The sequence below is a fragment of the Bufo bufo genome, chromosome 1 (assembly GCF_905171765.1).
Source record: "Bufo bufo chromosome 1, aBufBuf1.1, whole genome shotgun sequence".
In the NCBI taxonomy this organism is placed as follows: domain Eukaryota; kingdom Metazoa; phylum Chordata; class Amphibia; order Anura; family Bufonidae; genus Bufo; species Bufo bufo.
Genome location: NC_053389.1, coordinates 46057085 through 46201263, shown reverse-complemented (window position 1 = coordinate 46201263; position 144179 = coordinate 46057085). Strand labels below are relative to the sequence as shown.

The 144179-nt window shown below is 47.7% G+C and overlaps 3 protein-coding genes across 4 annotated transcripts; 2 read left to right on the top strand and 1 right to left on the bottom strand.

Annotated features, from left to right (window-relative positions):
• The first annotated feature begins 3265 nt into the window (after positions 1-3265).
• SLC66A1 (solute carrier family 66 member 1) lies at positions 3266-9915 on the top strand. Its single transcript, XM_040415348.1, is given in 12 exon segments — positions 3266-3465; positions 3588-3782; positions 4192-4216; positions 4218-4290; positions 4293-4321; positions 4410-4497; positions 4609-4727; positions 8849-8884; positions 8886-8921; positions 8923-8943; positions 9767-9866; positions 9869-9915. Coding segments are annotated over 12 exon segments (969 nt in total).
• A 15667-nt stretch (positions 9916-25582) lies between these two features.
• Positions 25583-64436, bottom strand: CAPZB (capping actin protein of muscle Z-line subunit beta). Of its 2 annotated transcripts, XM_040422649.1 has the most exons (10): positions 64280-64436; positions 45774-45863; positions 39225-39346; positions 38008-38121; positions 34078-34219; positions 33865-33981; positions 29385-29450; positions 28930-29006; positions 28127-28234; positions 25583-26263 (listed from the first exon to the last, which is right to left on the bottom strand). In XM_040422649.1, exons 1-9 carry the CDS (start codon positions 64280-64282, stop codon positions 28132-28134), a joined length of 834 nt encoding a protein of 277 aa, XP_040278583.1. In that variant the 5' UTR covers positions 64283-64436; the 3' UTR covers positions 25583-26263; positions 28127-28131. The 2 variants fall into 2 exon arrangements, with proteins under 2 accessions (XP_040278583.1, XP_040278590.1); XM_040422656.1 differs by lacking the exon at positions 28127-28234 and having other exon boundaries at positions 25588-26263; positions 64280-64435.
• A 12677-nt stretch (positions 64437-77113) lies between these two features.
• On the top strand, positions 77114-142166 carry MICOS10 (mitochondrial contact site and cristae organizing system subunit 10). Its single transcript, XM_040422639.1, has 4 exons — positions 77114-77240; positions 135739-135786; positions 137939-138048; positions 141988-142166. The coding sequence occupies exons 1-4, from the start codon at positions 77177-77179 to the stop codon at positions 141994-141996; spliced, it is 231 nt and encodes a 76-aa protein (XP_040278573.1). The 5' UTR covers positions 77114-77176; the 3' UTR covers positions 141997-142166.
• The last annotated feature ends 2013 nt before the right edge of the window (positions 142167-144179 follow it).

The following is a 144179-nucleotide window of genomic DNA, read 5'->3' as shown; positions in this document are numbered from 1 at the left end:
ATGAGTGGCCCAACCAATCATCTCTGGAGACACCTGAAAATGTCTGTCCACCGACGGTCCTCATCCAACCTGACAGAGCTTGAGAGGGTCTACAGAGAAGAATGGCAGAAAATCCCCAAATCCAGGGGTGCGACCTTGTGGCATCATCGCCTAGAAGACTGGAGGCGGGTAATCACTGTCAAAGGGGCTTCAACTGAGTCCTGGGTAAAGGTGTGAATACTTATGTCGGTGCAAGATTATAGCCTTTCCTTTTCAATAAATTAGCTAAGATTTCTAACAATCGGTTTCTCACAGTCATTATGGGGGATGGAGTGCAGAGGATGGGTGGAAAACTGGAGTTTTGGGGGGGTTTTTCCGCACAAGGAGAAACATAACGAAATCTGAAAAACTGAAAGGATCTGGAGACTTTCTGAATACACTGTGTAGAGGCGGGGGCTGGGGCGCGGACATTAGTACAGGGTCACTGCGTCAGGGAGGAGGACAGAGTCCACAACGCGTTTCACGGACGACCGCCACTTCATCTTTGTGTGTGTACGACGAGATCCGGGGAGCCAGTGTATAACCATAGACAGAACGGTCAGCAAAAGGTGGAGAAATATTTAAAAGACGGGTCAAAGATAAAAAAAACTAAAAAAGCAACATAAAAGGCATGAAAATATTATTAGAAAATGACCACCGGAGGCTACAAACTGCGTCCATGGTGGTATACGGCCCAGCATGGAAAAAAATAAACGGATCAACAGATTCCTCCAGAAACCGTTTCAGCAGATGGGTCAGTCCTGAGGCTCACCGGACGCACGGATTCCGCACACTGGCGCCTGATGGCGCGGAGGAGCTGATTTCTGGATTTCTAAGGGCTCATGCACACCAACGGGTTTTTTTGCTGTGTCTATTCCGTTTTTGGTTTTTTTTGCGGCCCGTATGTGGAACCATTAAATTCATGGGTCCGCCAAAAAAACGGAAATGACTCTGTGTGCATTGCGTTTTCGTATGTCCGCAAGGCTGTTCCGCAAAAAAAAAAAATAGAACTTGTCCTATTCTTTTCCGTTTTGTGGATAAGGACAGGCCACTGTTACAGTGGATTTTGCAAAAAAAACGGAATGTAACATGGACGTCAACCGTATTTATTTCTGATCCGTGTTTTGCGGACCACAAAATACATACGGTCGCGTGTGTTAGAATTACTCTTGGACGCAGCAATCTATTGATACGTTTGTTACTCTCCGCGGCTGCACTAGTATTGCGCAGTATACCGCTGACCCACCCCCCTGCTGTAAGATTATACAGGGGCCCCCCAGGACCTGCAGAAGTGCTGGTTCCCCGGAGGTAAACGCACTGCGGATTTTATACTTCTCCCCCGGCTCTAGGTCTCCGTACACACGGCGGCTCAGTCACAGGGGCAGGAGAGGTGAGGAGGAGTCACGTGACTGCTGCGGGTCATGTGATGTTGTAGAGATCCTGACAGGAAAAGGGTAGTGGAGAAAACAACGGCAGCCGGTGAGGAGGCTAGAGAGCGGTGAGTACGGGGGAGGGGGCCCTGACAGTACACAGATAACACAGGGGCCCCTGACTGATGGCGTACAGATCCATTATAACACAGGGGCCCCTGACTGATGATATACAGATACATTATAACACAGGGGCCCCTGACTGATGATATACAGATACATTATAACACAGGGGCCCCTGACTGATGATATACAGATACATTATAACACAGGGGCCCCTGACCGATGATATACAGATACATTATAACACAGGGGCCCCTGACCGATGATATACAGATACATTATAACAACAGGGGCCCCTGACTGATGATATACAGATACATTATAACACAGGGCCCCCTGACTGATGATATACAGATCCATTATAACACAGGGGCCCCTGACTGATGATATACAGATCCATTAAAACACAGGGGCCCCTGAATGATGGTATACAGATACGTTATAACACAGGGGCCCCTGACTGATGATACACAGATCCATTATAACACAGGGGCCCCTGAATGATGATATACAGATCCATTATAACACAGGGGGGCCCCTGACTGATGATATACAGATACATTATAACACAGGGGCCCCCTGACTGATGATATACAGATCCATTATAACACAGGGGCCCCTGAATGATGGTATACAGATTACGTTATAACACAGGGGCCCCCTGACTGATGATACACAGATCCATTATAACACAGGGGCCCCCTGAATGATGGTATAACAGATACATTATAACACAGGGGCCCCTGACTGATGATATACAGATACATTATAACACAGGGGCCCCTGACTGATTATATACAGATCCATTATAACACAGGGGCCCTGACTCTATGTGTATAACAGATCCATTATAAACACAGGGGGCCCCTGACTGATGATATACAGATACATTATAACACAGGGGCCCCTGACTGATGATATACAGATACATTATAACACAGGGCCCCTGACTGATGATATACAGATCCATTATAACACAGGGGGCCCCTGACTGATGATATACAGATCCATTAAAACCCAGGGGCCCCTGAATGATGGTATACAGATACGTTATAACACAGGGGCCCCTGACTGATGATACACAGATCCATTATAAACACAGGGGCCCCTGAATGATGATATACAGATCCATTATAACACAGGGGGCCCCTGACTGATGATATACAGATACATTATAACACAGGGGCCCCCTGACTGATGATATACAGATCCATTATAACACAGGGGCCCCTGACTGATGATATACAGATACGTTATAACACAGGGGCCCCTGACTGATGATACACTAGATCCATTATAACACAGGGCCCCTGAATGATGGTATACAGATACGTATTATAACACAGGGCCCCCTGACTGATGATATACAGATCCATTATAACACAGGGGCCCCTGACTGATTATATACAGATCCATTATAACACAGGGGCCCCTGACTCTATGGTATACAGATCCATTATAACACAGGGGCCCCTGACTGATGATATACAGATACATTATAACACAGGGGCCCCTGACTGATGATATACGGGCCCTGACAGTACACAGATAACACAGGGGCCCCTGACTGATGGCGTACAGATCCATTATAACACAGGGGCCCCTGACTGATGATATACAGATATATTATAACACAGGGGCCCCTGACTGATGATATACGGATCCATTATAACACAGGGGCCCCTGACTGATGGTATACAGATACATTATAACACAGGGGCCCTGATCATCTTCATATACTGGAGCAGGTACTGATGACTGTGAACAGGCCGGACGAGCTCCCGCACATTCCTGCCATCACTTTGGAATGTATAATGGATGTCGTAACATGTTTCATGTATGACGGCACACCTCACGTGCATACTGTTACTCCAGTCACAACTAAAGCTGCATTCATAATTCTGCTCTTGCATAATCTGCAGAACCACAGTCCTGCTTGCTGCAGGGAGCAGCAGTGAGTTGGAAGGTCCTGCAGACTGTGAACTAACAGGATACCAGCAGAATTGTGATTGCAGCTCTGGGTGTGACTGGAGTAGGTTATGCAGTGATTATATATAAGATTTTATATCTTTTCAGGCCTTCAGCATGTGGGCACAGCACTACTCCTGGAGCCTGGAGGCTCCTTCTCCCACCAAACAACTTTTCCGACTGCCTCAATGGTACGGCCTGGGTGTGGAACGTGTTCAATGAGTGCGCGGCGGACGGCCGGGATCTCGCCAGCGTCTGCCTGGGCCTTGTCTCCATCTTGTGTTTCGTAGCTTCCACCTTCCCGTGAGTAGACGCTTAGTGGTCGCAGAGGCAGGACTTCCCTCATGCGGGGAGCAGATACAGGATGTTGGCTTCGTGCGGAGGACGTGGCTGACTCAGGTGCTGATGTGACGATTCCCCGACCACAGACGTCCCGTGCACACTGTAACCTCTTACAGATTCTTTCCAGAAGCCTCCCTGCGCTGAAGCAGCTGCTCAGCCTGAGCCGCCTGCTTCATGAACACTATAAAAGCTTCCGCTGCTGTTCCCACCTTCCTGTGTGTCACCCATAGTGGCGTCATACATCAAATCCTGTGACAGTCACATCGCCCCATGTCCACTCAGGGTCTGTGGAAAGCTGGGGTGACCCCCCCCCCCCTATAGGCACTGTGATGGCGGTTGTCGCTCATGATTCTGTGTCTTCTTTTCTCAGACAAGTGTACAAATCCTGTAAGACCGGGGAACATGGACCGGGCGCTGTCCGTCTGGTTCCTCTTGGGGTGGCTGGCCGGGGACTCCTGTAACTTTGTGGGGCGTTACTGTCCCATCAGCTGCCCATACAGGTGAGTGCCCTCCTATTGTTCGATATGACCACATGACCGTGTGACCTGTCCGCAACGTCGCCCATGTCCCCTCTCCTCTCTTTCGCAGACGTACACGGCGGTTTATTACGTGTTGGTTGACCTCTTCATGTGTTCTCTGTATGTGTACTACAAGTACCGGAACCAGGACCTGAGCAGTAAGTGGACACGGAGGAGGGTGGTGGCTCTCGGGCTATACACAGGGGGCACCTGGTGATACTGCTGGCGTCCTGTGATATAATGACTCGCCCTCCTTCCTCCATTCACAGCGGCTGTCAGGATAAACGCAGTCTGTGGATTCGCTCTGTTCCGGTTCTGCTGCTTTGCTGCCTTTGATGGGTGGTCCGGCTGCGGCAGACGACTCCACCATAGTGGGCACCAGACGTCTGCTCGCCACAGATGACTCGGACAGCGAGGTGAGTGCTTGTTAAAGCAGGATTGGGGATGAGCAATCTTCGGCTCTCACCTGTGATGAAACTACAACTCCCAGAATGCACACTTGCTTGGCTGTTTGTGGAACTCCCGTAGACATGAATGGAGCATGCTGACCCTGAGCTAGATACTCGCTTAAAGGGGTGGTGTCTAGACCTTAAAGGGTTGGTGTTAATAGACCTTAAAGGGTTCTCCCAGAGTTGGACCCCCGCTGATCTCATATTGATGGCCTATCCCTTAAAGGGTTTTTCCCATCTCAGACAATGGGGGCATATCGCTAGGATATGCCCCCATTGTCTGATCGCTGCGTGTCCCACCGCTGGGACCCGCACCTATATCGAGAACGGAGCCCCGAAAGGGAAGGAGGGCGCACTGCGCATGGGCAGCCGCCCCCAATTCAATTCTATGGGGCCGCCGAAAATAGCCGATCCCTGGCTCGGCTAATTTCCGTCGGCCTCATAGAATTGAATGGGAGCATGGGCCGCGCATGCACGGTATGCTCCCATTCACTCTATGGAGAGGCGGGGATTAGCGCTTGGTGGTGGACGGACCCCGGAAATCTGGGTCCTCCAGCCGCAGCGCTCCCCCCGCTCCGTTCTTGATATAGGTGTGGGTCCCAGCGGTGCGGAACTGCACCTATCAGGCAATGGGGCATATCGCTAGCATATGCCCCCATTGTCTATGATGGAATACCCCTTTAAGACAGGCCATTAATATGTATGGTGGTTACGGCATACAAGGCAATGCTCCAAACTCGAACGGAACCTCACGAATAGCTGCTAGCAGACGAATAGGGAAACGCACCCAAGCGGCTTAAACTCCTAGCAATCAGTCTCTAACAGCATACAGTGAATCCTTCCAAGAACGAGACGAGGCTCCGTGTTGAGGGTCAAGCAGTGGTCACCCATAGCTATGTGTTTATTGATCTTATATAACATTGTTACACATTAGTACCACCCACAGGGTTTTGTAAAAACAACCAATAAACACGTACAATACAGTAAAACACTCCACACAAAATCCTCCCCTCAATGGGTTGATGTAATTATCACAGGCAGGAGAATACACAATGTCTTCTGTCCTGGACCGAGGAGTAAGTCAATTATCTCTCAGGACAAAGGGAAATCACCAATACACACGTGGAGACAATAGGACAGACATCACTACTCAAATATACAATGTCCCATACTTTACAGTACACATAGACATTTAACATATCCCAAAATGGCACGAATTAGGCTACTTTCACACTAGCGTTCGGAGCGGGTCCGTCTGATGTTTCATCAGACGGATCCGCTCCTATAATGCAGACGTTTGCATCCGTTTAGAAAGGATCCGTCTGCATTATAACTTAGAAAAATTTCTAAGTCTGAAAGTAGCCTGAGCGGATCCGTTCAGACTTTACATTGAAAGTCAATAGTGAACGGATCCGCTTGAAGATTGAGCCATATAGTGTCATCTTCAAGCGGATCCGTCCCCATTGACTTTACATTGTAAGTCTGGACGGATCCGCTCGCCTCCGCACGGCCAGGCGGACACCCGAACGCTGCAAGCAGCGTTCAGGTGTCCGCTCACTGGCGGAGCGGAGGCTGAACGCTGGCAGGCGGATGCATTCTCAGTGGATCCGCCTCCATTGAGAATGCATCAGGGCGGGACGGCTGCGTTCGGGGCCGCTCGTGAGCCCCTTCAAACGGAGCTCACGAGCGGACACCTGAACGCAGGTGTGAAAGTAGCCTTAGACCAGGGGTTCAAAAGTTTGTAAAAATCCTTTGTGAACAAAGGAAGCAAGGCTTTTCTGCCCAGAACCAGTTTTTACAGAGTTAGGCTGTGTGAGATAATTGGCTTAACTGGGTGTGGTAAGCCAACTAGGTACAGAAAATACCTCTATTCACAACAGCAAAACTACACAAAAATACATACAGTACAGGCCAAAAGTTTGGACACACCTTCTCATTCAAAGAATTTTCTTTATTTTCATGACTATGAAGGCATCAAAACTATGAATTAACACATGTGGAATTATATACATAACAAACAAGTGTGAAACAACTGAAAATATGTCATATTCTAGGTTCTTCAAAGTAGCCACCTTTTGCTTTGATTACTGCTTTGCACACTCTTGGCATTCTCTTGATGAGCTTCAAGAGGTAGTCCCCTGAAATGGTCTTCCAACAGTCTTGAAGGAGTTCCCAGAGATGCTTAGCACTTGTTGGCCCTTTTGCTTCGCTCTGCGGTCCAGCTCCCCCCAAACCATCTCGGTTGGGTTCAGGTCCGGTGACTGTGGAGGCCAGGTCATCTGGCGCAGCACCCCATCACTCTCCTTCATGGTCAAATAGCCCTTACTTTCAAAGTTTTCCCATTTTTCGGCTGACTGACTGACCTTAATTTCTTAAAGTAATGATGGCCACTCGTTTTTCTTTACTTAGCTGCTTTTTTCTTGCTATAATACAAATTCTAACAGTCTATTCAGTAGGACTATCAGCTGTGTATCCACCTGACTTCTCCTCAACGCAACTGATGGTCCCAACCCCATTTATAAGGCAAGAAATCCCACTTATTAAACCTGACAGGGCACACCTGTGAAGTGAAAACCATTTCAGGGGACTACCTCTTGAAGCTCATCAAGAGAATGCCAAGAGTGTGCAAAGTAGTAATCAAAGCAAAAGGTGGCTACTTTGAAGAACCTAGAATATGACATATTTTCAGTTGTTTCACACTTGTTTGTTATGCATATAATTCCACATGTGTTCATTCATAGTTTGATGCCTTCATAGTCATGAAAATAAAGAAAACTCTTTGAATGAAAAGGTGTATCCAAACTTTTGGTCCGTACTGTAACTCCTATCAAACTGAACAGAACCCCCACATTCAACATATCCCCAGAGATGGCTTGGATCTGAGCGCTCAGTATATCCGAACAGCGCTCAGATGCCACAAACACCAAATCGCCATGGGGTTTAAGTTTAGCAGGGCTGATGAGAGGGCCCATAATCTGGGGCAAGAGGCTGGCAAACAGGCTTCTCCAGCACCCAGTGGCGAGGTTAGTTTCCGCCACATATGGGTACCAATACAAATGGACCATGGGACCAACACAGATGCCTTCAGCTGCCAAGTGCACATGTAACAGATCAGCCGGTGTCATAGGTACAAAACTGCTGACAGATGCCCTTTAATGACCAATCTAATTTTGGCAGTGATATTTTCATTGCTTCCATATTTTCCTACGTCTCCGTTCACATAGCCATCTGTTTTTATTGTATATTTTTAAAAAATACAAGTTGCGGACCGAAATCTCACAGAAGCGCTTCGTAGTCCTTCTGTGGGCCTCCGCACCGTGCCTCTGGTCCCCACGATCCATTATCTTGCGGATTGCGGGACTTATTCAATGTGATGGGTCCGCATCCGTGATACGGTGCGCACCCGGCCGGTGACCTTATATTCCGGGAGCCGCTGTTTGCAGGCTGCTTTACAGTCACGGGGCACGCACGTTTGTGTGCACGAGTCCTTAATGGCACCAATTTAATTTAGATATTTCTTTTTTACTCCCTCTAGGGCACTGTGATTGTACAGTACACATGAGAACTTCTTTATTGCACTGCCTTATCCCTATTACTACACTTTGCATCTGGATCCATAAGATGTCAGGCCTGGGTGCCTTTCAGTAGGCCACCAGGGGGCCCGACATCCTCATAGGGGGGGGACCCCTCTTTCCAACCTCTCACATGCTGCGGTCGACTCTAAGGGGTTAAACTGCTGGATCTTACATGTACGTCGTGTAAAGGGGTTAGTCTTTCTATAAAGTTCTGCAGCTCTCTAGTTTCTCCAGTTCCTCGATGTGTTTAGGATCCTTGCTTGCTGTCAGTGAACGAATACACACTTGTTTCCTGTTCACTGACAGCAAGCGGAATATTGTGGGACATTGCTTAGAAGGATTTAGCATAAGGCTGACCTTCTGTGAGCACAGTCGATATAAAGCTCATGTGGATTCCTGTGTACAGTTTCATGGCCACAGCAATCGCTGAGGTAGGTGTAAAAAGCTCCTTTGAAATTGAATGTGTCCATATTTGTATATTTCAGCCTTTCAGCACCCAGGAGATCGTCGGATGTGTGATCGGGGTCCATCTCATCCCTGTTCTACCTCTGCTCTCGGGGTCCCTCAGATCATTACTAATGTAAGCACTCTGCCCTTCCATAGGGGGGCGCATGTCTGAAGGTAGAGGTTGCTACAGGTGCATTCTGGGAGAATCTAACCATCACATGGATTAACATGAAGAATAATCCTTTGGATAATGAACAAGGTCTTCACTTGTTAAGATCTCCGCTTGTGGCGTTGGGTCACAGAAGATTGTTGACCCTGGATATAACTGAATCAGACTTGCGCTGTAATTAGATCTGTACAGGGTTTTCAGTCTCTAACTAAAACAGGAGTCTTTCTATTTGCAGACAGGAAACGGAGATCTTGAAAGTGATGAGAAATTGAGACAAAGTATATTGTAAAGTTCCAGAAATTTTCCTTAGACATTATAGTAGAACTCCCACAAAATATTTTATTTTTTAACTGACCTGTTAGAAAGGTACATGATGTAATCTGTAGGGAAGGTAATCTTCTTAGCAGTGACTGTATTTGTGAGTTATAACCTCCTTCTGCTCCTCAGCTGTGTCATGTGACCAGCACTCTGATCTCCAACTGGACACAGACAGGAAGTTACTTCTCTATTCATTCCTATGAGGCTGACATGTATAGAGAAACTGGCTTCCTGTCCACACATAAGATGCTGTTATTTGGAAAGTCAGAGGTGCTGGTCACATGACACAGCTGAGGATCAGAAGGGAGGTTATAACTCACACACAGACACTGGTAAGAAGATCACCTTCACTATAGTTTACATCATGTATCTTTTTAACAGGTCAGAGAATAAACATTTTTGTTGGAGTTCTACTTTAATAATTGATTCATAAGGAGAACCAGTCACTTGCCTTTTCTGGTCTTTGCAGTTCCGGAGAAGATCCACTAAAGGACTGGCGGTGGTCCTCTTCGTCATGGTCATACTGGGCAACCTGACCTACGGCCTCAGCCTCCTCCTGAAGGACCCAGACCAGGGCAGTCTGAAGTCAACTACATTGAGCATCACCTTCCGTGCTGATCGGGAGCCTGGCGTCAGGAGCCTGGACATGATTGTATCCTTCACTGTGCGGGCTCTGGCAGCTCCCCGAGGGTCCTGATCACAAGTGCCAACCTAGATGCCCTCCATCTTGTAGTGGCAGTGAAGACTTGTGGCCTTTACCTGTGCAGTGTTTCTTCAGTACAAAGCCCTAGAGGGGTAACTTAAAGGGGTTGGCCGCCTTGTACCTAACTTTTCAGTAATACCATACTCCTTACTGAAAGTCTTACACCTCTGTCTTTTACTGCGCAAGTGCTTAAAGCTGTCAGCGCAGGTGGTGCAAAATGCAGGATGTTCATTTCTTCCCTGGATATCCTGTGTCCTGCACTTGCGCAGAAGGAAAAAGGCGCCAGCTTGGAAAAGCTATGGACGCCAGCAGCTTTTTTACACTGCTATCCATGGGCATCGGTAGTGGGAGAATGGCAACTCCACTAGGATAATGTAAGCCTGGAGGCCACTTAGCAGACTCTTATGGCATTACACAATACCGTATTGCATTACAGAAAATGACCAACTAAGAGCGCCCCCCCCAACTATTACATGATGTTTGTCTTAAAGGGGTTGGCCAGTTTATATTACCAGCTGCACATGTGCTGGGAACAAAACAATACATGTAGCTAGTAATACCGTAAGCACTGATGTCCTATAGTTTAATTAAGATAAGGTCCCCTGACCTGTGTGTCGGCCGCTGCGCTGGAAACATGGCCGCTACTAGAGGATCCCGCTACTAGAGGATTCCGTTCCTTTTCATTCCCTGTCGCACCCCCACAGATAGGGCCGGGCAGGGAAGGCACAATCACACCTGGCCCCGAAGTTTCACTTGAGTTTCTGGACTGTACTGCGCGTGCTGCCAATTGAAGTGGTTGGGGCGGTGGCAGGGAATCGCAAGGAGTGGATCTCGGGTGCAATGCCAGTGCAAACATTTGCACCAAGAGGCTAATTTGCATATGTTAAAAAGGCTGATTTCTACACGGATCGAGCTAGATTCTGGTGACAAGTGCATATTATCTTGTGTACAAAATAGAGATATATATATATACTGTATATCCTAGGGGGATCAGCAACCTTCGGCACTGCCTGCTGTTGTGAAACTACCAATTCCCAGCATGTTCCATTCATTTCCTTGGAGTTCTGAGAAGAGCAGAGCAAGTAATGCATGCTGGGAGTTGTAGTTTCACAACAGCTGGAGGCGCCAGAGGTTGCCTACCCTGGTATATTCTATTGATCTATATAGGAGCAGCATATAGATCGCCCTTCTAGTGGCAGAAATTGTTTAGCAAATAAAAAATTAAGAAAAGGCCAATAAGTTCACATTTAGGAATTTTCACAATTATTTTCTTGACTCCTAAGCAGATAATCTTCCAGTCCTTCGTGTTCAGGGGGAAAGTGATAGAGACTCCTTGGTGGAGAAAGAGAACCGCTGCTGCGTTCAGACAAGAGGAACGCCACACCTTGACAGGATCGGGCATTCTCCATGTTTCCAGCCCCTATCTTCCTCACAGTTCATGCAGCTGATTTTCCAAGAAAACATTGGGGGGTCACTTACTAAACGCAGGGAATCAAAGACCGGTGTAAATGACCCCCATTACCTCTTTTATTTAACCATTTCACTGTTGGATGAGCCTCCAGTGTGACATTGTAGTTTATTGTTAATTTCTTTGAATTTTATAATGGACATTTTTATAGCAAATTTAGTTGTAACTACTTTTTGTATTAGTGTTGGGATATTGACCTTTTGAGGTCACACAAGGGAATATTTGCGTTTAGGCACAAGGGGATATTACGGATCCGTTCAGATAATACAACCGTCTGTATCTGTTCAGAACGGATCCGTTTGCATTATCTATAACATGGCCAAGACGGATCCGTCTTGAACACCATTGAAAGTCAATGGGAGACGGATACGTTTTCTATTGTGTCAGTGAAAACGGATCCGTCCCCATTGACTTACATTGTTGTGCCAGGACGGTCCATTTGCCTCAGTTTCGTCAGACGGACACCAAAACGCTGCAAGCGGAATGGAGACGGATCGGAGGCAAACTGATGGATTCTGAGCGGATCCTTTTCCATTCAGATGCATTAGGGTAAAAACTGATCCGTTTTGGACGCGTTGCGAGAGCCCTGAACGGATCTCACAAACGGAAAGCCAAAACGCCAGTGTGAAAGTAGACTAAATTTGATTTTACAGGGTACAGGTGGCGGCCATCTGCTTACTGCCGACCTACTTTTTGAAGGGAAAGTGACGACTTTATGTGACGTGAGATTTCCAGGACCTTCATCGCTGCTGCTCCAAAACAGACGCTAAATAATGGTTCATTTACAGGGATTTAATCTTAATAAAAAGTGGCATTGGGTTCTCTCTGTGGAGCTGTGTATGATACATTGTAAGAGTAATGCTATTAAAAATGGACATTTACGGTGAAATTCTTCTTTTTTTTTTTTTCTTCTCCTAGCAACCATCAGTGAAAAACGCACTGTCATCCCGCACTTGCTTCCGGGCGCAATGTGGTTTTAGTTTTCAATGATTTTTACATTTTTTTTCCAGTTATACATAACACAGTCAGCCATGTCTATTATCAGACATGTCTCATAGCACACAAAAGGACATACAGTTGCAAGAAAAAGTATGTGAACCCTTTGGAATGATACGGATTTCTATGGTCATAAAATGTGATCTGATCTTCATCTAAGGTCACAACAATAGACAATCACAGTCAGCTTAACCTAATAACACACAAAGAATTAAATGTTGCCATGTTTTTATTGAACACACCATGTAAACATTCCCAGTGCAGGTGGAAAAGTATGTGAACCCTAGACTAATGACATCTCCAAGAGCTAATTGGATGTGAGGTGTCAGCCAACTGGAGTCCAATCAATGAGATGAGATTGGAGGTGTTGGTTACAGCTGCCCTGCCCTATAAAAAACACACACCAGTCTGGGTTTGCTTTTCACAAGAAGCATTGCTGATGTGAATGATGCCTCCGCACAAAAGAGCTCTCAGAAGACCTACGATTAAGAATTGTTGATTGCATAAAGCTGAAAGGGTTATAAAAGTATCTCCAAAAGCCTTGCTGTTCATCAGTCCACAGTAAGACAAATTGTCCTATAACTGGAGAAAGTTCAGCACTGCTGCTACTCCCCTAGGAGTGGCCGTCCTGTAAAGATGACATGCAAGAGCACAGCGCCTAGACTGCTCAATGAGTGAGAAGAATCCTAGAGTGTCAGCTAAAGACTTACAAAAGTCTCTGGCATATCTAACATCCCTGTTAGCGAATATACGATACGTATAACACTAAACAAGAATGGATTTCATGGGAGGATACCACAGAGGAAGCCACTGCTGTCCAAAAAAACATTGCTGCACGTTTACAGTTTGCACAAGAGCACCTGGATGTTCCACGAGCAGTACTTGGCCAAAATATTCTGTGGACAGATGAAACCAAAGTTGAGTTGTTTGGAAGGAAACACACAACACTATGTGTGGAGAAAGAGGCACAGCACACCAACATCAAAACCTCATCCCAACTGTGAAGTATGGTGGTGGGGCATCATGGTTTGGGGCTGATTTCTGCGTCAGGGCCTGGACGGATTGCTATCATCGGAGGAAAAATGAATTCCCAAGTTTATCAAGACATTTTGCAGGAGAACTTAAGGCCATCTGTCCACCAGCTGAAGCTCAACAGAAGATGGGTGTTGCAACAGGACAACGACCCAAAGCAGAGAAGTAAATCAACAACAGAATGGCTTAAACAGAAGAAATTACCCCTTCTGGAGGGGCCCAGTCGGAGTCCTGACCTCAACCCGATTGAGATGCTGTGGCATGACCTCAAGAAAGCGATTCACACCAGTCATCCAAAGAATATTGCTGAACTGAAACAGTTCTGTAAAGAGGAATGGTCAAGAATTACTCCTGACCGTTGTGCACGTCTGATCTGCAACTACAGGAAACATTTGGTTGAAGTTATTGCTGCTAAAGGAGGTTCAACCAGTTATTAAATCCAAGGGTTCACATACTTTTTCCACCTGCACTGTGAATGTTACATGGTGTGTTCAATAAAAACATGGTAACATTTAATTCTTGTGTGTTATTAGTTTAAGCAGACGGTGGATTGTCTATTGTTGTGACTTAGATGAAGATCAGATCACATTTTATGACCAATTGTGCAGAAATCCGTATCATTCCAAAGGGTTCACATACTTTTTCTTGCAACTGTACATAACAAAGTATTCCTGCATACGGTGTGTACATCGTAAAACAAACAACACGGGGTATAACAAGCCAGATTTGCGTATAAGTTTTATACTAAACGGTGAGTGTTTAGAGATCTTATAGAGCAGTAAGTGTAACAAGTCCAGGGACAGTTGTGGATTGTGGGCTCTCGCATAGATCCGTATGTACTTTTTAGACCACAAATGCCATGTTTGGTGTACAGAGTTAAATGACATGATGGAGGGGGGTTCGTGCTCTTTCATATTGGCGTGTAGTCGTGACGGCAAGATAGTACCTCTTCTACTGACGGACGGGCTGTTTGTTCTTTCCAGTGTCTGGTAATTACCAACTTAGCTATTACTAAGATCCTGCAAACATAACGTCATGCCCCTCTTGTGGATTTGTCTAATTCTAGAAATAATAATGCTATTTGTGCATTGTAAATCCCAGGATAGAATACAGAAAACTTCAATCCAGTATGTCCCCAGTTTAGGACAGGACCATCGGATGTGCATCAGCGTTCCAGCCCATTGAGGGGTCGTAGGATATATCCTGTGGAGTCTATACCACCTTAGAAAGCGTTTTCATTGCGCTACATTTACAGGCCACGTAGCGCAGACATCCACTGTTTAGTTTCTATAGTACGCCACGACTCTCCCACCGCATGTATGTCGAGATTTACAAACGGAAGTGTGGGATTCTATTAGGCCATACACATCTCATAATCTGGTTTCGGAGGATTGGCAATATTTGTGGGGTGTCCCTGCACTAATTCGCTGGTGCTCATTGTTGAGAAAAGTGCCCCTATTCGCAAGTATTAAAAAGAAAAATCTGTGTTGGGTATGGGTATCAGTGTAGGGTTTCTTTAGCAGAGTAGCGATCCATCAGTATTTGGGCTTGTTCACATGACCGTGTGTGAAGCCCGTGCCGTGGACCGCAAATTGCGGTCTGCAATGCACGGGCACCGTCCGTGTGCAGCCGCATGGGGATCGCGGACCATCCGTTCTGCAAAAAGATAAGAGCACGTTCTATCGTTGTGCGGAGGCACGGAACGCAACCCCAGAAAGCACTCCATACTGCTTGCGGACCCGTTGAAGTGAATGGGTCCGCATCCGTGATGGCAGAAATGCACACGGAACGATGCCCGTGTATTGCGGATTCGCAAATGCGGCAACAGGCAGCACCACGTTCGTGTGAATGAGCCCTATAACTGAGAGATCTGTGTAATGCCTTTCTCAACATGTCTAGATCCTGAATATGGATACTCGATACTAGGGTACTGTTTTCCAGGCTATCTGGGACTCACCCCGGGGTTTTTTTTTTATTGAAATCTCTCCAACTCTGTAATGTGGCTTGTGTCAATGGAGAAGCATTCCCTACCTGGGGCGGCTTCTGTGTATGTTCAAAGACTAGAGCCTGGAGAGATGCCGGAAAGACTAGTCAGTTTTCTATAGGAGTCCAATTGTAACATCCCCCCCTTTTCCAATTAGATATTATCTCAATTTGTATCGCCATGTAGTATGATGCCTTAACGTTTGGTACTCCAATGCCTCGAACAGTTTATGTTTAGTTAGTATGTAATCGCAAGCTAAGACAATGTCCCATCAGAGGGAGAATAACCACGGATGGGATGTATAGATTGTATAGTCACAGGGTACCACCTGCCTTAAAACGTAGCCTTTATTATATAATACGTATAAAATAATAAACTCCTATGTTGAGTTAGTAGTCAGTATGCTACTCCTGGTTTACGACCTGCCCAGATAAGTTGTGAAATACAGTGTTGGATATCTGCAAAGAATCTGGTTGGGACCCGTATGGGAACTGTACGAAATAAACATAATAATTTGGGCAGTAATAACATTTTTAAAGCTGCAATTCTACCTATCCTTGATATTTCAAATTTAGATAGTCGGGATGTTTCTTCTCGTATAGTTATGTCTGTATAGTTGGCCAAATGTAGGGGAAATATTAGTGCCAAGGTATCCAATCTTATCTTCGTTTGCCAGTCTAATGGGAAGTGCATCTATGGAGGAGGAAGTGAGGGAGGCTGGCATGGCCTGTGATTTAGATGTGTTGAGCTTGTATAAAGATATTTGCCCGGCCAAAAATTCTATTTTTCTTCCAAGCTCTACCGATCCACATCCCAGACTCTTTTTCCATACTCTTCTGAAATGTTGACCCATTTCATATGGGCAGGGTAGACCCATCCAGGATAGCTAGGTCAATACTCTTCCGTCCCAAACTTGAGGGAGGTCTTGGGCTCCCGGACATCCTCTCATACCATAGGGCTTCACATCTTCTTAGGATAGTAGATTGGTGTCGTCACCAAGCCTAATAAACAATGGGTTTCAGTTGAGCAATCCTTTCTGATTGTTCCAGTTGTCAGCCATTCCTTGGTTGTCCACCCAGATCCACTGGAAGCAACGCTACACCCGACTATAGGCCCCTCCGTGAAAGCCTTTGCCAGCATTCAGAATCACCCGGGTATCTCTCCATCCCCCTCTCCTATGTTTCCTATTCTGGACAATCCTCAATTCCCTCCAGGACTAGAGCGTGGTCCCTTTAGGGCAAGCATGTCAAACTCAAAGGCTAACATGGGCCAAAAAAACAAAATTGAAGTTTATGTGGGCCGCATCAAAAAAAAAAAAAAAAATCGTACATTTTCATAGAACAACATTGTTGTTTCATGACTGCTGACCCCCAACATCCCGTTGCCCAATAACACAAGTGAGACCTATATATATATATATACAAATATTAAACTTCACTATAAGACGCACCTAGGTTTTTGAGGAGGAAAATAAGAAAAAAATATTTTTAACCAAAAGTTGTGCTTTTGGTGGGCTTTGAATTAATGGTGGTCTGTGCATGACACTATTATGGGGGATCTGTGGATGACGCACTGTCATGTGGGGGATCTGTGGATGGCACTGTTATGGGGGATCTGTGGATGGCACTGTTATGGGGGATCTGTGGGTGGCACTGTTATGGGGGATCTGTGGATGGCGCTGTTATGGGGGATCTGTGGATGGTGCTGTTATGGGGGATCTGTGGATGGCACTGTTATGGGGATCTGTGGATGGCACTGTTATGGGGGATCTGTGGATGGCACTGTTATGGGGGATCTGTGGATGGCACTGTTATGGGGATCTGTGGATGGTACTGCTATGGGGTGGGATATCTGTGGATGGCATTGTTATGGGGTGGGGGGATCTGTGGATGGCATTGTTATGGGGTGGGGGATCTGTGGATGGTGCTGTTATGGGGGATCTGTGGATGGCATTGTTATGAGGTGGGGGATCTGTGGATGGAACTGTTATGGGGTGGGATATCTGTGGATGGTACTGCTATGGGGTGGGATATCTGTGGATGGCATTGTTATGAGGGGTTGGGGGATCTGTGGATGGAACTGTTATGGGGGGGATCTGTGGATGACACTGCTATATGTCATCCACAGATCCCCCTCATAACAGTGTCCCCCAATACACCGGCCCTCTGCTCACCGAAGTATTTATAAACGTGAATCCTTATCCTGTTATTAAGTTGAACTAACACTGCGCTCTCCCATGTTCCCATGTTCCCCTGTATCCCCACAGCACTTAGAACAAGCTTCCATAGCAGGCAGAGCGGACGGCAGCAGTAACGTCACTCACTGACGTCGAGCGCCTGCTCCGCCCCCTTTATGAATGAAGCAGGAGGAGCAGACGCGCGACGTCAGTGAGTGACGTTACTGCTGCCGTCCGCTCTGCCTGCTATGGAAGCGTGTTCGTAAGTGCTGTGGGGATACAGGGGAACATGGGAACATGGGAGAGGGCAGCGTTAGTTCAACTTAATAACAGGATAAGGATTCACGTTTATAAATACTTTGGTGAGCGGCGGGGCCCGGTGTAAGAGTACAGTGACTGCACCGGGCCCCGCCCCTAGTTACGGACTTTAGCCCCTCCTCTCTCCCGGCTCATACATAGCAGTCTGCGATGCTGCAGCGTCGCAAATTGCGCTGTAAAATGGAAGCATTCGCCCCATAAGACGCAGGGGCATTTCCCCCCCCACTTTTGGGGGGGGTGAAAGCGCGTCTTATGGGGCGAAAAATACGGTACTTTTCTTACCTTGTGAATCTGGTACCCTGCGTCTATAGCCCAATGGCGCCGTCCGCAGCATGTCATGAACTCCAGGCGGAGCCTGATGACGTCACATCAGACGACGTTTACCTCTGGCGCACCTCCATCCTCTCCTGGACCGCCTCCGCCAGCCTCCAACCTCTCCTGGACCGCCTCCAACTGCTCCGCCATCCCTTCAAACCGCTCCTGGACCGCCTCTGACTTTTTTATTTATCTCCGCCCGCCTCCAGTAACCAGAGGCAATGAATATCTTTGCCGGCCGCATGTTTGACACCCATGCTTTAGGGAATTAATAAGGTGTAACAAATTTAGGGCCCACCATCTGACTACCTCAAATCAATGCTTACCCCTCAACAGATCTCAGAGTCGTCTGGAACGTCTACTCTCAATCCATGCAGTCTAGACAACTCACACATTTCATGTCTACACTCCCTCCTGCACTACATATGTTCGTGACAAACGGACTTTGAGTTCATCTGTGAGCAGTCTGGAGTGACTAAACGTACCCTCTCCCGCACTTATGGCTTACTAATATCTCCACCAGACCAACCTCCTCCAAACTTTGTCTCTCAATGGGAAGCTTGACTTGGATATCACTCTTTCTTCGGACCAACGGTTAAGACTATACACGTGCATTCACAAAACATCTATGCCAGCAATATTCAAGAATCCGGGTTTCAAACTCATGTCCCGCTGGTATATGGTCCCCACTAGACTTAAACTCCATATTCCCATCTACCTCACCCCTATGCTGGCGATGCGGCTCTGAGAGGGGTACATTACTACATATATTTTGGTCCTGGTCCCCTCTTCTATCGGCATTCTGGAGCTCTGTGTGGGGGATTACCGTCTAAGTTCACTACATATACTCTTCCTAAGACACCTGCTTTTTCCTGCCTCCATCAGTGCGAGATTCCTCTGTCATCCTACAACAAGTCTGTGGTAAGGCACTTGGTAAATGCGGCAAGAGCTTGCATCCCATGCCTATGGAGGCAATCATCTGCTCCCTCCATATCAATGTGGATCAATAGAGTTCAGGAGATATGAGAATGGAAGATCTCACTTTATCATGAGACATACTGAAAAAAGTTTTCACCAAGACCTGGAGTCACTGGTTTAAACTTCTTTGACTCCGTTGAAAGGTAGAGCCTTCCTAGCAGCTGAGTGAGAGTGTAGGTTCGTGTCTGATGTCCCTTTCCCTTACCTCCCCCCTTTTTTCTTTCTTCTCTGTTCCCTCCTTTCCTGGTCTACTTTATTTCACGACATTGTTTTTGGATTCAATTTGCTTTTTATTGATCCACATGTTATTGTGGTATCCTGAGTAGGGCTTTATAATTTTTATGACTGTCATTTATTATACTCATGCATTATTACTGAGTTGTATTCATTATCAGTCCCATTGTCCATCATGCTTTGGGTTGTTAAAAAATTGAAAAATCATTAAATAAAGAATTTACAAAAAAAAAAAAAAAAAAAAGATATTGCCGGAATTGTTGGATCCATTCCATACCTTAGGGCCTTTTGCACACGACTGCGGTCCGCAAAAAAAAAAAACGAATGGTGTGCATTCCGTATTTTTGCGTAACGTAACATCTGGCCTTTCATAGAACAGTCCTATCCCTGTCTGTAATGCGGACAATAACAGGGACATGTTTCTATATTTTGGCGGAACGGAAATACGGAAACGGAATGCACACGGAGTAACTTCCCATTGAAGGTGAACGGTTTCCGCATACAGTCCGCAAAAAAAAAAAAACAGAACAGACATGGAAAAGAAAATAAGTTTGTGTGCAAGAGGCATTAGCTAGTGAACATTCGGGATGAGACAGGGTCAATATCACATCATCTGCGTCTAAGGAGATAGTGTGTTCACGGTTACCTCTGCCCCTAAGGAGGGCCGCCAATGGTTCCATGCACAATACAAATAACAACGGAAAAGAGGGCAACCTCGCGCGTGCCATTGGCAATACTGAAACTGTCCGATAGGGTTCCGTTTGTCAATACTCTGGATGAAGGGCTGAGTATAGGGCTTTACGGTGAAATTCTAATAATCCAAAAGGTCTGCAGACCAGGGATGCCCAACCTGCGGCCCTTCAACTGTTGCAAAACTACAACTCCCAGCATGCCCAGACAGCTTACAGCAGGACATGGTGGGAGTTGTAGTTTTACAACAGCTGGAGGGCCGCAGGCTGAGCATCCCTGATGTAGACATTCACAAGGCCAAGAGCAGAGCAAACCGTAGTGGAGATTCCAGATTAAAGACAGTTGTAGTTTGTGTTCCTATGAGATTATAATAGTTTTCTATACTTTTGTAGGACTGTGTGACCATCAAGAATTTGGCACCCCATGAAGCGCCAGTGATGCTGGATTACAAGCTGTTATGGTATATGGAATAGAAAATGTAAGCAAGAAGCTGGTTCCTCCGGTGTTGGCTTTTTTTTATTTTTTTAAACTTTTCTTTCCTCAAGCTGACCACAAGGGGGCAGAGGAGATTCTGTGAGACCCCTACAGTAGGTATCCGACTGGCTCCTATTCTTCACAAATAAGGGTAGGGTGAACTTCCGTTCTGCAAAAAGATGGAACATGCTTTGCGTGGCAAAATTGATTAAAAAAAACAAAACAGATTTCTGCCAAGATTTTGGGGGTTTTGACATCACAGCATTCACTGTGCGCTAAAAATGACTTGACGTCCTTATTCTGCAGCTCATCGCGAATGCGGTGATACCAAACTTCTAGATTTTTTTTTTTGTTTTCTACTTTTACAAAAATTACAACATTTCAAATAAAGAAATCTATTTTCTTTGCATTGCCATATTCTGACAACCATAACTTTTATATATTTTGGTTTACAGAGCTGTATGAGGGCTTGTTTTTTTGCGTAAAAAAATATTTTTTATTGGTACAATTTTTGTGGTATGTACATATTTTTGATGACTAAATTTTTTTGGGGGGGGAATAAGATGACAAAAAAAGGCGAATTGCGTGCATTTCATCTTTCTTCTTTCAGTTACGGTGTTTACCGTACAGAAATTATTATTTTTTATACTTTAATAGTTCAGACATTTTTGCACGCGATGATACCCAATATGTTTATTTTTTTATTGTTTATATATTTTTTATGTGGGAAAGGGGGCGATTTAAACTTTTAATATATTGCTTATTTTTATTTATTTTTTCACTATTAGCACCCATAGGGTGCTAGTACATGGGATCTTTTGATCCCCTCTCTATTAGGCTCATGCACACAAACTTATTTTCTTTCCGTGTCCGTTCCTTTTTTTTTGTGGACCGTATACGGAACCATTCATTTCAATGGGTCCTCAAAAAAAACGGAAGGTACTCCGTGTGCATTCCGTTTTCGTATGTCCGTATTTCCGTTCCGCAGAAAAATAGAACCACGTCCTATTATTGTCCGCATTACGGACAAGGATAGGACTGTTCTATTAGGGGCCAGATGTTCCGTTCCACAAAATACGGAATGCACACAGATGTCATCTGTATTTTTTGTTGACCGCAAAATACATACGGTCGTGTGCATGAGCCCTTAGGGTGACTAGGATTCTTACAGCCTCTGTTCTGAGCTGTGCCTCGTGCATAGCTTATCACGGAGATAGCCATGGCAGGCCTGGATGGCTTCCTCAGCGTCCAGACTGCCACAGCAACAGATCGGAGCCCCGTGATTTCACTGCAGGGGGCCACATTCCTCTGCCTTCATTCACCGTGGGGTGAAATAACAGGTGCGGCGCAATTTCCGCTGCCCGTCAGTGCGGGCGGGCGCCGGCTGTTTGATACCGCCAACGCCCGCCGTGTATGGAGCGGACTTGCTCCATACATCCCCTCACACACTAGGACTGAGGATGTGGTACCACTTGAAACCGAACCCAAGTTCGGTAAAAGTTTTTTTTTACAGTAGAAATTTATTTCTGAAGTTATTATCCGAAGTCCTGCGAGACTTCGTAAAGTAATAACTTCGGCTCATCGGAGCCAATACATTCTAACACCGTACAGTATTGAAATGAAGTTTTATGCGAATCGACTTCTGATGTTTCATCCGAAGTCAATTCGCTCATCCGTAATTATGACGTACATTTACACGATGCTGCTTGTTTTTGCCTAATCACAGCTGCACAGTTTTAGGCCTCATGCACACAGCCGTATCCGTTTTTGCGGTACACAAAACACAGGTACCGGCATCTCGCATTTTCTCCCTCCGCAGCTCCCGCAGTAGGTCGCATGCAAACCGGACAAGAATAGGACATGTTCTACTTTTGTTGCGGGGCCGTGGAACGGACACACGGATGCGGACAGCGCACGGTGCGCTCTCCGCAGCCTTTGCGGCCCCACTGTAATGAATACATTAGATGTTTACGTTGTTTAGCTTATTAGACAAAAACTACCCGACTGCCTTTAATCTGCCCCTCAATAGAAATGTATGGAACCACATTTGTTTCAATGAAACCTGTACATCCAGGAGCGGACCGGCCATAGACTGTACAGGGAATTTTCCCGGTGGGCCAAGCCTTCCTCGCTAGCCGGGTAGGTCATGATCTGATGCTCTGCGGTAATTAATGCTGGGAACATCAGGTACTTATATACCTGGCTGGTGACCACTGGTGCCCTCCTGAATTTAATTGCATGGCTGTCCACGGGACGGCGATATAGTTGCATAGTGCGGCAGGGCACTGGCACGCCACCCTTAGGCCTCTTTCACACGGGCGTTGCGGGAAAATGTGCGGGTGCGTTGCGGGAACACCAGCGATTTTTCCGCGCGAGTGCAAAACATTGTAATGCATTTTGCACTCGCGTGAGAAAAATCACGCATGTTTGGTACCCAAACCCGAACTTCTTCACAGAAGTTCGGGCTCGGGTTAGGTGTTCTGTAGATTGTATTATTTTCCCTTATAACATGGTTATAAGGGAAAATAATAGCATTCTGAATACAGAATGCTTAGTAGGTGATCAATTGAGGGTTAAAAAAAAAATAAAAAAATTAACTCACCTTCTCCTCTTGTTCGCGTAGTTCCCGGTCTCTTCTTTACTTCTTTAATGATGAGCTGTGGGCTAAAGGACCTTTTCTTGACGTCAGATCACATGCTCCAATCACATGGTACATCACCGTGGTGATGGACCATGTGATTGGAGCATGTGATCTGACGTCACCACAGGTCCTAGCCGGTATTTTCATCTTTTAAGAAGTAAAGAAGAGACCGGGAACTACGCGAACAAGAGAAGGTGAGTTAATTTTTTTTTTAACCCTCAATTGATCACCTACTAAGCATTCTGTATTCAGAATGCTATTATTTTCCCTTATAACCATGTTATAAGGGAAAATAATACAGTGAATAGACTGTCACCTAGCAACCATGCGTGAAAATCGCACCGCATCCGCACTTGCTTGCGATTTTCACGCAACCCCATTCACTGCTATGGGGCCTGCGTTGCGTGAAAAACGCAGAATATAGAGCATGCTGCGATTTTCACGCAACGCATAAGTGATGTGTGAAAATCACCGCTCATCTGAACAGCCCCATAGAAATGAATGGGTCGGTATTCAGTGCGGGTGCAATGCGTTCACCTACCGCATCGCATCAGCGCGGAATACTCGCCCGTGTGAAAGGGGCCTTATAGACCTATATAGTCTACAATTGGCGCAAGGACACAGGTGTCCCAGGCCTGCCCTGCAGACAGAGAATTGGAACATATTAATGGGGGCACTATAGGGGTCATTACGAGGGGCAGTCCTGGCGCCGTGCTGTGGCCCACATCTCACCCCGCAAGCTCCCTGCCCCATATAGTAATTAGAGACTACTGGCAGAGGACAGAATGTGGTCATCCCAGAGGGACAGCTTCTCGGACAGTATTTTGTGCTGCAATATGGTATGGCCTACTTGTGTTGGCCTGTATTCTGTCAATTTGGACCCGCGTACAACATGGGGGCCACTTTAAATTCCCAGTCTGCCCCTCTCTACATCAGTGCAGCAGCAACACTGTCGCGCATTAATCGGATTGTCTAAAGGGGGCGTGTCCTCTGGCTTAGGGTGGGTTCACATCTGCGTTCTGGATTCTGTTATGGCTTTCCATTATAACGGAATCCATAAGACGGAGGACAAAACGGAAGCCTTTAAAAGAGGCATTCCATTTTGATCCTCCATGATACAAGTCTATGGGCAGCAGAACGGATCCGTCCTGCTTTCCATTATGCAGGAGTGTAGTCCTGCATAACGGAAACGGGACGGATCTGTTTTGTTGCCCATAGACTTGTATTATGACGGAATGCAAAGCGGAAGCCTTTAAAAGGCGTTCCATTGTGCTTTCCGTCACAATAGAAGTCTATGGGAATCATAACGGATCCGTCCAGTTTCAGTTATGCAGAACGGAGAAAAGGGTCCTGTCGACAGGACTTTTTTTTCCGTCTTGCATAACGGGAGCCCACCCTTAATCAAATATCCGTATAGGGAATCGGAGCTACAATTTGCGGCTACAGAACTACAAACTTACCAGTGTAGATAATATCCAGGATAAGAGTGCTGCTGTGCTCACCGCGCAGGGAGGGCGCGCACAGTGTGCTCACCGCGCAGGGAGGGCGCGCGCGCTGTGCTCACCGCGCAGGGAGGGCGCGCGCGCTGTGCTCACCACGCAGGGAGGGCGCGCACAGTGTGCTCACCACGCAGGGAGGGCGCGCACAGTGTGCTCACTGTGCTCACAAACTCATGCTTAAAAATCGGTGCTTGCCGGCGGCAGATCGTGCTGTCTAATACTTGTCTGCCGCCGGCACACCACTAGACAGTATGGGGATGAGGGATGGCATAGTGATTGCTGTATGTAATAGCATCCATCTCCTCCGCTAGCTAGCAAGCGATTGCCGAGAGGGGAACGCTTCCCTCCCAACAATCGATTGCTGAATTGCGCCCCTTTTCTCCCCCCACTCCAATAGCAGCTGCTATAGGAATAACAAATAGGAACGCTGATGACTGAGGCGCCATGTTCAGTCTGCTGTAATGCACTGCACTCTGATGCTTTACATTATGGGAGTAGTAGTACCAACACCAGGCTTCATACAGCAGATTGCCATGCCATTGTGGGAAACAATCTCCACACATCCACAAAACCAGCAGGTGGCAGCAGTGAGATATGACCCCCTGAATCCCGAGAGCTAAAAAGAAACTTGCAAACTTGTGAACGCAGCTCTGGATGTGACTGGAGTGGAGGAATCTGTAGATTTAGCCTGCAAGTTGCTGACCAAAAGCTTTAATAACTGAATGAGACTCTGGGTCCCTGAGAGCGCACACACACACACGGAGCCAACAGACGGGGCCAGATATTTAGAATCATTTTATTGTTAGTACAGGAAGGCTCATATAGAAGACTTAAAGCTTTACAAAAAATATATATATAACAAAACAAAAAAAAGAAAGAAAGAAAAAAATAACATACCCTATGCATTCCCCAGACAGTCACCAGGAAAAATGAGAATCGGGGGCAGAAGTCGGGGGGAGGAAGGGGGCAAGGGATCCCGTGATGAAAAAAAGTCTCTTCTTCCACCCTCCGGAACAGATCCATCTATTCTCCGATAGGAGGTAACCATTTCTGGCGCTGCGGAGGGTGCAGCGGGATGTGCAGTATATAACCGGGTGACACGGGGGCTGGGCAGTTAGCACAAAATTGGGGGAGAGGGCAGGGAAGGCTGGAGTAACGAGCCCCAGACTATGACGGGTTCATACAGCTTTATTTGACAGGAGCAGACTGTGCTGAATGGCTATGTAAGTGATGCAGACAGAGACGGGGGCGACAAACAGACGGGGAGGGGGCAAAAAAGAAAGAAAACAGAAATAAGGTGGGGGTTCCTGACTGATGGGGACCGGGGGAGACATTATTAGAAATGAAAAGGGAGGGGGACGGGATAACATTTAACTTTGCTGCTTTCTCTTCAGAGCCTCCACTAAGTCGTTCTTCAAAGCCTCCTGTTTCGATTTGTCTGCAAATGTCTGGACAGACCTGTAGGGGGCGAGAGAGGGAGAGAATGAGACACCATAAAACCAGCCTCATTGGCTCTACCACAGATGATGGGAGTCTTGGGCCAAGTGGAGAGATTACGGCAGGTGCCTGAAATGTCCATTGATTTTTTTTTTCTGGAGAGGCCTTCACCCAGGGAGACCGTGCCCCTGTGCCAAGCGGCATGACTGGGCATCATTAGCCCTACGGCATTTAGGGCCAACGCTCCTCCTGTCACATAGTAGGTGGGAAAGAAACAGGAGTAATGTGAAATTATTAATCCTTGTTAACCCAAAGCATTTGTGTCATTTTGCTTCTACTAAGCGCGAAATAAATCAGCGGTCCTGGCGACTTTACATGCAGCTGACTGACATTGTGCCATTCATTATGACCGCAGGGTAGAGACCACATGAAACCATCTCGTTCTGTATAATATTTGGTTGTTGATGGTTTACAGCGGTCTCTCTGCAGCCTCTGGGGGGGCGCTGTCAGGTATATCGGTCTCTGCACCTGGCTGCCGTCACGTTGTTACTGGTTTAGTAAGGGGGCAGAAAACCAGAAGCCTATGAAATGGTGGTGAGCGTGATGATAATGATCCCTGCCCGACTGTGCTGTATAATGGTGGCCAGCAGAGGGCAGCACACGGTCCATTCCATCGCCCGTTATGGCGGCTCTAAGACAAGAGCTTGGCCAAAGATATTCATGGAAGGGTTTCTTTACAGGTGGCTTTTAGGTTAGGTTCACACGTGACTGGATTTGCCGTTGTGGATTTCCGTGCGGTAAACCAGCAGCGTTGTTCCGTACCAGCCACGTGGATGAGATTTTCAGAAATCTCAAATCACAGGCTGTGTGCAAGGACCGAAGCGTAAACTGACCTGCGGTGCCGATTTCCGGATGTCGATTTACGCTGCAGATCATCCCATATCTTACACGTGGATTTTGTTGCTTTTATTGCTGCAGAACCGAGGCAATAACCGCGGCAGCCTTTCCACTGTATTTTCCGTCAGGTGTGGACATAACCTTAGGATGGGGCCCGGACAACGTCAACCATTTTTTATTTATTTTTTGGCAGAAATGGGAGCATTAAACCTCTTGCTGCTGTCAGTGACCCAGCTGAAAGCCTTTAGAGACGTTATGCTTCTCACAGCTGAGAATTTGTCGCAATTGCATCTCAATCCTTTAGTATACCAGTATACCCCTTCAACTCATCGGGGACTGCATCAGGTCTGTACTGGGGTTTTGGCTTCTGATTGTAAACTTCTAGTACTTCCATTCACTGACAGAAGTCAGAGGTATTGAAAACAGTGAAGAATGGAAACGTCAGTACATCAGAAAATTGCTGAAACTTCCCATTATACGTTAGAGCACCCTTTGTACGCCCTAATTTATTTTAATGTGTCCGATATAAAGCATCGCGCTGGGAGATCATTCACTACAGTAACCAGGATCTATACCCTATCAGCCCCTCCCCCGTTGATGTCTGCCCCCATGTGCAGCTCTCACCCCACACACTTCAGGTTGTTAGATTACATGCATCTCAGTAACTCCACAACAGGATTAGTCACACCATGCAGGCAACATTATAGCAGCGTCTATCAACGGGCAGTCAGTGCCCATCGCCTGCCAGGAAGCCAGCGCAGCGGGCACAGGAAGCTGCAAACAACTAATGCTAACCCTTTTACGAAGTAAGGTGGTGGCGGCTCCACGCTGCATGATCTCATGACATGCACAACTCGTCTGTGCTGAAAGAGCTGCCCACTGCCATGCAGTACGCAGCGCCTTTCATGAGGGCATTCTCCCCTGGCACACCATGCGGACACCACCGGCCTGTTTCAGCGGTGATGGCGGAGGACGGACAGTGGGTACCTGGACTAGTTATCTGGCTGCAGGTAGATCTGGCGTTGTGTCAGCACCTGAGACAGCTCCCTCTGGAGTTGCCTAAATTTAACGTTGTCGGGTATTGCATCTATTGATCTACAGAATCCGGCAGGAGGAGAAAGAAGCAAGAAGCTGGAATGAGACTGTGGAAAAACATGGAGGAGAAGAGGACAAGGTGCAGGAGGGGGAGCGGCGAGCGGCACGAGGGGGAGCGGCGAGCGGCACGAGGAAGAGCGGCGAGCGGCGAGCGGCACGAGGAAGAGCGGCGCGAGGAAGAGCGGCGCGAGGAAGAGCGGCGCGAGGGGGAGCGGCGAGCGGCACGAGGGGGAGCGGCGAGCGGCACGAGGGGGAGCGGCGAGCGGCACGAGGGGGAGCGGCGAGCGGCACGAGGGGGAGCGGCGAGCGGCACGAGGGGGAGCGGCGAGCGGCACGAGGGGGAGCGGCGAGCGGCACGAGGGGGAGCGGCGAGCGGCACGAGGGGGAGCGGCGAGCGGCACGAGGGGGAGCGGCGAGCGGCACGAGGGGGAGCGGCGAGCGGCACGAGGGGGAGCGGCGAGCGGCACGAGGGGGAGCGGCGAGCGGCACGAGGGGGAGCGGCGAGCGGCACGAGGGGAGCGGCGAGCGGCACGAGGGGGAGCGGCGAGCGGCACGAGGGGGAGCGGCGAGCGGCACGAGGGGGAGCGGCGAGCGGCACGAGGGGGAGAAGAAAGGGACAATGTGTACAGGGATGAAGTATGAAGATTGACCTGCGGCTGGGGAGCAATTGGACCATGAGCAGCACAATCTCTTACCTGAGCCCGTTGACTATGTCCTTGGTTTTCCCGAAGTAAATTTCATTGAGCGTGCTCCTGATTTTGTTCTCCATGTCCTGAAGTGAAAAAACAAAGATTACTGTATTGCTGAAGAAGGAGAGACAGAGCCCAAACCCGCAGAGAAGTCTGATAGGGCAAGAGTCACCGAAACAAACAAGACGCTGTAACAGAGGGACCTGGGCGCAGTAGATTACTTACTACAGGGGCCACCAGCAGCTCCACAGCTGGACGTATGGCCGGGAGGACTGCAAATGCTAAAATATAAAAGGGTATTTCTGCATTCCTCTGGCTGCTGTGAATTACTGGGAACACGCTTGTTTTCTGACAGGGCAGGCTCAAACAGATAATGCATATCTAGTGCATGCTTCATAAAAGATAATGGTAGAGAGCCCCCTCATCGGTTAGAAATCAGTCTGCCATTTCTGGGCACTTACCTCTACCAGCCGCCCAATATTTGCTATGTGCGGAGAGGAGTCGCTCACAGTCTCGTCCTTCTCCATCTGAAAGAGACAGATCTCAGTGAAAAATGGAAACAAAAAATGTGTATAACTCTCCGAACCTTCCGAGAACTATAGCTTTGCCATTTTTCAGTCGCCATAGCCCTGTGGAGGACGAGTTATTCATAAAACTACCCTTTCCCTGTAATATACTGAGAAACTGTAAAATAAATTATTTTGGGGACAGAATAGGGAAAAAAAAAAAAAAAAACCACAAACCATTGTTTTTTATGTTCTGCTTTCAGAACGATCATTGTGCGATAATAATGACATAATAACTTCATTCTGCGGGTTAGTGCGATCACCGCCGCACCAAGTTCATATCGTTTTATTTGGTTTTACTACTTTAAAAAAAAAAAAAAAAAAGGTTTTACAATTGCTCAGTCACATTCTGAGGCCCAGAAATGATTTATTTTTCTATTGACTGCGCTTGTTTTCTCGCGAGGCGAGCTGTAGTTTTTTTTACATATAGCTTTTTGGGGTACATATGACTTTTTAATAATTTTCTATTCCATTTCTTGCAGAGGTGAAATGATCAAAAAACAGCAATTCTGAAGTTAGATTTTTTTTTATAGCATTCACTTTTTAATAGTTTAGATATTTTCAGCAATTCAAGTTATGTTGTTTTTTTTTACAAAATACACTGCTCAAAAAAATAAAGGGAACACAAAAATAACACATCCTAGATCTGAATTAATTAAATATTCTTCTGAAATACTTTGTTCTTTACATAGTTGAATGTGCTGACAACAATCACACAAAAATAAAAAAATGGAAATCAAATTTTTCAACCCATGGAGGTCTGGATTTGGAGTCACACTCAAAATTAAAGTGGAAAAACACACTACAGGCTGATCCAACTTTGATGTAATGTCCTTAAAACAAGTCAAAATGAGGCTCAGTAGTGTGTGTGGCCTCCACGTGCCTGTATGACCTCCCTACAACGCATGTGCATGCTCCTGATGAGGTGGCGGACGGTCTCCTGAGGGATCTCCTCCCAGACCTGGACTAAAGCATCTGCCAACTCCTGGACAGTCTGTGGTGCAACGTGACGTTGGTGGATAGAGCGAGACATGATGTCCCAGATGTGCTCAATAGGATTCAGGTCTGGGGAACGGGCGGGCCAGTCCATAGCATCAATGCCTTCGTCTTGCAAGAACTGCTGACACACTCCAGCCACATGAGGTCTAGCATTGTCTTGCATTAGGAGGAACCCAGGGCCAACCGCACCAGCATATGGTCTCACAAGGGGTCTGAGGATCTCATCTCGGTCCCTAATGGCAGTCAGGCTACCTCTGGCGAGCACATGGAGGGCTGTGCGGCCCTCCAAAGAAATGCCACCCCACACCATTACTGACCCAATGCCAAACCGGTCATGCTGGAGGATGTTGCAGGCAGCAGAACGTTCTCCACGGCGTCTCCAGACGCTGTCACATGTGCTCAGTGTGAACCTGCTTTCATCTGTGAAGAGCACAGGGCGCCAGTGGCGAATTTGCCAATCTTGGCGTTCTCTGGCAAATGCCAAACGTCCTGCACGGTGTTGGGCTGTAAGCACAACCCCCACCTGTGGACGTCGGGCCCTCATAGAGTCTGTTTCTGACCGGTTGAGCAGACACATGCACATTTGTGGCCTGCTGGAGGTCATTTTGCAGGGCTCTGGCAGTGCTCCTCCTTGCACAAAGGTGGAGGTAGCGGTCCTGCTGCTGGGTTGTTGCCCTCCTACGGCCTCCTCCACGTCTCCTGATGTACTGGCCTGTCTCCTGGTAGCGCCTCCATGCTCTGGACACTACGCTGACAGACACACCAAACCTTCTTGCCACAGCTCGCATTGATGTGCCATCCTGGATAAGCTGCACTACCTGAGCCACTTGTGTCGGTTGTAGACTCCGTCTCATGCTACCACTAGAGTGAAAGCACCGCCAGCATTCAAAAGTGACCAAAACATCAGCCAGGAAGCATAGGAACTGAGAAGTGGTCTGTGGTCACCACCTGCAGAACCACTCCTTTATTGGGGGTGTCTTGCTAATTGCCTATAATTTCCACCTGTTGTCTATCCCATTTGCACAACAGCATGTGAAATTGATTGTCACTCAGTGTTGCTTCCTAAGTGGACAGTTTGATTTCACAGAAGTGTGATTGACTTGGAGTTACATTGTGTTGTTTAAGTGTTCCCTTTATTTTTTTGAGCAGTGTATATACAAAATATATACAGTTACAAGAAAAAAGTATGTGAACCCTTTGGAATTATATGGATTTCTGCACAAATTGGTCAAAAAATGTGATCTGATCTCCATCTAAGTCACAACAATAGACAATCACAGTCTGCTTAAACTAATAACACAAAGAATTAAATGTTACCATGTTTTTATTGAACACACCATGTAAACATTCACAGTGCAGGTGGAAAAAGTATGTGAACCCTTGGATTTAATAACTGGTTGAACCTCCTTTGGCAGCAATAACTTCAACCAAACGTTTCCTGTAGTTGCAGATCAGACGTGCACAACGGTCAGGAGTAATTCTTGACCATTCCTCTTTACAGAACTGTTTCAGTTCAGCAATATTCTTGGGATGTCTGGTGTGAATCACTTTCTTGAGGTCATGCCACAGCATCTCAATCGGGTTGAGGTCAGGACTCTGACTGGGCCCCTCCAGAAGGGGTATTTTCTTCTGTTTAAGCCATTCTGTTGTTGATTTACTTCTATGCTTTTGGTCGTTGTCCTGTTGCAACACCCATCTTCTGTTGAGCTTCAGCTGGGGGACAGATGGCCTTAAGTTCTCCTGCAAAATGTCTTGATAAACTTGGGAATTCATTTTTCCTTCGATGATAGCAATCCGTCCAGGCCCTGACGCAGCAAAGCAGCCCCAAACCATGATGCCCCCACCACCATACTTCACAGTTGGGATGAGGTTTTGATGTTGGTGTGCTGTGCCTCTTTCTCCACACATAGTGTTGTGTGTTTCTTCCAAACAACTCAACTTTGGTTTCATCTGTCCACAGAATATTTTGCCAGTACTGCTGTGGAACATCCAGGTGCTCTTGTGCAAACTGTAAACGTGCAGCAATGTTTTTTTTGGACAGCAGTGGCTTCCTCTGTGGTATCCTCCCATGAAATCCATTCTTGTTTAGTGTTTTACGTATCGTAGATTCGCTAACAGGGATGTTAGCATATGCCAGAGACTTTTGTAAGTCTTTAGCTGACACTCTAGGATTCTTCTTCACCTCATTGAGCAGTCTGCGCTGTTCTCTTGCAGTCATCTTTACAGGACGGCCACTCCTAGGGAGAGTAGCAGCAGTGCTGAACTTTCTCCATTTATAGACAATTGGTCTTACCGTGGACTGATGAACAGCAAGGCTTTTGGAGATACTTTTATAACCCTTTCCAGCTTTATGCAAGACAACAATTCTTAATCGTAGGTCTTCTGGGAGCTCTTTTGTGCGAGGCATCATTCACATCAGGCAATGCTTCTTGTGAAAAGCAAACCCAGAACTGGTGTGTGTTTTTTATAGGGCAGGGCAGCTGTAACCAACACCTCCAATCTCATCTCATTGATTGGACTCCAGTTGGCTGACACCTCACTCCAATTAGCTCTTGGAGATGTCATTAGTCTAGGGGTTCACATACTTTTTCCACCTGCACTGTGAATGTTTACATGGTGCGTTCAATAAAAACATGGTAACATTTAATTCTTTGTGTGTTATTAGTTTAAGCAGACTGTGATTGTCTATTGTTGTGACTTAGATCAAGATCAGATCACATTTTATGACCAATTTGTGCAGAAATCCATATCATTCCAAAGGGTTCACATACTTTTTCTTGCAACTGTAATAATATATATATATATATACACATACATATATACACACACAAACACACATACATACTATGATAAATTTGAAAAAGTAGGTTACATTTTTAACATTTTAGGTTTTTTTGTTAGCTTTTTTTTTTACAAACTTTATTATGCTGGACTGGAACTTTCTCTACCAGGGTTTTACTGGAAGTGCTAATGGGGAAGGCATGGGGACCTTCAATAGGTGCCCAGCTGCCATGACAACTGCTCATCACCCCAAGACTGTTTTGTGGGGGTCCAAAAAGGACATGGAGGGAAACACCTCCATCAGTCTGCCCGCAGCTTCTTAAGGAGTTGGGAGGCTCAGAGTCCTCTCCAAACCAGGTCACAGTAGATGGGTGTCAGCTGTTTACCAACCTAGCACACCCCGTGTATGGAGCGAGCTCAGCTCCTGAGGTCCCCCTTGCGACCCATGATAAACAGTTACATCACAGGCCGTTAAGGGGTTAATATGAAGTCTGCTACTTTCAGACCTCACACTGCTGTGTAGCACAGGTTGGATGGGCGGAGCGGTGATTTCTGGTGCGGCCATGTCCATCCGCACATCATGGCGCGCGCTTACCTGCCGGGTGAGGCTTCCGCCCAGGTTCATTGTCCCAGACCCGCTCTTGTTCGTCTGCAGCCACAACATGACAGTAGAGGTCAGCTTATAATGAGCAGTGCGGCCGCTCGACTTCTCCTGCAAAAAGACACGTCGGTGATCAGGGTACACAGCGAGGAACATCCACAGGGTGCACGGTCATCTCAAGGTCACGGGGGAAGGGGGGGTCGTTACCTGCACTTCCACCACATGGATGGAGTCCCAGCATCCTTTGATCTTCTTTGAACCGTCTCCAGCTTTCTTGATAAGGATCACTCCGGCAAAACCGTGGTCCAGATCCCAGAGATAGACTGAGGAGACGCCACCTTCAAAATACCTGCGGGTGCGAAAGACAGGTTCAAACACACGCACGGAAAAAAAATCTGAATACAGAACATGAGTGACATGTAGGACGGTATGGTCTTCATTACGTATATACGTAAAGTCCATCTGTCAGCAGTTTTGTACCTCTGACACTGGCTGACCTGTTACTATGTGGGCACATAGGAACATGGGACCAACACAGATGCCTTCAGCTGCAAAGTGCACATGTAATAGGTCAGCCAGTGTCAGAGGTACAAAACTGCTGACAGATGCCCTTAATGTGAAACCCTGGTGACTGCCCCTATACACAGCACAAACCCTTCATGCCTGCAGCAGATGCAGCCAATGGTCGGGACTGCGGTGGAATATAACACCCAGTATCCGCAGCTCCTATATTAGGCACCTGAATCCTCTTTGCTGCAGATCGGCCCTGCGTGGAGTGACCTTTAAAGCTGTAATAAAGGGATGACTGGACCCTGGAGTGTGGGCGCGGCGCCTGCTCTCCCTCTGCAGACCTCGTCCTACCTACAAGAGCAGCTTTTAATCGCTTGGAACAACATGAAAGCAGCAGTGAGGGGGAGGGGCGGGGACGGCGGCGCAGGTTTGATGTGGTCGCCGCTGATGTTTTTACATAACAGCTTTTGTGGGTATTTGAGGAATGTGCTAAAACGATGTTTGAAACCGCACAAAGCCCCCGGAGAGAGGCAGGACCAGACCTAACAGCAACCACATGGCAGAGCCCACCCTGCGCAGCCTCAACCTATTCACTGCTGGTACGCCCCACTGCAGTGTCATTGTCCTGTACCCCGAGTGCCGGCGTGTCATTATCCCAGCGTGTCATTGTCCCGTACCCCGAGTGCCGGCGTGTCATTGTCCCGTACCCCGAGTGCCGGCGTGTCATTGTCCCGTACCCCATGTGTCGGCGTGTCATTGTCCCGTACCCCATGTGTCGGCGTGTCATTGTCCCGTACCCCATGTGTCGGCGTGTCATTGTCCCGTACCCCATGTGTCGGCGTGTCATTGTCCCGTACCCCATGTGTCAGTGTCATTGTCCCGTACCCCATGTGTCAGTGTCATTGTCCCGTACCCCATGTGTCAGCGTCATTATCCCGTACCCCATGTGTCAGCGTCATTATCCCGTACCCCATGTGTCAGCTTGTCATTATCCCGTACCCCATGTGTCAGCTTGTCATTATCCCGTACCCCATGTGTCAGCTTGTCATTATCCCGTACCCCATGTGTCAGCTTGTCATTATCCCGTACCCCATGTGTCAGCTTGTCATTATCCCGTACCCCATGTGTCAGCTTGTCATTATCCCGTACCCCATGTGTCAGCTTGTCATTATCCCGTACCCCATGTGTCAGCTTGTCATTATCCCGTACCCCATGTGTCAGCTTGTCATTATCCTGTACCCCATGTGTCATCTTGTCATTATCCTGTACCCCATGTGTCATCTTGTCATTATCCTGTACCCAATGTGTCATCTTGTCATTATCCTGTACCCCATGTGTCAGTTTCATTATCCCGTACCCCATGTGTCAGTGTCATTATCCCGTACCCCATGTGTCAGCTTGTCATTATCCCGTACCCCATGTGTCAGCTTGTCATTATCCTGTACGCCATGTGTCAGCTTGTCATTATCCTGTACCCCATGTGTCAGCTTGTCATTATCCTGTACCCCATGTGTCAGTGTCATTATCCTGTACCCCAAGTGTCAGCTTGTCATTATCCTGTACCCCAAGTGTCAGCTTGTCATTATCCTGTACCCCATGTGTCAGTATCCTGTACCCCATGTGTCAGCTTGTCATTATCCTGTACCCCATGTGTCAGCTTGTCATTATCCTGTACCCCATGTGTCAGCTTGTCATTATCCTGTACCCCATGTGTCAGCTTGTCATTATCCTGTACCCAGTGTCAGCTTGTCATTATCCTGTACCCCAAGTGTCAGCTTGTCATTATCCTGTACCCCAAGTGTCAGCTTGTCATTATCCTGTACCCCATGTGTCAGTATCCTATACCCCATGTGTCAGCTTGTCATTATCCTGTACCCCATGTGTCAGTGTCATTATCCTGTACCCAGTGTAAGCTTGTCATTATCCTGTACCCCAAGTGTCAGTGTCATTCTCCTGTCCATAATCCAGTCAGTGTCAGTTACCCAGTGGTCAACAGCCTGTCCTATCCAGCCCATGCCCAGAAAGCACACGCCCCAGAAGCCAGACAGTGGCAAGACTGGTTGGAAGTTGCAGCTATAACTCGCCTATTGTCTTTACTCTCCTAGCAGCACCTATTATGAACATCTATTACTAACCAAGGAATGATTGGTGCATCCCAATATGACGCCAGCGGGCTCCTATCAAGTACTAGCAATGAAATTCTATCTATGCTGCACAGGTGCAGGGCACCCGCCAGCTGGCACACCAAGGCCCTGGAGTCAGAGCATTGCCCGTGCCAGCTGCCTGGAGCCCAGCAAACATCTGCACAACCGAGCAAGACTGGTAGGCTGAAACCTGAGCAGCATGCCGTGTCCCCGACTCACACCAGCCGAATCCTCCGCTCTGTCTGAGCACTGTGCAGGCAAAGGCTACACCAGCACAAGGGGGATATAGCCTACCGGACCTCCTCCCACCAATGAAACCACCCACAGCAGATATAGTGAACGCACACCTATATTATTGTGCACACCACTGGTCATTATAGTGTACACTAATAAGATGCATAGTGAGAGCAGGAGAGATCAAGCTAGCCCCAAACAGCACAATCACCGAGTTACATCCTGTATTATATTCCGGAGCTGCACTCACTATTCTGCTGGTGCGGTCACTGTGTACATACATTACTTATCCTGTACTGATCCTGAGTTACATCCTGTAATTTACTCCAGAGCTGCACTCACTATTCTGCTGGTGCAGTCACTGTGTACATTACATTACTTATCCTGTACTGATCCTGAGTTACATCTGGTATTATACTCTAGAGCTGCACTCACTATTCTGTAGTTTCACAGCTGAAATCTTATTGTTCAGCGTCTGCACACAGCTTACCCTGAGAGGAGGTCTGTTTAAATCAGGCATGTAAAAGCTAGCTGCTCTCCCCCTGCACTAAGTTGTTAGGTGGGGTGCCAGATCACACACTTGCTGACTGTTTCCAGTATCAACCATTAGAAATATTAGAGCAGATAAAAAAAAATTCATCAGAAGAATTTTTTAACCAGAAATCTTAACTTTGCAATATAAATTGGTGACTGTCCTCATAGAAATGACCTTCTGGATAAAGGTGCAGCAGTGCCCCCGGCTGACTCCAGCCACGCTCTGAAGTGTGTCATGTAGGTAAAGCAGACGCAGCGTGAATCATGTATATGTCATGGGGGGGGGGGGGGGTCACGCTCCCCAAATCCCCTGCATTAATTCCCAGAGTCCAACTGCAGGTTGTGTTAGATCTCCACAGGAAACATGAAGAAGAATCCAAAATGTGGCCTAACCCCCGACCCTGTCCCCGGGGCCCAACACTCAGCCTCACACTCTGCCCAGGCAGCTGGAGAAACGCTTGTCGGATGTTCAGGGGGAGTGTGATGCGGCGACCGCCCTCATCGTTCAGAGCCATGACCTCATAATGACATCACGCTGTCTGCGCTGGGTCCAAGCCCATCGTTCCTGTGTTACCCTGGTGCTCGAGTCCCAAACAAAGGAATCTGGATTTAATCATCGTCCCACACACCGAGCTCCGCAGCTGCCCAGAACCCCCCCCTTCCCCCCTCCCCATCACACCCCCCGACAGAGAGAGAAGAGGGAGGGGGAACCTACAGGTCTCGGTACTGGTCAAAGGCGTTGTTGGCTTCCACCTCCAGCTTACGCAGACGGGCGGACGGCATGGCTCCATCTTCCAAGGGTGGGTCGTACTTATTGCTCCACGGTGACCTGTTGGTGGGGAAGAGGAGGAGCAATTAAAGGGGTTGTCCAGTTTTTTCTCAGAGATGGCATATCCCCAGAAGTCAGACACCCCACACCCCCGCCGATCAGCTGTTTGGGCGTAGCTCCGTTGTGAACTACACAGCTCCGTCACCATTGTAGAGGAGGAAGTCCGTTACTAAAGCGCTGCTCCCATGAGATAACCGCCCTCTGCTACAAGGCTGGTGGTGCAGTGTAGTTCTGATGCAGGAGCTACACCCAAATAGCTGATCAGGGGGTGCGTTGTGTCGGACCCCCTCACCGATCAGCTAGTGATGGCTTATGCTGAGCAAAGGCTCGACAACCCCTTTAAAAGGGCATCTGTCAGCAGTTTTGCACCTATGAAACTGGTTGACCTGTTACATTGCGCTTGGCAGATGAAGGCATCTGTGTTGGTCCCATGTATATATGTGCCCGCACTGTTGCAGAGAGTGCAGAGCCTCTAGGTGTAATGGTAACGCCCCCATTGCTCCTAGAGGCTCATTTGCTAATATAAAAACATTTTTCTGATCAATGCGGGCACATAGGAACATGGGACCAACACAGATGCCTTCAGCTGCCAAGTGCACATGTAACAGGTCAGCCAGTGTCATAGGGAGAAAACTGCTGACAGATGGACTTTAAAGGGGTTGTCTCATCATGGACAATGGGGGCATATTGCTAGGGAATGCCCCCACTGTCTTATAGGTGTGGGTCCCACCACAGGGACCCACACCTATATCGAGAAAGGGGCCCCGCAAATGGAGGGCACACTGCGCATGCGCAGCCACCCTCCATTCCCAAAAGAATGGGAGTGGGGGCCGCGCATGGGCGGTAAGCTCCTATTCACTTCTATGGGGAGCTGTCTTGGTGGTGAACGGACTTGAGTCCTCCAGCCACCACCTTGTGGGGCTCTGTTCTTGATAAAGGTATAAAGGTGCAAGTCCCAGCGGTGGGACCTGCACCTATAAGACAATGGGGGCATATCCTAGTGATATGTCCCCATTGTCCATGATGAGACAACCCCTTTAAAGGAGAGTGTGAGGTGATGCAGCAGATCATTACACCTACTGGCCCACAGTATCCGGACTTACCTGTAGGAGTCGCCATCTCTGTTGTAATCACACAGCAGGTAGTCTTTGCCCACCACTTTATCCCGAGCGATCTTCAGGGGCTGGTCGACTGAGGACAGGAGATCTTCACAGAGACTGGGTACCTGTGCAAAAACAAGACTGCTCAGTGACACTTTGCAGCAGGCAGTAAATGGAGAACAAGCACCTAGAACTGGACGCACCTAGAACTGTGATTATCACTAGGAATCTAATTTGCAGCAAAGCGGTAAAGTGAGACTAAGCAATGTATATACAGCTACAACCACTTAACTTGAGGAGCCATGTGGAGTAAACTCTCTTAAAGGTGCAGGGGACGCCCTTAAAGTGACGGCTGCTTGTCTTATTTTCACTTTAGTGAGCAGAGACATCAAAGGCGGATGGCCCTCTGCCCGCCAGCTTCCTCCAGCTCCCAATAAAAGAGGAATGCTCAGCGATTAGTGAGCCCAGAGCCCACCGCTCACATTCCTCTGTTCTGCCTCCCGTCCCCGGCAGATGCCTAATTAGCTCAGCATGGGGGGACAGGGAGGGAGCTTAACCCTTCAATAACCACCAATATCAGGAATAATGTAACCAGTCAGTACAGGATAAGTAATGTATGTACACAGTGACTGCACCAGCAGAATAGTGAGTGCAGCTCTGGAGTATAATACAGGATGTAACTCAGGATCAGTACAGGATAAGTAATGTAATGTATGTACACAGTGACTGCACCAGCAGAATAGTGAGTGCAGCTCTGGAGTACAATACAGGATGTAACTCAGGATCAGTACAGGATAAGTAATGTATGTACACAGTGACTGCACCAGGAGAATAGTGAGTGCCGCTCTGGAGTATAATACAGGTTATAATGAGGATACTGTAAGGTACGTACACTGCGACTGCCAAACCAAAAACAATGGCCACTTTCACTATGGACTGCCTGTAATGCACCTGCCTGTAGGTTGGGAGGGGGGGGGGTCTCAGACTTGGGTGGGCTAAGAGCACGTACGGGTCATGTACGAGTTTGTGTGTGGAAAGATCGCCTATCAGCGCTGAAAGGATGGGTGGTAAAAGGTACGGAAATCTTTGGCTGAGGGGGGGGGGGGGGAACAATGAAACTTCAGAAAGTCTTCAGGGGACATTCAAAGACGTGAAAGACAAAGAGAAGACAAATTGAAAGAAGTTAATGAGATTCTGATCGCCGTGTGCGGAACAAGGTTTCTCTTGTCGTACCTGGAGCCGCGGCCCCCTCCCCGCATCACTCGGCCAGGTATCCGAACAAAACTTAATTAAACTTAACCACTTGCAAACAAACCGTACAAGACTGCGGCCATTGTCCGGGGAAGAAACCGGATACCTGCAGAGATGGGGAGCCAGGATACGGACCAAGAGGGAAATGAAAGCATCCAAGCGGTCACGGCTGACAGATGGGAAGTGGACAGGAGGCTCAGACACGGCTGCACAGATCTCCTTACAATGGAGCCCCTGAGGTTTCTTACAATCGCTCTCCTCCTACAGCATTTAGCACAGTAGTGATGTCGGAAGGAAACATGACAGGGGACAAAAGACCCCCCCTGACCACTAGGAGTGGGGACAAAAGAAGGAAATGCTGGAGAGACCGCGGGAAATGCAAGCAACGGACAGTCAACAGTGGAACAGCTGGTAGCCATAGGTAAAGTGAGAATACCAGGGGGAGGAGGGCGGCCGCGACCGGGGCCAAGGAGGAGGGCGGCCGCGACCGGGGCCAAGGAGGAGGGCGGCCGCGACCGGGGCCAAGGAGGAGGGCGGCCGCGACCGGGGCCAAGGAGGAGGGCGGCCGCGACCGGGGCCAAGGAGGAGGGCGGCCGCGACCGGGGCCAAGGAGGAGGGCGGCCGCAACCAAATATGGTCAGTGATTTATCCATAAAGATTTCTGTGAGGAATCCGTGTTTGGTCTGTGTGTCCGTTTTCTGCTCTCAGTTTGTCATCCGTGTGCCAGAGAGACTGCACAGCTGACAATTTTCAGAGCATCTGCTATAAAATGGTCTATGAAACACAGATGCAACACGGATGGTGTCCGTGTTTTTCACGGACCCATAGACTATAAGGGGCGTGATGGATCTGTAAACATAGACAAAAATAGGGCATGCTTTTGTGCTAAAACCACAGAGGCCTAAAGGTGGGAGGACATGACAAAGTAAAGGGGTAAAATGACAAGGTAAGGTGGTGGAAATGACCAGGTAATGGAGGATGGTGTGCACACTTATACGTATCTGAGTAAACGGTGAAGGTGAAGGAGGTGATCAGTAATGGCCACTGTTAACCGGGTACGGGTGGGTATAAGTAGATAACTTCGGGTTATTAATGGAGCACATATAGTCATACTGATACAGGGCTGGCATCAGCAGCAGGCGGCCCTGGGGTGGGAGGCACACAGTGATTTGGGTATGGCATATTAGGGCCTGCTGGGATTCTTTTGCCCTATGGCCCACACACCTGGAGATGGCCCTGCTTGCATAAGACTTGGATACACATAGGGGCACACTTATTAAGACCGGCGTTTTAGAAGCCGATATTAATAAAACCCTCCGCTGGCGGTGGATCCGCCAGAGTTATGTAGAGGCGCTGGCCTCTCCATAACTTTGGCACACCCAGCGCTGCTGCTAAATGTATGACCCCCATAGTATCAGGAGCAGATAAGCCTGTGTAAGCAATGAAGGGGCCATAGCACTTACTGGGGTGCTTCAACCCCTCCATTTTCAGATAAATGGTGTTCCAGGGGCCGTCTCCCCAATAATATAACATTGACGGCCTATCATACGGCTGCACATTGATGTTTGCCTAAAAATAAAAATAAATCCCTTTAAATATCATCACCATTGTTAAGGTTTATGATTAGGAGACCCTAAAAGCCTTGACAGCACCCCCTGACTGCTCCCCTGGGATAAAGGCCACAATCCGCAGCTTCATTAAACACGAATAAGCGCTCTGGTTGAAAACCTGTCTGTCTCGCTCCTGTCACGCTCTTGCCCCTGTGGTTCACAAGACGTGTGACTGACAGGACGGCTAATGTGATCTAATTATCAGCACTGGGAAGGTGATGGCGGCCGCCCCAGGAGGCTCCGCTAATGAAGGTGAACCGCCTGGGAACACCACGTGGAAGCCGCAGCTCCAGATTCCACTTGTTCTTTTGTCTACTGCTGAATGCTTCAGCTACAAAGCCCAGCCTGAAGGGGGCAGCAGAGAGCACACCCTCATAATGCAGGAGCCTACTGCTGGGGTGACGTCCCCAAGCAGCACAGTGAATAAGACTGCAAGAGCTGAAACAAGTAGGGAAGCCCGGCTAAAGATGGAGGACCGCAAAAGTATTGCGTCAGAAGTCCAGGGCCTTGTCCAAAGTCATGACACTAGACGGCTTGATAAACCTATGAGTAGAGGGTTTTACCAAGATAAGAGGAGCACAGGTCTCAACCAAATCTAGAAAGAGTGAGCCAGAAACCCTTAACCAAGGCTAGGACGGACACAGCAGGGGGCCTCAAGTAGACCCAGGAAGATGGAGAAGAGTGCTTTAAAAGGGGTTTTCCGGGCCTGTACCTAAAACAGCTAACCTGTGGAGATAACACACTTTGAGCAGTACTCATCCGTCCATTGCTCTGCTGACGCCACAATCCTGCTCGACTAGCAGTGGGCTCTTCCTCCGACACCCCCAACCAGCCATAATGTGGCTGAACGGGAAGCAAGAGAAGAACATCTGGTTCGGACATCAGAGGAAGACCCCACAGCCAGTCGGGTGGTCACATCATCGCAGCCAGGATCGCAGAATCGGTAAACAGATGGAAGGGTAACTGCATACTCTCCAGAGACAATCTCCAGCAACTTAGTCTTTCATTGGCTTTGCTCAGCTGTACAAGCACATGGAGTCCAGATACACAGGAGCTATTTGGGATCCATACTCTGTACAATCGGACAGCCAAGAAGAGTCAATTAAAGATAAAAGGTGCAAAGTGCTCATAGCAATTATTACATAGGTGTATACCCAGCGTACGTAGAGGCACTTATTATTGTATTTTACATTTAGTCATAAGACTATTGGCTGCCTACTCTTGACGTGCGCTTTTTTTAAAATTTTTAAATCTTATTTATAGTAAAAATTAACTTTTATTTTATTACATTTAATAATTAGTGAAAAACTTTTTGCTAGCCTACTTAAATTATATGTTTAAAACTTTCACTGGTGGGCCTGAGCAGTGCTGTACTAGATACATTGATCAACTGGTGGCCGTTTGACAATGATGACTGTGGCTTAATTCAGCTGGCTATTTGCCTCTTAATAAGCTGAATTGGATAACAGTATCCACTATTTTGCCACAGTTATTCACTACATTGTCAGCAGGCCGCCTGTTGTTGGTGCCTGTTGGCGCTGTATTGTGGCGTTATTAGTACTGCTGGTGCTGCGATAACTGCCTGCTGCCGGTTTTGTCTCCTAGATTGGTGCAGTTGACAGCACAGTCACTCGCTGTGCTGCCTTGTTGGCAACGCAGTCACCTGCTATACTATAGACTGGCTATTCTATAACAAGCACTCTCATAGTGGGTCCACTGTGTTTTAAAAGCTTAGACGCTGCCCCCCTTTTAAAAAAAAGCGCACGTCAAGAGTAGGCAGCCAATAGTCTTATGACTAAATGTAAAATACAAGTGCTCATAGCAGCACTTCATTCTTTTTAGAAGTTACATTTTAAATCAGAATTAGGGCAGGTGGAGCAGGCGGCCATCACCAGACCCGGGGCAGGTGGAGCAGGCGGCCATCACCAGACCCGGGGCAGGTGGAGCAGGCGGCCATCACCAGACCCGGGGCAGGTCGAGCAGGCGGCCATCACCAGACCCGGGGCAGGTCGAGCAGGCGGCCATCACCAGACCCGGGGCAGGTCGAGCAGGCGGCCATCACCAGACCCGGGGCAGGTCGAGCAGGCGGCCATCACCAGACCCGGGGCAGGTCGAGCAGGCGGCCATCACCAGACCCGGGGCAGGTCGAGCAGGCGGCCATCACCAGACCCGGGGCAGGTCGAGCAGGCGGCCATCACCAGACCCGGGGCAGGTCGAGCAGGCGGCCATCACCAGACCCGGGGCAGGTCGAGCAGGCGGCCATCACCAGACCCGGGGCAGGTCGAGCAGGCGGCCATCACCAGACCCGGGGCAGGTCGAGCAGGCGGCCATCACCAGACCCGGGGCAGGTCGAGCAGGCGGCCATCACCAGACCCGGGGCAGGTCGAGCAGGCGGCCATCACCAGACCCGGGGCAGGTCGAGCAGGCGGCCATCACCAGACCCGGGGCAGGTCGAGCAGGCGGCCATCACCAGACCCGGGGCAGGTCGAGCAGGCGGCCATCACCAGACCCGGGGCAGGTCGAGCAGGCGGCCATCACCAGACCCGGGGCAGGTCGAGCAGGCGGCCATCACCAGACCCGGGGCAGGTCGAGCAGGCGGCCATCACCAGACCCGGGGCAGGTCGAGCAGGCGGCCATCACCAGACCCGGGGCAGGTCGAGCAGGCGGCCATCACCAGACCCGGGGCAGGTCGAGCAGGCGGCCATCACCAGACCCGGGGCAGGTCGAGCAGGCGGCCATCACCAGACCCGGGGCAGGTCGAGCAGGCGGCCATCACCCGACCCGGGGCAGGTCGAGCAGGCGGCCATCACCCGACCCGGGGCAGGTGGAGCAGGCGGCCATCACCCGACCCGGGGCAGGTGGAGCAGGCGGCCATCACCCGACCCGGGGCAGGTGGAGCAGGCGGCCATCACCCGACCCGGGGCAGGTGGAGCAGGCGGCCATCACCCGACCCGGGGCAGGTGGAGCAGGCGGCCATCACCCGACCCGGGGCAGGTGGAGCAGGCGGCCATCACCCGACCCGGGGCAGGTGGAGCAGGCGGCCATCACCCGACCCGGGGCAGGTGGAGCAGGCGGCCATCACCCGACCCGGGGCAGGTGGAGCAGGCGGCCATCACCCGACCCGGGGCAGGTGGAGCAGGCGGCCATCACCCGACCCGGGGCAGGTGGAGCAGGCGGCCATCACCCGACCCGGGGCAGGTGGAGCAGGCGGCCATCACCCGACCCGGGGCAGGTGGAGCAGGCGGCCATCACCCGACCCGGGGCAGGTGGAGCAGGCGGCCATCACCCGACCCGGGGCAGGTGGAGCAGGCGGCCATCACCCGACCCGGGGCAGGTGGAGCAGGCGGCCATCACCCGACCCGGGGCAGGTGGAGCAGGCGGCCATCACCCGACCCGGGGCAGGTGGAGCAGGCGGCCATCACCCGACCCAGGGCAGGTGGAGCAGGCGGCCATCACCCGACCCAGGGCAGGTGGAGCAGGCGGCCATCACCCGACCCAGGGCAGGTGGAGCAGGCGGCCATCACCAGACCCAGGGCAGGTGGAGCAGGCGGCCATCACCAGACCCAGGGCAGGTGGAGCAGGCGGCCATCACCAGACCCAGGGCAGGTGGCGCAGGCGGCCATCACTAGACCCAGGGCAGGTGGAGCAGGCTGCCTTATTATACATTTCAGGTAAAGAAGATAATTCTTACCAAGTCAATGAGGTCACTGAGGTTCTTCTCAATCTGTTGGGGAGGGAGACGCCTCATTAAATCCAAGGCACAGTCCAACTGTTGGTCACTCTGAAACAGAAAGATAAAAAATATAAAATACATCATGATGAAAAGTGCACCAGTAAAGAACAAAATAGCCCAAAACCACTGACTGCAACAAAACAAGAGAAGCAGCGTCACCGCCTGCGCACTCTATGCACAAGGGGCGGCCATCGGTCATCATGGAAGCAGTATCTGGCCCCTTCCCCTCAGTAAACACTGGTTAACACAGGAAGTTCTGATCTTGGTGTTTGCAGGACCCCTCTCTCCAGCATGGGATTAGACAAGGGGTGGTTACTGCAGCATTATCCAGCAGGTGGCGCTGGTCTCCCAATTGAAGCAGCAGAGATAAGAACTGGGATAGTTTGGAATCAGCAATTTGTATAGATGACCCTGGAGCCTGGCAGCGATTACCCACTGACCTGCCAAGAACACACCCCAAAGTGTCTGTACACTGTGCCGCCCGGCTGTCCTTATTTCATCTAATGGAGCGATCATCTTTGGCTGCCGATCTGCTCCGCTGTCAAAAGCCATGGTCTATACAGAGGGACTGGGGGAGCACTTGAAACCACAGCTGGCAAGAGACCTCACCATGCCCCATGTCCACTCCCCTCCACCCCTTACAGTGCTGTGTCCATCCCCCACACAATGCAATGCCCACATCCCACCCTATACAGTGCAGCATTTATGCCCTATGCAGAGTCTGCATGCCTACGCAGGGCAGTGCCTACGCTCCACAGAACAGCACAGCAGGCACCCTGTGCACGTGCTGAGGAATTTCCAAGTCCCATCCAGTGCCCATACCTCACACATGGCACAAGCTATGCATGGGAGACTGGTGCATCCTTTAAATGTGCACCCCCTGCGGAGGCAGAGTGACTGACAGTGCATGTGTCTTCTATTGCTTTGCTACCTATGCGTCGGCACAAGTTAAACAGAAAGCACCCTGCGAGTGCCAGGCGGCGGGCATAGGTAGAAATGGCTGAAACCGGAAAGCCTCTGAAATACTGGGGGAGGCCAGAAAAAAAGGAGACTCCAGGAATACCACCCCACACAGCACAGCAATTAATAAATAAAATTATTCTGCAGTCACATCCGGATCTGCATTCACAATTCTGCTGGCCTTTACGTGCATTGTAGGAATCATTTTCAGGCACATCCTGGCAATATTCAGTGACCCAAATAACACACACTATCCAAGGTTAAACCCAACATCAGGAATCCACTACAATATCGCGCAGATGATGAACATGCACCGCGCAGATGATGAACATGCACCGCGCAGATGATGAACATGCACCGCGCAGATGCTGGGAGATAAGAGGCCCTGCAGCCTGACAGCCAGTGCAGAACAAAGGCTGCCGCTTTGAATGTGACTGGAGAATCAGATGTGTCAGGTTAGAGAGCATTTCATGTAGCTTTACCCCGATCAAAAGTGGAAGTAAAACGGACAAAAGGTCACGAACTGGGAGGAACGAAAGCAGGAAATTCAGAAAATATATAACAAGCTGCAAAAAAAAAAAAAAAAAGGGGGAACTGCACAGCAGAAACTAATGGAACATGGGCAATAAAGAAACCCAGAGACACGAAAAGTGGTACTGTGCAGTGTATATATATATATACAGAATAAGAGCAGATACTGAGGATTACACCCAGTATACAGGACAGGAGAAGTGGTACTGTGCAGTGTCCGTATATACAGAATAAGAGCAGATACTGAGGATTACACCCAGTATACAGGACAGGAGAAGTGGTACTGTGCAGTGTCCATATATACAGAATAAGAGCAGATACTGAGGATTACACCCAGTATACAGGACAGGAGAAGTGGTACTGTGCAGTGTCCATATATACAGAATAAGAGCAGATACTGAGGATTACACCCGGTATACAGGACAGAAGAAGTGGTACTGTGCAGTGTCTGTATATACAGAATAAGAGCAGATACAGAGGATTACACCCAGTATACAGGACAGGAGAAGTGGTACTGTGCAGTGTCCATATATACAGAATAAGAGCAGATACTGAGGATTACACCCAGTATACAGGACAGGAGAAGTGGTACTGTGCAGTGTCCATATATACAGAATAAGAGCAGATACTGAGGATTACACCCAGTATACAGAACAGGAGAAGTGGTACTGTGCAGTGTCCATATATATACAGAATAAGAGCAGATACTGAGGATTACACCCAGTATACAGGACAGGAGAAGTGGTACTGTGCAGTGTCCATATATATACAGAATAAGAGCAGATACTGAGGATTACACCCAGTATACAGGACAGGAGAAGTGGTACTGTGCAGTGTATATATATACAGAATAAGAGCAGATACTGAGGATTACACCCAGTATACAGGACAGAAGAAGTGGTACTGTGCAGTGTCCATATATACAGAATAAGAGCAGATACTGAGGATTACACCCAGTATACAGGACAGGAGAAGAAGTGGTACTGTGCAGTGTCCATATATACAGAATAAGAGCAGACGATTGAGGATTACACCCAGTATACAGGACAGGAGAAGAAGTGGTACTGTGCAGTGTCCATATATACAGAATAAGAGCAGACGATTGAGGATTACACCCAGTATACAGGACAGGAGAAGAAGTGGTACTGTGCAGTGTCCATATATACAGAATAAGAGCAGACGATTGAGGATTACACCCAGTATACAGGACAGGAGAAGTGGTACTGTGCAGTGTCTATATATACAGAATAAGAGCAGATACAGAGGATTACACCCAGTATACAGGACAGGAGAAGTGGTACTGTGCAGTGTCCATATATACAGAATAAGAGCAGATACTGAAGATTACACCCAGTACACAGGACAGGAGAAGTGGTACTGTGCAGTGTATATATATACAGAATAAGAGCAGATACTGAGGATTACACCCGGTATACAGGACAGGAGAAGTGGTACTGTGCAGTGTCCATATATACAGAATAAGAGCAGATACTGAAGATTACACCCAGTACACAGGACAGGAGAAGTGGTACTGTGCAGTGTATATATATACAGAATAAGAGCAGATACTGAGGATTACACCCGGTATACAGAACAGGAGAAGTGGTACTGTGCAGAGTCCATATATACAGAATAAGAGCAGATACTGAAGATTACACCCAGTACACAGGACAGGAGAAGTGGTACTGTGCAGTGTATATATATATACAGAATAAGAGCAGATACTGAGGATTACACCCGGTATACAGGACAGGAGAAGTGGTACTGTGCAGTGTCCGTATATACAGAATAAGAGCAGACACTGAGGATTACACCCAGTATACAGGACAGGAGAAGTGGTACTGTGCAGAGTCCATATATACAGAATAAGAGCAGATACTGAGGATTACACCCAGTGTACAGGACAGGAGAAGTGGTACTGTGCAGTGTCCATATATACAGAATAAGAGCAGATACTGAAGATTACACCCAGTACACAGGACAGGAGAAGTGGTACTGTGCAGTGTCCATATATACAGAATAAGAGCAGATACTGAGGATTACACCCAAGATACAGGACAGGAGAAGTGGTACTGTGCAGTGTATATATATACAGAATAAGAGCAGATACTGAGGATTACACCCGGTATACAGAACAGGAGAAGTGGTACTGTGCAGAGTCCATATATACAGAATAAGAGCAGATACTGAGGATTACACCCGGTACACAGGACAGGAGAAGTGGTACTGTGCAGTGTCCATATATACAGAATAAGAGCAGATACTGAGGATTACACCCGGTATACAGGACAGGAGAAGTGGTACTGTGCAGTGTCCATATATACAGAATAAGAACAGATACTGAGGATTACACCCAGTATACAGGACAGAAGAAGTGGTACTGTGCAGTGTCCTTATATACAGGATAAGAGCAGATACTGAGGATTACACCCAGTATACAGGACAGGAGAGGTGGTACTGTGCAGTGTATGTATATATATAATAAGAGCAGATACTGAGGATTACACCCAGTATACAGGACAGGAGAAGTGGTACTGTGCAGTGTCCATATATACAGAATAAGAGCAGATACTGAGGATTACACCCAGTATACAGGACAGGAGAAGTGGTACTGTGCAGTGTCCATATATACAGAATAAGAGCAGATACTGAGGATTACACCCAGTATACAGGACAGGAGAAGTGGTACTGTGCAGTGTATATATATACAGAATAAGAGCAGATACTGAGGATTACACCCGGTATACAGAACAGGAGAAGTGGTACTGTGCAGTGTCCATATATACAGAATAAGAGCAGATACTGAGGATTACACCCAGTGTACAGGATAGAAGTCTATAGACAGATGTGTACTGAGCAGTATTGAAGAATCTGTACAGTAATAAGGGAGAGCAGCTGTTACAGTGTATCGGTGCAGGGTGTACTGAATCCCTGCAGGAATGTAAATACACTGCGGTGATGGACAGGAACGCTCACATTTAACGTTACTTAACAAGGGTTCTGAGTGAGATTTCCCATAGACAGAGCTGTATACAGGGGGCAGATACCAGGATCGGAGCAGCAGAGATGTATACAGGGGGCAGACACCAGGATCGGAGCAGCAGAGATGTATACAGGGGGCAGATACCAGGATCGGAGCAGCAGAGATGTATACAGGGGGCAGACACCAGGATCGGAGCAGCAGAGATGTATACAGGGGGCAGACACCAGGATCGGAGCAGCAGAGATGTATACAGGGGGCAGACACCAGGATCGGAGCAGCAGATCTGTATACAGGGGGCAGACACCAGGATCGGAGCAGCAGAGCTGTATACAGGGGGCAGACACCAGGATCGGAGCAGCAGATCTGTATACAGGGGGCAGACACCAGGATCGGAGCAGCAGATCTGTATACAGGGGGCAGACACCAGGATCGGAGCAGCAGATCTGTATACAGGGGGCAGACACCAGGATCGGAGCAGCAGAGCTGTATACAGGGGGCAGACACCAGGATCGGAGCATCAGATCTGTATACAGGGGGCAGACACCAGGATCGGAGCAGCAGATCTGTATACAGGGGGCAGACACCAGGATCGGAGCAGCAGATCTGTATACAGGGGGCAGACACCAGGATCGGAGCAGCAGAGATGTATACAGGGGGCAGACACCAGGATCGGAGCAGCAGAGATGTATACAGGGGGCAGACACCAGGATCGGAGCAGCAGATCTGTATACAGGGGGCAGACACCAGGATCGGAGCAGCAGATCTGTATACAGGGGGCAGACACCAGGATCGGAGCAGCAGAGATGTATACAGGGGGCAGACACCAGGATCGGAGCAGCAGAGATGTATACAGGGGGCAGACACCAGGATCGGAGCAGCAGAGATGTATACAGGGGGCAGACACCAGGATCGGAGCAGCAGATCTGTATACAGGGGGCAGACACCAGGATCGGAGCAGCAGAGCTGTATACAGGGGGCAGACACCAGGATCGGAGCATCAGAGATGTATACAGGGGGCAGACACCAGGATCGGAGCAGCAGAGCTGTATACAGGGGGCAGACACCAGGATCGGAGCATCAGATCTGTATACAGGGGGCAGACACCAGGATCGGAGCAGCAGATCTGTATACAGGGGGCAGACACCAGGATCGGAGCAGCAGATCTGTATACAGGGGGCAGACACCAGGATCGGAGCAGCAGATCTGTATACAGGGGGCAGACACCAGGATCGGAGCAGCAGAGATGTATACAGGGGGCAGACACCAGGATCGGAGCAGCAGAGATGTATACAGGGGGCAGACACCAGGATCGGAGCAGCAGAGATGTATACAGGGGGCAGACACCAGGATCGGAGCAGCAGATCTGTATACAGGGGGCAGACACCAGGATCGGAGCAGCAGATCTGTATACAGGGGGCAGACACCAGGATCGGAGCAGCAGAGATGTATACAGGGGGCAGACACCAGGATCGGAGCAGCAGAGATGTATACAGGGGGCAGACACCAGGATCGGAGCAGCAGAGATGTATACAGGGGGCAGACACCAGGATCGGAGCAGCAGATCTGTATACAGGGGGCAGACACCAGGATCGGAGCAGCAGAGATGTATACAGGGGGCAGACACCAGGATCGGAGCAGCAGAGATGTATACAGGGGGCAGACACCAGGATCGGAGCAGCAGAGATGTATACAGGGGGCAGACACCAGGATCGGAGCAGCAGAGCTGTATACAGGGGGCAGACACCAGGATCGGAGCAGCAGAGCTGTATACAGGGGGCAGACACCAGGATCGGAGCAGCAGAGATGTATACAGGGGGCAGACACCAGGATCGGAGCAGCAGAGATGTATACAGGGGGCAGACACCAGGATCGGAGCAGCAGAGATGTATACAGGGGGCAGATACCAGGATCGGAGCAGCAGAGATGTATACAGGGGGCAGACACCAGGATCGGAGCAGCAGAGCTGTATACAGGGGGCAGACACCAGGATCGGAGCAGCAGAGATGTATACAGGGGGCAGACACCAGGATCGGAGCAGCAGAGATGTATACAGGGGGCAGTTACAAGGTGCAGAGCTCTGGACACAGCTGCTCATGGACAGCCCCAGGTTATGTCAGAGCACCGGGGGGAGGTCAGCGGAGCCCCCTGCCTCTTCCACGTGCACCGCGGGTGTTTATCTTACTGACGGGATGTTTATATCTCCAAAACATCATTTTTCTCCCCTTGTTAAAGGCAGCGAGGAAATCTTGACTTTCCTTTCATCCGCTGCCAATCCCCTCCGTGATGGGGTGGGCAGGACGCCTTGCTGCGAGCAATATGCGTTTTGGATGCTTTTCTGCATCCTGGCTGGACACGCTCTCCGCGGTCAGCAGCTGGGAACCATATACCGCAGTGACGCCAGCCGTTTCCCGACTGTCACACACAGAAACGGCGACCCCGCTGCAGTAAAGAGAAACCCCAGCCGCACTCCATGCAGGCTTCTATGGGTTTTGCACTTTCATATTGTTCCAGTTTCATTCTTTTCCAGTCACATCCAGAGCTGCTTTCAAATGTCTGAGGGAGGCCCATTAAAGCAGAAAGTGGTATTTTCTCCACTCCACTACCAGTCAGCTCCCATAATGCCCTGCTCAATGGGTTAAAAGAAATCAAATTGTAAATGCAGCTCTGGATGTGACTGGAGTATAAACCATGATATGGCTCCAGATCAGTGCAGTATAACTAAAGTGCAGGATTTGTTGAACTTTATATGCAGTTTTTAAAAAAAACGTCAGTTTCTGTTTCTGGGTAAGCTGGGTGACACATTATGACGGGCACATCATTTCCAGCTTTCCCAGGCCCCTGAGTAGTAAATCCGCCCCATCATCCCTCAGTACAGGTGACACCTCTGCATAGGACGCTGTACTGGAGGCTATACTGGTCCCCAGTCACAATGGTGAGCCTTTACTGGGTTTACAACGGCTGATACCAGAGAACACCAGACTGCAGAGGACAGCCCACAGTGTGGCATGGCTTAAGGACCAGGGTTTCCAGGGTAAGTGCCGCAGTCCGCCCGTACAAGATGTTCTGCTCATACATCGGGAATCTCATTATAAACTGTGAAGCCGCATTAAAGGGGTCCGCAAAGGCAGTAGGCAGAACTGGGGGCAACTCTCTCATACACACCCCTTTTACAATTCGGCTTCAGTCGTGTTTAAGGATGGCACCAGACGTGACTCCCCGCGGTGCCTCCCACTCGGCCTGGGATGGCTGATGGTGGAATGTGCTGAGGCACAGAATAGCAGAGCCGGTCAGGTATCAGGTTGTCCTCCAGCTCTGGTCAGCAGTGAAAGCTGAGAGGTGGCAGCTCCCTGGTATGTGGCTTCTCTGTCCCCCGGGGCTGTGGGGGCAGAAGATACAGTGCCCGCCATGGTCACCATTTGTCCAGTGCCTCAGTGAGGCGGCCATCATTTTGCCCCAGTGCCTCAGTGAAGCGGCCATTATATTGCCCCAGTGATGCGGCCATTATCTTGTGCTGTGCCTCAGTGAGGTAGTCATTCCTTTCCGCTGTGCCTCAGTGAGGTAGTCATTCCTTTCCGCTGTGCCTCAGTGAGGTGGCCATTTTCCATTTGCAACTGTGAGGAAGCGTGGCAGGTATTGCTACCATCCTCTCTACTATATGTGCAGGAGACCCAGGTGCTGTGACCTCAGTGAGGCACCATGTGCCTCGTGCCTCCAAACGGTCTAATTCTAACTGAAGATGCCGTCTGGATACGGATTTCATGGTCACACAGATAGGACAGCGACTAATGATAAAAGCAGAGCGGACGGCTTAGGTGGTAATCCCATTAACCCTGCTCTTCTCACGAGGGTCATTCTACGCCCACTCAGCCCATAGCACGGCATAAATCCTGCGACCGCCTGCCGTTGCTGTACGGGGGTCCAGGTCACCCCCCCCCCCAAGATTCGAGAACAATGACTGGTACACAATCTACTGTTCTCTGTTATCAGCCACTGCAGGCGGGATCGGCTGACCGTCTAATGTAGGAACCTCCGGCACCCCAGCTTCCCCCGAAACTACAACTCCCAGAATCCGCCTTTAACTTCTGTAAGAGTTACAAGAACAGCCAAGAAGTAGTGCATGCTGGGACTTGTAGTTTTCAACAGCAGCCGGATTGCCAAAGATTGCCGATCCCCGGTCTAATGTGTACTCTCCCCCTATAGCAGATGTGCGGGGATCAGGCAGTTGGATTACAACATGCTCAATCCTTGTGTCCCTGGAGTGATAAGCCCCTAACCAGATCAGCTGCTTTCTCCCCTCTCCCATTCACACGCATGCAGCTCCTCTGAACCGAGTATGCATGTGCATGGAGGGAAGACACAGAAGTCTGCCAGTGCTGACAGTTGGTATAGCCGCCGGCTTAAAGGGGTTGTTCCATCTGGACCCTTTTATGACCGAGATCAGAATAAAAGTGAGTCACTCTGATACGTTTTACATGACACCCGGGATTTTAGAACATTGCCCTATGTGCCATCACAGACAGGGCCTGAGTCAGCAGAGTGTGATCATATGGGCCAAATGGCCACGCCCAGGAGACTGCACATGGCCACGCCCAGGAGACTGCACATGGCCACGCCCAGGAGACTGCACATGGCCACGCCCAGGAGACTGCACATGGCCACGCCCAGGAGACTGCACATGGCCACGCCCAGGAGACTGCACATGGCCACGCCCAGGAGACTGCACATGGCCACGCCCAGGAGACTGCACATGGCCACGCCCAGGAGACTGCACATGGCCACGCCGACATCGCCTTCAGTCACCCAAACTCTGCTACACGTGGGCCAAACCGAACACAGAGTTATTGAACTCTAACGGCAAACCCTCAGTCACATGCCTCCTACTCTATTCACATCCGGAGCTGCATTCCAAAATTCTGCTGTCACACAGAGTTAGTCACCATGGTGGAGACCCAGTCCCTTTGCAGCAATCTGGGGCTTTATATTGTATTGGAGGCCATATTCCTTGCAAATCCGACTACAGTATAGTGCTGGGCGTGACATATCTTCCCACAATGCACAGCGGCAGACCCAGACGCAGCAAGGAAGGGATATCCCAGAGCAATCATGTACTGTGACACAAGCCGGAACCAGCAGGGGAAAGCCCTGCAAACTAGGAGCCAGCAGGTAACCGGAAAAATCACGAATGCAGCTTTGGAGGTGACTGGAGTAGAAGACGATGAAGAAGCAGCGTCATTACTTTTCCCACAATGTGTGTCCCAAGTTTTGGGATGTGAAGCCCATGCAACCCCTGACCTATTAAGAGAGAGTAGAAGAATGGATAAAACAGCTTTAGAGGTGACTGGAGTAGAAGAGGTGATGTCCCTGAAGACTTTTTTTTTTTTTTAAACCAACAGCGTCATTACAATTACCATGATGCACTACAGGGCTAACAACTCGAGACGTCAAGCCCTGCAACCTCTGAGCTAATAAAAGACCAGAAGAATGGTGAATGCAGCTTTGGAGGTGACTGGAGTAGAAGAAGTGACGTCCTTTTGTGACTTATATTTTTTTTAAATCAATAGTGTCATAACATTTCCCACAATCCAATGCATAAGCCTCGAGGTGTGAAGCCCTGCAACCTCGAACAGTGAATGCAGCTTTGGAGGTGACTAGAGCCTCCTCCCAGTATAATATGGATAAAATGATACAATTATTAGATTATGGATCAGTACACAGCTGATGCGTCCTCGCCGGCCTCATTAGGACTCCATCGCCGCGGTGTCAGAGAAAACTGCCGGGGAAAATTCCCAGGAGTCCGTTACCCCCGAGTGACGAAAGATGCAAATTCACAGAAAAAGCAGAAGAGGAAATGGCCCTGCAGCAAATGCAGAAACGGTGCAAAATCTGAGCACAGGAGGTCACCCTGTAATCCGGCATCTGGTAATCCGGCCCAGTACTGCAGGCTGCTCTAGAGCAGGAGATACTGTGCAAAATCTGAGCACAGGCTGTCACCCTGTAATCCGGCATCTGGTAATCCGGCCCAGTACTGCAGGCTGCTCTAGAGCAGGAGAAACTGTGCAAAATCTGAGCACAGGAGGTTATCCTGTAATCCGGCATCTGGTAATCCAGCCCAGTACTGCAGGCTGCTCTAGAGCAGGAGAAACTGCAAAATCTGGGCACAGGCTGTCACCCTGTAATCCGGCATCTGGTAATCCGGCCCAGTACTGCAGGCTGCTCTAGAGCAGGAGATACTGTGCAAAATCTGAGCACAGGCTGTCACCCTGTAATCCGGCATCTGGTAATCGTCGAAATCAACGCAGAGAGCATCCTTAGCGGTTACCAATGTGGAAAAGGCACCAAACTCTGCATCAAAAAGACACATGGGGGGTGGGGCTGTCTTGCTGAAATTCTCTGCGTGGATTCAAAACCCGCATTCCGGATTTGCAGAGTTGATGCAGTTTTGAAAAAGGTGAAATCCGCACAAAAAAAAAAAAAAAAAAAAAAAAAACGCACAAAACTTACACTGCAGATTTCCAAATCCACACAGCAGCTCAGTGTCCACATGGAGTTAAAAAACAAATGGGGTCATTTATTAAGACTGGAGATTTAGACGCCAGTCTTAGTACCCCAGTGCTGGCGGTGGATGCGCCGAAGTTATATAGAAGTGTCGGCATCTACATAACTTTGGTGCATGATCCGCTGGCGGACACCAAGCTCAAAACGACGCCAGCTCCCAAAAAGCGTAGAAAAGGATATAGGAGACGGGCCTACCTGCCCTCTTATACGCCCACGCCACACACCCTTTTTCGGCACTGGCGTGAGCGGCGTAAATCTAATCATAAATAACCCCCAAAGTGTACATGAGATTGGTCCTATTTCATACACTTTGCTGGTAGATCCTCACGAAAATCTGCGCGTCTAATGCACCGTGTGAATACGCACCCTGAGGGGAAGAAACGCTGCAGATCTGCCTCCACGGAATTGTGGGTGGATGATCCGCAGCATTTACTGCAGCAACAAAGTGGATGACGTTTTACAAATCTTCTCCACGCTGTGGGGAAAAATTAAATAAAAAAAATAACGCAGCGGATTTGAAACCCGCATTGCGTCCGTCTATACTGCAGATGGATTTCTCCCTTTGCAATGCATTGGGTGAAACCGCAGCAAAGCCACATGTAACTTTGGAAATCTGCATGCAACATGTTCCAAGGTAATGGGGGGGGGGGGAGGCCGTTAAAAAAAACAATAAAAAAAAAAACGGATACACTGTCATGGCCTTTTTACATCAATTTCCTGGCCGCCTATCTGTTTTTAGTGTCTGTTTCTCAACCATTTTGCATCTGTTTTTAAGACCCGTTAAAAACGGATGAACGCCAGATGGCATATATAATGCCCCCCACCCTTTGTAGTACTAACAAACCCAAAATAAAAAACAATACCCACCCGCCAGGCGTGGCTGGAAACAATTGCTCTGCACTGGAGGCAGCAGGACCTGATGCTCCCAGCCTGATCATGTGACGTCAGGTCCTGCTGCCTTCAGTGCTGAGAAAGCTTTCCTGTGCGTCCCTGTGGAAAGGTGTTTTTTTTTTATATAGCATACCCGTTTTTAATGGGCATTATACAGGTGCAATTCTGTCTAAAAGGCCGCTTAACATGGTCCCGCTGATTTCAATGGGGTCCGTCTGGCCGTCAAAACGTTATATTTTTGGACATCCATTACTCACTGGCCATGTGAACGGCCCTATAGACTGTAATGGTGCAAGCAGTCGAGTCCTGTCTGACAGTCTGGTTGCTAGGGAAACATTAAATTTACCAATAAAATTAACATTCCCTAGCAACCGGCTTTCAGCCCCTGTATGAACTGGCACAGAAGGGCCAACGAGGCTCAGACCTCACTCTCCTCCAGCCATAGTAATCAGTCCCCCTGCGCCCGCCTGTTCCCCACCTTCCCGACGTGCGAGCTGCCATTCGGGCACCGTCTCTATTTTTGGCGGCTCATTATGGAAAGAGTCAGGAAGCTGCAGAGCGGAGACTGGCGGGTATAGGGTTACAGCAGATGTGAAAGCACTAATGTGACGGAATGCAGAGCCTGAAGCCGCGAGGACGGCACCGCTGCCCGGTAGAGGGGCACCGACCTGTAATCTCAAGATAAGGGTGCATTCACACGACCATATAAATGGATCCGCATCCGTTCCGCAATTTCGTGGAACGGGTGCGGACCCATCCATTTCAATGGGGCCGCAAAAGATGCGGACAGCACACCGTGTGCTATCCGCCTCAGTTGTTCCGTTCCGCGGCCCCGCAAAAAATATGGAGCATGTCCTATTCTTGTCCAAGAATAGGCATTCTCTATGTAGCGCCGGCCATGTGCGGACCGCAAAACACTTACGGTCGTGTGAATTCACCCTTATGCACAGCGGCACCAGGATGAAGCCTCCATAGGTTTACATGTGTAAGCTATCAGGCATCTCGCCAGCAAGGCGGTTCTAGCTAATGACCCCCACACCCCCCCCCCCCATAGCCGCGGCCCAAGTGTCACGCAAAACGCGCTGAGTATTTGCTCAACTTGAAACCTTCTCGCTCCAACGACAGTGAATGGGTCCGAGGCGGTCGAGCAACTCGCCACACGCAGGGAAAGTTGTGCGACTCGAATTGCCCGACAGTCGCGTCAAGCGACGCCTGTGTCCGCAAGGTACGATGCTACAAAATTCCGCAATCCGCTTCCTTACAAAGAGCGGAATTGCACTTTAAGTGTTTTCCTAAATAAACATGGGCTTGTGTCTACGGCCCTACGCTGCCCGCGTGACCCTGGCGACTCCGTCTTGCTTACCGTAACGGGACACCAGTAATAAAGGGGTATGTTTCTGCCAGTCCGACCCAGTGACGGGGAATACAACGGATCAGGACACGTGCCATCTGCAAGCAGTACATTCGCCTGCCATGTGACGGTGCACGTACTGCTATATGGCGACAGTATTCCACGAGAAAAAATAAAAAATATAACTATCTTGGCTAGAAATTATTGGTAAAAAAAAAGAAGTGGCGCAATACGTTAACGAGCAATGTGAAGGCGATGCAATCGCACGCACAGACTCCGGGAGGAGGAAGCGAGCGCCACGAAGCAGGAATGTCCCGCATGGAGCCGGGGACTGCAGACAGGACCAGACATGCAGCAGGACGCATGCCCCCCAGCTTCTTCTAGGAGGAAGCACTGTGCCCGCCGCTGCCCACATCCTACTCGGCAGGAAGTTACCATACACTGCACCCGCGTTCTCAGCGAAACCAGCCCTGAGCAGAACCTAAAGAGTCCTGGACTCCAAAACCGTGTATACATCAGAGGGGCCGAGTCACTAACCAGTCCCCTCTGCATCAGCAGATATTACAGCTTCACCGGTCTCAAAATCCCTGCTGGCTGTCAGTGAACAGAAACACTCTGGTTTACATCCAAAGCAGAGAATTTGGACAGACCTAGTACTTCTCCCAGCTGAGGGTTTGTTACAATTGTATCCAGTCTAGACAATTCTCTGTCAGCTAAACAAACCACCAGTGCAAATCTCCCTGCTGCCCTGATGGTTTGTTACAATGTTTCTGCGCAGTGGGGTGGGCAACCTGCGGCACTCCAGCTGATGTGAAACTACAATTCCCAGCATGCTCCATCTATAAGAATTCTGAGAAGAGCAAGTATGCATGCTGGGAGTTGTAGTTTCACAACAGCTGGAGTAGGGCTACAACGATTACTCAATGTAATCGAGTCAAAAAAATCCTTTTTCGTTTAAATCACGTGACCACGGAGCGGGAGTGCAGTGAAGCCTCTCACCGCTCCGTGGCCTCCCTGGAGCCTCTGCTGGAGTGTCTGTTGCGGCAGTACCGGGGCTCAGTCGTGGTGCGGGAGCAAGCGCAGTGTGTGCTGCGGTGCCCGGGATGTGGCGGCCTTCTGCTGGCCCTGTATGCGGGGAGAGCCCAGAAAGCACTGCCAGCTGTGCCAGGGGTACATGGCCCCGGCCCGCCAGACCTGTGTGCAGCACAGAAAGCTGGACGACAAGTGTGTGCCCGGGAAGAGCTGGCAGCACCGGGATATCGCCGAGCTGCTGGAGGCCAGGGAGCACCAGGAGGCATTGGCAAGGATCTGCTCCACCATAGACAGAGGTAGGCAGCCTGCTGCCCATAGAGATCTGTGCCCGGGAAAGCTGGGTGGCAGCAGCACTAGGCTCTCCAAGGCTCCTGAATGCCAACACTATGGTACTACTGCTGTGACTACAGGGGAGCAGTGGGGGGACCCCTGTGCAGTGACTAGTGGGGGGACCCCTGTGCAGTGACTAGTGGGGGGACCCCTGTGCAGTGACTAGTGGGGAGCAGCGAGGTAGTGACCCCTGCACGGTAACTACAGGGGAGTACATGGCATCTGATGGCACTGGGGTGGGTAGAGCTGATGGCACCGGGTGGGGAGAGCTGAAGGCACTGGGGGGATTGAAGGGTGTTGGGGACTGATGGCAGGGGGTCTGGTGAGTTTTTTTTAAAGGAAAACAGTTAATTCATTCATTTTTTTCTTATTAGATTACTCGATTAATCGTAAAAATAAAATCGGTAGAATACTCGATTACTAAAATAATCGTTTACTGCAGCCCTAAACTGGAGTGCCGCGGCTGCCGCCTTTTGCCCACCTCATACAGTATGAGAGGCTCTCAAGGCCTGAGCAGTTTCCAGCATCTGCATGTAGACAATCATGTTTCCATTCATTGACAGCAAGCATGGAAAAAGGAAACTGAGGGAAAATTGAGTCAGTTAGGATTTTACAAAAAGTTGCACACGCCGTTAGGCCTCATTGACATGACCGCATTTTTGATCCACGTCCGATCTGCATTTTTCTTTTACGGATCACATGTGGACCCATTCATTTCTATGGAGCCGCAAAAAATGCAGATGTCATCCGCGTGCTGTCTGCATCCGCGTGGCCGTGTAGCAAATTATGGAACATGTCCTGTTTATGTCCGCAGGATGCACGTGTCCGGTATCCGGATTTTGCGGATCCACGGTTTGCAGACAGCAAAACACATAAGGTCGTGTGCATGAGGCCTTAAAGGGGTTATCCGACCCCTGAAATGCCCCCCACACACAATGTACTTACCTCGCTCCCCGTCACTGCCTGCCCCCAACGCCAGATGTTTTCATCTGCACAACGGGGGAGAAACAGCGGCGGCCGTCAGAAGCGACTCAAGTGCCGAAGAGCGGGGTAAGTTCATTGTGTGCGAGGGTCCCGCGCATATGGGGGGCGGGGGTACATTTCAAAGCTCGGATAACCCCTTTAAACCCGTGACACCCGTTTAAGCAGAATCACTGCCCGGCGGCGTTCAAGAATGACCAAAAATGAGGAAGTGGCAAAGTGATGGAGAAATTCCTGGCACACTGTTACGGAACAGCCTGCAACGAACTGGCTGATAACATAGGACAACAGCATGCCGGCGAATCCAGTACAGGTAGACATCTGCACTGTTATTGGGTGTGGAGACTCTTACATTACAGGGGGGCCCTGCAGCGGGGGGCCCCACAGAGCCCAGGAATGATAGGGCCCCTGTCCTAACAGCACATGCATGGTCCTAATCAATGGTGGACACAGAGCAGAGGAAATAGTAGAGGGCGCACAGACCCTCTTTGCTCACACTCCGCCTGGTCTCCGCTGTGGATACACCTCAGATGGGAGTACCCCTTTAAAAGATGGTTCTTCCTCATCAAATCTACTCTCAGTACCTCTGCTTGTTGACAGTGAACGGTCACTGGAGAAGAAGCAGTCAAAGAAAAGCGCAGCGCGGTTTTCACCTCAGAGTCTGCGCTGAAAACGGAAGCCGCGCTGTGATTGGTTGCAATGGGCAACAGAGACCGATTGGTTGTGTGTAGCTAGAGACTGAAAGCCCCGGGTGCTTCTAACAGCTGAGGGTTTGTGACAATGTATCAGTTCAGAGCACAACACAGATTTGTGCTGCTGGGCTCAGCGCATAGAGCGAAGCCTGCACTGATACACTGTAACAAAAAGCAGACAACATAACTATTATAGACAATACAAGCAGGAGAGCACAGGCAATAAGGCCAGACACCACAGCAGATGAGCGTCAGCTCACCTGCCCACTGTGACCCACCAACACAGGGTAACAGGCGGCACGTGAGGCACAGCAGGTATATTACGACCCCCTGCCCTACATATAGATAAACAGTGTTATACAGAGGTCCTGGTCTGTATATAGGGGCAGTCTGGTGTACAGGGCGTTATACAGAGGTCCTGGTCTGTATATAGGGGCAGTCTGGTGTACAGGGCGTTATACAGAGGTCCTGGTCTGTATATAGGGGCAGTCTGGTGTACAGGGCGTTATACAGAGGTCCTGGTCTGTCTATAGGGGCAGTCTGGTGTACAGGGCGTTATACAGAGGTCCTGGTCTGTATATAGGGGCAGTCTTGTGTACAGGGCGTTATACAGAGGTCCTGGTCTGTATATAGGGGCAGTCTGGTGTACAGGGCGTTATACAGAGGTCCTGGTCTGTATATAGGGGCAGTCTGGTGTACAGGGCGTTATACAGAGGTCCTGGTCTGTATATAGGGGCAGTCTGGTGTACAGGGCGTTATACAGAGGTCCTGGTCTGTATATAGGGGCAGCCTGGAGTACAGGGCGTTATACAGAGGTCCTGGTCTGTATATAGGGGCAGCCTGGAGTACAGGGTGTTATACAGAGGTCCTGGTCTGTATATAGGGGCAGTCTGGTGTACAGGGCGTTATACAGAGGTCCTGGTCTGTATATAGGGGCAGTCTGGTGTACAGGGCGTTATACAGAGGTCCTGGTCTGTATATAGGGGCAGTCTGGTGTACAGGGCGTTATACAGAGGTCCTGGTCTGTATATAGGGGCAGTCTGGTGTACAGGGCGTTATACAGAGGTCCTGGTCTGTATATAGGGGCAGTCTGGTGTACAGGGCGTTATACAGAGGTCCTGGTCTGTATATAGGGGCAGTCTGGTGTACAGGGCGTTATACAGAGGTCCTGGTCTGTATATAGGGGCAGTCTGGTGTACAGGGCGTTATACAGAGGTCCTGGTCTGTATATAGGGGCAGTCTGGTGTACAGGACGTTATACAGAGGTCCTGGTCTGTATATAGGGGCAGTCTGGTGTACAGGGCGTTATACAGAGGTCCTGGTCTGTATATAGGGGCAGTCTGGTGTACAGGGCGTTATACAGAGGTCCTGGTCTGTATATAGGGGCAGTCTGGTGTACAGGGCGTTATACAGAGGTCCTGGTCTGTATATAGGGGCAGTCTGCTGTACAGGGCGTTATACAGAGGTCCTGGTCTGTATATAGGGGCAGTCTGCTGTACAGGGCGTTATACAGAGGTCCTGGTCTGTATATAGGGGCAGTCTGGTGTACAGGGCGTTATACAGAGGTCCTGGTCTGTATATAGGGGCAGCCTGGAGTACAGGGCGTTATACAGAGGTCCTGGTCTGTATATAGGGGCAGTCTGGTGTACAGGGCGTTATACAGAGGTCCTGGTCTGTATATAGGGGCAGTCTGGTGTACAGGGCGTTATACAGAGGTCCTGGTCTGTATATAGGGGCAGTCTGGTGTACAGGGCGTTATACAGAGGTCCTGGTCTGTATATAGGGGCAGTCTGGTGTACAGGGCGTTATACAGAGGTCCTGGTCTGTATATAGGGGCAGTCTGGTGTACAGGGCGTTATACAGAGGTCCTGGTCTGTATATAGGGGCAGTCTGGTGTACAGGGCGTTATACAGAGGTCCTGGTCTGTATATAGGGGCCGGCTGGGCGTTGCACAGGGATATGACCACACTACTACACTCGGATTTTATCTTCGGGGTCTGCAGACTTAATTGCCTCCATAACCCGCCCTACATGCCCTGTGTCGTCATGGTGCAAGCAGAATGACGTCACGGGCGCTGTTTAACTGACAGATTACGGCCTATCACCCGCGGGCGTCCCCCCCATTCCCCCTCTACCGGCGGGCGTCCCCTGTAGTTACCATGGCTGCGGTGGGTGAGGGCCGGGCTCTCCGGTGCTCTTACGGTTCGGTATCGCTGTGCCCCGTAGGCCCGGCGGCGCCTCTACTTCCTTAGGACCTAGGAGTGAACATCCGGGTCAGTTGCTCGCGAGCTCCGGACACGCCCGCCGCACTGCCCCTTCAGCCAATCAGAGCTTCTCCTCCCAGTCATCACCAAGTATGGAGTACGTGACGTAACTGACAGGCAGGCGGGGCCTGCGGCAGAGGGGCGGGGCCAAGGATATTAATAGTAATGAGAGAGGGTGAGAGTGACAGGAGCGAAAAAGCAACATAAGTATAGTGAGAGTGATCAGTGCTGACAGGAGCGGAAAAGCAACATAGTATAGTGAGAGTGATCAGTGCTGACAGGAGCAGAAAAGCAACATAGTATAGTGAGAGTGATCAGTGCTGACAGGAGCGGAAAAGCAACATAGTATAGTGAGAGTGATCAGTGCTGACAGGAGCGGAAAAGCAACATAGTATAGTGAGAGTGATCAGTGCTGACAGGAGCGGAAGAGCAACATAGTATAGTGAGAGTGATCAGTGCTGACAGGAGCGGAAAAGCAACATAGTATAGTGAGAGTGATCAGTGCTGACAGGAGCGGAAGAGCAAAGAATAATAATAATCATGGTAATGATCAGTGTAGTGATGAGTCTATAATTATAATGTAACTAGAAGAATATTTCATCTATTTCCTTTAATGTTTCTGTGTGTCGTTAAAAGATATCGACAGTATCCCCCATAACAGTGACCTCTACAGCACCCCACCCCTTAACACTGACCCCCCCCCCCCAAAGCAGCCTATCCAATTAACTTTGACCTTCATAGCGGCCCGCCCCTTTAACAGTGAGTTTCACAGCAGCCCAATCCCTTGACAGTGTTCTCCTCAGGGGCCCGTCCCCTTAACAGTGACCTCCACAGAAGTTGCCCCTTTAATAGTGGCCCCTGCCCCTTTAACAGTGACCTTCACAGCGGCCCGCCCCCTTAACAGTAACATCCCCAGTGAACGCCTCTTTAACAGTGGCCTCCACAGTGCCCGTCCCTTTAACAGTGGCCTCCACAGTGCCCGTCCCTTTAACAGTGGCCTCCACAGTGCTCGTCCCTTTAACAGTGGCCTCCACAGTGCTCATCCCTTTAACAGTGACCTCCACAGTGCCCTGCCTCTTTAACAGTGACCTCCACAGTGCCCTGCCTCTTTAACAGTGACCTCCACAGTGCCCTGCCTCTTTAATGATAGGGCTACACGACGACATGTGTCGCGCAAAATTTAGTCTCAACAATTTTTATAATGATAGGCTATTGTGTCGCACTGCGATGTGTGACATGCTGCAACTGCGACAAGACAGTCGCAAAAAATTCCATCCAAGATGGCCGCCGGCCGTGTGCACCCCGCATCACGGATGCGGACCCATTCACTTGAATGGGTCTGCAATTCCGGAGATGCGGAACGGAGTCACAGAACGGAACACCGGAAGCAGAATGGCGGGTAGAGGCCTTGGTGCAGTGACTGGCACAGGGTAGAGGCCTTGGTGCAGTGACTGGCACAGGGTAGAGGCCTTGGTGCAGTGACTGGCACAGGGTAGAAGCCTTGGTGCAGTGACTGGCACAGGGTGGAGGCATTGGTGAAGTAACTGCACAGGGTAGAGGCATTGGTTAAGTAACTGGCACAGGGTAGAGGCATTGGTGCAGTGACTGGTACAGGGTGGAGGCATTGGTGAAGTAACTGGCACAGGGTAGAGGCATTGGTGAAGTAACTGGCACAGGGTAGAGGCATTGGTGCAGTGACTGGCACAGGGTAGAGGCATTGGTGCAGTGACTGGCACAGGGTAGAGACATTGGTGCAGTGACTGGCAAAGGGTAGAGGCATTGGTGAAGTGACTGGCACAGGGTAGAGGCATTGGTGCAGTGACAGGCACAGGGTGGAGGCATTGGTGAAGTAACTGGCACAGGGTAGAGACATTGGTTAAGTAACTGGAACAGGGTAGAGGCATTGGTGCAGTGACTGGCACAGGGTGGAGGCATTGGTGCAGTGACTGGCACAGGGTGGAGGCATTGGTGAAGTAACTGGCACAGGGTAGAGGCATTGGTGCAGTGACTGGCATAGGGTAGAGGCATTGGTGCAGTGACTGGCATAGGGTAGAGGCATTGGTGCAGTGACTGGCACAGGGTAGAGACATTGGTGCAGTGACTGGCATAGGGTAGAGGCATTGGTGCAGTGACTGGTACAGGGTAGAGACATTGGTGCAGTGATTGGCATAGGGTAGAGGCATTGGTGCAGTGACTGGCATAGGGTAGAGGCATTGGTGCAGTGACTGGCATAGGGTAGAGGCATTGGTGAAGTAACTGGAACAGGGTAGAGGCATTGGTGCAGTGACTGGCATAGGGTAGAGGCATTGGTGAAGTAACTGGCACAGGGTGGAGGCATTGGTGAAGTAACTGGAACAGGGTAGAGGCATTGGTGCAGTGATTGGCATAGGGTGGAGGCATTGGTGCAGTGACTGGCATAGGGTAGAGGCATTGGTGCAGTGACTGGCATAGGGTAGAGGCATTGGTGCAGTGACTGGCATAGGGTAGAGGCATTGGTGCAGTGACTGGCACAGGGTGGAGGCATTGGTGCAGTGACTGGCATAGGGTAGAGGCATTGGTGCAGTGACTGGCACAGGGTAGAGACATTGGTGCAGTGACTGGCATAGGGTAGAGGCATTGGTGCAGTGACTGGTACAGGGTAGAGACATTGGTGCAGTGATTGGCATAGGGTAGAGGCATTGGTGCAGTGACTGGCATAGGGTAGAGGCATTGGTGCAGTGACTGGCATAGGGTAGAGGCATTGGTGAAGTAACTGGAACAGGGTAGAGGCATTGGTGCAGTGACTGGCATAGGGTAGAGGCATTGGTGAAGTAACTGGCACAGGGTGGAGGCATTGGTGAAGTAACTGGAACAGGGTAGAGGCATTGGTGCAGTGATTGGCATAGGGTGGAGGCATTGGTGCAGTGACTGGCATAGGGTAGAGGCATTGGTGCAGTGACTGGCATAGGGTAGAGGCATTGGTGCAGTGACTGGCATAGGGTAGAGGCATTGGTGCAGTGACTGGCACAGGGTGGAGGCATTGGTGCAGTGACTGGCATAGGGTAGAGGCATTGGTGCAGTGACTGGCACAGGGTAGAGGCATTGGTGAAGTAACTGGAACAGGGTAGAGGCATTGGTGCAGTGACTGGCATAGGGTAGAGGCATTGGTGAAGTAACTGGCACAGGGTGGAGGCATTGGTGAAGTAACTGGAACAGGGTAGAGGCATTGGTGCAGTGATTGGCATAGGGTGGAGGCATTGGTGCAGTGACTGGCATAGGGTAGAGGCATTGGTGCAGTGACTGGCATAGGGTAGAGGCATTGGTGCAGTGACTGGCACAGGGTGGAGGCATTGGTGCAGTGACTGGCATAGGGTAGAGGCATTGGTGCAGTGACTGGCACAGGGTGGAGTAAGGAAAAATTCCTTACCTATAAAGCCACTAGTAAGCTTCGCAGATCACTTCAGGGTCACCTCCAGCTCCCAGTCCGCCCTTATGACACTGCGAGATATTCAGGTCAATTACTGGGAACAAGTCTTCATAGGGACGCTCATTGCTGATAACTGGCGGTATAATCTCTCTGTGTAATCAGGGATGTGCTACCGACAAGGCCTCATGCACACGAACGTGGTTTGGTTGCGCATCCGAGCCGCATTTTTTGTGGCTCAGGTGCGGACCCATTCACTTCAATGGGGCCGCAAAAGATGCGCACAGCACTCCGTGTGCTGTCCGCATCCGTTGCTCCGTTCCGTGGCCCCGCCCAAAAAAATAGAACATGTCCTATTCTTGTCCGTTTTGCGGACAAGGATAGGCATTGTGTGGCTGTCATAGCCCATAAACAGGTAGGGGCTAGTGTTAGGGACCACTCCATAGAGGCGACCTTGACGTGCTGAGTGGCTTATTACACTTTGGCCAAAATGTACACCAATGTCTCATCCAGCATGGAGGCAGGGCAGAATGCTGGATGCAGAGTGCTATCACATTTGTATTTTCCATTGTTACAATGGATCTGGGGGAAAAAAAAAGGGATGCCATACGGACGTCATCCTTTTTTTGACGGACCTCAAAACATATACGGTCGTGTGTATCTAGCCTAATTAATGCAACTAAATGAGGGAGGAATGACTGTGATAGCGATCATTCCTCCCCAGTCACTTTACATTGGCTGATGCAAATGACAATCAACTTTATTTCTTATTCGCGGCCCCTTGAAATAGAGCGATGTGACCCTGTTGTAAATGGTGCACAGTCATAGTGCTGGCTGCAGACAAGAGGAAGTATGACGCACCGCCTTCACACTTATCTCAGAGTACTACCCGGGGGAAGGCCGGGGCGGGGTAGGCCCAGGTCAATCATATGATATATCGCTGGTGCTCAGCTGCTTGTGTGAAAATTAGGTGACAGCAAACGCTCGGCTATTTTCGACGGCCCCATAGAAAATGAATGGAGGGCGGCTGCGCATGCACAGTGCGCCCTCCACCACTTTCAGGCTCCATTTAGGAGATAGGTGCGGCTCTCAGCGGTGGGACCGGTACTTATTAGGCTACTTTTAACACTAGCGGCACGGACCTCCGGCAGGCTGTTCCATCGGGTGAACAACCTGTCGGATCCGTCCTGCCGCTAGTGACCGTGTGCCCCCGGACTGCCGCTCCGTCCCCATTGACTATAATGGTTCGGCAGCGAACGGCGAGAGGCTGCCGGAATAAATGTCGGACATATCGTAGTTTTATTTCGGCAGCCTCTCGCCGTGCCTCACCGGGAACTCCGCCCCCGCCCCCATTATAGTGAATGGGGACGGAGCGGCAGTCCGGGGGCACACGTTCACTAGCGGCAGAACGGATCCGACAGGCTGTTCACCCGACGGAACAGCCTGCCGGAGGTCCGTGCCGCTAGTGTGAAAGTAGCCTTAGGCCTAGTTCACACGAACGTATGGCTTTTATAGTTTTTTGCTGTCTTCCGTTGTTCTGTTTTTGAGTTCCGTTGTGTTTCCGTTCCGTTTTTCAGTATGGCATATACAGTATACAGTAATTACATTGAGCTGGGCATACCATTTTCAATAGATGGTTCCGCAAAAACGGAACGTATGCGGAAGACATACGGATGCATTTCCGTATGTGTTCCGTTTTTTTTGTGGACCCATTGACTTGAATGGAGCCACGGAACGTGATTTGCGGGCAATAATAGGACATGTTCTATCTTTCAACGGAACGGAAAAACGGAAAAACGGAAACGGAATGCTTACGAAACACATTCCGTTTTTAATGCGGAACCATCGAAATGAATGGTTCCATATACGGACCATATACGGAACACAAAAAAACGGCCCGTACACTCGCAAAAAAAACCGATCGTGTGAATTAGGCCTTAGACAATGGAGACATATATCCTATCGATATGCCCCCATTGTCTCAGATGAGACAAACCCTTTAAAGGGAACCTGTCACCGGGATTTTGTGTATAGAGCTGAGGACATGGGCTGCTAGATCACCGCTAGCACATCCGCAATATCCAGTCCCCATAGCTCTGTGTGCTTTTATTGTGTCAAAAAAACTGATTTGATACATATGCAAATTAACATAAAAGAGTCATATCTTAGGGCTCTTTCACACTTGCGTTCTTGTCTTCCGGCATAGAGTTCCGTCGTCGGGGCTCTATGCCGGAAGAATCCTGATCAGTTTTATCCTAATGCATTCTGAATGGAGAGAAATCCGTTCAGGATGCATCAGGATGTCTTCAGTTCCGGAACGGAACGTTTTTTGGCCGGAGAAAATACCGCAGCATGCTGCGCTTTTTGCTCCGGCCAAAAATCCGGAACACTTGCCGCAAGGCCGGATCCGGAATTAATGCCCATTGAAAGGCATTGATCCGGATCCGGCCTTAAGCCTTAAGCCTTAAGCTAAACGTCGTTTCGGCGCATTGCCGGAGCCGACATTTAGCTTTTTCTGAATGGTTACCATGGCTGCTGGGACGCTAAAGTCCTGGCAGCCATGGTCAAGTGTAGCGGGGAGCGGGGGAGCAGCATACTTACCGTCCGTGCGGCTCCCCGGGCGCTCCAGAGTGACGGATGACGTGATCGCATGGACACGTCATCCATGTGCATGGGGCGCTCTGACGTCATTCTGGAGCGCCCCGGGAGCCGCACGGACTGTAAGTATACTGCTCCCCCGCTCCCCACTACTACTATGGCAGCCAGGACTTTAATAGCGTCCTGGGTGCCATAGTAACACTTAACGCATTTTGAAGACGGTTCCGTCTTCAAATGCTTTCAGTACACTTGCGTTTTTCCGGATCCGGAGTGTAATTCTGGCAAGTGGAGTGCACGCCGGATCCGGACAACGCAAGTGTGAAAGAGGCCTAACTTGTGTGACCAGAGAAGAGTCATATTTTCAAGCTCTGACTCCTCTCAGGTTAATTTGCATATGTATCAAATCGTTTTTTTTACACAATAAAAGCACACAGAGCTATGGGGACTGGATATTGCGGATGTGCTAGCGGTGATCTAGCAACCCATGTCCTCAGCTCTATACACAAAATCCCGGTGACAGGTTCCCTTTAAGAGGACTAGATGTGATATGTAATGACGGTCATATGGATTGTCACCCAGCTGTACCGGGCAGTGGGCATGGACCCGCTGTGTAAACTAACCGGTTTGACTTTAGGCTAGACCTAAGGGCGTTATCCCGGCAGTCCCCTGGTCTTGCACACGAACGTATTTTCTTTACGTGTCCGTTCCGGGTTTTTTTGTGGACTGTATGCGGAACCATTCATTTCAATGGATCCTCAAAAAAAATGGACGTAACTCCTTGTGCGTTCCTTTTCCGTATGTCCGTATTTCCGTTCCGCAAAAAAATAGAACATGTCCTATTATTGTCCGCATTATGGACAAGGATAGGACTGTTCTATTAGGGGCAAGCTGTTCCGTTCCGCAAAATACGGAATGCACACAGATGACGTCCGTATTTTTTGCGCACCGCAAAATACATACGGTCGTGTGCATGAGCCCTAACCTTTAATACTGGGGTATGGACTTTGCTGCAGGAGAGCCACTAAGCCTCTACCTCCTGGAATAGTCCCGGTGTAGTCGGCAGCTGATCTACAGGGGTCAGAGACATCGCAGCCAGACGTGCATCCCACACTTTCTCGTTCCGCGTGTCCGCAAAATGGACAAGACTAGGACATGCTCTATCTTTTTTTGTGATACAGGCATACTGATGCGGACGGCCCGCGGTGTGCTGCCTGAAATTTTTGTGGCCCCATTGAAATGAATGGGTCCACATCTGATCGGATGTGCCTGAGGCCTTAAAGGGATATTCTGGTTGTATCAAGTTATCTCCTATCCACAGAATCAGTGTGGATTCTACTACTCAGACCGCCACCGATCATGGGAAACCTCGTACCCCCTGGGGCCTCCGAAATGGCAGATTACAGTGCTCGGCTATTTCCAGTACCCCCATCTAGAAGAACGGAGCGGCAGTGAGCACGCTCAACCCTGCAGGTTACACGGTCCTCATTCTTGACTCCCGCCAATCTAAGGGCTCATGCACACGGCTTTTGACGTTTTTGTGGTCCGCAAAACACGGATACTGGCCCCATGCGTTCCGCAATTTGCGGAATGGAACGGCTGGCCCATTATAGAACAGTCCGTAATGCGGACAAGAATAGGACATATTTTTGTGGGGCCGCAGAACGGACATACGGATGCGGACAGCACACAGTGGGCTATCAGCATCTTTTGGGGTCCGTATTAAGACCGCAAAAAATGCTGGACCAAAAATACGTTTGTGTGCATGAGCCCTAAAAGTTATCTTCTATCCTGTGGATAAGGGCTCATTCACACGGCCGTTCCGTGCATTGGAGGCCGCAATTTGCGGTCCCCAATGCGCGGGCAACATCCATGCAGCTGCCGCGACGGATCCAGACCCATTCAACTTGAATGGTTCCGTGATCCGTCCGCATTGCAAAAAAATAGAACCCTTTTTTTTTTTTACGGTGCGGAGGCACGGAGAGAAACCCCACTGAAGCTCTCCATGGTGCATCCTTAGGGTCCCGTGCCTCCGTTCTGCACCGATCTTCCGCATTGCAGACCCATTCAAGTGCGGGCAACGGCCGTGTGTATGAGCCCTAAGAGATAACTTGCTACAACCAGAATACCCCTTTACCCGTTAATGATCCGTCATGCCCTAATGACCTACTAAATGTAAATGTTAGCGTTTCAGCAGCCATATTTTATTTTATTTTTTTAAAATAATTTAGTTGATGTGGATGTGTTTTATGTGGAAGAAATAGTAATTCCTGTTTTTTACAGGGGGGCGGGGAGATTACTTTTATTTTCTTTGTGCCACTGGTATAGAAAAAATATGTTTTGGCATTTTTTTTACATGTCATTTTTTATAGTGTTGATATTGGACCCTAAATTAACTGTTAGGGTCCATTCACACGTCCGTAGTGTATTGTGGATCCGCAATACACCCGTCCGGCACCCCCATAGAGCTGCCTATTCTTGTCCGCAATTGCGGACAAGAATAGGACATGCTCTATTTTTTTCCGGAGCCGTGGACCGGAAGATCGGGGTCGCGCTCCGGAAATGTGGATGCGGACAGCACACTGTGTGCTGTCCGCATCCATTCCTACCCCATGGAGAATGAATGGGTCCGCACCCGTTCCGCGGACACATTCACGGACGTGTGAATGGACCCTTATAAATGCATTATTCGGGTTATTCTGGCCATGTGGATACCCAATATCATACCTCCCAACCGTCCCGGATCCGGTGGCAGCGTCCTGGATTTCAGTGGCGGTCCCAGTATGGGGGAGGTATGTCCCGCTCTTTGGCAGCTATCTTCCATAGGAAGCAGAGACAGCTGCCTGTAATGATGAAGCAAGAGCCGTCCGTCGGCTCTCTGCTCCATCATTCCTCCCCCTGCCCTCCACACTGCAGGTCTGAGTAGGGGGCGGGGCTGGGGGCGTGACAGGGGCGGGAGCTCCATGTATCCTGCTGCTGCTGTTGGGAAATGAGGTGAGTATGTGGAGTTTATTTTTTATTTTTTTTACTGCCTGTGAAGGGGGCACTTTACTGGGCATATTACTGTCAGGGGGCACTTTACTGGGCATATTACTGTCAGGCAGTGGCGTAACTAGAAATGACTGGGCCCCACAGCAAAGTTTTGAATGGGGCTCCCCCCACCACAGAAAATTCTTTGCAACCCCCACTCCTGTTACTTAGTCAGGATCACTCTCTCAGACCAGGCCCGTCAGCCGCTCTGTCCATTTCCTACAGTGTCTCTGAATATCATTTCATTTTATAATACTGTGGAGGGGGCCCTGACAATAAAATCTTTCAGTCCTCCGCCTGGGTGGTTTCCTTCTGAGTTCGGGGCCCAAAGCAGTTGCTTCCCCTATAGCTACTCCCCTGCTGTCAGGGGGGTACTTTACTGGGCGTATTACTGTCAGGGAGCACTTTACTGGGCATAACTACTGTGAGGGGGCACATATCTGCGCATAACGATATGCCCCCAATGTCTGAGGTCAGACAGCCCCCTTTAAAGGTATTGTCTCAATTCAGAAAATGGAATTAATCATGTAGAGAAAGTTAATACAAGCCACTTACTAATATATTGTGATTGTCCATGTTGCCTCCTTTGCTGGCTGGATTCATTTTTCCATCACCTTATACACTGCTCGTTTCCATGGTTACGACCACCCAGCAATCCAGCAGCGGTGGTTGTGTTTGCACATAATAGGAAAAAGTGATGAATTGTGAGCTCCCTTGGTCCCAGCCACCAGAGAGGCCGGCGCCTTTTCCTATATAGTGCAAGCACGACCACCAATGCTGGATTGCTGGGTGGTCGTAACCATGGAAAGGAGCAGTGTATAAGGTGATGAAAAAATGAATCCAGCCAGCAAAGGAGGCAATATGGACAATCACAATACATTAGTAAGTGGCTTGTATTAACTTTCAGCGGTCAGCAACCTTCGGCACTCCAGATGTGTTAAAACTACGACCCCAAGCATGCTCTATTCACTTCTATGGGAGTTCTAAAAATAGCTAAGCAAGTGTGCATGCTGGGAGTTGTAGTTTCAACACATCTGGAGTGCCGAAGGTTGCTGATCCCTGCACTACATGATAAATGCCACTTGTTGAAGTGAGACAAGCCCTTTAAGAACCCCAGCCATTTTAAATAAAAAAAATATATATAAAAATTCCGTCCGGACAGAGTTTTTTAAGTCCCAAAAAGAGGACATGTACTGGAGAAAGAGGATGGATGTTCACCCTAGGTAAAAGGATTTTTTCAGGATTTTCATATTGATGGCCTATCCTCAGGATAGGTCATTAATATGAGATCGGTGGGGGTCCAACTCCTGGCACCGCCGCCAATCAGCTGTCAGAGGCCTCCTTACAGCTTAGGCTACTTTCACACTTGCGGCAGAGAGATCCGGCAAGCAGTTTCGTCGCCGGAACTGCCTGCCGGATCAGGCAAAATGTATGCTAACTGAGTGCTCTTTCACACTTTCGTTGTCCGGATCCGTCGTGCACTCCATTTGCCGGAATTACACGCCGGATCCGGAAAAACGCAAGTGAACTGAAAGCATTTGAAGACGGATCCGTCTTCAAAATGCGTTCAGTGTTACTATGGCACCCAGGACGCTATTAAAGTCCTGGTTGCCATAGTAGTAGTGGGGAGCGGGGGAGCAGTATACTTACAGTCCGTGCGGCTCCCGGGGCGCTCCAGAATGACGTCAGAGCGCCCCATGCGCATGGATGACGTGTCCATGCGATCACGTCATCCATGCGCCTGGGGCGCCCTGACGTCACTCTGAAGCGCCCCGGGAGCCGCACGGACGGTAAGTATACTGCTCCCCCACTCCCCACTACACTTTACCATGGCAAACAGGACTTTAGCGTCCTGGGAGCCATGGTAACCATTCAGAAAAAGCTAAACGTCGGATCCGGTAATGGGCCGAAACGACGTTTAGCTTAAGGCCGGATCCGGATCAATGCCTTTCAATGGGCATTAATTCCGGATCCGGCCTTGCGGCAAGTGTTCAGGATTTTTGGCCGGAGCAAAAAGCGCAGCATGCTACGGTATTTTCTCCGGCCAAAAAACGTTCCGGTCCGGAACTGAAGACATCCTGATGCATCCTGAACGGATTTCTCTACATTCAGAATGCATTAGGATAAAACTGATCAGGATTCTTCCGGCATAGAGCCCGACGACGGAACTCTATGCCGGAAGACAAGAACGCAAGTGTGAAAGAGGCCTGATGGCATTAGTAAGACTGATCAGGATCCTTATCGGTCTTAAAAATGCCTGATCAGTCGAAAAAATGCATTGAAATGCGGATCCGTCTTTCCTGTGTCATCCGGCAAAAACGGATCCGGCATTTATTTTTTCACCTTTTTTTCAGTCTGCGCATACCGGAAGGACGGATCTGGCACTAATACATTCCTATGGGAAAAGATGCCGGATCCGGCATTCATGCAAGTCTTCAGTTTTTTTAGCCGGAGATAAAACCGTGGCATGCTGCGGTTTTCTCTTTTGCCTGATCAGTCAAAAAGACTGAACTGAAGACATCCTGATGCAAACTGAACGGATAACTCTCCATTCAGAATGCATGGGGATAAAACTGATCAGTTCTTTTCCGGTATAGAGCCCCTAGGACGGAACTCAATGCCGGAAAAGAAAAACGCTAGTGTGAAAGTACTCTTACCAAGCACAGCGCCTCCCATTGTATATTGTCAGTACTTGGAATTGCAGGCCAGGCCCATTCATTTGAATGGTAATGCGTTGCTCCTAGGCCATGTGACTAATGACACCACTGGCCTCTTCATGCAGGTGATCGGTGTCCTAAGGATAGGCCATCAATATCAAAATTAGGTTTCAGCGAAATCTAAGTCCCACGAAGTGGACTTTGATCCGAATTTCAGGGGAAACTTGATTTGCCGCGAAGCCTAATCTCCTCGTGCCTTTTGGTAGCAGATTTTCCCTGAAATAGTGTAAAAAAAAATATATATATATATATCAACTCACATGAAATTGCATGAAATCCCATGCCGGCTGATGTGATGATGTCATCACGGGCTGTGCGAGACTTTGAGCTAGATCTTCAATCAAGAGGGCGGCGGCCATTTGTCGCGAGCAAATGGATGAGGTAAGTATGATTTTATTTTTTATTTTACACCCGATTATTGCTATCAGATGCCGCGATCATGTATAAACGTGGCATCTGAAGGGTACAATGACAGGGGCGTAATCGCCATTTCCTGTCAAAGAAATACGCTTTGTGACGATGTTACTCGTTATGAAGTGATTTTTTATTTTTTTTTATGGGCGAAGCAGCTGAATTACATTTATGAATTCTTAGCTCATCTCTAATCAAAGTCTCAGAGAACCCCTTTAATTTCAGTTTTTTGTGGGGGTTTTTTCTGGAAAATAGCGAGGTAAACTATGGGAACAAAATCTCAATGTGAACCCAGCCCACAATGCATGGAGAGCTTTATTTATTACTTATGTATTACTGTATTACTTTGTAATAATACATCTATTATAAGGCCATTTGGTGTATGAGGTACGATGGCTGTCACAGGGTGAGACTGCTGGATAGAGAGTGTTACACTTTGTCGTTCTCAATAAAGTTATTGAAACTTCCAAGGTCAAGAAGACCACGTGGAGAGTCTGACAGCGGGTAACCTTGACTACGGGAGGAAGCGCCAGTCCTAGGTTTATTCTCGCGAGATCTCACGTCGTTTACTACAGCGACTGTTTCAGGTTCTCGCGAGATTTGTGACTCCTCGCTGCACTCTCCCGTAGGTCAAGATGTCGGAGTCTGAGCTCGGAAGGAAGTGGGACCGGTGTCTGGCGGATGCGGCCGTCAAATTCGGTAACGTTCAGCAGGAGGCTGTGGACATGATGACTGTTATAAACATGAGGCGGCTCCGGCATGGCTGACACCTGTGTGTCCCTGTCACCTCCATGTAGTCAGTGACCAGCCTATCATATGTGTAGGGGCAGCTGCAGCCGTCATGCATGTGCAGGGAGCACAGTAACATACATGTGACGTATGTTGATTATAATTCCACACAGGAAGTAAATGCATGACATTCACAGTTGAGCTGGTGGCTGTGGGAAACCGTCAGCAAGCAGGATCAGTACAGGATAAGTAATGTATGTGCACAGTGACTCCACCAGCAGAATAGTGAGTGCAGCTCTGGAGTATAATACAGGATGTAACTCAGGATCAGTACAGGATAAGTAATGTATGTGCACAGTGACTCCACCAGCAGAATAGTGAGTGCAGCTCTGGAGTATAATACAGGATGTAACTCAGGATCAGTACAGGATAAGTAATGTAATGTATGTACACAGTGACTCCACCAGCAGAATAGTGAGTGCAGCTCTGGAGTATAATACAGGATGTAACTCAGGATCAGTACAGGATAAGTAATGTAATGTATGTACACAGTGACTGCACCAGCAGAATAGTGAGTGCAGCTCTGGAGTATAATACAGGATGTAACTCAGGATCAGTACAGGATAAGTAATGTAATGTATGTACACAGTGACTCCACCAGCAGAATAGTGAGTGCAGCTCTGGAGTATAATATAGGATGTAACTCAGGATCAGTACAGGATAAGTAATGTATGTACACAGTGACTCCACCAGCAGAATAGTGAGTGCAGCTCTGGAGTATAATATAGGATGTAACTCAGGATCAGTACAGGATAAGTAATGTATATACACAGTGACTCCACCAGCAGAATAGTAAGTGCAGCTCTGGAGTATAATACAGGATGTAACTCAGGATCAGTACAGGACAAATGATGTCTGTACACAGTGACTCCACCAGCAGAATAGTGAGTGCAGCTCTGGAGTATAATACAGGATGTAACTCAGGATCAGTACAGGATAAGTAATGTAATGTATGTACACAGTGACTGCACCAGCAGAATAGTGAGTGCAGCTCTGGAGTATAATACAGGATGTAACTCAGGATCAGTACAGGACAAGTGATGTCTGTACACAGTGACTGCACCAGCAGAATAGTGAGTGCAGCTCTGGAGTATAATACAGGATGTAACTCAGGATCAGTACAGGACAAGTAATGTAATGTATGTACACAGTGACTCCACCAGCAGAATAGTGAGTGCAGCTCCGGAGTATAATACAGGATGTAACTCAGGATCAGTACAGGATAAGTAATGTAATGTATGTACACAGTGACTGCACCAGCAGAATAGTGAGTGCAGCTCTGGAGTATAATACAGGATGTAACTCATGATCAGTACAGGATAAGTAATGTATGAACACAGTGACTCCACCAGCAGAATAGTGAGTGCAGCTCTGGAGTATAATACAGGATGTAACTCAGGATCAGTACAGGATAAGTAATGTAATGTAAGTACACAGTGACTGCACCAGCAGAATAGTGAGTGCAGCTCTGGAGTATAATACAGGATGTAACTCAGGATCAGTACAGGATAAGTAATGTAATGTAAGTACACAGTGACTGCACCAGCAGAATAGTGAGTGCAGCTCTGGAGTATAATACAGGATGTAACTCAGGATCAGTACAGGATAAGTAATGTAATGTAAGTACACAGTGACTGCACCAGCAGAATAGTGAGTGCAGCTCTGGAGTATAATACAGGATGTAACTCAGGATCAGTACAGGATAAGTAATGTAATGTATGTACACAGTGACTCCACCAGCAGAATAGTGAGTGCAGCTCTGGAGTATAATACAGGATGTAACTCAGGATCAGTACAGGATAAGTAATGTAATGTAAGTACACAGTGACTGCACCAGCAGAATAGTGAGTGCAGCTCTGGGGTATAATACAGGATGTAACTCAGAATCAGTACAGGATAAGTAATGTATGTACATAGTGACTGCACCAGCAGAATAGTGATTGCAGCTCTGGAGTATAATACAGGATGTAACTCAGGATCAGTACAGATAACTCAGATACAGTACTTAAATTGAGTGCTTCTAGGCCACATGACCAAGGAATATGACATCACATGGCGTAGGCGTGGGCAACCTCGAGCACTTCAGCCGTTGTAAAACTACAACTCCCAGCATGCATACTTGCTCTGCTCTTCTCAGAACTTTCATAGAAGTAAATGGAGCATGCTGGGAATTGTAGTTTCGCAACACCTGGAGTGCCGCAAGATGGCCCAACCCTGGCCTAGGGAAAGCTGGATAAGGCCGCAGCTCTCACCGGAGCGACGATGCCTTCTCAAACAGCTGATTTTTTTGGGTCCCTGGTGTCAGTCCCCCACCGATCAGATACTGATGACTTTTCTAGGGGATAAGTCACCAGTATAAAGTTCCTGGAAAGCCCCTTTAAGTACAAAGTAGTAAAACTTTTGCAAAATGGCTCAGTTTTGTGTAAATTTGAAGTGTAAGGTTGTGGAAAAGAGACCCATCCTTACCTGCTCCCCGCCGTTTCCATCTGTCAGCATCCGCACCGTCAGGGTCACATAGGCAGCCCGTGATTGGCCTCATGGGTGACATGTCGCCAGAGACTCATCGTGTCAGTTGTGAGGCCAGTCATTGACTGCAGCGGCGCACATGACCATGCGGGAGCTGGGGAGAGGGTATGTTTATCGTCACGGGACCTGCGGGCTGGGAAAAAAAAAAACAATCCCAGAGACCCCCTTTAAGGGTACATCCCCCATATGTTCTAGAGCTGCCATTCCTCTAACTGTCTGTTGGCCACGTGATGTCGCTGTAATGTGATGCTGCGGTGACTTATGTGCAGCCGAGCAGATCCTCCATGTGTTTCCATTTAACCATGGGAAGATTGTCCTTGTCTAAGGGCATGACCGGCGGACGACCGTCAAAAGGGCCCGGTCCAGCAGTCCTGCTGTGATGGTCCTGGGCATAGCAAGTCCAGCGCTCCCTACTGGAATCTGTATATTACATTTCTTTCTTTATTTTATTTATAACTCTTACATAGGGTTGTCAACCCGTTTATTCTTAAAGGGGTTGTCTCCTCTAAGACAATGGGGGCATATCGCTAGGATATGCACCCATTGTCTGATAGGCGCGGTCCCACCGCTGCGACCCGCACCTATATCAAGAACGGAACCCCGGAAGTGGCGTGCCATTTCCGTCGGGCCCATAGAAGTGAATTGGAGAGGTGGCCGGTCATGCACTTCTGTGAGGAGCGCGCTTGGTGGTGGCCGGACTGGAGTCCTCCAGCTACCACATTGTCTGAGATGAGACAACCCCTTTAAGTCATTTTATTCATACTTTGCTATTTAAAGGGGTTCTCTCACTTCAGGAAAAAGGCATTTATCATGTAGAGAAAGTTACTACAAGGCTCTTACTAATGTATTGTGATTCTCCATATTGCCTCCTTTGCTGGCTGGATTCATTTCTCCATCACATTATACACTGCTTGTATCCAGGGGACGGGAGCTGCTGGTCATGCGTGCCTGTGTGCGCTCCCACGACCCCGGACACCAGATAGATCAGCCCTTTTTCCTGTAGGGTGCAAGCCCGACCACCGCTGCTGGATTGCTGGGTGGTCGTAACCCCTGAATATAAGCAGTGAATAATGTGACGGAAAAATGAATCGAATCAAACCTAACCAGCAAAGGAGGCAATATGGACAATCGCAATACATTAGTAATTGTGATCAATGCCATTTGCTGAAGTGAGACAACCCCTTTAACTAGACGGATTTTGGGAAAGTTTGGCTGTCCCCCTCTGTTGAGGGTAGGACCGGCTGTATTGGCTGCCCCCAGCGTCTACAATTAGATGAGAGATTATTGGGGGAGGCCCCCTGGCCATCGGCCCACCGGGAGATTTCCCTGTGAGGTCTGATGACCCCCCCCCCCCCTCCCTTAGAAGGCAGTAGCGGTGCCCTCGTGAGTAGTCCTTGAGCTTTCCCAGTGACTATGAACTGATTGTGTAGAACGTGACTGAACAGGAGGACATAAGGGCTGCTCTCATGTTGTCTTTAATCACGTACTTTCCCTTTAAGTATTATGTCCTGAAATAGGAACCAGAGGGAGCGCATGTTATAGGTGATGGAGTAAGCGTTGCGAAACCCCCGGGGACAGTAAACCCTGTCGAGGTTGCGTGCCGGCCGTAATTGCTGCAGCACATTGCTCCGCGCTGATGCCTGTTCTGATCTGGGCACATTCCTATTGAGATAAGTCGTCATCATTTCCATACGTTGCATTTCCCGGACTCCCCGTTGCTGGAATAGAGAGGACTAGGTAATAACTCTCAGCCCTGTAACCAGAGGGCGCGAGGTGCCCGGCGTGCGGGCGAGGAGGCGGCGAGGGGCATCTGTGCTGAATGTGACGTGTGGCGCTGGTCACTGGTAATCACACCGTGAATCCGATGACCATCTAATGTCCGTAGGGCCGGGCAGATAGTCCACCCATAGATGTGCAGCGGACATAGTCTGCATTGAATGCTGCAGATTGCATGCTAGAAGATCAGTACATCCTCCATGAGAGAACCACATTTGCACCAATCTTAAGGCTGGATGCTACTGTGCCAGACACTCAGCTGTGAGAAGTATTAGTACATCCTCCATGAGAGAACCACATTTGCACAAATCTTTAGGCTGGATGCTACTGTGCCAGACACTCAGCTGTGAGAAGTATTAGTACATCCTCCATGAGAGAACCACATTTGCACAAATCTTTAGGCTGGATGCTACTGTGCCAGACACTCAGCTGTGAGAAGTATTAGGGCTGCACAGGTTTGTAGCCTCTTGATGTAATCAAGAATGTTTCCATTCAATGACAGAAGGAAGAGCTATTGCAAATGTCGAGGATGTGGAATCCAGAGTCTATTAGAAATGGTTGTCTGACGTCTGGTCAACTGGAAGGTGTTTGGGGAAAAAAATGGCGGCTCAGGTCCTTCAGGACACAAACAGCACGTGGCCACCGTGGCTCATAGTTCACGTGACGCCCGTGCACCTGGCGCTGCTGGTTGTTCGCAGGGGTCATGTGACTAGATGCGGAACATCATCACTTCTGGACCAGAAGGAATGGGCGCCGGAACGTAGGGGCTCTCAAAAGGTGAGCGGCGTTGATATCCAGCCGCTCATTTTTCATTGATGTCGGTCGTCCCCAATAGAAGGGTCGTCTGTGTTATTTTATTTTTATTATTTCAGGAAACCCCTCTGAGTCTATTAAAGGGGGTCTCCCACAAATTTCTAACTGTGGGGGGTGATTTGCTAAGAGGGGCTTTTTACGCTGTTTTTAGATTCGCCCTGCGCTGCCGCAAGATTCGGTTAATTTTATGAGGAGGTGCGAGCCTGGAGACGAAAACCACTCCACTCCCCGAGTAGAAACGGGCGTAAGTGTTAGTAAATTTGGCGGGATCCAGGTCCCAGGCCTGGCCCACAGCGATCCCAAGTCACAAACACGGAAGATTAGGTTATAGTTTTAAAGGGGTTTTCCTGGATTTGACTATTGATGACCTATTCCTCAGGATCGGCCGGCACCCCCGCTATGGGACAGGTCTGTAGTTTACACTCCTTCTAATTACACCTGATCACTACTGCGACCTCACAGGCGAGCAGGTAAACAATAAAGGGACGGCAGTGCTGGCACGGCGCGCGCTTCTCCTCCACCAGCTGATTGGCGGAGTCTGATCCCTACCCATCTGGTATTGATGAGGATAAGTCACCAATATTAAAATCCAGAAAAAACCCTTTAAGGGAGAAGATTCAGTAAAATGTGAAATTTATTGTTTTAAAGAGTAACTAAACTTTAATTTACCATAACTTTTTATTTTTTTAAATGTCCCAAATGCCCTAAAATAATTTGTCTAATATGCTTTATTAACAGATTTTGCCTTTTTACTAAAGAAATTGACTCCCAAAGTCCTGGCGCTGTATTCACCCACTGCTGACTTCTCGGTGGTGTACGGAGTCCTTGCACTGTAGCAATGGGGCCTGCGGTGTACGGGCAGGGGCACACATCACTGCTACTGCCTGTGCGCCCTCAGCTTGGCTAAATTCTGGCATAGCCCATGGGTATGCTGTAATGATGTGCTATGCTGGGGTTTGCAGAGCGGGGGCGGGCGCAGCGATGTGTGCCCCTGCCCGTACACCGCAGGCCCCATTGCTACAGTGCAAGGACTCCGTACACCGCCGAGAAGTCAGCAGGAGGCGAATATAGTGAATTTAAGGGTACTTTAACACTTGCGGCAGAGAGATCCGGCAAGCAGTTCCGTCGCCGGAACTGCCTGCCGGATCAGGCAAAACGTATGCCAACTGATGGCATTAGTAAGGATCCTGATCAGTCTTAAAAATGCATTGAAATGCCAGATCTGTCTTTCCGGTGTCATCTGGCAAAACGGATCCGGCATTTATTTTTTTCACCTTTTTTTCAGTCTGCGCATCCGGCACTAATACATTCAGGCAAGTCTTCAGTTTTTTTCGCCGGAGATAAAACCGTAGCATGCTGCGGTATTATCTCCGTCCTGAAAAGTCAAAAAGACTGAACTGAAGACATCCTGATGCATCCTGAACGGATTGCTCTCCATTCAGAATGCATGGGGATAAAACTGATCAGTTCTTTTCCGGTATTGAGCCCCTAGGACGGAAGTCAGCGCCGGAAAAGAAAAACGCTAGTGTGAAAGTACCCTAAAGCGCGGTAGAAATCAGGACATTGGGCGCCAATTTCTTCCTCACCATGGTAAGTACTGAGCCCGGTGAAGTCACCGCCACAGATAATAAAAAACTGAAGGTTTACAAACAACATCTCTTAGCAGCCGTCAGTGAAAAACGCATTACATCCACACTTCCGGATGCGATGCGTTTTTCACTGAAGCCCCATTCACTTCTATGGGGCCAGGGCTGCTTGAAAAACGCAGAATATAGAACATGCTGCGTTTTTCACACAACGCAGAACTGATGCGTAAAAAAAAACGCTCCTGTACACAGACCCATTGAAATGAATGGGTCAGGATTCAGTGCGGGTGCTATGCGTTCACGTCACGCATCGCACGCGCATGGAAAACTCGTTCTTGTGAAAGGGGCCTTACACTAGCCGATCAGCCAGGCGATTGTGGGGAGGGAAGCGCTCCATTCCGGCAATCGTCAGAGGAGGAGACCGCTGCTATTACATGCAGCGATCTCCTCCACAGTATGGGGAGGATTGATCGTTATTCCATCCCCCATCCCCATACTGTTTGCTGGCAAGCGATAATTTTAAAGCCTGTTGAAAGATTCCGATTGCCCGGTGAATGCTCATTCGGCGGGTAATCGGCGGCAGTATTACACTGCCAGATCATAGCGGGTGTACATTTTCAACTAGCCACTCCATCCATTTCAGGAAGTGTCCATGGGGTACGGGGTCCCTGTTCACGTAATCGGAGGGGGTTCGCAGCAGTAGGACCCCCACCCCGTGTCCAGCACAGTTGAGGTGACAATCCTTCTTTTTTTTTTCTGGTTTTTGATCATTTTTAGTTTTTGCGCGGAGAGCTGAGGCCTTGCTCCAGTTCACCAGATGTGCAGGTGTTTTATCTCCGACATTGCAATCAATATATCTTTTTAAGAAATGATTCCCTCTTCTTCATTTAAGCAGAGTCCCTCTTTTATGTGACGGCCGTGGAGCCGGCGCTGCTGCTGTCGGGCGGTAATAATTCAATTAAGAATTATTAATTATGGTCATAAAAATAATTAACCATGGAAAAAATAAAATTTGTCATAAATTCTTGAAATCACATAGGTATATGCACTGCGTGTCTGTGTCCATGGGTCAGTTCTTCTCTTAGATTTTCTCTTTTCCGCACAACTTATATTTGTTAACCCCTTGGGGTGCAGTCTGCTCGGTACAGCTGATTTACTGGTGTATGGTTTCCTTCAGCCAGGCCATGTAAGGGTAAATGAGCGCTCTCATTCCTCAGTTATTTTTGTGTAGAATAATCCAAATATAACTGCTCCTCCGTACACTGCCAAACAGCTGCAGAGTGCCGACAAGTGACTAACAATCCCTGCTTCATTATAACAAATGTCTGCCCGACCTGGGAATGGCTGGTCACCTGGACGGCAGCTGCTTCTCTGCTCCCCATCTATGGTACAAGGAGCAGCAGTATAGCAGTTATATTCCTGTACATAGGAGCAGTATTATAGTAGCTATATTCTTGTACATAGAAGCAGTATTATAGTAGTTATATTCTTGTACATAGGAGCAGTATTATAGTAGTTATATTCCTGTACATAGGAAGCAGTATTATAGTAGTTATATTCTTGTACATAGGAGCAGTATTATAGTAGTTATATTCTTGTACATAGGAGCAGTATTATAGTAGTTATATTCTTGTACATAGGAGGCAGTATTATACTAGTTATATTCTTGTACATAGGAGGCAGTATTATAGTAGTTATATTCTTGTACATAGGAGCAGTATTATAGTAGTTATATTCTTGTACATAGGAGGCAGTATTATAGTAGTTATATTCTTGTACATAGAAGGCAGTATTATAGTAGGTATATTCTTGTACATAGGAACAGTATTATAGTAGTTATATTCTTGTACATAGGAGCAGTATTATAGTAGTTATATTCTTGTACATAGGAGGCAGTATTATAGTAGTTATATTCTTGTACATAGGAGCAGTATTATAGTAGTTATATTCTTGTACATAGGAGGCAGTATTATAGTAGTTATATTCTTGTACATAGGAGGCAGTATTATAGTAGTTATATTCTTGTACATAGGAGGCAGTATTATAGTAGTTATATTCTTGTACATAGGAGGCAGTATTATAGTAGTTATATTCTTGTACATAGGAGGTAGTATTATAGTAGTTATATTCTTGTACATAGGAGGCAGTATTATAGTAGTTATATTCTTGTACATAGGAGCAGTATTATAGTAGTTATATTCTTGTACATAGGAGGCAGTATTATAGTAGTTATATTCTTGTACATAGGAGGCAGTATTATAGTAGTTATACTCTTGTACATAGGAGACAGTATTATAGTAGTTATATTCTTGTACATAGTAGCGGTATTATAGTAGTTATATTCTTGTACATAGGAGCAGTATTATAGTAGTTATATTCTTGTACATAGGAGCGGTATTATAGCAGTTATATTCTTGTACATAGGAGCAGTATTATAGTAGTTATATTCTTGTACATAGGAGCAGTATTATAGTAGTTATATTCTTGTACATAGGAGGTAGTATTATACTAGTTATATTTTTGTACATAGGAGGTAGTATTATAGTAGTTATATTCTTGTACATAGGAGCAGTATTATAGTAGTTATATTCTTGTACATAGGAGCAGTATTATAGTAGTTATATTCTTGTACATAGGAGCAGTATTATAGTAGTTATATTATTGTACATAGGAGCAGTATTATAGTAGTTATATTCTTGTACATAGGAGCAGTATTATAGTAGTTATATTCTTGTACATAGGAGCAGTATTATAGTAGACATATTCTTGTACATAGGAGCAGTATTATAGTAGTTATATTCTTGTACATAGGAGCAGTATTATAGTAGTTATATTCTTGTACATAGGAGGCAGTATTATAGTAGTTATATTCTTGTACATAGGAGCAGTATTATAGTAGACATATTCTTGTACATAGGAGCAGTATTATAGTAGTTATATTCTTGTACATAGGAGCAGTATTATAGTAGTTATATTCTTGTACATAGGAGGTAGTATTATACTAGTTATATTTTTGTACATGGATTGAACAAACAATAAGGCGGTGGCTCACATCTAAACGGAAATGTGGAGCAGGTGCTGCTAGCCCAAATGTGAGGGACACCCACCCTCAAAAGGTAAATGGATAAAACTAGAATAATGGGCGAGCACACTACATTTGGATCATAGAGTACATAAAATATTTAATTAAATCCAATAAATTGACACGTGTATATACATAAAATCAAGTCATACAATAATAAAATATAATAAAATAAAATAGAATAAAACTTGTGTACTTGGGATAATACACTTGGAATACCGCAGATAAATGGGATGGTATGCTCACTGTACTAAGGTCCAAATGCTGTTGTTGGACCAGAAGATCATATGCCTGTAAGTATCATAAGGAAGTCCACTTATTAAATGCAGTATCTAAAATTCTCCTAGCCAGGAGATCTCCAATCACAGATCTATTGCACAGCTGTATGCTGGTAGTAACTCCAATATAGATAAAAGGTAGGATCACCTATTGCAGTCTCTTGTATAATCCCCAAGTCTTAGGTGCTGGTTTAATATACCAGTTTGTTGAATAGTGTTACAGAGTTCCGTAATTGCTGTAAATGTAGCAGCTTAAATCCAAAGACTTCTTACCTCCCTCGTGGTGGACGGTCCGTATCCGGCGTGAGTCGGGCAGCGCGGGACACTGCCGGCGTCTGACTACGTTCAGCTGCAGCTGACTTACCCGAAGTCTCACGGGGTTTCCAAACGGGATTTCGTCCGACACAAAGGGGAGAATGCAGTAAATCGCCAATAATTATTGGAAAAGTCCTTCGATTCAATATCACAGCATGGCCATGCTTGTGGAAGTGGAGGTGCTTTTTGTTACAGGTGTGTGATCCGGCCCATACGCGTTTCGGGAACGCTCCTTCCCTTCATCAGTGGTGTCACATCACCTGTGAGCCTCCACCTTTTATATCTTGTATAGCACCAAAATATGGATCACTGGATTTTTTCTTCTGAGATGTAGACATGTGTTTATAGTACATACACTTGTTATACATCTGAATACTTTTGCGATTTTTCACTCTTGCGGTTTTTCACTTATTGCTTCCTTCATTACGCATATGTGTATTTGCACACAGTTTATCATATAGATTGCACTTCAAGATTATTCAAATGTAGGTCCCTGGATTCCCTCCTCTGAAAATCCTGCATCCATTTCTTACCTACGTTTTTATATATATACACATGCGGTACCCAAGCGTTATTTTAATACTCATGCGTTTTTTTTTTTCACTTATTCCTTCTGTCAGTCTAAACAACTCTGTAACACTATTCAACAAACTGGTATATTAAACCAGCACCTAAGACTTGGGGATTATACAAGAGACTGCAATAGGTGATCCTACCTTTTATCTATATTGGAGTTACTACCAGCATACAGCTGTGCAATAGATCTGTGATTGGAGATCTCCTGGCTAGGAGAATTTTAGATACTGCATTTAATAAGTGGACTTCCTTATGATACTTACAGGCATATGATCTTCTGGTCCAACAACAGCATTTGGACCTTAGTACAGTGAGCATACCATCCCATTTATCTGCGGTATTCCAAGTGTATTATCCCAAGTACACAAGTTTTATTCTATTTTATTTTATTATATTTTATTATTGTATGACTTGATTTTATGTATATACACGTGTCAATTTATTGGATTTAATTAAATATTTTATGTACTCTATGATCCAAATGTAGTGTGCTCGCTCATTATTCTAGTTATATTTTTGTACATAGGAGGTAGTATTATAGTAGTTATACTCTTGTACATAGGAGCAGTATTATAGTAGTTATATTCTTGTACATAGGAGTAGTATTATAGTAGTTATACTCTTGTACATAGGAGCAGTATTATAGTAGTTATATTCCTGTACATAGGAGCAGTATTATAGTACTTATACACTTGTACAAAGGCTCGGTATTATAGTCGTTATATTCTTGTACATAGGAGCGGTATTATAGTAGTTATATTCTTGTACATAGGAGCGGTATTATAGTAGTTATATTCTTGTACATAGGAGGCAGTATTCTAGTAGTTATATTCTTGTACATAGGAGCAGTATTATAGTAGTTATATTCTTGTACATAGGAGCAGTATTATAGTAGTTATATTCTTGTACATAGGAGCAGTATTATAGTAGTTATATTCTTGTACATAGGAGCAGTATTATAGCAGTTATATTCTTGTACATAGGAGCAGTATTATAGTAGTTATATTCTTGTACATAGGAGGCAGTATTATAGTAGTTATATTCTTGTACATAGGAGCAGTATTATAGTAGTTATATTCTTGTACATAGGAGCAGTATTATAGTAGTTATATTCTTGTACATAGGAGGCAGTATTATAGTAGTTATATTCTTGTACATAGGAGCAGTATTATAGTAGTTATATTCTTGTACATAGGAGCAGTATTTAGGGGTGCACCGAAATGAAAATTCTGGTCCGAAACCGAAAATTCAGGATGCCCTTGACCGAAAACCGAAACCGAAACTGCCTTTTTGCCCAAATACTTTTAAAATACTTTTTTTTTAATGATTTTATTAATAATTCTTTTTCATGAATGAAATTCATCTGTGGGTGGTGCTGTTATGGAGAGGGGGATCTGTGGGTGGCTCTGTTATGGAGAGGGGGATCTGTGGGTGGCGCTGTTATGGAGAGGGGGATCTGTGGGTGGCGCTGTTATGGAGAGGGGGATCTGTGGGTGGCGCTGTTATGGAGAGGGGGATCTGTGGGTGGCGCGGTTATGGAGAGGGGGATCTGTGGGTGGCGCTGTTATGGAGAGGGGGATCTGTGGGTGGCGCTGTTATGGAGAGGGGGATCTGTGGGTGGCGCTGTTATGGAGAGGGGGATCTGTGGGTGGCGCTGTTATGGAGAGGGGGATCTGTGGGTGGCGCTGTTATGGAGAGGGGGATCTGTGGGTGGCGCTGTTATGGAGAGGGGGAACTGTGGGTGGCGCTGTTATGGAGAGGGGGAACTGTGGGTGGCGCTGTTATGGAGAGGGGGATCTGTGGGTGGCGCTGTTATGGAGAGGGGGATCTGTGGGTGGCGCTGTTATGGAGAGGGGGATCTGTGGGTGGCGCTGTTATGGAGAGGGGGATCTGTGGGTGGCGCTGTTATGGAGAGGGGGATCTGTGGGTGGCGCTGTTATGGAGAGGGGGATCTGTGGGTGGCGCTGTTATGGAGAGGGGGATCTGTGGGTGGCGCTGTTATGGAGAGGGGGATCTGTGGGTGGCGCTTTTATGGAGAGGGGGATCTGTGGGTGGCGCTGTTATGGAAAGGGGATATGTGCACTGTTATGGGCATAACAGTGCACAGATCCCTTTCCCCATAACAGTGCACAGATCCCCCCTCCCCATAGCAGTGCCATAGACCGATCCCCCTACCCATAACAGCCCCGGCCCTGCTGCTCACAGCATCACTCACTGCATTTTTACCTTACAATCGTGACGCTCCAGTAACAACTCTGCAGGCAGAGCGGAGGGCGGCGTAACGTCACTTACTCACGTGACGCACCTGCTCCGCCTCCTTCATTCATAAAGTGGGCGGAGCAGGCGCGTCACGTGAGTAAGTGACGTTACGCCGGCCTCCGCTCTGCCTGCAGAGTTGTTACTGGAGCGTCACGATTGTAAGGTAAAATAAAGATGCAGTGACAAAGTAAACCGCCCGCCCGCAGATGGTGGGTGACAAATCCCACACCCCATATTTTCGGCCGATATGTAACAATATCGGCCGAAGTGGATTAGGTGCATTTTCGGACGATATTTTCGGCTGCCGGAATTTCGGTGCACCCCTAGCAGTATTATAGTAGTTATATTCTTGTACAGAGGAGGCAGTATTATAGTAGTTATATTCTTGTACCTAGGAGGCAGTATTATAGTAGTTATATCCTTGTACATAGGAGGCAGTATTATAGTAGTTATATTCTTGTACATAGGAGGCAGTATTATAGTAGTTATATTCTTGTACCTAGGAGGCAGTATTATAGTAGTTATCTCCTTGTACATAGGAGCAGTGTTATAGTAGTTATATTCTTGTACATAGGAGCAGTATTATAGTAGTTATATTCTTGTACATAGGAGCAGTATTATAGTAGTTATATTCTTGTACATAGGAGGCAGTATTATAGTAGTTATATTCTTGTACATAGGAGGCAGTATTATAGTAGTTATATTCTTGTACATAGGAGGCAGTATTATAGTAGTTATATTCTTGCACATAGGAGCAGTATTATAGTAGTTATATTCTTGTACATAGGAGGCAGTATTATAGTAGTTATATTCTTGTACCTAGGAGGCAGTATTATAGTAGTTATATCCTTGTACATAGGAGCAGTGTTATAGTAGTTATATTCTTGTACATAGGAGCAGTATTATAGTAGTTATATTCTTGTACATAGGAGCAGTATTATAGTAGTTATATTCTTGTACATAGGAGCAGTATTATAGTAGTTATATTCTTGTACATAGGAGGCAGTATTATAGTAGTTATATTCTTGTACATAGGAGGCAGTATTATAGTAGTTATATTCTTGTACATAGGAGGCAGTATTATAGTAGTTATATTCTTGCACATAGGAGCAGTATTATAGTAGTTATATTCTTGTACATAGGAGGCAGTATTATAGTAGTTATATTCTTGTACAGAGGGGCAGTATTATAGTAGTTATATTCTTGTACAGAGGGGCAGTATTATAGTAGTTATATTCTTGTACAGAGGGGCAGTATTATAGTAGTTATATTCTTGTACATAGGAGGCATTATTATAGTAGTTATATTCTTGTACATAGGAGGCAGTATTATACTAGTTATATTCTTGTACATAGGAGCAGTATTATAGTAGTTATATTCTGTACATAGGAGCAGTATTATAGTAGTTATTTTCTTGTACATAGGAGGTAGTATTATAGTAGTTATATTCTTGTACATAGGAGCAGTATTATAGTAGTTATATTCTTGTACATAGGAGCAGTATTATAGTAGTTATTTTCTTGTACATAGGAGCAGTATTATAGTAGTTATATTCTTGTACATAGGAGCAGTATTATAGTTATATTCTTGTACATAGGAGCAGTGTTATAGTAGTTATATTCTTGTACATAGGAGCAGTATTATAGTAGTTATATTCTTGTACATAGGAGCAGTATTATAGTAGTTATATTCTTGTACATAGGAGGCTGTATTATAGTAGTTATATTCTTGTACATAGGAGGCTGTATTATAGTAGTTATATTTTTGTACATAGGAGCAGTATTATAGTAGTTATATTCTTGTACATATGAGGCAGTATTATAGTAGTTATATTCTTATACATAGGAGCAGTATTATAGTAGTTATATTCTTGTACATAGGAGGCAGTAATATAGTAGTTATACTCTTGTACATAGGAGCAGTATTATAGTAGTTATATTCTTGTACATAGGAGCAGTATTATAGTAGTTATATTCTTGTACATCATTCCTGGTAGAAAAATAAAACCTGCTATATTTTTTTGCTACAGAGAACTAATCCCTGGTTTTGATTCTGAATTGACGTCACTTTCCAGGCCGTGTTCTGTGTGTTATTTCTGGGTCCTGCCTCCCTGGACCGATGTGGATTGCACTTTAAATTTTTTGCATTTGTTTGGATGAGTCATTCTGAGGGAAACAACACAAGTTTGTTTTTAATCTAAATCATCCCCCCTCCCCCCACCCTCATTTTGTTCCCAACGATAATCTGCAGCAGAACGTTGAAAGAAATTAAAGGGCAATTTCAATTAATTTTGGCCAAGTGGCCAGGTTGTACTGTTCCCTCTGCTGATTAAAGTGAGATGTTTGCTATTTCTGGGGGATGAGTCATTGCAGAGTTATTACACTTCAGAGATCCGTGTTTTGCTGTGGATCGAGGCGATTTGTTCTAAATCATGCTCGGTGCGGGGCAGACATCCCTGCAGTCTGTTAAAGCGTTCATACTTGTATGGCTACGTTCACACTTGCGTTGTTCTCCGATATTGAGATCCAGCAGAGGATTCCAGTGCCGGACAAAAATGTTCCTGCATTCTGGGGATCCATCGGTGAGGTATAGGATCCGGCAGGCCGCTCCGAGCTGGGACAGACCGCCGGATCTCCGAACGGACATTTGAACCAAGCCCTTAGTTCACGATTTTGAAGGCGTTCCATCAAAACTGCGCAAAGGAAGGCGAGATTTTAATCTGTCCTGTCTGTTCTTCTACAGGAAGCTACTGTAGGTCCGACCTCTTCTCTCCCAGCAACTTACCTGCTGGTGTAGTGTCCGTGCAAAGGATGACCTGCTGTGGTCTGTTATAAGGGATGTACCTGCGCATAAGACGCACCCAAGGAAGGCCGACGCGGCCAGAGCTCCACCTCCCTGAATGCTACAGAATCTGCTGGATTATATTCACTCCTGTGATGGACCCACAGGGGCTTTCGTCTCTCTAAAAACACTTGCATGCTTGGCTGAACTGAGCGTGCATGTGTACGCAGGAGTATAGGAGGACAGCTACCGAAGGTGTATTAGGTGTGACTGTCAACAGATTGCCGACAGATTCCAAGTGGCAGCCAGCAGAATTGTGAATGCAGCTCTGGATGGCGCTGCAGTCTAAAGCATGGTGTAATGCAACGTCGCCACGCCGATATTTTTTCAGGTGTGAAAACGATGTAAAGCGGGAAGGAACTTTAAAATAAATGTCAGCGGGGTTTGGTGGATAAACGCAGGTACTGGACAGAGTACAAAGTGCAGTTCTGTAGACAGCCCTGTAATAAATGAAGTGAGTCATGTCCGGATGATTTGGGTATATACCGAAGAGTTAACCGCCCCTCGAAATGTGGAGGAGGGAGTGAGGTCATCCAACTGTCCACTCACTGCTGTGCAAATAGAGGCCATAGCAACTCCAGAGCACCGCAGGCCTCACAATTTCCACATTGATTGATTAATGGCCCCGTCTAATACACAGCGGCCCAACGTCAGATGACTTTTTGTTGCACATGGATCAGATTCACCGCTTCTTGGAAGGAACGTCTTCCTGGCGAGCCATTTTCTTTTTTTTTTCTAAGAAACCAGGAATTTGCTATGCAGTCTTAGCTGCGAAAAATTCTAAGGTTTCAATGGATAAAATATATATATATATATGTACTCCAGTGACATCCAGAGCTGCATTCACAATTCTTCTGGATTTTTAGTTCATCTTGGCTAGGGCTGAAACTATTACTCGATTGAATCGAGTAATGCGACACAATGCAAGAATTTGCATCAAGCATTCGTTTGTGTCATGTGACCACAGAGAGGGAGTGACGCGCTTGGTATTACTCACCGCTCCGTGGTCACCCGCCGGCCCGCACCGCACTTTCAGCCCTGACACATCGTCAGGACATTGTGCACTATGACCTGACGCTGTGCGACGTCCGGCGGAGTGGCGGCGCAGCGCCCCTACAGGAAAGGTAAGTTCTGTCGCTGGGGACATGGTTAGAAGGGGGAGAAGGTGGCACTGGGTGGGGGCCAAGCTGGTGGCACTGGGTGGGGGCCAAGCTGGTGGCACTGGGTGGGGGCCAAGCTGGTGGCACTGGGTGGAGGCCAAGCTGGTGGCACTGGGTGGAGGCCAAGCTGGTGGCACTGGGTGGAGGCCAAGCTGGTGGCACTGGGTGGAGGCCAAGCTGGTGGCACTGGGTGGAGGCCAAGCTGGTGGCACTGGGTGGAGGCCAAGCTGGTGGCACTGGGTGGGGGCCAAGCTGGTGGCACTGGGGGATAGTAGAGCAGATCGCACAGGGGGGGAACGAAGGGTGTTGGGGTCTGATGAGTTTTTCTAAAGGAAAACAGTCTATTAAATTTTTTTTTCTTATTAGATTACTCGATTAATCGTAAAAAAAATAATAGAATAATAGATTTCTAAAATAATCGTTTACTGCAGCCCTAATCGTGGCTATCTCATACATAATTTGGATTTGCAACTATTTAGCATATGATTAGTTATGCAGATTCTTCTCATGTAACTGCATTGTTACTGTTTTGCTCCTAAAATTCTAAATTTTTATTTTGTCAATCCAGCTTTGGCTTTCAGCACTGCCTGAATCCTTCTGGGCATGTCTTCTACACGTTCCCAATGTTGGTGCATACTGGTCGACTCCCTTTACCCACAAGTGTTTGATCGGGTCTGGGGACTGTGGGGCCAATCCAGCACCTCTGCTTCATGGTCACTGAACCATCTCCTCGCCAATCTCGACGTCTGCTTCGGCTCGTTGTCCTCCTGGAGCGCCATGTTGTCCTGTTCATACCCATAGTACTCCAGTGTACGAAGCAGGGCTGTGGAGTCGGAGTCGGAGGCAACTTTGGGTACCTGGAGTCGGAGTCTGCAAAAAATGAACGGATTTTGACTCCTACTAAATTTTAATTGGAATAAAAAATAAACAAATAAAGTTTAAATGTCCCAATTCACAAAAAGTTATAATTAATTACTTCTCTACTGTAAGAATAAAGGCCAATGCATGCAGTGCGTCACGTTACCGCAAAACGAACACGTTAAATGACCGCGAAGAAGCTTGTTTTTCATATGCTTGACTACATGGCACGCAACGCACAGTTAAGGAGCGGCGATACTTATACTTTCCATTGTGTTGTGTTCCGCTGTTACAGGGAACGCAACGCCCGCGGTTATCCTCGCCTCTCACTGATAACTGATCAAGTAACTATGTTTTTTGCAGGACTAGAGACACTTGTATAAGTGAAGGGAATGGATAGTCAGTAGCTCAAGACTGAAGCTGTAAACCATTTGAAAAACTGCTGTCATTCAGCTGTAAACTCAGATTGTAGCTTAAACTTTAAACATGACTATGGGATTCCACTAGGGAAATCATGTTTTACAATAAATGCCCCGTCCTGGACCCCCCCCCCCCCCCCCCCCGATCTTCAGCAGAAGATCACACAAAGGAGAAGGCAGCAGCTTCTGCCCAGAGAAGTCGGAGTCGGAAGTACCAAAAACTAAGGAGTCGGAGCATTTATCTAGCGCCTCCACAGCCCTGGACTACGAAGTAACTCCTCTTGTAGGATACTCACATATAGCTCAGCATTGAGACCACCATCGATCGTGGTCACGTATCCAATGCCTTTGGCTGTTACCCCATATCATCAGGCTTCCTCCACCGAACTTGACAGTTCCTGCAATTTCTCGATCCGTTAGCCCCCTTTTCCTTTCCAGACCCATTTGCACCCATCACAGCCCAGTCTATTGACTTTCGTCTCATCGCTCCAAATCAGCCGTTTCCAATCTTCTACTGTTCGTACTTTTTTTCAAACTCGAGCCGACGCTTCTTATGACGATATTGAAGTCGAGGCTTCTTCACCTTTCCAGACTTGTGTAATGTGCGTCGCATGGTGCTTGCATGGACGTCTGTGATCTCCCTATTATGAAGCCACCTCCTTGGCCGTGTTTGTCGCACCCGAACTGATAGACCTTGTGATGAGCCGACTTGTTGACTCTGATACTTTGCCTGGACGTCCACCTCTTGGCTTTGGAATGGACGGACGGACGGATTTCATTTCGTATTTTTCTGACTGTCGTGGCGATCACATGATGCAGTTTGGCAATTTTCCTGTCCGAGATACCGCTATCGATGAGCTGGATGATGATCTCTTTTCTTGGGAAATCTTCTTCATGGCGGCTCCTGGATTCGAACCAGTGACCTTTCGCTTGGGAATCAACCTAATAAGACCCTGAGCTATTAGGGGATGTGAGGACAGGTTGTAATTCGTATAATACAAGAAGAATAAAGAGTAACAGTAACAATGCAGTTACATGAGAAGAATCTGCTGAACTAATCATATGCTAAACAGCTGCAAGTCCAATGTATGTATGAGATAGCCAAGAAGATTGGGGGTCCGCAACGACAATTCCCAGCCTGCTCCATTCATTTGCATGGGAGTTCTGAGCAGAGCAATTATGCATGCTGGGAGTTGTAGTTTCCCAATATCTGGAGTGCCGCAGGTTGCCTACCCCTGGTCTATAAAATCATTTTGGAAGCTGTAGCGGATGGTAAGATATGGAGCCTGAAAGCCAAAAGTTCCCAACTTTGTTACCCTTTTGCTCGTCAGTGTATAGGTGACTGGAGTATAAGGCCTCTTGCACACAAACCTGTTTTTTTTTTTTTTTTTTCCCCGTTTACATTTTCTTTGCGTTCCGTATACGGAACCATTCATTTCAATGGATCCGCCAAAAAACAGAAGTTACTCCGTATGCCTTCCGTTTCCGTATTTCGTTCCGTTCCAAGATAGAACATGTCATATTATTGTCTGCATAATGGACAAGGACAGTACTGTTCCATCAGGGGCCAGCTGTTCCGCAAAAAACGGAATGCACACGGACGTCATCCGTATTTTTTTGCCTAAGAGGCCTAAAACGACCTCATTTTCACCTGCTCTGTATTCATAGCGTCTGTACACCAGCAGGTCGGAAGACTCGAGTTCATGCATACTACTGATATATCGATTCAATACGGCGCCCCCCGTCTACCAGATGTAGCGATGCGACCCACTCTGCACTTCCAGCTGAACTCTTGCACCTCGGCGGGTCGTCTTAAAGACTATTGCAGACTATCTCAGCATCGTTCTCAGCATAAATAAGATCCTTACTACTGGTCTGCGGCAGAAGATGCTTCCACCGGATACTGCCGGGGATTTTGGTAAATTACACAAATGGATTTACTGGGAAGACTTTTTCTGTAATTTCCTCCAGGCTGACAGTGATCTAACCCTGAGCGCCGCTCTCCTCTTCATCGCAGATGGGAGGACTCTGGCACCGCAGCCAAGGTATCTTCTTTATTGCTCCGGAAGGATTGAGATTCATTCCCTGAGATGATTTAGTTTTGGGAAGGGTTTGAAGCCACCTTGTGTGTCCCGTTACCTCTGCTGGCAGGGATGTGAGGAGCGGTCTATAAAGACTCTAACCACGCCGGCTGTGATAAAGGCCATCAACCCCGCGTATCTGCAGCTGATCTTCCAGGACCCTCAAATGGTCAGGGTTCTGCCACATGTCTCTTTTTTATTTATTCCACTTCTGATTTTGGTATCAAAATTGCATATAATACTTGACCAGGTGGCAGTATTATAGTAGTTATATTCTTGTACATAGGAGGCAGTATTATAGTAGTTATATTCTTGTACATAGGAGCAGTATTATAGTAGTTATATTCTTGTATATAGGAGCAGTATTATAGTAATTATATTTTTGTACATAGGAGGCAGTATTATAGTAGTTATATTCTTGTACATAGGAGCAGTATTATAGTAGTTATATTCTTGTACATAGGAGCAGTATTATAGTAGTTATATTCTTGTACATAGGAGCAGTATTATAGTAGTTATATTCTTGTACATAGGAGGCAGTATTATAGTAGTTATATCCTTGTACATAGGAGCAGTATTATAGTAGTTATATTCTTGTACATAGGAGCAGTATTATAGTAGTTATATTCTTGTACATAGAAGCAGTATTATAGTAGTTATATTCTTGTACATAGGGAGCAGTATTATAGTAGTTATATTCTTGTACATAGGAGGCAGTATTATAGTAGTTATATTCTTGTACATAGGAGCAGTATTATAGTAGTTATATTCTTGTACATAGGAGCAGTATTATAGTAGTTATATTCTTGAACATAGGAGGCAGTATTATAGTAGTTATATTCTTGTACATAGGGGCAGTATTATAGTAGTTATATTCTTGTACATAGGAGCAGTATAATAGTAGTTATATTCTTGTATACAGGGGCAGTATTATAGTAGTTATATTCTTGTACATAGGAGGCAGTATTATAGTAGTTATATTCTTTATCAAATTTCTTTTTATTTGAGAAAAATACATAGTCATGTAGAGAGACATACATCGTGTGTCCAGACGCAGCTGGATAAGTGCACAGTCAGCAAACACAATATATTCAAGATGATTGCATACACGACTTCAGATAATGGAGTGAAATACGTAAACAAATATCTGACGAGGGGGGGGGCTATAACAAGACAAAGGAAGGTGGGTTGGGGGAGAGAGAGGGGAGGGGGAGAGTTGGATGTCAATCAAAGTCTTAAGTCAAGACATATCTAAGCCTAGAATTTGCGGTATAGCTTCCAAGGAGACCATACTTTTACAAAAACTGCTCTAGAGTGATTTTCCCAATGGGCTAATTCTTCAAACCGATATAGTTGGTCAATTTTTTCGGTCCACATCAAGAACGAGGGAGCTGATTCATTTTTCCACAATAGAGGGACCAGCAGTCGAGCTGCTGTAATAAGCATGGTTTGTAGATTATACTTTGAGGGGGTTAGCGTGCCATTTGGACACCAGAGCAGCAGGAGTTTTGCATCTAAGGTAATCTGACTATTGCATATCCTGTTAATAGCTGCTTCTACTTCAACCCAAAACGGTTTTATTTTCTCGCAGCTCCACCAAATATGAGATAAAGAACCAATGTCTCCTCCACACCTCCAGCAACTGTTTGGGATAGCGGGATTGAGCTTGTGAAGGAACTCTGGTGTCTTATACCATCTTGTAAGTAATTTATAAGAGTTTGCCTGTATTCTAATACAACGGTTGAAACCATGTGAGTGTGTGAGGATGAACGCTTTTTCAGGTTCTGACAGGGACAGGGACAGCTCCTTCTCCCAGGCTGCAAGGAACCACAGATCTGGAGGTGCGGAGGAGAGTAGCTCCCTGTAGAATGTGGAGAGAGGTTTCTTGGGGCGTAGGGCAATAGAGATTTTCCCCTCCAACCAAGAGGGATCTACCGTAGGCCTGGGAAAAGATTCCAAAAGCGCCAAATCTTTCTTAAAGGCCATAAGCGCCAAGAAAGAGGCTCCTTGAACCCTCGGGATTTCATATATTTTACTCCAATTTAAGGCACCTGATACAGTTATGATGTCTTTCAGTTTAAAGTTAGATAGTAAAGCCCAAATTCCTGTTGCATCAGAGGTGGTAGGGTGAACGTGTGCCTGCAGCAGATCTAAGGGGAGACTCAAACTTGGGAACCTAAGGGTCGAGGACCCATATAGTTTAGTCCATTCCAGTAACAGACCCTTCCATAAGGGCGAGGTAAACTTATTATTAGCAGTACATTTGCGTAAGCCCCATAGAACTAACTTGTCCCTATACGAAAGCAAATCACACTCTAGTCGGGAGACAAGGCCGAGAGGGCGCCAAGAGATGAGGCTCAAAGCTCTGTTCAGCATCGATGCTTTGTAGTAAAGGTAGATGTCGGGTAGGCCGAAGCCTCCCAACCTCCTCTCCCGAGTGAGAGTGGCATAAGCCAACCTAGGGGACTTGCCAGACCAAACAAAGGTTGAGATGACCCTGCGGACCTCCACAAAGAAGGAATGGGGTAGCCAGATAGGGAGTGTTTGGATGAGGTACAGCAGTCTGGGGACAATAAAAGCTTTAATGAAGTTTTTCCGCCCAATCCAAGAGATAAACGGAAGTTTTAGAGAGTGTAAGTGTGATCTAATGGATTTCAGTAAAGGGACATAATTTAACTCGAAAAGATCTTCTGGTTTTGCTGAGATATGGGTACCTAGAAAAGGGATTGACTTAGTGGCCCACGAAAAAGCAGCGGAACCTTTAAGCGTGTCTACAGTAGCGGATGGGCAAGAAATATTCAGGGCCTGTGACTTAGTATAGTTGATCTTAAAATTTGAGACCGCTCCATATTCTTCAAAAAGGGCTTGAAGTCTGGGGAAAGAAGTTAGAGGGTTGGACGTTATGACCAAAAGGTCGTCTGCAAAAGCGGCCGTTAGATGGGTATGCGACCCCACGGTGATCCCCTTAATGTCTGGATCTTGCCTGATCTTGGCCAGCAGGGTCTCCATGACAATAACAAAGAGGGCAGGTGAGAGTGGGCACCCCTGCCTCGTCCCATTAGTAATGGGAAAAGCTGGAGAGAGTGTTCCATTAATCCGTATTCTGGCAGAGGGGAGCGAATAAAGTGAGAAAATGGATTGAATGAACTGGTCCGGAAGGCCAAACTTCGACAGTGCCCGAGACATGAATTGCCAGCTGATCCTGTCAAAGGCCTTTTCTGCATCTGTACTAAGAAGAGCTAAAGGTATTGAGTGCTGACGAGCATGCGTGATCAATTGTATGACACGGACCGTATTTTCACTCCCCTGCCTGCCAGAGACGAACCCCACCTGCTCCTCGTTGATAATGCCAGGGAGAACCGACTGAATCCTTTGGGCCAAAATTTTGGCCCACCACTTCACATCAGTATTTAGAAGCGAGATAGGACGGTAACTCCCGCAATTTAGGGGGTCCTTATTTTCCTTGTGGATTACTGTGATATGGGCTGAAAGCGATTGGGGAGGAAGGGAACCTCCTTGGAGTAAGTAGTTACATAAGGTATTAAAATGGGGAATTAGGGTCTGCTTAAAGGTTTTGTAGTAAGAGATGGTAAAACCATCGGGGCCTGGGCTTTTCCCCGAGGGTATGGAGGAGAGAACCTTACCAATTTCATCGTCTGTGATAGGAGATAAGAGCTGGGCTGACTGAGCTGGGGTAATAGTAGGTAACTGGAGGGAGGAGAGAAACTTCTCAGTTGCCTCACCTAATTGAGCTGGTGACATATTATCTGGTGTTTTAAGGTTGTATAGGTCCCTATAGAAGGCACAAAAGGTCTTTGCTATGTCTGGAGTCCCTTTATGAAGGACGCCTTTGTCGTCTTTAACTGCAGCAATGAAGGAGTCAGTTTTTTGTTTCTTCACTAAAGCGGACATTAGCCTATTCCCTTTGTCCCCGTGAGCATATGAGCGGAATTTGGCTCTAAGTAAAAGCTTAGCTGACGTGACATTTAGCAGGTTCTTAAGCTTAGTACGGGCTTCAGAGAGCTCCAAGGCACAGTCAAGGGCCTGGGAGGCTTTGTGCGTTAGCTCTAGAGCCTGAATCTGGGAGAGGAGTGTCGCCACAGCCTGATTCCGTTGTTTCTTAATATAGGCACCTAAGGCTATTAGTTCTCCTCTCAGGACCGCTTTATGGGTTTCCCAAATAATGGACGGGGAGGGAGCATCAGGGCCTGAAGTATTAGTTGTGAAGAAGTCAGTTATGATAGAAGATAATTTAGCAGCATGGGAGGGGTCTGAGATAATGGTCTCATTAATGCGCCAATTCCATTCCCTCTTTGGGAGGTCCAGCAGGGACACACTCAGGAATACCGGAGCGTGGTCAGACAGGGTGATGTTCCCTATATGGGAACTAACAACTCTGTTAGCAAAGGATTTGGATAAGAATAGATAATCTAATCTATGGTAAGATAGTTTAGCAGCTGAATAAAAGGAAAAATCCCTACCAGTAGGGTTTGTGGTGCGCCAGATATCTAGAACCCCTAACCTCTGTAGGGCCAATTTAAGGCGCCGCAAACGGGCATGTGTAATGGCAGACTTCCCATTAGAAGAATCTAGTGCAGGATCAAGGGTAGCATTAAGGTCACCTCCTAGAATCACCATTCCCTCCTTAAAGGAGGATAGTAGGCCAAGGGTCTGAACGAGCCAAGCAACCTGCCCTCTGTTGGGAGCATATACAGTTGCCAGGGTAACAGGAGTGTCAGCGATAGTGCCCTTAACAAACAGGTAACGACCCTCAGGGTCTGCAGAGACGGCAGAGTGCTTAAAGGGGAGCTGCTTGTGGATCGCTATGCTGACACCCCTGCTAGCCTAACTATACGTGCTGTGAAACCACTGGGAAAATCTTTTGGGGGGCAATTTGGGGGTCTTACCCTCTCGGAAGTGGGTTTCCTGGAAGAATGCTATAGACACTTTATCCCTCTGTAAAAGGGCCAGGATTTGGGATCGTTTGCAAGGCTCGTTCATTCCCCGGGCGTTAAAGGAAGAGATCACAATAGACGACATTCTGAAATAGAAAACAGACAATCAGCATTTGAATATGCAATATGTGACATATATGACATCTGATGGTGGATGAGGGGGGGGGGGGGGAGACACAAGAGGTAAGGAGGGGAGACAAACAGATAAGACATTAAACAATAGTGCAAATATACTCTGCATAGAAAGCTCTACTGAGCACCTGACTGTACGACCCTTTCTCATCACGGCTACCAGCCGGGGTCTGTCAGGTGGGGGGTCCCGCAGAGCTACAGAAGACCATATACTGGCCATCTAACAAGGAAAAGGGGTGACCCAAAGGTAAGACCGGGTTAACCCCTGCATATTAGAAAGAAGAGCAAGGAACAGGCAAGGTACAGAACCTCATTTGATTCCGATCATAACTGCACGCCGAGACAATATTCTCCGCAACAGGCGGACATGACTGGCCTGTATTTAGGCCTAAAGCTCTCAGGGAACAGGCAAGGTACAAAACCTCACATGAATCAGACTATAACTGCAGTCTAAGACATTATTTTCCGCAACAGGCGGACATGACTGGCCCGTAGTCAGGCCTAAAGCCCTCAGAGAACATAAAAGCATCAGCTAACTTCACCATCAGGCAATCAGTCCCAGGAACTTCGCTTGGAACAGGAACAGAATAGAAAACTCCTCAGACATCTTCTATGCTCAGGTAGGAGGGCGGTCAGACTTTTCAGCCCTAGCTTTGGGAGACCTTTTATTATAGACAGGGCGCCATTCAGCCGCCTGGGGTGGCGGGAGAGGTGGATCCTCCATGTCGGCCGGCATCCATGATGGAATTTCAATCGGGCTTAATCCCAGCTGAGCCCAGCTGGTATGTAGATCTTTCGGCGACCTAATAGAAATCTGGCGTCCGTTTTTGAGGACCGCAATCCCGAACGGGTAAAGCCACCGAAACGGGGTAGCTGCAGCTCTAAGGGCATCTAGGAGCGGCTTGAGGATGCGCCGTTTAGCAAGCGTGGATGGGGCCAGGTCCTGGAAAAACATAATCGGCGTACCTCCATACTGCAGCTGCTCCGCTTCTCTTCCTGCTCTCATAATCGCTGCGGTGTCGATAAAACTAAGGAGGCCGCAGATGACATCCCGTGGGGGTTCTGTATTCTTCGGCTTAGGCCTCAGCGCCCGGTGAATCCTCTCGATTATTATTCGGCCCGCTCTCTCAGGCCCCAGCAGGTCAGCAAATATCTCCTGCGCCACTTTCTCCAGCGCTTCACTGGCGAAGGATTCTGGGAGCCCGCGAATCCTGAGATTCCTCCTGCGGCTCCGGTTCTCCTGGTCCTCGACCCTCAGGAGCGCTTCATTAAGCAGGTCAGTGTGGGAGTTTAGTGATTTATAGGATCTCTCTTCCCTCCGGAGAGCCGCCTCCTGCGCGCCTTCTAGATCCGACACCCGGTGACCCATGTTCCGGAGGTCCTCCTTAATCTCAGACAGGTCCCTCTTAATAGGGGCTAGTGCCGCATTCATCACCTCCAATAGTGCCGCTTTGGTGAATGAGCCCCTCTGTCTAGTCGATTTGTTAGTCGAGGCATCTGAGACACTGCCGCCATCTGTGTCTTCCTCCATGTCAGATGCCTGGGCTGGAGCGGGCGCCATCTTGGGGGTCTCAGCCGACCTGAGCTTCGGTTGCTTTTTAACAAATTGATCCATGTCAGGTTGTCTGGATCTCGCAGGAGTCGAATCTGCCTGATCTTTAAATCGATCCTTGCCCGTTTTGCCCATCATAGCGGTGCTGTGAGCTTATTTTAGGGGTTAATTCGCCGGTAAGGTTGAGGAGCTCAGCAACTTGCAGCCATTCAGCTACACAGCCAGGCTCCGCCCCCATAGTAGTTATATTCTTGTACATAGGAGCAGTATTATAGTAGACATATTCTTGTACATAGGAGCAGTGTGATAGTAGTTATATTCTTGAACATAGGAGGCAGTATTATAGTAGTTATATTCCTGTATACAGGGGCAGTATTATAGTAGTTATATTCTTGTACATAGGGGGCAGTATTATAGTAGTTATATTCTTGTACATAGGAGCAGTATTATAGTAGTTATATTCTTGTACATAGGAGCAGTATTATAGTAGTTATATTCTTGTACATAGGAGCAGTATTATAGTAGTTATATTCTTGTACATAGGAGGCAGTATTATAGTAGTTATATTCTTGTACATAGGAGCAGTATTATAGTAGTTATATTCTTGTACATAGGAGGCAGTATTATAGTAGTTATATTATTGTACATAGGAGCAGTATTATAGTAGTTATATTCTTGTACATAGGAGCAGTATTATAGTAGTTATATTCTTGTACATAGGAGCAGTATTATAGTAGTTATATTCTTGTACATAGGAGGCAGTATTATAGTAGTTATATTCTTGTACATAGGAGGCAGTATTATAGTAGTTATATTCTTGTACATAGGAGGCAGTATTATAGTAGTTATATTCTTGTACATAGGAGGCAGTATTATAGTAGTTATATTCTTGTACATAGGAGCAGTATTATAGTAGTTATATTCTTGTACATAGGAGCAGTATTATAGTAGTTATATTCTTGTACATAGGAGCAGTATTATAGTAGTTATATTCTTGTACATAGGAGCAGTATTATAGTAGTTATATTCTTGTACATAGAAGGCAGTATTATAGTAGTTATATTCTTGTACATAGGAGCAGTATTATAGTAGTGATATTCTTGTACATAGGAGGCAGTATTATAGTTGTAGTTATATTCTTGTACATAGGAGCAGTATTATAGTAGTTATATTCTTGTACATAGGAGGCAGTATTATAGTAGTTATATTCTTGTACATAGGAGCAGTATTATAGTAGTTATATTCTTGTACATAGAAGGCAGTATTATAGTAGTTATATTCTTGTACATAGGAGCAGTATTATAGTAGTGATATTCTTGTACATAGGAGGCAGTATTATAGTTGTAGTTATATTCTTGTACATAGGAGGCAGTATTATAGTAGTTATATTCTTGTACATAGGAGGCAGTATTATAGTAGTTATATTCTTGTACATAGGAGGCAGTATTATAGTAGTTATATTCTTGTACATAGGAGCAGTATTATAGTAGTTATATTCTTGTACATAGGAGCAGTATTATAGTAGTTATATTCTTGTACATATGAGGCAGTATTATAGTAGTTATATTCTTGTACATAGGAGCGGTATTATAGTAGTAATATTCCTGTACATAGGGGGCAGTATTGTAGTAGTTATATTCCTGTACATAGCAGACAGTTTTATAGTAGTTATATTCCTGTACATAGTGGGCAGTATTATTGTAGTTATATTCCTGTGCATAGGGGGCAGTATTGTAGTAGTTAACACTTGCACATTTGTGTAAAATGATATGTCTGTTTTTCATGTGCTTTCGGATGATTACTTCTGGTTCTCTTCTCTCACTATTGGGCAGACCCCTCCGTGCAGGTGATCTTCCTCGTCTCTTCCTCCGTTTATTGCCTTTGTCTTATTTCGGATTCCTGGAAGCGATCGGCTCAGCGCAGTTCAGTGTTTTCTTTCTTTCTTTTTTTCTCGGTGTCTTGTAACTTTACAGGGAAGAGCTCAGATCCGGATAAGACCGGGAGACTTTGTAGTGTTTCCAGGTCTAATTTATTTTCCAAAGTTTCATTAAATCTGCTTCACTATTTTTGGAAATAAATGGTCATGAAGCTCGGAGAGTTTTGCCAGAATTAAGACCTTTCTTTGTGCGTTGATTCCGGAAAAACAGCTGCATGGAATTTGACAGAATTGGCAGTTTAATAGCTGAGAAAACTTTTCAACCTGTGTACCCGGAGCTTGTGGAGGCTTTCAAAGGTCTCCGCTCCTGACACCTTATAAAACGAAATAAATGAGCTTCCTGGCACATTGACCGCAGCTTGTTTTTTCCTATCGTCCGGTTACTAAATTTGTTTCGCCTGCCCTTCCACTGTATTTGACAGTACGGTCGCCATAGAGCTGCGTCTGCACGTGGCGTAAATGCTGCGGAATCTCAGCGGAAAATCTGTAGCAAAGTGAATAAAATTTCAGAAATCCCATCCACACGCAGCGGTTTTTCCGTCTGCAGCATCCGCCTTTTTGAATGTGGCGCGCGCGCGCCTGCGGCTTTGTCCCCTTTAGTTTAGGTGAGCAGTCTCATGGTTTGCACATAAACCCCATGAAGACGGGGACAGGTCTCTTTTTGACATGGAAATTATATGCCGCAGTATAGATGGCATCACAGATCCCCCCCCCACCCCCCAGTAGCTGTGCTCCCTCCCGTTTCCAGTACCCCTGTGTGTGCACTGATGGCGGCCATATTGGTAAAGGGTATCTGTCAGCAGTTTTGTACCTATGACACCGGCTGACCTGTTACATGTGCACTTGGCAGCTGAAGGCATCTGTGTTGTTTCCATTATCATATGTGCCCGCATTGATGACATAAATGATGTTTTAATATATGCAAATGAGCCTCTAGGAGCAACGGGGGCGTCGCCGTTACACCTAGAGGCTCTACTATCTCTGCAACTACCGCTCCTTCTGTACTTTGATTGACAGGATGACCTTTTCACTGCCTGGCCCTGGAGAGGGTGCAGCAGTTGCAGAGAGAGCAGAGCCTTTAGGTGTAACGGCAACGCCCCCGTTGCTCCTAGAGGCTCATTTGCATATAATAAAACATCATTTTTCTCAGAAATGTGGGCACATATGAACATGGGACCAACACAGATGCCCTCAGCGCCCATGTAACAGGCCAGGTTCATAGATACAAAACGGCTGACAGATGGACTATAATATCCAGCTTTCTCAGGAACCGATATGACGTCACAGGAGATCGCAGTGCTTTGGGGAAGAAATAAACTTCAGTGCCTTTTATTAGGTTCCTGGCTCTTCAAAAGCCACTGATCGGACCCTGCATTATGCTGGAGATGGCACCGCTCAGTAATCCTCTGTAGGGGGCAGCACCACATGCAGTTCACATGGCTCCGGGCTGTCTCCCCTCCCCCCCCCCCCCACCATAAACAACTTAATTATGATTGTGTTTGCAGGTCAGCGGATCCCACAAACCACATGGAGCCGTCCTTGTTTACTGTCATCTATTGCTTCCATTACGTTTATTGTTTCTCGTGAGTCGGAATTATTTCCCCCTCAATCTTCCAGTTTTATGGCCTGTGGTTCGCTGGTACGCGTGTTATTTTCGCGTCCCGCTGTGCCCCAGTTTGTACGTAATTTTCTGGATGTGATGGGTCAACCCCGGTGGATTCATTGCTGCATCCGTGACCCCAGGGTATTGTAGTGAGATTTAGCCCGTGCACCGATGTTACCCCAGTGCGTTCTCCGTCGGCCCTATCCCCAAAAAGATGATCATGTGATGGAATAAAGTATAGTCCTGGCAGGAGTCAGAAATTTAAGCTGGGGGTCAACGCGTTTCAGGCAAGTCAGCAATCTACTTTAACTTCTATGGGGGCGCATACATTGGCGGGGCGGGGGCCTCATTCACACGTCCTGGACGAGATGGTCAGCGGTTCGATCTGTGTTTGGTCCGTGTGCCATCCCTATTCCACAGACACCGCCATGCTGGACCGTAGTTTCCAGAGCATCCCCGACCAGTGGTCCGTGAAGACCACAACGGTGTGTTCTGTCCGTGGTTTTCACTGACCCATAGATTATAATGTGCGTGAGGGATCCGTAATCACGGACACAATAGGACGCGCTTCCACAGTGTCACTGAGGTGTTAGCGGTCCGTGATTCACTAACATGAAAGAGGCCGTATTGCGACGTGCCGGATTACTGGAACTGTATACGAAGCTGAGGAGTGTCGGTATACAGAGAAGTGCTCTGAATCTGAAAAATCCAGGGAGGCCAATCATTTTTGGGCTCTTGCTAATTAGTGTTGAGCGATTCGAGCTTCAGATCATCGATTCGGTCAAATACTTTCTCCGTACAGCATTAAAATGTATTGTCTCCGTGGAGCTAAAAACGTAGTTTCACCCGAGGTCGCGTGAGACTTCGGTGAATGAATTCGGTTTTCATTTCTGCATTCAGCTCGTACCTCGTCGCCAAAACCGACTTCGGATTCTTAATTTTCAAATGTTTTTAAAGATGCAGAAATGAGTCTTGCCTACACTAAGCCAATACAATTTTAATGCTGTACGGCGACGGCACTAAAACCGAACTGTTCGAACGAATCAACTTCGGATCTCTGATCTGAGGCTCGATTCACTCAAGCCTATCGCTAATGTCCAATGAATGATATTTTGATGTATATACAGTTGCAAGAAAAAGTATGTGAACCCTTTGGAATAATATGGATTTCTGCACAAATTGGTCATAAAATGTGATCGGATCTTCATCTAAGTCACAACAATAGACAATCACAGTCTGCTTAACCACCTCAGCCCCCTTAGCTTAAACACCCTGAAAGACCAGGCCACTTTTTACACTTCTGACCTACACTACTTTCACCGTTTATTGCTCGGTCATGCAACTTACCACCCAAATGAATTTTACCTCCTTTTCTTCTCACTAATAGAGCTTTCATTTGGTGGTATTTCATTGCTGCTGACATTTTTACTTTTTTTGTTATTAATCGAAATTTAACGATTTTTTTGCAAAAAAATGACATTTTTCACTTTCAGTTGTAAAATTTTGCAAAAAAAATGACATCCATATATAAATTTTGCTCTAAATTTATTGTTCTACATGTCTTTGATAAAAAAAAAATGTTTGGGTAAAAAAAAAATGGTTTGGGTAAAAGTTATAGCGTTTACAAACTATGGTACAAAAATGTGAATTTCCGCTTTTTGAAGCAGCTCTGACTTTCTGAGCACCTGTCATGTTTCCTGAGGTTCTACAATGCCCAGACAGTACAAACACCCCACAAATGACCCCATTTCGGAAAGTACACACCCTAAGGTATTCGCTGATGGGCATAGTGAGTTCATAGAACTTTTTATTTTTTGTCACAAGTTAGCGGAAAATGATGATTTTTTTTTTTTTTTTTCTTACAAAGTCTCATATTCCACTAACTTGTGACAAAAAATAAAAACTTCCATGAACTCACTATGCCCATCACGAAATACCTTGGGGTCTCTTCTTTCCAAAATGGGGTCACTTGTGGGGTAGTTATACTGCCCTGGCATTCTAGGGGCCCAAATGTGTGGTAAGGAGTTTGAAATCAAATTCTGTAAAAACTGACCAGTGAAATCCGAAAGGTGCTCTTTGGAATATGGGCCCCTTTGCCCACCTAGGCTGCAAAAAAGTGTCACACATCTGGTATCTCCGTATTCAGTAGAAGTTGGGGAATGTGTTTTGGGGTGTCATTTTACATATACCCATGCTGGGTGAGATAAATATCTTGGTCAAATGCCAACTTTGTATAAAAAAATGGGAAAAGTTGTCTTTTGCCAAGATATTTCTCTCACCCAGCATGGGTATATGTAAAAAGACACCCCAAAACACATTCCCCAACTTCTCCTGAATACGGAGATACCAGATGTGTGACACTTTTTTGCAGCCTAGGTGGGCAAAGGGGCCCATATTCCAAAGAGCACCTTTCGGATTTCACTCGTCATTTTTTACAGAATTTGATTTCAAACTCCTTACCACACATTTGGGCCCCTAGAATGCCAGGGCAGTATAACTACCCCACAAGTGACCCCATTTTGGAAAGAAGAGACCCCAAGGTATTCGCTGATGGGCATAGTGAGTTCATGGAAGTTTTTATTTTTTGTCACAAGTTAGTGGAATATGAGACTTTGTATGAAAAAAAAAAATATATAAAAAAAATCATCATTTTCCACTAACTTGTGACAAAAAATAAAAAATTCTAGGAACTCGCCATGCCCCTCACGGAATACCTTGGGGTGTCTTCTTTCCAAAATGGGGTCACTTGTGGGGTAGTTATACTGCCCTGGCATTTTCCAGGGGCCCTAATGTGTGGTAAGTAGGTAAATGACCAGTGAAATCCGAAAGGTGCTCTTTGGAATATGGGCCCCTTTGCCCACCTAGGCTGCAAAAAAGTGCCACACATGTGGTATCTCCGTACTCAGGAGAAGTTGGGGAATGTGTTTTGGGGTGTCTTTTTACATATACCCATGCTGGGTGAGAGAAATATCTTGGCAAAAGACAACTTTTCCCATTTTTTTATACAAAGTTGGCATTTGACCAAGATATTTATCTCACCCAGCATGGGTATATGTAAAATGACACCCCAAAACACATTCCCCACCTTCTCCTGAGTACGGAGATACCAGATGTGTGACACTTTTTTGCAGCCTAGGTGGGCAAAGGGGCCCATATTCCAAAGAGCACCTTTCGGATTTCACTCGTCATTTTTTACAGAATTTGATTTCAAACTCCTTACCACACATTTGGGCCCCTAAAATACCAGGGCATTATACCTACCCCACAAGTGACCCCATTTTGGAAAGAATAGACCCCAAGGTATTCGCTGATGGGCATAGTGAGTTCATGGAAGTTTTTATTTTTTGTCACAAGTTAGTGGAATATGAGACTTTGTATGAAAAAAAAAAAAAAAAAAAAATCATCATTTTCCACTAACTTGTGACAAAAAATAAAAAATTCTAGGAACTCGCCATGCCCCTCACGGAATGCCTTGGGGTGTCTTCATTCCAAAATGGGGTCACTTGTGGGGTAGTTATACTGCCCTGGCATTTTCCAGGGGCCCTAATGTGTGGTAAGTAGGTAAATGACCAGTGAAATCCGAAAGGTGCTCTTTGGAATATGGGCCCCTTTGCCCACCTAGGCTGCAAAAAAGTGTCACACATCTGGTATCTCCGTACTCGGGAGAAGTTGGGGAATGTGTTTTGGGGTGTCTTTTTACATATACCCATGCTGGGTGAGAGAAATATCTTGGCAAAAGACAACTTTTCCCATTTTTTTATACAAAGTTGGCATTTGACCAAGATATTTATCTCACCCAGCATGGGTATATGTAAAATGACACCCCAAAACACATTCCCCAACTTCTCCTGAGTACGGCGATACCAGATGTGTGACACTTTTTTGCAGCCTAGATGCGCAAAGGGGCCCAAATTCCTTTTAGGAGGGCATTTTTAGACATTTGGATACCAGACTTCTTCTCACGCTTTAGGGCCCCTAGAATGCCAGGGCAGTATAAATACCCCACATGTGACCCCATTTTGGAAAGAAGACACCCCAAGGTATTCAATGAGGGGCATGGCGAGTTCATAGAAATTTTTTTTTTTTGGCACAAGTTAGCGGAAATTGATATTTTTTATTTTTTTCTCACAAAGTCTCCCGTTCCGCTAACTTGGGACAAAAATTTCAATCTTTCATGGACTCAATATGCCCCTCACGGAATACCTGGGGGTGTCTTCTTTCCGAAATGGGGTCACATGTGGGGTATTTATACTGCCCTGGCATTCTAGGGGCCCTAAAGCGTGAGAAGAAGTCTGGAATATAAATGTCTAAAAAATTTTACGCATTTGGATTCCGTGAGGGGTATGGTGAGTTCATGTGAGATTTTATTTTTTGTCACAAGTTAGTGGAATATGAGACTTTGTAAGAAAAAAAAATAATAATTCCGCTAACTTGGGCCAAAAAAATGTCTGAATGGAGCCTTACAGGGGGGGGGGATCAATGACAGGGGGGTGATCAATGACAGGGGGGTTGATCAATGACAGGGGGGTTGATCAATGACAGGGGGGTTGATCAATGACAGGGGGGTTGATCAATGACAGGGGGGGTGATCAATGACAGGGGGGGTGATCAATGACAGGGGGGGTGATCAATGACAGGGGGGGTGATCAATGACAGGGGGGGTGATCAATGACAGGGGGGGTGATCAATGACAGGGGGGGTGATCAATGACAGGGGGGGTGATCAGGGAGTCTATATGGGGTGATAACCACAGTCATTTATCACGCCCGTGTAAGGCTTCATTCAGACGTCCGGATGCGTTTTGCGGATCCGATCCATCTATCAGTGGATCCGTAAAAATCATGCGGACGTCTGAATGGAGCTTTACAGGGGGGTGATCAATGACAGGGGGGTAATCAATGACAGGGGGGTGATCAGGGAGTCTATATGGGGTGATAACCACAGTCATTGATCATGCCCCTGTAAGGCTTCATTCAGACGTCCGGATGCGTTTTGCGGATCCGATCCATCTATCAGTGGATCCGTAAAAATCATGCGGACGTCTGAATGGAGCTTTACAGGGGGGTAATCAATGACAGGGGGGTGATCAGGGAGTCTATATGGGGTGATAACCACAGTCATTGATCATGCCCCTGTAAGGCTTCATTCAGACATCCGGATGCGTTTTGCGGATCCGATCCATCTATCAGTGGATCCGTAAAAATCATGCGGACATCTGAATGGAGCTTTACAGGGGGGTGATCAGGGAGTCTATATGGGGTGATCACCACAGTCATTGATCATGCCCCTGGAAGGCTTCATTCAGACGTCCGGATGCGTTTTGCGGATCCGATCCATCTATCAGTGGATCCGTAAAAATCATGCGGACGTCTGAATGGAGCTTTACAGGGGGTAATCAATGACAGGGGGGTGATCAATGACAGGGGGGTGATCAGGGAGTCTATATGGGGTGATAACCACAGTCATTGATCATGCCCCTGTAAGGCTTCATTCAGACGTCCGGATGCGTTTTGCGGATCCGATCCATCTATCAGTGGATCCGTAAAAAATCATGCGGACATCTGAATGGAGCTTTACAGGGGGGTGATCAATGACAGGGGGGGTAATCAATGACAGGGGGGTGATCAGGGAGTCTATATGGGGTGATCAGGGGTGATTAGGGGTGATCAGGGGCTAATAAGGGGTTAATAAGTGACGGGGGGGGGGGGTGTAGTGTAGTGTAGTGGTGCTTGGTGGGACTTTACTGAGCTACCTGTGTCCTCTGGTGGTCGATCCAAACAAATGGGACCACCAGAGGACCAGGTAGCAGGTATATTAGACGCTGTTATCAAAACAGCGTCTAATATACCTGTTAGGGGTTAAAAAAAACACATCTCCAGCCTGCCAGCGAACGATCGCCGCTGGCAGGCTGGAGATCAACTCTCTTACCTTCCGTTCCTGTGAGCGCGCGCGCCTGTGTGCGCGCGTTCACAGGAAATCTCGCGAGAGGACGCGCCGGCGCGTCCAGGAGGAATGAATCAACCACCTCCAGGACGCGTCTGTGCGTACAGCGGTCCGGAGGTGGTTAAACTAATAACACACAAAGAATTAAATGTTACCATGTTTTTATTGAACACACCATGTAAACATTCACAGTGCTGGTGGAAAAAGTATGTGAACCCCTAGACTCATGACATCGCCTAGAGCTAATTGGAGTGAGGTGTCAGCCAACTGGAGTCCAATCAATGAGATGAGATTGGAGGTGTTGGTTACAGCTGCCCTGCCCTATAAAAAACACACACCAGTTCTGGGTTTGCTTTTCACAAGAAGCATTGCCTGATGTGAATGATGCCTCGCACAAAAGAGCTCTCAGAAGACCTATGATTAAGAATTGTTGACTTGCATAAAGCCGGAAAGGGTTAAAAAAGTATCTCCAAAAGCCTTGCTGTTCATCAGTCCACGGTAAGACAAATTGTCTATAAATGGAGAAAGTTCAGCACTGCTGCTACTCTCCCTAGGAGTGGCCGTCCTGTAAAGATGACTGCAAGAGCACAGCGCAGACTGCTCAATGAGGGGAAGAAGAATCCTAGAGTGTCAGCTAAAGACTTACAAAAGTCTCTGGCATATGCTAACATCCCTGTTAGCGATTCTACGATACGTAAAACACTAAACAAGAATGGATTTCATGGGAGGATACCACAGAGGAAGCCACTGCTGTCCAAAAAAAACATTGCTGCACGTTTACAGTTTGCACAAGAGCACCTGGATGTTCCACAGCAGTACTGGCAAAATATTCTGTGGACAGATGAAACCAAAGTTGAGTTGTTTGGAAGAAACACACAACACTATGTGTGGAGAAAGAGGCACAGCACACCAACATCAAAACCTCATCCCAACTGTGAAGTATGGTGGTGGGGGCATCATGGTTTGGGGCGGCTTTGCTGTGTCAGGGCCTGGACGGATTGCTATCATTGAAGGAAAAATGAATTCCCAAGTTTATCAAGACATTTTGCAGGAGAACTTAAGGCCATCTGTCCACCAGCTGAAGCTCAACAGAAGATGGGTGTTGCAACAGGACAACGACCCAAAGCATAGAAGTAAATCAACAGAATGGCTTAAAGGGAACCTGTCACCGGGATTTTGTGTATAGAGCTGAGGACATGGATTGCTAGATGGCCGCTAGCACATCCGCAATACCCAGTCCCCATAGCTCTGTGTGCTTTTATTGTGTAAAAAACCCGATTTGATACATAATCAAATTAACCTGAGATGAGTCAGGGACAGGACACATCTCAGGTTAATTTGCATATGTATCAAATCGTTGTTTTTTTTACACAATAAAAGCACACAGAGCTATGGGGACTGAATATTGCGGATGTGCTAGCGGCCATCTAGCAGCCCATGTCCTCAGCTCTATACACAAAATCCCGGTGACAGGTTCCCTTTTAACCAGAAGAAAATACGCCTTCTGGAGCGGCCCAGTCAGAGTCCTGACCTCAACCCGATAGAGATGCTGTGGCATGAACTCAAGAAAGCGATTCACACCAGACATCCCAAGAATATTGCTGAACTGAAACAGTTCTGTAAAGAGGAATGGTCAAGAATTACTCCTGACCGTTGTGCACGTCTGATCTGCAACTACAGGAAACGTTTGGTTGAAGTTATTGCTGCCAAAGGAGGTTCAACCAGTTATTAAATCCAAGGGTTCACATACTTTTTCCACCTGCACTGTGAATGTTTACATGGTGTGTTCAATAAAAACATGGTAACATTAAATTCTTTGTGTGTTATTAGTTTAAGCAGACTGTGATTGTCTATTGTTGTGACTTAGATGAAGATCGGATCACATTTTATGACCCATTTGTGCAGAAATCCATATCATTCCAAAGGGTTCACATACTTTTTCTTGCAACTGTAATAGTGCTTTGTAAAGAAGGAATAAAGGTGGTATTTTTTTTTTTCTTCTTTTATCCAAGAGGTTATATTCTTCTGAATAGGAAATGATAAAATGGCAAGACTATACACGATCTTAAAGGGCATCTGTCAGCAGTTTTGTCTCTATGACACTGGCTGACCTGTTACATGTGCGCTTGGCAGCGGAAGGCAGCTGTGTTGGTCCCATGTACATATGTGCCCGCATTGCTGAGAAAAATTATGTTTTTATATATGCAAATGAGCCTCTAGGAGCAACGGGGGCGTTACCATTACACCTAGAGGCTCTGCTCTCTCTGCAAACGCCAAGCCCTCTGCACATTGAAGAGTTATCATTCTCCTAAAGTCAAAGTAGAGGGTGTGCAGCAGTTCCATGGAGAGCAGCATCGCTAGGTGTAATGGTGACGCCCCCGTTGCTCTTAGAGGCTCATTTGCATATAGTAAAACATCATTTTTCTCAGCAATGCGGGCACATAGGAACATGGGACCAACACAGATGCCTTCAGCTGCCAAGAGCACATGTAACAGGTCAGCCAGTGTCATAGGGACAAAACTGCTGACAGGTAACCTTTTTAAGATGGTTTCCTAATTTTTTTTTTTTTTTTTTTTTGTTCTATTTTATTTTTCCAGCTCACATCAGGCTCTGGGTACATCAGTTTTTTATTTATTAGCAGGCGTTTTCCCATAGACTTTTCTATAGGAAATAATGTCTGAAAAAAACCTGGCATAACTAAAGAACGCCACCCTGAAAAAAATCACTTGTTAAAAAGAAGTGCTTTTTTAATGGCATTTTTTTACATAAAAAAAGGACAGGCACCCTGAAACCTGCAGCAAACTGCCCCCCACCTCCTGCTCCATTACCAGGTACTACATAGGTGGTGGCGCCCACACACATACACAAACTCCCCCCTTCGCCAAATGGAGAACGTTCCTCTCTGGTGCGCTGCAAAACAGTTAACAGAGCCCCGCCAGCCGGCCCGGCACACTTCCCTTCCACAGGAAGCACTCGGAGGTGAGATGAAACTTATTAAATGGAAAAATAGAGCTTGGCACCGAGCGGGCAGTCTTGTGCCTGCATGCCAATGTGCTGGAGTATTGTACTGCGAGGCGCAACCAGATTTTTTCCATTTCCTAGAACACTAAAAGCCATTTTATTTCACTTTTTATTCTTGCCCTATTAAATGGCTCGCAACGAGCGGACAGCAGCTCAGCGGACCCCCTCTCCTTGCCCCCGTTCTGCCAAGCTCAGCATCTGCCAAGGAGGGGGGTGCGATTTCAGGCTCTGGTGGGTGTTAAAAGCTAAAATCCTGAAGGTATTTTGATTATCTACCCACCCAAAGTGCGGATGCATGCTACCTTGCAGACCACCGTCCCGAAATCACCCACTTTGGACATTTCTTTCCCCCCCCCCCCCCCTTTCCATTGTGCCAGACTGAATGCCTTGGTTTAAGAACAGATCTTATTAAATCAAACCTTATACTCCACTCACCTCCAGAGCTGCATTCACAAATACCTCACAACTCGTTGCTTTCCTCTACTGGTTTGCAGTCTGTGCAGAGTAGCTGTGCTGCAGTGCATTGTGGGAGATGTAGTGTTTACAGCAAACTCTTTTTAGCGGTTGTGACTCTGGATGTGACCGGAGGACGGTGTGCGACTCTGGATGTGACCGGAGGACGGTGTGCGACTCTGGATGTGACCGGAGGACGGTGTGCGACTCTGGATGTGACCGGAGGACGGTGTGCGACTCTGGATGTGACCGGAGGACGGTGTGCGACTCTGGATGTGACCGGAGGACGGTGTGCGACTCTGGATGTGACCGGAGGACGGTGTGCGACTCTGGATGTGACCGGAGGACGGTGTGCGACTCTGGATGTGACCGGAGGACGGTGTGCGACTCTGGATGTGACCGGAGGACGGTGTGCGACTCTGGATGTGACCGGAGGACGGTGTGCGACTCTGGATGTGACCGGAGGACGGTGTGCGACTCTGGATGTGACCGGAGGACGGTGTGCGACTCTGGATGTGACCGGAGGACGGTGTGCGACTCTGGATGTGACCGGAGGACGGTGTGCGACTCTGGATGTGACCGGAGGACGGTGTGCGACTCTGGATGTGACCGGAGGACGGTGTGCGACTCTGGATGTGACCGGAGGACGGTGTGCGACTCTGGATGTGACCGGAGGACGGTGTGCGACTCTGGATGTGACCGGAGGACGGTGTGCGACTCTGGATGTGACCGGAGGACGGTGTGCGTCTCTGGATGTGACCGGAGGACGGTGTGCGTCTCTGGATGTGACCGGAGGACGGTGTGCGTCTCTGGATGTGACCGGAGGACGGTGTGCGTCTCTGGATGTGACCGGAGGACGGTGTGCGTCTCTGGATGTGACCGGGGGACGGTGTGCGTCTCTGGATGTGACCGGGGGACGGTGTGCGTCTCTGGATGTGACCGGAGGACGGTGTGCGACTCTGGATGTGACCGGGGGGCGGTGTGCGACTCTGGATGTGACCGGGGGGCGGTGTGCGACTCTGGATGTGACCGGAGGACGGGTGGCGACTCTGGATGTGACCGGAGGACGGGTGGCGACTCTGGATGTGACCGGAGGACGGGTGGCGACTCTGGATGTGACCGGAGGACGGTGTGCGACTCTGGATGGGACCGGGGGACGGTGTGCGTCTCTGGATCAGTCACATAAAGCCAAGTTTCTCATATTTGGGTTTCACCTGTATAATCTTAGTGAGTGCGGAGAAGTAGTGCAATTCATATATGACTGAAGGATGGCTGCTTGCAGGACTAAGGGCTCGACCAGACCTTGATGTCAGTGAATGGAAATGTGGAGGAAGTTAAAACCTGTCCTGACCTAGTCCTGCGCACCCAGCTTCATGGGTTTCAGCCTCTGTGTATTAGAAGGTTGCAAACCTTTGCATGACGGCTTCATAATTTCAGAATATATCTTTCCTCCATTTTTCTGCTCCAGTTCACCCAGGCGCTCGCCACCAGGGGGAGCTCACTGCACACAGATTCATCCAGCTCTCTTTGAAACTCAAAGTAAATCCATGCAGTGAGCTCCCCCTAGTGGTGGCTGCAGGTAGCCAGAATGTTATCGCCTAACTATCGCTGTGTCAGCAGCTGGTTTGGCTCTCTGTATCAGAAAAACATGGCTGCAATACCTATCAAGATATATCTGCATGAGTTCTGCGCCTTTTTTCTTATGGGCTACAAAGCTCATTTTCCTCAATATCCAGGCAGTTCCTTGGGGATGATTGTCAGGACGCTGCAGTACGAGTGATTGGACATGTTTATCATAACTCTCTTAACGATCATGTCCGGGCACGGAGATCCGTGGAGGATTTCCAAGAAAATATTTTCCTGATAATGAGAAATAAAATCGGATAAATCCTTCCTCGCCTCGCCCAGGCCTTTTCCTGGCAGGCTGTATTCACTGATAGTGAGGTGTTAATCCGGGCCTGATACATCCACATTCCCTGCCTCGCTCCACGCCCCGGCTGTGGGCTGCTCCTCTGACCACGAAAATCCAGGGGATCTCTGGTGTCCCGGAGAGGAGGCGCCAAGGGGGGCTTAATCCAGAGCTGGAACGGTCCCAAACATCCGCCCCTTCTTGAGTCGCCCTCCTCCATCAGGTTCTTAAAAATTCTTTTCTGTGGGAGAGGCTGCCACCCAGCTTTCCCAGGCTTCTGAATGGCAGATCTTCCTGGTTCTGTATAAAAGGGGTTGTGCCATTAATGGGGATCTGTCAGCAGTTTTGTACCTATGACACCGGCTGACCTGTTACATGTGCGCTTGGCAGCTGAAGGCATCTGTGTTGGTCCCATTATCCTATGTGCCCGCATTGCTGTGAAAAATGATGTTTTAACATATGCAAATGAATCACTAAGAGCAATGGGGGCGTTACCATTACACCTAGAGGCTCTGCTCTCTCTACAACTGCTGCACCCTCTGCACTTTGATTGACAGGACCAGGCGGTGTAAACGTGATCCCACCTAGGCCTGACTTTTCCTAAAGTCAAAGTGCAGAGGGCGCAGCAGTTGTAGAGAGAGCAGAGCCTCTAGGTGTAATGGTAACGCCCCCATTGCTCTTAGTGATTAATTTGCATATGTTAAAACATCATTTTTCTCAGCAATGCGGACACATAGGAACATGGGACCAACACAGATGCCTTCAGCTGCCAAGCGCACATGTAACAGGTCAGCCAGTGTCATAGAGACAAAACTGCTGACAGACGCCAAACTTATAAATGTCTGATCGGCGTCAGTGTGACCGCGGGGGCCCCTGCCGATCTCTTGAATGGAGAAGCAGTTACACATCCGCTGCATTCAGCTCTGATAAACCCAGTGCTCCAATAGAGTTGAATGGAGCAGCGGGCACACATGCCTCTGACGAGGAGCCCGACCCCCCCCCCCTGTTCTCATAATCGGCGGGGCCCCAGCGCTCAGACACCTATCCCCTATGCTTTGGATAGAGATAATTTGTCTTAATGGGCCAACCTATTTAACCTGTATGACTCCTACAAGTATCTGTGCACAGCCATGTCTGATGGAAATCCCTGTGGCAGCCATATTGCGTGTCACTCAGCTTTCCTAGGAGCAGATCTGGTAGAGCGGACTCTCTCCTTCTAGGTAATGGTGTGGGGTTCTTTGGCACATCCCTGTTTGCTTCTAACACCTGGAAGAAAAAATGTACATCCCTCTTGATTGAGTGTTAGCGTTCCCCTCCAATAAATCTCCGGATTCAGCAAAAAAAAAGTTAATTTATAGTTTAAAAAAAAAAAAAAAAAATGTATATATTTTTTTTTAATTATCCAGATTTGGTCTCTACCTGATGTCACCTATAGACGGCGCTGACCCCAGCCCCGCGGCCCCCGCTCCTTTTCCTCATGCTATATTGTTCTAATTTCCATCTCCAAAATAAGTAAAAATCTCTCCGATTTGGCAGCGGCGCTCCCCGTTCTGACAAAGTGGTTTTCCCTGAAACATTTATTTTTTGTTCTTTGAAAATTGCCATTACTTTGTGTTCTGCCAGAGCGTCTGCGCTCGGCTCTGTAATGAAATGCCTGATAAGAGCCCAGGTCTCTCCAGCGGGCGTTCTCTTAAAGGGACACTCTAGTCTTTAGAAATCAGATTGTGATCTATTGCTCTGTTCAGCCTGCGCTGCCTGCTTCATGAATGGAAACGGATTTCTGTGTCATTTAAAGGGTTTCATGTAAGTGGATTTTAATTTCTTGCTATGTTTTAAGATCTCTGCTTTCTGTCAGTAAGTAGAACTTTTTTTTTTTTTTATGTCCTAAGGCCGAAAACCCACCTGGACGGAATTTGGAGAAACGCCAAGCACCCCATTATTACCCGTCGGCCCCCGCCGATCATGAGAATGGGGGCTTGTAAGGGAGCAGCGGACACGCATGCACGCTGCCGCTCTCTGTGGGTAATGCATTTGAGAAAACGTATGGCGTGAATAGCTTCCCAAGATGGTGGCAGCTGCGTCCTTTACTGCGCAGGCGCTAAAAGGCACAAAAATATAGGCGTTTGTGTCTACCTGCACTGAAGGCTTTCTGCACCTGTGCAGCATTATTCCGATGGCGGGGCTGAAATGCTGCCTGCGCGGAGCCTAAGCGACGGTTCACACCTGGACCAGTAAACGGACAGACACCATGATGGAACCCATTAGTAGAAGTCAATGGATCTTCATAATTTTCGAGCAGAAAACCCAGAAATGGCGACGCAGATGTGAACCCACCCTTCCGATTTTATCTGTGAGAGCAGAGGGTTTTCTAGCTAACTAGTGTTCCTATTTACTCACAGCAAGCAGAGATCTTGGCAGGCAAGTTATAACCTCTGGCAACCACTGCCCTGCGCTGTGCACTGAGCAGTCTCTCTGGCAGTGAAGGGGTGAACTGCAGAGCGCCCTTGGATCTGATGCGCGCCGTCCACTCCTTGCCTTGCGGTTGCAGCCGGCCGCTGTCACTCTCCTGGGGTAATGAAGAAAGTGTGTGCGCAGCGATCACGCTGTGTAATAGCTTCTCGACTCTGATTAAACCCTGTTCCCGACAAGCGCTGGGCGTCTCCGGCGCGGGATTCTGGGAGCTTGGCACGGCCTGTGTTTTCCTTCATTTGCCCTGCACCTCTCACGAAAAAATACCGTAAAAAAAAAAAATCCGCCCGTCACCAGATATTTGTGCAGATAACATCAGAATGTGGAGCCGGCCGCCCTCTACCTGTTTACAGCTGCGGGTCTGCGTTCTGCTCGACTACGCACTTAGGGGGGAAAAAATATATGAATCCTTTAATCCGGGAAGTCCTGATAATCCAGAAGCGGAGGACTGAACGGAGCGAACGTATGAGCAGATTCCCTTCTGGAGGCTCTGTGCGGTTTTCTATACGTAGATCAGTTTGATAGTACAGGATATGGAAGGAATTAATTAAGGAATTGTTTTTTTTGTTAAATATCCACTATGCTTGCCGACACATTCAGTTTATCTGATAGCAATCACAACTATCTTAAAGGGCATCTGTCAGCAGTTTTGTACCTATGACACCGGCTGACCTGGTACATGTGCACTTGGCAGCTGAAGGCATCTGTGTTGGTCCCATGTTCCTATGTGCCCGCATTGCTGAGAAAAATGATGTTTTAAAATATGCAAATGAGCCTCCAGGAGCAACGGGGGCGTTACCATTACACCCAGAGGCTTTGCTCTCTCTGCAACTGCCGCACTCTCTACACTTTGATTGACAGGTCCAGGCAGTGTAAGCTTCATTACACCTGGTGCTGTGCAGAGAGCGCGGCAGTTGCAGAGAGAGCAGAGCCGTTGGGTGTAACGGTAACGACCCTATTGCTCTTAGAGGCTCATTTGCATATATTAAAATATCATCATTTTTCTCAGCAATGCAGGCACATAGGAACACGGGACCAACACAGATGTATTCAGCTGCCAAGTGCTCATGACAGATGGACTTTAAAGGGGTCGTTCCATGAAAAATATTCTACAGTTTTCAAACCGGCCTCTGGATCTAAATACTTTTATAATTGCATGTCATTAAAAATTTAGCATAGCCAGCGAGTTATTCAATAACGTGTATCCGTACAGCATAGAAACATAGAAACATAGAAACATAGAAACATAGAATGTGTCGGCAGATAAGAACCATTTGGCCCATCTAGTCTGCCCAATATACTGAGTACTATGGATAGCCCCCGGCCCTATCTTATATGAAGGATGGCCTTATGCCTATCCCATGCATGCTTAAACTCCTTAACTGTATTTGCAGCTACCACTTCTGCAGGAAGGCTATTCCATGCATCCACTACTCTCTCAGTAAAGTAATACTTCCTTATATTACTTTTAAACCTTTGCCCCTCTAATTTAAAACTGTGTCCTCTTGTGGCAGTTTTTCTTCTTTTAAATATTCTCTCCTCTTTTACCTTGTTGATTCCCTTTATGTATTTAAAAGTTTCTATCATATCCCCTCTGTCTCGTCTTTCTTCCAAGCTATACATGTTAAGGTCCTTTAATCTTTCCTGGTAAGTTTTATCCTGCAATCCATGTACTAGTTTAGTAGCTCTTCTCTGAACTCTCTCTAGAGTATCAATATCCTTCTGGAGATATGGCCTCCAGTACTGCGCACAATACTCCAGATGAGGTCTCACCAGTGTTCTGTACAGCGGCATAAGCACTTCACTCTTTCTACTGCTTATACCTCTCCCTATACATCCAAGCATTCTGCTGGCATTTCGTGCTGCTCTATTACATTGTCTTCCCACCTTTAAGTCTTCTGAAATAATTACTCCTAAATTCCTTTCCTCAGATACTGAGGTCAGGACTGTGTCAAATATTCTATATTCTGCCCTTGGGTTTTTACGCCCCAGGTGCATTATCTTGCACTTATCCACATTAAATTTCAGTTTCCAGAGTTCTGACCATTCTTCTAGTTTTCCTAAATCCTTTTCCTAAATCCTTTTCCTAAAGCGCCACCTGCTGTTTGTTCTTTTACTTATTTCTTTGTCCTGCTCACTGAGATGGCCGCACATGCTCAGTGTCATCTGCCTCCTGAGCTGTGATAGGCAGAGCATGGACACGCCCCCTTTAGCTGCAGCAGAAAAGACACTCCCCTCGAGCTGTCAGCTTGATATAAATCTAGCAGAGCAACGAATGGGGAGATCTCTGGATCCATGTGAGGTGCAGGGCTGGTTCCAGCTTTGTTAGACAGAGGTTGTCATGTACTATATGATGTCTGATTTTTCATTTTTTTACATTAATCATAGGATAACCCCTTTAAGTGATGCTGAACGGCCAGACGGTGACGTCCAGTAATTGTATGCCACCTCCATGTTTCCGTTGTGCCCCCCAAAGAGATGTTCGGATCCACAGGGAGGTGTGCAGTCTGAGCCGTGGTCATCCTGCTACTTGCATGGGCCCAATAGTCACTGTTGACCTCTTACCCCCAGTCTTCATTGGTGCTGCTGTCTTGGCAGTTTTCATCCTGAGCCTCCTAGTTCATCCAGATACAGGAGGTAGAACTGTATGGATATCTCAAAGGAGATTTGTATAACCCCTCTTTTTTTTTTTTAACCCTTTCTGTAATGGCTTATCTCATGGGAACTCCATCCGTTCAGTAAATGGAGGCTGCGCGGCCACGCAGTAATGGGTGGGGGGATTATTTCATCTACAAGGTTTGCACAACACATGTTGCTTTGAATTCTCCTCTCATCCCATAAAATCCAGATGCTGCAGTCGTAGCCTGGAGCCGGCGGACTACCACGTTATGTTCCAGTCGGGTCTGCACTTTCTCAGCCATTAATCTAAAACTCTAGGCTCAGGCATTCCTATCTGTAGATCTGGGCCCATCGCAGGGTCGAGCCAAGCGACCTCGACGTGTTTGGCCCAGAAAGGCTTTTTACGACGCAGAGGCCCTCGCTGTTGTCACAGAATATTGGGTGGATCGCTTCCAGAGGCGGCCGAGCCCATCATTTGTTTACCATTGTTTTCCCGGCCTGGCTCGAGATCTGTATATACGAGAGCGAAAATGGGATCACCGGATTGTCCTAATCATTATTAAATCTCCCTTAAAGCTGCGCACCGCCCCGAGGGGAGCCATGAAAAGACCCACAGCATCCACTTGGCGAAAGTTAATCGCTTGTAAAAAAAAAAGGGGCTTGTTTTGGCGGCCGCCGCTTTAAGGCTCCCTGCACACAATGCAGATTCTCGTCCGCAAAAACTGCCACGTAAAAAAGGCACCAGCAAAGTGTGTGAGCGTAGACAGATTCTTATGGGCACTTTGCCGCCTTCTTTCCGTGCGGATTTAGAAATCTTCGGTACGTCACTGCTTCATTCTTTTTAATGCAACGATGAGATCTGCGAAAAATCTGGCGCACGTGTGGTTTTTCGGTGCGGTGTTTTTGCACAGAAATGCCCACAAGAAACTGCAGTTTATTTTGCGTGGGTAGCCTAAAACTCTACAAAATGTATTCACATCCATGTTTTAAAGGGCATCTGTCAGCAGTTTTGTACCTATGACACTGGCTGACCTGTTCCATGTGCGCTTGACAGCTGAAGGCATCTGTGTTGGTCCCATGTTCCTATGTGCCCGCATTGCTGAGAAAGATGATGTTTTATTATATGCAAATTAGCCTTTAGGAGCAACGGGGGCGTCACCATTGCACCTAGAGTCTCTTGATTAACGGTGTGAATGTGATCACTCCAGGCCCTGTCGATCAAAGTGCAGAAGGCGCGGCAGTTGCAGGGAGAGCAGAGCCTCTAGGTGTAATGTTGACGCCCCCGTTGCTCCTAGAGGTTTATTTGCATATATTATAATATTTTTCTCAGCAATGCGGGCACATATGAAGATGGGACCAACACAGATGCCTTCAGCTGCCAAGTGCACATGGAACAGGTCAGCCAGTGTCATAGGTGCAAAACTGCTGACAGATCCAATTCAAAATCCAGTTTCCTCAGGAACGGATATAACTTCACAGGGGAGGACATTGCTTGGTCCATGTCCCTTTTTAGTAGGTAGGTTTCTGGCTCTTTAAAAGCCGCTGATCGTACGCTGCATGGTGGTTGTATCCTGGAGATGGCACCGCTCAGGGGCGAAGCTAATCGAGTTCTGGCAGGTTGCACGGGGAGGAGACGTGAAGTGCTCCAAGCTCAGCCGCAAGTGGTCGCTTGGCGCGAGGTCTGGTCTTGGCCGTTCCGGAGATGAATATTGCTGCTTTCAAGCCTTTCCCTTTGTAGCTTTGGTTTCATGGTGCGGTTCGGTGCTGGAAAACGCGTTCCTCTTTTGTGAAGTGCCGGTTCTCTTGCAGACCACAGCAGGTTTTTCACCAGGATCGCCCAGTGTTTCGCTTCGTTCGCGTTCCTGTGACGCAGAAGCCTCGCCCATCATATATATTTTATGCTGACTATGGCATGTTTTGAGTCCTGGATGCTAGGATTTGCCATCACTTAGTATCTGGCGCCCGCGCCAGTCATGAGAATGAAGGGGCCGCACCAAGGGCTTAAAGGGGGTTTTCCGGGCTTTTAATACGGATGACCTATCCTCACAATAGGTCATAAATAACTGATTGGTGGGGGTCCGGCTGCTGGCACCTCTACCGATCAGCTGTTTGGCTTCCTAGGTCAGTGATGTCACATTCGTTGGTCACATGGCCTACGTGCAGCTCAGTCCTATTCAAGCCAATGGGGCCGAGCTGCAATACCAAGCCTAGCCACTATCCATTGGACGGTAGCTGATCGGCGGGGGTCCCGGGTGTCAGACCCCCCCACCGATCAGATACTGATGACATGTCCTCAGGATAGGCCATCAGTATTAAACACTCGGAAAACTCCTTTAAAGGGGTTATCCAACCTCTATAATGACCCCCCAATGCCTGGGCCCCTCGTATACATTATACTTACCTTCTCCCTGGCACCCGCGTCTCTCCAGATCCCTGCACGGCCGCCGCTGCATCTGCAGTAGCAAGCCGCGATTGGGACAAGCCTCCGTGATGCTAGGGATGAACGCTGGATGTTTTGATCCGCCCGACGGGGATATGCAGCGGCGGCCGCGCATAGATCAACAGCTACGCAGGTCCCGGGGAGAAGATAAGTATAATGCATGCGAGGGGCCCGGGCATTGGGGGGGGGGTCTGTGATTGCTAACCTCCGGCACTCCAGCTGTGGTAAAATTACGACTCCCATGATGTACACTTGCTTGGCTGTTCTCAGAACTCCATAGAAATGAATGACGCATGCTGGGAGTTGTAGTGCTTGAGGTTAGCCATCTCTGTTATAGGGGTTGGATAACCCCTTTACCTCCATTCTATCTTATGGGGGTGTGCACACGATGCGTATTACACGCAGATCTTAGTGCAGATCCACAGTGTAAGGGTACATTCACACGACCATATGTGTTTTGCGGTCTGCAAATTGCGAATTCTCAAAACACGGATACTTTTGCGGAACATACATGGCCGGCTCTATGATAGAAATGCCTATTCTTGTCCGAGATTTTAGACAAGAATAGGACCTGCTATTTTATTTATTTTTTTGCGGGGCCGTGGAACGGTACTACGGATGCGGAAAGCACACGGTGTGCTGACCGCGTCTTTTGCGGCCCCATTGTGATGAATAGGTCCGCACCCGTTCCACAAAATTGCAGAGATGCTGCTGACGCGTTCATACAGTCGTGTGAATGTAGCCTAACGCAGCGCACGCTACGTAGATGAGCTTTTCAAGATCTCATGTGCACAGTGTGGAAATCTTCCATATTGTAATTTGCTTGCAGTTTTGAGATCCGCAGCATGTCAATCGTCTGTGCGGACTTTCATTGCAGACATCACTCTTTACAGCGCAAGCGGTGAGATCTGGGGCAAATCTGCGTCAAAATCCACAGGTAACACCCGAATTTGGTGTGGAAAATCTGCATAAACTGCACTGCCATGTGCATATACCCTGCCGGCGGTGCCTCGGTCACCTGACCCCATTCATTTGCATGGGGTCACAATGCAGTCCCCTGCACACCCCAGTACAGGGGACGCAGCGCTGTATTAGTATTGTGGCTCCTTCATTAGATTGTGAGACTTGGAGTTCAGACCTTCACCAATTCAAAAGTACCGCAGAGCCTTGCTCTCTCCTAGAGCCTGGGCTATGTGTCAGTCTTCACTGTAGTTCTAGGATTCTGTTTGTGATCGGTCTTTGCAGTTTGGTCTTGCAAATGATGGAGTACTGCTGTGCATAGAATTATGGGAAAAAGTTCACTCAAAGGGGTTTTCCAAGATTTTTTAACCAATGGGTAGGTCACCAGTATCTGATCGGTGGGGGTCCGACACCCGGGATCTCCGACGGTCAGCTGTTCAAGATGGCACCAGAGCTTGCAGTAGCGTCGTGGCCTTTTTCGCAGCTTTGCCGAAGCCATGTGACATCAAGTTCATCGGTCACGTGGCCTAGGCACAGCTCATCTCCTTTGAAGTGCATGGGGCTGGGCTGCAATACCAAGATCAGCCACTATACACTGGACGGCGCTCTGCTTGGTGAGCAGGAGCACTCTAGCAGCTGATCGACGGGGGTCCCGGGTGTCGGCCTCCCACCAATCAGATACTGATGACCCCTTTGCAGAAAACCCCCTTTACTATAAAAATGAATACATTCTGAGGGCAGGTGGAATCCATGGCCCAGAAGACGGGCTCTAAAAATTAAACATGACCTTCATTCGGAAGAAATGCTGCGGCCTGGATGACACTCGTATATAAGGAACGTAGTCCTTGCAGCGTTCATTGCAGTTCTTGTGGGCTGCGCATGAACCAGGAAGCTCAGGATGGACGCTAGATCCAGGAAGGGTCAGTCCAATGAATGTGATAACAGACAGCCGGCCCCGCTCGCAGCCTCTGAGGGCCGCGTCCGTATTTTTCTGGCAGGAGGACCTCTGTTGTTCTGGTTGCTGCGCGCTCGTTTCTGCCGCTTTCACAATATTCCCCCTGCGTTGTTTAAAGGTGCGGCCCGCACAGGGGGCGAGGGACGGAGCGCGCTGTTCTCATAGTTTATCTAATTCTCTGCAGGAACCTCGGCTGCCAGTGTTTGAAGTTCGACCTCGGCCCCCGGACAGATGGGGGGCAAGGCTGCGTGTTTAATCCTTTCCATGCTGGGGGCGATGGAGACCCTCAGCGAAGCTCCTGACCACAGTACATCCAGCTCCACGCAGTTCAAAGGGCTTCATTTCTTTCTGATTAACCTCTGCTGGACCCCAAACGTGGGCCCCGGCAAGAAATGGAAGGGCCCTGACAGCCATAGCAATCCATAAATCAGAAGGGCTATGAACCTAAACGTCTGTATGAGAGAAATGCATGAAAGGCAATTCCCTAGCGGGGAACAAAGCTGGGTGACTGAGTTCTCTGTTGGCCACGGTGGGCTACAGAACCCATTTCTGGGTCTATAAATCCTTGCACAGCTGGAGTGGCGGCAGTAGTCCAGCAATCTCCATTTCCCGCATTCGCCCTGGGCCCTGACTCTTGTGCCACTCGCTGCAGCTCCTGCTGAAGCCGTCCTTTATTTGCGAGCCCTGGCGGCAGCGGCGGGTACTGGACCAGATGAGATGGCCGCATCAATGTGGACAGAGGCATAGCTTATGTGCCTTTGTAGCGTTTTTACAGCTTTTTCTTAAATCGGGGACTTTCCCCCGCCCCCCCTTCCCCCTCTGGATAGGTCATCAGTATTTGATCGGTGGGGATCCAACACCTGGGACCCCTGCCGATCAGCTCCAGTGAGCACCGCAGCCTTCTCCCTGCTTACCAGGCACAGCGCCGTACATTGTATAGTGGCCGTGCTTGGTATTGCAGCTCAGCCACATTCACTTCTATGGGGCTGAGCTGCTTCTAGGCCACGTGATCGATGAATGTGTCGTGACATGGCCTAGGAGGAGCTGGAGAAGGCCGCAGCACTAACAGGAATGCCGCTGCCTTCTCTAACAGCTGATCGGCGGAGGTCCCGGGTGTCGGACCCCAACGAATCAGATACTGATGAACTATCCAGAGGATAGGTCATCAGTAAAGAAAAATCTCGGAAAACACCTTTAAAGTGGTCTTTCGGGACTTAAATAATGATGATTTATACCTATTCATATCTGATCAGTGGAGGTTTGACTGTCAACAACCCATCATGTACTTTGTAAATATAACGAAAACTCTTCACTTAGGTAACCCCCAAATTGCACTGAAAAGTGGTCTTTTAGAAGGGTGGTGGTCCCAGAGAAGATAGCCAGCATACTTAATATATTATGGACCTAATACTGGGGTGATATTGTGGAGAGGTTTCACTGTACACTGTATTATCTTGAGTTACATCCTGTATTATATTCCAGAGCTGCACTCACTATTCTGCTGGTGGAGTCACTGTGTACATACATTACATTACTTATCCTGTACTGATCCTGAGTTACATCCTGTATTATACTCCAGAGCTGCACTCACTATTCTGCTGGTGCAGTCACTGTGTACATACATTACATTACTTATCCTGTACTGATCCTGAGTTACATCTTGTATTATACTCCAGAGCTGCACTCACTATTCTGCTGGTGGAGTCACTGTGTACATACATTACATTACTTATCCTGTACTGATCCTGAGTTACATCCTGTATTATACCCCAGAGCTGCTCTCACTATTCTGCTGGTGCAGTCACTGTGTACATACATTACATTACTTATCCTGTACTGATCCTGAGTTACATCCTGTATTATACTCCAGAGCTGCACTCACTATTCTGCTGGTGCAGTCACTGTGTACATACATTACATTACTTATCCTGTACTGATCCTGAGTTACATCCTGTATTATACTCCAGAGCTGCACTCACTATTCTGCTGGTGCAGTCACTGTGTACATGCATTACATTACTTATCCTGTACTGATCCTGAGTTACATCCTGTATTATACTCCAGAGCTGCACTCACTATTCTGCTGGTGCAGTCACTGTGTACATACATTACATTACTTATCCTGTACTGATCCTGAGTTACATCCTGTATTATACTCCAGAGCTGCACTCACTATTCTGCTGGTGCAGTCACTGTGTACATACATTACATTGCTTATCCTGTACTGATCCTGAGTTACATCCTGTATTATACTCCAGAGCTGCACTCACTATTCTGCTGGTGCAGTCACTGTGTACATGCATTACACTCCAGAGCTGCAGCTCCCCGTCGTGCCCTATAAGCCGTCTTTGATCCTGCTGTGACCCCGGCCCTGTAGACGGTCACATTTTCTGGATATGACCGGGCGAGGCACTGGATCTAACCGTCGTGCAGCTGTGCTCTGTTTGCAGGCTGAGACTTGTGGTTCCTCCACAGCTGAGAAAACACTGGTTGCCTTCTCGGTGCACAGCAGATGGTGAAGCAGCTCCTGCACGTGTTCTCCTTCTCCACTCATTAGGTTTATGCCCTGTGGTTTATTTGGAGGCCCCCCCCCCCTCCCCCTCTTCCTTCCTCCGTCCCCATCCCACACACATGTCCCGGGTTTCTGGATCCCTGAACCCAGTTTTTCTGTCCCCCATAAACCACACCTGCAGCCCTCACTCCCCAATGTGGAATGCACTTGCGGCTATAGGGACGTCCCCGAGGGCTGCTTTTTTTTTTTTTTTCCGGAAGAAACCAGTTGCTAGAAACCAGGGACTGATATTTCTGCGGCTCGTGTCAGGTTGCACATAAGCAGAGACATGATAGGACGGGCAGATAGCTGCAACACCCTAGAAACAGGAAAGTATGAGGCACGGTTACTCTTTATTTGGCAGATGGGGTCGGTATGAACGCCAGATCCATTTACTGCGAGGAGCAGATCTTTTATAGAAATTGATTTTACTGCTCTGGCGCCAAGGAACCGGCGATATGCGCAGGACTGTGCTGCAGGTGACCCCGACCACACTGCCTCGTGCCATGGTTAGAGAGGCACTCTACACATAGGGCGGGAGGAGAATGACCGCTTGCGCTAAATAGAGGGTTTACGTCACCAAGGTGACATCATGCACATGTTGGGGGTTGTAGTTGCATGTTCTCCTCCTGGGCTTTGAATTCATGGGTTTGGTGTTTTATCTCCTCTGAGAACAAAAGGAATTGGGCATGTTGAAGTCCCACAGCCCAATCTCTATCTTCTCCGACGCCAGGGGATTGTTGGGAGGCGCCTGCACATACTAGATGTTCAATTGGCCTTAATCTAATGTGTATGGGCGCCAACATTTTTAAAGCGTTGTTTGGGATTGTGAGGTCATCAGTATCCGATCACTGGGGGTCTCACTCCCGACACCCACGCCGATCTTTTGAGGTCATCAGTATCCGATCACTGGGGGTCTGACTTCCGACACCCACGCCGACCTTTGAGGTCATCAGTATCCGATCACTGGGGGTCTCACTCCCGACACCCGCGCCGATCTTTGAGGTCATCAGTATCCGATCACTGGGGGTCTCACTCCCGACACCCACGCCGACCTTTTGAGGTCATCGGTATCCGATCACTGGGGGTCTCACTCCCGACACCCACGCCGACCTTTGAGGTCATCAGTATCCGATCACTGGGGGTTTGACTCCCAACACCCACGCCGATCAGCTGTTCGAAGAGGCCACAGCTTCGACTAGAGCTCCACGGCCTTCTCCATGCTTACCAAGCACAGCGCTGTACATTGGATAGTGGCTGTGCTTGGTATTGCAGCCCAGCCCCATTCACTTCAATAGGACTGGGCTGCACGTAGGCCATGTGACCAATGAAAGTGATATTACGGGCCTCTGAAGAGGGTGCTGCACTCACCAGAGCGCCATGGCCTCTTGAAGCAGCTGATATACTATTATTGACCAATTCTGAGGGACGGCCTTCAATATCAGAATCCTGGAAAACCCCTTTAAGGGCTCATGCACACCACTGTATGTATTTCGCGGTCCGCAAAAAATACGGGTGACATCCGTGTGCATTCCGTATTTTGCAGAACGGAACAGTAATAGAACAGTACTATCCTTGTCCGTAATGCGGACAATATTAGGACATGTTCTATTTTTTTGCAGAACGGAAATACAGACATACGGAAACGGAATGCACACGGAGTAACTTCTGTTTTTTTTTTGCGGACCCATTGAAGTGAATGGTTCCGCATACGGTCTGCAAAAAAAAATGTAATGGACACGGAATGAAAATACGTTCGTGTGCATGAGCCCTAAAGGGGTATTCTGCTTAGAGCTAGTTATCCACTGTATAAGGGGTAAGTGTTAGATTGGCAGGGGTCCGAGTGCTGCAGTACGGGGGGCGGTGGAGCGGATGATCCATTCATCCCTATAAGGCTGTACGTGGCTCCGGCAGTCCCATAGGCTTTGAATGGAGAGGTGGTGCGTATACTTGACCGTTGCTCAATTACAACAGAGGAACACTCCCTTGGCGGTCTCGGACCTCCGCCAATCTAACAGTTATCTCCTGTAAAGTGGATAGGGGATAACTATTTATTACTGGAATACTCTCTCTTAAGGGGTTCCCCAGGTTTAAAAAAAACAGCAAAAAAAACATGGCTGCTTACAGCACCAGAGGTTGTGCCTGGTATTGCAGCTCGGTGGACAGGTGAGGCACCAGTTCGGAGAAGAAGCGGCCATGTTTTCCTATCCTGGACAGCCCCTTCAATTTTTCTACACTCAGGCCAATATCGCCGAGCAGATCAGTAGGACTGTGGCTAGAAATGTAGAGGATGAGAGATGAAACCGTGACATAACGGTGCAGATAAAAGGGGTTTTCCAGGCTTTTAATCCTCAGGATATGTCATCAATATCAGATCGGTGGGGGTCCGACACCCGGTATGAGAAGAAGGCATGCGCCGTGCTCGCTGTTGATCTAGCAGTGGCGAGCAGGAAGAGAGATAGAAGACGGTATGTGTGCATGGCGCGTGTCTTCACTTTATACAGCTGATCGGCGGGGGTGCCGGGTGTCGGACCCCCACCGATATGATATTGATGACCTATCCTGAGAATTAAAAGCCTGGAATACCCCTTTAAGGCCCGTTTCACACTTGCATTGTGGCTTTCCGGTTTTGCGATCCGGCACAGGATCTCAAACCTGGAATTATATGGATCCGTGCCATTTAATACACCCAGATGTGTCAGTTTAATCCGGATCCGATTGTATTAAATACAAACTGAAAAAACCGGATCCGTTTTTTTTTTGCTAACACCGGCACCATTGACTTACATTACTTTTAATGCCGAAGCCGGTTTGTTCCGTTTTGCAGACCGGACACAAAACCGCAGCTTGCAGTCTGGTCAAAAAAACGCAACAAAAGGGAAAACTGATGCATACTGATCAGTTTTAACCCCATTGACAATGAATGGGGACAAAACTGTTCCGTTTTTGACCGATTTTGAGATTTCCCCTGCCGGATCGCAAGTGTTAAACAGGCCTAACATGCCATTTTATTCTCCTTGTCAGCTGGGTGACAACCCTAGTGGGCACTGTCGTGGCAGCCCTCAGTGGTTGTCGCGCAGCAATCTGTTGCCAGTGCCTGTAGGCTTTTGCACACGTCGGTAACGGAGATTGATGGGCTGCTGGATTGATCTGGCGGGCTTCTCGTGCGAGGGGTTTAGACTTTTAACAGCTTGAAATGAGGCGATGCCCCCCCCCCCATCCCCCCCCCCCCCACGTCCGCCATATGCGAGCGATGAAATTCCATCCAACCCCCATCACATCAAGCCTTAATCTCGTTGGCAAAAGGGCTCTTGGCATGTGGCTGGTTAATGGCGAGAAGTAAATGAGGCAGCGCCGGGCTGTTTTTTCAATTAAGCGTTTGAAGCCGTCACAGAGAAGGTGTAAATGGCGCTCCTCGGTGCGCCCCCCGCCCCGCGCTGCCTGCAGGCCTCCTCTGGAAAACCTCTCTCCTGTTAGGCCTCTCGCCTCACTTTTATTATAAGATAAGCCTTTCATGTTTTATTGTTATGAGCGCAGGGCTGTCCTGGAGGTGCCACTTCTTAGTGGAAACAGCTGCGGCCGGATCAGGTGCCAGCAGCCCCCACGTCATGGCGGCTGCTTAACCCTTGTGCCACCAGAGACGCCCCTCGCCACCCATTCTTCAGGCGCATTGTTTGGTTTTCCTCTCCTGCCATAGATGCACAGTCCTAAATGGTGGGAGTTGTAGTTTGCAGACTGTTCTGTAGCCAGAGGAGCATAGGCCTGAAAGAAGATGTCTTCCAAGCAGACGTCCTTCACCTCCTTCCCAGAGGTGGACGTGTTTTAGTAGTGACTAACCAGAGCGTTCAGATCTCTCCATCAACCTCCCACTTTTTTCGCATCTAAATTCTTAGTTTTACATAACTTTAGCTCCTTTCTAAATTCCCGTTCTGTCTCGCCCTTCGGTCGCATCCAGAGCTGCATTCTCAATTCAGCTGTTTGCTCCACGTCAGGTGGACCTGATGGGTCTCTTCCTTCGACGATACTTCAGGGCTTTGCTCTTTTAAAAAATATTCTGAATGCAGCTCTGGATGTGAGTGGAGTGTAAGATGGCCGTTACACCTAAAGGCACATGAGGCCACAGCCAGCCGTGTATCAAAAAAACAACAACCTGCCCTCGGCAGCTCGTGATTGGGGAACGTTCAGGAAACTTTTTTTTTTCTTTTTTTTTTTCTAATAATGTTACTGACTTCCTTCTCCTTTATGGCTGCCATGAATGGATGTATCGATCTTTTATATGATTATGGATGATGTAGTTTGTGGCTTTTTATCCTAAAATCTCCCACTTTCTGTTCCGCAGGTGCTGGCCTTGGATTGGGGATTGTATTTTCTGTCATCTTCTTTAAAAGTAAGTTTTTGCCGTAGTCCTACTCTTTATCCCTTAAAGGGATTCTCCATGCACATGAAACCCTACCGATCACTGCTGTCGGGTTCCGAAGCAGAACAGCACCATACACTGAGTAGTGGCCATGAACGGTACTGCAACACTGCTCCTATTTAAAAGAGATGTCCAGCCTCGTAGCCGACAACACCTTTGGTCTTGACCTATGCCCCTGAAGAACCTGATCATAAAAAAGGAAAACTCACCTGTCCACAGTCCCACTGCTGGTTGGTTCCTGGATGCTTTCGGTCCCTGCGTGATCAGGAAGCAGCTGGGTCCCATGACTGCTGCAGCTAGTCACAGCCCTCAGCGGTCACAGAGGCATGATTGTACTGCTGAGGCCTTCTATTGGCTGCAGCAGTCGCGGGACACTGCCACTTCCTGGCCTGGAATGGAGTAATGGTGGAACCACAAACAGGTGAATCTTCCTTTTTAACGTTCAGGGGCACAGGGGTTGTCGGCTCCAAGGCCAACCCCTTTAAGGACATGCAGTACCATTCATGGCGACACCCCTAGGACTCCTAGAGACTCATTTGCATAAAATAAAAGTTCATATTTCACAAAAACTGAGGCACATAAGAAGAAGGGACAAAGACTGTTAGCTTCAGCACATGCCTAAAGTCACCACTAGGGGGAGCTTACTGCATACTGTGTTATCACTAAACCTGTTGTCTACTCAGTGTGCAGTAAGCTCCCCCTAGTGGAGGCAGAGTATTCCGATTTACCTGGGATTTGGCGTGGTGTATCAGAAACATGTGCGCTCTAAACGTTCAGTGGTTGTAGAACGTTGGGTGTTGTAGTACGTCAGCCCTCCACATTGTAAATCAGGACGGTAACCTGATGAAACCCCCTGGCGCTCAGCGCGGCTCAGGCCACACACACAGGCAGCCGTGACGGCTTCAAACAGCTGCTCCGCTAAGTAACCGCGCTGCTCATCCAAACCCTCCTGCCACTAAGACCACAGATCCAATCCATCAGCATCCACCAGAAGGAGAGCTCCCATCTACAGGCAGAAAGCCCCGGCCGTCACTTTACATTAACAGCCCGCGCCCCCCTGCCGAAAACTCGAAACTTGTACAGTCCAGATGCAAGCAGGTGTGTGTGGGGGGGGGGGGGGTTATTTTTTTTGCAGACAGGCACTTTAACCATTAAATGACCACCGATCCCTCCTTTTACAGCAGTCCTTTCAGGCCGCCACGTTTTGTGCTGGGTTGTATAGTGACACTGCAGCAGACGACAGGCAGGACTCTGGCAGCGCTGGGTGACAATCCCTCTAGGAACTGTTTCGGCAGACATTGTGCTTGACACCCGGGTTCCGGAGAGGAGATGAGCGAAGTCGAAAAAGTCATAAAACTTCGTTCTAATACTGTACGGAGCAGGAGCGCCGTACAGTGTTAGAATGTATTGGCTCCGATGAGCCGAAGTTATTGCTTCGTAAAGACTTCGGGTAATAACTTCAGAAATTAATTTGTTCTGTAAAAAACCATTTCCCGAACTCTGGTTCGGTTCCAAGTGGTACCTTGGAACCGAACCCGAGTTTGGGAAATAATTGCGGAAAAGGGCCGGACACTCCTGCGGGACGTACGCGGCCTGTATCCGTGTTTTGCGGATCCGCAATAAACGGCTATGGCCGTGTACATGAAGGACAGGATCCCTCGTTGTCTGGATTTTCAGGGCCGGCTGATGCAGGAGACTGAGCAGGGCTATGGCAGAGACGTAGCGCTGGAGAATTCCACCGGCCAGCGTATAGGGGATTTTTTATTTTATTCTTTTTGTCCATATAAAACCCCTTTTAATGAGAAATATTTCCTCAGTAGGTTCCGCGTCCCACAGTAAATGTGACTCAGGAATTTATATTTATTGGGGGAGGGGAATCGTCTTTGATATTCTAAAATGCAAGGCGACTCCAGCAGCGCAGATCAGTGAGTCCCGGTCGTATAATGTATTGTAACGTGAATTTCGCCTTCACCTCTGATTTGTCGTTGCTGTAGCTTTCCATTAAAACACAATTTTTTTTAAAACCCAGGTACATGGACGGTTCGTGGTAATGACCAAAGCTCGGAAAGCGTTAATCGTCTCTACGTGGCCCCAAGTAACCCATAAATCCTTCTCTTTCCAGGAAAGACGTGGCCCATCGTGTTCTCCTCCGGGATCGGCTTAGGAATGGCTTATTCAAACTGCCAGAACGACTTCCAGTCTCCATATCTTCTCCACGGCAAGTTTGTCAAAGTGAGTGAGGAGGGGGGGGGGGGTTCTGCACTCAGCGGCTGCCCGCATGCCATCAAAGCCAGGCCTGTCCACCCTCTCTGCGTGCGTCCCGCTGAGCGGCCGCTTTCACTGACCCTTTGGCCTCAGTCACACTATCGGGCATTTTATCGTTGGGAATACAGGTGCAGTTTGTACATGATGTGCACCAAAGGCTCCTGCAACTGCGCACAACTTGTGACGGAAACGACGCAAGCCCGTTATTAACTCTGCAGCTAGCTGGCGACACGTGGCAGGAGCAATGCCAAAATGGCCTCTGTAAAAAAAAAAAAAAGCTATGAAATTCTGGTGTTTTTTTAGCCACGTTTTTTTTTTTTTTTTTTTTTTTTTTTTAAAGTAGTCTATGGGCAAATGTCTGAAAAATGCCACACACCCTGACCCTCGCACTGCACGTGCTCAGTAGTGAAGACCAGAGGAGGAAGCTCGGCACTGCGCATGCCTGCAGACAGAACAGGAGGACAGCCTTAAAGGGGTTGTCTGGGAATAAGTAACTTTTCACAGGAGCCCTCGTCCTGACTCTGCTATGGAAAGAATCATGCACACCTGCTCCCCGGCGCTTATGTGTCCATCTTCTGGTCCGCGGTTTGTTTAATTCGTCCCCGGCACAGGTGTGATCGTCTGCTCCACTGCTGCCAATAACTGGATTCAGTGGTGACTTGTCTGCAGCAGAACAGATGATCATGCGGACAGGAAGCCACGTACCGGAAGATGGACGCACACGGAGGCCAGTGCGCAGGATCGGAGCTGCAGACAGCAGGTAAGTATGAATCTTGCCATAGCGGAGGCTTCGGGCTCCTGTGAAAAGATACATTTATTCCCAGACCACCCCTTTAAGGCCTGGATATAGAAGCTGCACGTTTCTTCCCATGTAGACTTGCACAGGATTCTCTGCATTTCCAGGACAGACGCACAGAGCTTCTCTACCATCCATGTCTTGCAGTGTTCTCAGTGCATCACATATTTAGGCCTCATGCACACGACAGTGTTTTTTCACTGTCAGTGATTTGGCTTCAGTGGTCCGTGTCCGATTTTTGCTTCAGTTGTGTCTTCATTTTTTTTTGTCTGACAGGGGGAAAAAAAGGAAGGTTAATGAAAAGTGTAATTTTATTGCACCAAGGTCTTGTAGAAAAAAAACTATCGCGGACACGGATGACATACCAGTTGTGCATCCGTTCAAGTCAATGGGTCCGTCCTCCATTTTCCACTGACAAGAATAGGCCAGGTTATATTTTTTTGACGGACTGGAATCACGGATCACGGACGTGGAGAAAAAACGGAGGACTATCAGTTTTTTTTCACAGCTCCATAGAAATGAATGGGACCTCCGCTAAACTGTGAAAAATCACGGAACGGACGCGGATGCACACAACGGTCGTGTGCATGAGGCCTTACTTACAGGAATCTAGAAAAGGTCAGGAATTAAAAAAATTTAATTCCAATAAATATGAAAGTCGTGAGAAAAAGCCCGATGTCACCGTTTACTACAGGAAATTCATTACTTAATTATTGGCCATTTACAAAGTAGTCTGAACTGTGTCTTACTGACTGCACGGTTTTTGTCACAGTTTTTTATTTATTTTTTTCCGATTTTTTTTTTTTAAATTTATTTTTTGGTGCATTTTTTTTTTTTTGCCAGGTCCAGATGTTTGCTGAAAATCTATGGGAATTTTGAAACGCAGTGTTGTGCGGTGTGGCTTTTGTGTAGGGCAGCATGTTGTAGCCCTGGTGTTCAGGCTTTTTCCTCTTCTGTAGGAGAATAAACTACATTTCACACCTAAAAACGTCAGATTCACTTTGGCGGCTAAAAAATGCCATACCAAATGTTTTGTGCGTCTATGGGCCCTTAGGGGCCGTTCACTCAGCCTTTTCTTCCGTGGAATTTTGGCGCCGACACCCGTGCTGAAATTTCGCCATCGGCCGTGTGGGTTTCTTGCTGATTTCTGCCTCCCATTCATTTCAGTGGGCCGCAGAGCTGAGGATCACGGAGCCGCAGCTTTAGGGCTCGTTCATACGACCGTATGTATTTTGCGTGCTTTTTTCCCAGATCCGTTGTTCCGTTTTTTTGTGTTGTTTTTTTTTTTTTCAGCAATGTTTCCGGGTCCGTTCCGTTTTTCCGTATGGCATATACAGTATTCAGTAATTACATAGAAAAAATTGGACTGGGAATAACATTTTCAATAGATGGTTCAGCAAGAACTGATACGGAAGACATACGGAGTACATTCCGTATGCATTACGTTTTTTTTGCGGACCCATTGACTTGAATGGAGCCACGGAACAGGATTTGCGGGCAATAATAGGACATGTTCTATCTTTGAACGGAAATACGGAAACAGAATGCATACGAAGTACATTCCGTTTTTTTTGCGGAACCATTGAAATGAATGGTTCCGTATACGGACCGTATACGGAACGTAAAGAAACGTTCGTGTGAACGAGCCCTTAGGCCTCTTTCACACGACCATTTTTTTTTTTTTTCTGTTTACTGGCCGTTTTTTGCGTTCCGTATACAGAACCATTCATTTCAATGGTTCCGCCAAAAAAACGGAATGTACTCCGTATGCATTCCGTTTCCGTATTTCCGTTCTAAGATAGAACATGTCCTATTATTGCCCGCAAATCACGTTCCGTGGCTCCATTCAAGTCAATGGGTCCGCAAAAAAAAAAACGGAACACATACGGAAATGCATCCGTATAGCTTCTGTATCACTTCTTGTTTTTGCGGAACCATCTATTGAAAATTTTATGCCCAGCCCAAATTTTTCTATGTAAATACTGTATATGCCGTACGGAAAAACAGAATGGATCCGTGAAAAATGGACTGCAAAACACTGAAAAAGCCATACGGTCGTGTGCAAGAGGCCTTAGGCTACATGCACATGACCATATGTGTTTTGCAGTCCGCAAATTGCAGATCCGCAAAAAAAAAAACTGACAACCGTATGCCACCCGTTTTTTGTTTTTTTTTGCGGATCCATTGTAACAATGCCTATAACAGACAAGAATAGGACATGTTTTTTTTTTTTTTTTTTGCGGGGCTACGGAACGGAAATACGGATGCAGACAGCACACTGTGTGCTGTCCGCATTTTTTGCGGACCCATTGAAATGAATGGGTCCGCATCCTATCCGCAAATAAAACGGAACGGACACAGAAACAAACAACGTTCGTGTGCATGTAGCCTTAAACCGCCGCTCTGCAGTCTTCAGCGCTGCCTTCTATTGAAATGAATGGGGGATAGAACGGATGCAGGATTTCGGCACAGCTGTCCGCACCGAAATTCCACAGGGAAAAAAAAAAGCGCTGTGTGAACAGCCCCTTAATGTATAGTTCTTTCAATGCTGTTGATGCGGCGCGGTTATGACGTGCGAGTCTGTACCATGGATGAAAACACAAGACTTGACACCCTTTAAAGAGTAACCCCCCGACTTCAAGAAGGAGGCTTTTTTTTTTTTTTTTTTTTTTTTTTTACATTTTGAAGAATTTTGGAACATCTCAAAGCAGGACCTACATCAGAATGTGCAGGGTCCCGGAACAGTTAAATCCCTAATTACCTCCAAATGTGTTGTGGTGGTTAATGGCGCAAGGACTGCAAACTGCCTAATTATTTAATAGCTGCTGGGGAACCGTGTGGAAACTATTAGTGAGCGATTGGAGTAGTTATTCATAGCCTGGGAAGCTGCTGGACCCCATTCCTCCCGGCTTCTTAAAGGGGCTCCCTCTAGTCGCGATAAGACCCATAGAATCGCCGCAACTGCAGGATTATTTCCGGTGTATATTTTTCTTCGTTAGGCAATTGGCAGTATTTTCCGAGAGCAGTCCGATCTTTGACGTGCTCCTTTGTTTTAGCTTAGTGTGTTAGTCTGTGCAGACCCCTTTAAATGACATGCGGTCTCGTTGCAGGATCAGTGAGCTTGCGCGGTCATTCCTCCCCGGGAGCAGCTGGACATCTGGATCCGTGCAGGACGCACAACAGCCTCCGGCCGAGCCTTTCTCCCGCTTTATCTTGAGCTCGCAGATGTCATTTGTTTTATATTTTCTGTCACAAAAGTCGGGGAAATAAAGTTAAAATCTATAGCGACCATGCGTCTGTCTCTGTGTATTCGTCTGCTTTATTGATACCGGAAGCATCAATCCGTGTATGTGCTTGGTGCGTCCTGTACTCGGCTGCCGCCCGTTCACATTAGATTGATGGCGTTTTCTGGGACTCTGGATTAGTCGCCAGTATGTGATCAGTGGAAGTCTGACGCCCAGCGCCCACGCCGATCAGCTGTTTGGTGCTCCGGTGAGCGCTGCAGCCTCTTCCTAGGCCAGTGAATGAGCCTGGGCTGCAGTACCAAGCACAGCCACTATACAATGGACGGCGCTGTGCTTGGTATGCTGTAAGGAGGTCACAGCGATCACCGGGTGCCTCGGCCTCTTTAAACGGCTGGGTGTTGGACGCCCACCCATCTGATATTGATGACCTCTCTTGGGGCCCGTAAGCCTCTTTATGTGAATGAGGTCCTCGAGGCTCTCCCCCGACTGCAGATGTTGGATTTCAGCATGCCTGATTCTATTGTTTTCCAGGGGATTAGCAGCATCAGAAATGTCTGGCAGCAAATTCAACACCTGCACGCTCAGCCATGTTGAGCATGCATGTGTTTGGGTAGGCAGGAGTATATGGCGGGTTGAAGCGTGTAGCAGTGTATTCCTCCATGACCCCTACTTTCCCACGCCTTCAATTCTGTGTCGACAACCCCTCCACCTTGTTACTTGCCCTTCATCAGTGCACTCGTCCAAGGGACGTTCCTTTAAAAATACCAAAATGGTGTGATAAATCCTCTCTGGTTTCTCACTAGGACCCCGGTATGGAAGACATTAGTACCCCAGCTGCCCCCGGGGTAAATCGTCCCATTATAAGAGGTAGATGCTACTTTCTAGCTGCCCCCCACCATTACTGCAGATGGTCCTCCTGCGGCTTCCATCTTCACCATTCTTTCCCTGAAACCCGATTTCTCCTCCTGCACCTCGTCCGATGCAGGTCTCCTGACTCACGGCCTTATGGGAAGTTACTAAAGTGCCCCCCAAATGTTTCCACATGCAGCTATCGTTACACCACTGACACCACTCTCAGTGATGGATTCTGCAGATTATTACACCACTGACCTCTGTGGAGATCTGCAGGACATCGCTTTGTCCCCTCTACCTCCTCACAGATACATAGTGATATATTCTGCAGATTATTACACCACTGACCTCCTGATAGAACTGCAGAACATTGCTCTACCTCCTGAGTCCTGACATATACAGTGATAGATTCTGCAGATTACACCACTGACCTCTCTAGCGATCTGCAGAACATTGCTCTGTCCTCTCTACCTCCTGACAGGTACATAGTGATATATTCTGCAGATTATTACACCACTCGCCTCTAGAGATCTGCAGAACATTGCTCTGTCCTCTCTACCTCCTGACAGGTACATAGTGATATATTCTGCAGATTATTACACCACTCGCCTCTCTAGAGATTTGCAGAGCATTGCTCTGTCCTCTCTACCTCCTGACAGATACATAGTGATATATTATGCAGATTATTACACCACTCGCCTCTCTAGAGATCTGCAGAACATTGCTCTGTCCTCTCTACCTCCTGACAGGTACATAGTGATATATTCTGCAGATTATTACACCACTCGCCTCTCTAGAGATCTGCAGAACATTGCTCTGTCCTTTCTACCTCCTGACAGGTACATAGTGATATATTCTGCAGATTATTACACCACTCACCTCTCTAGCGATCTGCAGAACATTGCTCTGCCCCCTCTACCTCCTGACAGATAGTGATCTATTCTGCAGATTATTACACCACTGACCTCTCTAGAGATCTGCAGAACATTGCTCTGTCCTCTCTACCTCCTGACAGGTACATAGTGATATATTCTGCAGATTATTACACCACTCACCTCTCTAGCGATCTGCAGAACATTGCTCTGCCCCCTCTACCTCCTGACAGATAGTGATCTATTCTGCAGATTATTACACCACTAAACTCTCTAGAGATCTGCAGAATATTGCTCTGTGCTCTCTACCTCCTGGCATATACATAGTGATAT

Bases quoted from the DNA above. Each gene is read 5' to 3' on its own strand.
- CAPZB (XM_040422649.1), bottom strand. The intron at 29,007-29,384 runs GTAAGTGCCCAG...TTTTCACTTCAG, and splicing joins ATATTGGGCGGCTGGTAGAG to GACATGGAGAACAAAATCAG. The intron at 28,235-28,929 runs GTAAGAGATTGT...CGGATTCTGTAG, and splicing joins GACATAGTCAACGGGCTCAG to ATCAATAGATGCAATACCCG.
- MICOS10 (XM_040422639.1), top strand. From the start codon at position 77,177: ATGTCGGAGTCTGAGCTCGGAAGGAAGTGGGACCGGTGTCTGGCGGAT. The intron at 77,241-135,738 runs GTAACGTTCAGC...TCTGTTCCGCAG, and splicing joins GGATGCGGCCGTCAAATTCG to GTGCTGGCCTTGGATTGGGG. The intron at 135,787-137,938 runs GTAAGTTTTTGC...TTCTCTTTCCAG, and splicing joins TTCTGTCATCTTCTTTAAAA to GAAAGACGTGGCCCATCGTG.